At 33.4% G+C, this 118,826-nt stretch overlaps 1 protein-coding gene across 1 annotated transcript; it reads left to right on the top strand.

The window, feature by feature from the left end:
- The first annotated feature begins 38,611 nt into the window (after window positions 1-38,611).
- LOC143064581 (scavenger receptor cysteine-rich domain-containing protein DMBT1-like) lies at window positions 38,612-117,564 on the top strand. Its single transcript, XM_076237496.1, has 47 exons — window positions 38,612-38,937; window positions 43,936-44,095; window positions 46,130-46,311; window positions 46,825-46,984; window positions 48,946-49,124; window positions 49,355-49,517; window positions 55,085-55,254; window positions 55,865-56,021; window positions 56,523-56,695; window positions 57,517-57,670; window positions 61,387-61,556; window positions 62,462-62,630; window positions 63,483-63,655; window positions 64,196-64,346; window positions 65,876-66,048; window positions 66,619-66,766; window positions 69,424-69,596; window positions 69,925-70,084; window positions 70,501-70,679; window positions 71,093-71,246; window positions 82,240-82,409; window positions 83,019-83,181; window positions 85,761-85,924; window positions 86,339-86,495; window positions 87,725-87,897; window positions 88,477-88,639; window positions 89,560-89,729; window positions 90,816-90,975; window positions 96,139-96,308; window positions 97,161-97,314; window positions 100,037-100,209; window positions 101,810-101,957; window positions 103,103-103,275; window positions 103,458-103,671; window positions 104,739-104,911; window positions 106,278-106,514; window positions 106,784-106,952; window positions 107,485-107,612; window positions 109,264-109,432; window positions 109,942-110,054; window positions 110,396-110,521; window positions 111,363-111,557; window positions 114,097-114,339; window positions 114,780-114,974; window positions 115,697-115,879; window positions 116,752-116,929; window positions 117,424-117,564. The coding sequence occupies exons 1-47, from the start codon at window positions 38,862-38,864 to the stop codon at window positions 117,503-117,505; spliced, it is 7,767 nt and encodes a 2,588-aa protein (XP_076093611.1). The 5' UTR covers window positions 38,612-38,861; the 3' UTR covers window positions 117,506-117,564.
- Window positions 117,565-118,826: the final 1,262 nt, after the last annotated feature.

Here is a 118,826-nt window from a genome sequence, read left to right as displayed (position 1 = left end):
ATGGTGTGAGCACTGCATATAATGTTGTGAGCACTGCATATAATGCTGATCATTAACATAAGGCTGTCATGGCGTTCCATACTTTGTCTGCCAAATACTATATGCATATCAGTCAACTTTGAAGCAATTTATCTATATAAAAAAAGCAAGGATGGTGTCATGTGTCTCTATAAATGCACGGACTCACAATAAAAATCCTGGAAATTGTTAGTTTTTAGTCTTTCTCCATATATAAGAGATCGTAATGAATTAGTGACGAGGTTCGGAATATTTTTTCGTTACTATGCCATTTTGGGGATTTTTCTGCGACTGTCATACAAGTAAGAAGATTGGCTAGCAATAAAACCAGGTCCAATCCACCATTTTCTACATAAACAAATGCCTGTACCAATTCGGAATATAACAGTGTGTTATCCATTTGTTTGATTTTGCAGTTAGATTTAGGACTTTTCGTTTTTAGATTTCCTCGGAGTCGTTTTTTTTTTTTTTTTGTTATTTTACTTTTTATTAGCACTTTCTTGAATCTTTTGATTAACTCATTTATGAAATAATTGTTTTCCTGCTAAATTTTAATAATTTTAATAACATTTTTGTCTCCTTTTTTACCTATTTTCTCCCTTCCCCTGCCCTTCTCTCCTTTCTCCCACCCCTTATCTCCCTTCTCTCGCCCCTCTCTCCCTTCTCCCGCCTCTCTCTCCCATGCTCCCAATACCCTGTCCAGGCCCTCATTAAAGCTCTTTCAGTACTTTACCAATGCTGCGCATATTTGATAGGTTGAATTGAGTATTGTTCTAAATGATTTTGACCTGGGACTATTCACATACTATTAGTATAATAGTCCCAGTTTTGACACACTTCTTTAAAATAGTGATGTTTTTCATTTTTGGATAGAATGATTTCCCCGCCTTATCCGATTTTGTCCGGTATTGATACCCTCGGATGTTTCTTCGGAGAATGCTTTTATTAAATTGACTGTTTATGATTGTGCTAGCTTTTATTGATGTTATGTTTGTTAGGTATAAAAAAGAAGATGTGATATGATTGGCAATCGGAAACAACTCTCCACGTGAGACCAAATGACACAGAACTCAAGTTGAATTGACAACTATAGGTCACATTAAGGCCTCATGTCAACAATGAGCAAAGCCCATACCACATAACCAGCTATAAAAGATCCCGAAGTGACAATGTTAAACAATGCAAACGAGAAAACTAACGGCCTTATTTATGTTAAAAAAAAGTTTGCCATCTTTTCGTTCATGCATCGTTGACAATGTAATGGAATTTGATGCGACTGTCATACAAGTGAGAGGTTTAGCTAGCTATAAAACCAGGTTCAATCCACCATTTTCTACATTAGAAAATGCCTGTACCAAGTCAGGAATATGACAGTTGTTATCCATTCGTTTGATGTGCTTGGACTTTTGATTTTGCCTTTTGATTTTTGATTTTCCTTTTTGAATTTTCCTCGGAGTTCAGTATTTTTGTGTTTTTACTTTTTTCTTAGTGCAGAGATGCCAATTATAGTTTATATATGCATACAAGTTCTTTTGTTGTTTTTGTCTGATGTTGTCATCTGGTGGTTCTTCTAGTGGTAGATCAAATATATTTTTTTCAATGTAGTTCCAGTAGGCATTTCTCATTTCTTTTTGCAATTTTCTTTTAGTTTTTATATACTTTTCATTTATTCTGGACTTGCTCTTTTTATGTAGTCGTTATTTTCATAATTTTAAGTTGTTATCAACCCAGGGCATTTTTTTCCTGATCGTGCTTGTCTTTTGGAGAAAGTTTTTCTTGACTGTTGTAAGTACAATGTAGTCTGTCAGTGAATGTTTTCTAGAGATCATTAGTAGATGAACTATGGTAATGACCTTTAATATAATCTGGTGCGATTTAATTTGTTCGCGTCTTGTTTGGTATTTCCCAGTTGGCTTTTTATACTGTTTTGTTTTTCTGATTATTTTCTTATTTGATCTTATTTCGTTTCAACGATATTGCACATTCTGCATAGAGGGTATCACGGTCTGCATTTCCGATAGGGGACATGGTCTCCACTTTGTTTACTTTGCTTGTTATATTTTGTTGATATTAGATAAAGTATTCGTCTGCCCTTGTGCCGTTTTTTTTTACAATCGGCTCAAGTGAGTGTTCGATTAGGATGTTAAAATGTTGTTCATGAAGTTTTTTTTATGAGGTTGTTAAATTTGATATATGCTTTTTTGCGTTTCTTTGTTAAATATATTTTTGTTTTTATTGTGATTAATATACTTGTTGCACATGCACATCCTGTCATTATTGTTTATGATATTCTCGTATTCTTCTCTCTCATTTTTGCTAATTTGCTTTGTCTATATGCCTTTTGGTGTTACTTCGATACATATAGCGTGGTTCTGTACTTATACGTCCCGTTATTGTGCTATTGTAAAACTTGTTTCTTGCTTGTCGTTTATTTTTGCCATGTGCTTTGTCTATAGGCTTTTTTATGAATGAAATGGACAGATGTACTTACACATCCTGTCATTGTGTTATTGTACTATGGTAAATTTGTGTATTCTTGTCTTTAATTTTTGCTAATATGTTTGGTCTATATGTCATTTTGTGCTTCTTTGTTACATACTTGGTTTTTTTGTTGTTTTTAGTTTGTTTTTTTTAGTGATTAAGATTATTACACAATGTTGACATTTTACCTGTTATGTATGTCTGTTTGTTTTGTTCACGTATCGTTGTAAATATAATGGAAATTGATGCGAGTGTCATACAAGTGAGAGGTTTAACTAGCTATAAAATCAGGTTCAATCCACCATTTTCTACATGGGAAAAAGCTTGTACCCAGTCAGAAATATGACAGTTGTTATCCATTCGTTTAAGCGTTTGATTTTGCCATTTGATTATAATGAAATTCAAAACAGTGTGGCTGTGGCCATTGATTGATATATTAAATTCATCCATTGACTGGGACAATTTAGGTGAACGTTTGTATGTAACGACCATTGCTCACTGTGTACTTTTTAAAGACACTTAAACTATGGGGTCACCAAAGGTTCTCAACATCTTAATAAAGTATTTCGAAAAAATTAATCAGAAATAACACGATGTTTTGATTTATATCAATTATATAAATCAAAACATAAAGGTTATTCCTGATTAATTTTTCGAATTATTTTATAATTAAAGGCGTTAAGAAACCTTTGGTGACCCCACAGTTTACATGTCTATCGCAGGTACGTCGTGAACAGTGGTCGTTACAGACAAACGTTCACGTAAATTGTCCCAGTCAATGGATGATCTTTAATGTGTCAATCAATGCCCACAGCCACACTGTTTTGAATTTCATTCTAGGGACTTTCCGTTTTGAATTTTCCTCAGAGTTCAGAATTTTTATGATTTTACTTTTTGATATCTGATTTGCTAGGAATGGTACATAGGATATGCCAGTTTATGACCATAGTTTTAAGTCGCCATCAAGAATGATTGTTGATTTTGCTTTTTGGTTGATACGATCATGGGAGGTTTATATTGACATATATAATATTTTCATGATACAATCTAGTGAGATTTTAAACTGTTTTATGAATGTGCTATTATCATATTGAGGTTGATAGTCACTTCCAAACTTTAACTTTCTGTCATTTATCATGTTTATTTGTACTTATATGACTTCAGAGTCTGTTTGTAGATCTCTGATTTCGTAGGATAGTAGGTTGTTGTTACTGCAACGAGAACATCACCATAGTAAAGACTGAAAGTGCTCGGAGGTCGGTCTTTCCTATAATCAATATAGTCTATCATTGGGAAAAATTAAATTGTCATATTCCTGACTTGGTGCAGACATTTCTTCATTTAAAAAATGGTGGATTGAACCTGGTTTTATAGCAAGCTAGATATTTCGATTGTATGACAGTGGCAATTCATCCTTGTAGGTGTCAAAGTATTGATGATTTTACATTCACATTTGACTATCTCGATAGTTTCATTATGAATCCAATTATGCGTGTTCGTCTCGAGTGCGGTATGTCCGTTGGTGCGGAAAATCCAGGCCGGGGCAAACCAAAGACTTGAAAATTGTAATTTGCAGCTCCTCAGCTAAATACGCAGCATTTAAGAGTAGGAGCCAACACTTGTTAGCTTGAGTCAGAATCATTTGTCCGAGTGGGGTGACATGTCTTCCTGGTGATTGTAACATTGGAAACTAGCAGATAAAATATTCCGATCAGCTTTTTAGTCTAGTACAAAGCAGGGTTTATACTCATATTGCATTACTATTTTCTTGTCCTAAATATGCATTTATTTTGCAACTGCACGTTACATAGCCATCCATCTATTCAACAAGTTCACAGTTGTTTTAAAAAACGGAAAGCAAAATAGTATGGTCTATCCCCCTTAAAGCATAAGCACAACGAACGTCATTCATACTTTCGAAACTGTCTAATGTGTAGCCTTTCTGTCCAGTTTTGAATGTTTTACCGTCTTAAAGGAAGACGCAAATCTCTTCCTAAATTATACAATGTTAAATCTATTTATACCACATAAAGCTTAAAACTTCACAAAGTCTGAGTGATCGGAATGAACTGTTGAGGTTGTGTGGTCGAAATATATATCCCATGTATATATTCAGTAGTAATTTCAGAAACTCATGAAATACACTGAAAAGGTTAGTAAAATATCGTGAAGAAATACATCAAATAAACTCATCATAGATACCAGGATTAAATGTTGTGTCAAAACTAGTTCAAATCAGAAATAATCAACATAAACATCAACAGCTCAAGTGTTATCTGCAAGCAGAGCAGCGACACCCCAAACCGTTCCAGGACTGAATAAGACTTTTAAAATGTGAAAATTATTTTCAGTCCTGAAAAAGTTTGGAAGGCCGTTCCATAACAGTGTTTCGTCTACATAAGACTCACCAGAGACGCTCGAATCAAAATAGTTGGATTTCCAAATCAAATTGCTACAAAGTACAAGGGTCTATATTACATTGTAATTGAATTATTTATTTATTTTGTGATGGTTGGTGTGAATTCATGTCTTTATACATACACACACTGTCCATTCAAAACCTATGAGAAAGAATTTTAAATAGTATATGCTGTTTTTTAAGCGACGAACATATTAGTAGGTTCTCGTTGCCTTTTCTTTTAAAAACAATTCAACCTTTAGTATTAATGATTTAAGTGCAATCAATTTATTTTTAAGTGTTAAAAATATCAATGATACATGATTTCAATGGTTTGATTGAATACTCAAAAAAGCAGTACCGTCCTAATTTATTTGTATAATTTCTTTTTTAAATGGAGACGCGAACACTTTAGGGTCCGTGTAACACTTGTCAAATCAAAGTTTTAAAAAGTTTTGAAATTTTAGATTTTTGAAATTTTGATCAAAGTTTTAAAATATCAAAATTCCAAATAGTGTAAAAGTTTTGAAATTTTGAAATTTTAACCAAATAATTAAAATATTAAATTCTAAATATCGTTTTTAAATTTGATAGTTAAGAAATTTGATCAAACTTTAAAAATACTAAACCTAATGTGAAATTTTGATTATTTCACTTTTTGAAAGTTTGATTTTTTAATTAAGATACCAAAAAATAGAAAAGGGGTGAAAAGAGGGGTACCCGTAAACACGGCTCTGATTATAATCATTCTTAGTTAGAAATAAATAGCACGAAATATATTAAATCATTTTTAAATGCAAAATAAATAATTAAAAGAAGAAGTCGTTTTTTTATAAAACATATAAGACATCACATGGGATAACAGATTTCTGAAATTTAAAGGTTGTGCATCTAGTAAATAAAAAATTTAAACCTATCTAAACCGACATCAAATAATTTGATTTAAATCTCTAATATAAGGTTAGCGTTTGAGATAAATAATTCAGAGCTATTTGTTGTCCCAAGTGACCAACATTTAGAAGTAACAGTGAAAACTGACCAATTCGCAGTAGGACAAATAGTATTATTATACCTTACGTATATTTCAAACAATTCTATTGGGTGAAACGTAATCACGTGACATGGAATAATTCAGTTAATTTTCATTCAATTGAAGGAAGGACGAATAACCCTAAAGAATTTACACCAGCGGTGAATAACCCTATTATTCACCGGTGAATAACCTTTTGAGTTTGTTTATTTGTACTTGAGTTACCTCCCATAAAAATGACGTCACAAACGTAAATAAACAAAATGACAGCGTTCACGTTACACTTGAAGCCCATCGAGAGACGAGGAAATACGGCATTGGACATAAATAGAGCTGAGAGTGGCAGCAGCCGATGATGTCTCTTATAAACGGTTCTTTTCAGGGCCATCAATATTTTACAAAAAAATTCTACTTTTTGTTGTATATTCGAGAAAATCGAACACAAATGTATTTTCAAACGTCAGTCTGTGTTCGAAATGCACTTCCACTGTTAGTTCGGTATAATAAAACAATTGTGGCCCCTTAGAATCGATGAATATCCAAAATTGTCAACCCTCAAAAGTTATTTCACTTCGGGCTGCGCCCTCAATGAAATAACCTTCTCGTGTTGACAATTTTGGATATTCACCTCTTCAACGGGCCATAATTGTATATTATTCGCCTTTTTGACGTTCCTGATGAAGGTAGATCCCGAAAAAGCGCTTCGATTGCATGCAACTTTAAACCTTTTTTATCATATGTTTAGTAGTAAATACAGTAGTTTTGCATATGTGATAAATAGCCTGCTGTTTAATCCATATCGCGCAACTTTGATGCGCACCCTTTATCGCATACCCCGGCTTTATCACACCCCTACCCTTTATCGCATACCCTTTATCACACCCCTACTTTTTTTTTTTTTTTTTTTTTTTTTTTACATAAAGTCAGTTTTGGTTTATTTTTTTGCTCAAGAAAAATTTTCCTCAAAATAGGTAAATTTTTTGAATGACGTCATTGTTTGGTATGTGACGTCACGAACGTCGAGTTTTCATATTGTATGTGACGTCACGAACGTCAAGTTTTCATATTTTTTGGCACACTAAATGCAACTATGAAAAATACAAAACACACAAATTAATACAATAATAAACAAAATATTTTTAAAACAACAGCACGCAAATTGTAAGGTAACCCAGGTGCTTCGGATAAGTAATTGAGCAGTTCTTTTAAGGCCTTTGAAACAAGACATAAGTAGAACTGAAGGTAACCCAGTGCTATGGATCAGAAAACAGTTCATATAATATTATACTCTTCTGTTGAAATATATGATAAAGTGTATAATACATGGCAAAATCCGTATCACATGCCGTATCACCCTCGACCAATATCATCCCTCGGGCCTAAAGGCCCTTGGGCTGATATTGATGTCTCGGGATGATACGACATATGATACGGATTTTGCCATGTATTATTCTCTATGTTTTCTTTTTTATCGATTGCATGACGATAATATATTGCCTGTTATGGTAGATTTCAGTTCCAAGTAATGATACGGAAAGAATACTAAATTTATTGTGTCGCAATGAACGTTGTGCTCGGCGTGCTTCAGCTGACCCCTTGGAAAAAATGTGTACTGGTTCAGTGATGGTTCAGTGATAATAGATGTCATACTAAACTCCGAAATATAACAATGAACTAAACTTATAATCATAGACGACTAAAAAGGCGAGAGGCTCCTGAATTCGGACAGGCGCACAAATGCGGCGGGGTTAAACATGTTTCGTGAGATCACAACCCTATACCTCAAGCCAATGTAGAATAAACAAACACACAGCAAATACGCAATGTAAAACGCAATTTAAAAGAAACCCAAGTCCTATGTCAGAATAGGAAACAAAAGAAGCTAATCAAAATGACAATGATAATAAAGTAACAAAGGACTACTATATACGCTAGCAGTTACTGACATAGGCCAGCTCCAAACCTCAATTAAACTTATTGAAAAATATGTCTTCATCATATGAATAACAAGCACAATCCCTCCCTGTTGTATCTATTGCTAATTTGTTCCTGGACATTCATAAAATAATTTGTCACTGGCAACCAAAAATTAATAATTTAGAATAGGTTGTTTACATACAAATTACAAAGAAACTAAGTTAGGATTCAACTCCGTTGGGCAAAGTAGCCCTTATAGATGGATTTTGATATGTTTAACTTCACTTTGGCCAAACACCTATTCAATTGTTTCGGTTCTTAAATTTACTTGACTTTCGAATACTTAGTTTTCAGCGTTCCGTAGTTGAATGCTTTACTTAATATTCAGCGTTTTACATTGTACTGGTTTTTTGAGAGCAACATTGGTGTATGGCCAAAAATGGGAAAAAAATCTATCATGCAGCTGACAGCATGGCACTCTCTTTACGCGCTCCATTCTTACTGAACGTACCTGTGTTCTTTTACTTTGCTCAAAGTTGATTATCTTACGATAACTTCACGGCCGACACTCGGCTAACCGAGAGTTTGGTCGGTTAATCTATATTGAGTATGCGGCTATATCGGCGGTTGGTCTGTTAATCGGGTTGGCTAAAGTCTGTTAATCAGGTGTTATCGAGAAAATCATTGAAAGTTCAGCATGTTTCACTGTATAACTTTTTAAATATATGTTTATCATAAAAAATATTCATGTCTAACAAAACAATTCAATGTACTGAATCCAGTGGTGTAATTATCATTTTTCTAGCTTCAATGTACGATCTATAAAATGAAAAGGCGGGTTACTCATCAATAAATTTATACACATTTTACACACACATACTGTACACAAAATGACACGTTGGTTGAATTTACGTGCATGCAATATTTTAAACATCGAAAAAAGACAGGCATTATGTTTGTTAACCATACTGAAATCATTGTGTGAAAAATCTTCACGAAAATCTGTATTTTGGTGACATACATCAATCTTTAATTAAAACCTGGTCTGTTAATGGGTCGGATGTATAAAACCCGGTCTGTTAATTGGTCTGTTAAGAGTTATGAATGGCAATAAAAGTACAATTTTATTGCTATATGGGGTGTTATCGGATCAAATGGGTAGGCTCAAGACGAGCGGCTAAAATATACGGAAACAACACATGAGCAATGAAACATAAAATATACGGAAACAACACATGAACCAGTGGCGGATCCAGGGGGGGGGGGGGGGGGTTCCGGTGGTTTGAACCCCCTTTTTTTTGCCGATCAATGCATTTGAATGGGAGCATATAGTTGGAACCCCCCCTTTTTACTCTGGGTTGGGAGCCCCCCATTTTTAAAATGGCTGGATCCGCCACTGTGAACAATGAACAATTTAAACAATGGAAATAGAAAATTGATAAAAACGGTTTCAAAAAGTGTAATATTAAAGTAATGTTAATTTCATCCAAGAATGGTCGCATATGTCATGTGGATTCTGTTTAATTGTCATGCATGACACCAACTTGTCATCTACATTGGTAACCAGTATATAAATCAGAGATAAACGTCGTAATGTAACTAAACATCAGTAAGTAAAATAATAATAATAATAATAATAATAAAATTCTTTATTTAACGAAGGTAACACATTTAACAATTACATGTTAATCTTCCATGAGGCCTTCAAAAACTATTAATACAAATAGAAAACGGACAAAAATACATACAAAATAAAATACATAATACAGTTAAATATAGCAGCTTAAATATTGAATAAGCACATATATGCATTCAGTAGAAGAAGAAAAAATATACATTAGTTTCGTGCATCTTTATTCTGTTCAGTTAGAAAATAGTTTGAACAGTTGGTCTTAAATGTATCTAAATTGTCTATTTCTTTAATATTATTTGGTAAATTATTCCAGGTAATAAGACCAGAATATTTAAATGTTCTTTTTAAAAAATCAGAATTAGGTCTTGGTACATGGAGAAGTCCTAATGTTGTCGACCTCAGACAATAATTATAAAGATCAGCACAAGCAGTAAATTTAATAGATAGATAATCAGGTGCTAGACCATTCATACACTTAAACATTAACACAGCTTGAAAATAGTGTATCCTCGTAAATATAGTCATCCATGCAAGTTTTTTAAACATTACTGTTGATGGAAAATCAAAAGAAACAGATAAAACTAATCTTGCAGCACGTTTTTGGAGCTTATGTATCCTCTCCAGATTAATGTGTGTGGTGAGACCCCATACTGTACAACAGTAGTCAATAATGGGTAATATATAGCTATTGTAAAAAAGAATAAGACCCTTTAATGGTAAATAACGTTTCAACCTTTTTAACAAATATATTCTGGTTGAAATAGTTTCGCATATTTTATCAATTTGAATTGACCATGATAGGTTTTTATCAATATGAATTCCGAGAAGTTTTTCAACTTCAACATTATCTAAAGCGATATTATCTTGTGATAAAACACATAAACATTCATTACAGTTTACCAGTTTTCTGTCTGATCCAACAAGCATACATTTTGATTTCTTGCTATTTATCGTCATATCATTTTCTTTACACCATCTAATAGCATTGTCTAAGTCTTTATTCAAACACATATTTAAATTTACAATAGATTTAGATGACAAATGTAAAGTTGTATCATCAGCATATAGATCAGATTCTGTATATTCTAAGGTTAAAGGTAAGTCATTTATATAAATGAGGAACAATAAAGGTCCAAGTATAGAACCTTGAGGAACTCCAAAAGTCACAGTTTGATATTCTGATTCAGTGGTTCCTAACTTAACTTTTTGCATTCTCTGAGAAAGGTACGATGAAAACCATTTTACAGAGTGGTCATCACATTTGTATAATTTGAGTTTTGATAAAAGTATATTGTGATTTACCGTATCAAAAGCCTTCTTAAAATCTAAAAAGAGAATGGCGGTAAAATTTCCATTGTCCAATTCTTCTAACCATTTATCAATTATTTTAATGAGTGCTGTATGGCAAGAATGTTTTTCTCTAAATCCAGACTGCTGTTGTATTAATAATTTGTGTATGGTTAAGAATAGATATAGTTGTTTAAAGACAGTCTTTTCAAATAACTTGGACACAGTGGGTAAAATCGAAATGGGTCGATAATTGTTTGGGTGTTTTATCCCCTCCTTTAAATATGGGAGCAACTTTAGCAGATTTTAATATGTTACGAAATAATCCTGTACATAAACTAAGGTTTATTATGTGAGCAAGGGGGCTTGCTACAATCGACCTTGATAATTTTAAAATTCTTGGTCCAACTCCATCAGTTCCAGTTGATTTAGTTGTGTCTAGATTTTTTAGACCTTGTAGAACCTCGTCATTTGTGACAGTATATAATGAGAATTTAGTATCATCAATTATTTTTGAATTGACATAGTTATTAATTTTCTCAGATTTAAAACTTTGGTGAGGATTTGAAATAAGCTTCTCACCTACTGTGCTAAAATGATCATTTAAGCAGTTAGCAATATCATTTTTGTTTATAAGTACTTAAAGTATTTTATAAGTAAATATATTGGGATGCTAAAATATAAAGAATAGAGAAAGAATAATGAGTAAGATAAATAAAAGGTTAAAGGAAAAAACGTCACGGAAGAAACGTGACATAACAATTTAAAGAATACAGAAATAAACAACACCCCCAATTCGAACCCTCATGGTATACACGATAATCTGGATGGAGTAGCAGAATATAGAATAATAGATAAGGACAGTAGAGAGTGATGCATTGCTAAAAAAGAGAGAAAAATATAGTTTAAGAATACACACATGAAACACCCCTGGGTGTTGAAACAGTAACGGATTGCGATGTACTCATATTGGTGACAAATGCTAGAGGTTTACATGCGGACAACTGCCGTTCTCCTCTACACTTATGAAGAAAGGAACTAAACGGAATAAAATGTATTAAAACTTAAGATGACCAAATGTAGCTGCATTCGCTCCTTTCCATTTACTTCTTGAGAATGACTAACATTGCCTATGTAAAATTTTAAAATCGTTAATATGCACATTGAACGACAAATTTATGTGACGTATAAAATTTTCTGATGTCAGACACTCAAATCAATGAATGTGTTCGTAGATAGTAGATGTTTTTGTGTTCTGTTTTATAATTGTTCCTTTTAAAATTGTTATACGATGATGACTGATGTACCCATATTTTGACTATTTTATTTATTGTCTGTTTATTTAACGCCATCAATGTAAATATAACGGAATTTTATGAGACTGTCATTAAAGTGAGAGGGTTAGCGCTATAGAACCAGGTTTAGTCCACCATTTTCTACATTTGAAAATGCCTGTACCAAGTCAGGAATATGACAGTTCTTGTCCATTCGTTTTAGATACGTTTTGTTATTTGATTTTGCCATGTGATTATGGACTTTCCGAATTGATTTTCCTATAAATTCAGTATTTTTGTGATTTTACTTTTTTTTGTAAACAACATATGATTAAGTAATAGAAATAAAGAACCAATTGGAGGATGCTTACGAATTAGGGTTTTTCGTCCAATGACAAATATCATTTGCATATGAGAATGACAACACGTTATATGCACTGGACAGATGTACAGTTTATATTTATTTTACTGGTACCCTGTGTTGTATTAGAAAGACACTTTCAGTCGGATTTGAGAACGTGCTACTTTGAACAGACACAAAAATTGAGGCTGATTGAAAACATTAATAATAAATTCATGCATATTCCAGCGGCCAATTTATATCACGCTATATTGAAGTGACACCCTTCAATAAAATGCAAAGAAAGTCAAAATAAAAATGCTCTTACTAGTAAATCACAACCGAAATGAATGACAGACGGACATTTTTACAAAACTTAATGAACAATTGCAATCAAGATATTTGAGGTTTGCGTTATAACGCAAATATAGGAAGAAATTTTTTTTTTTAAATGTGTGGCGCTAATTCGCTTCCGTAGGATACTGTTGCACCGTATTATCATTTTTTTATTACTTAGGAACGTATCATTCTTCACTTTTTTCTATGGGAAAATATAAAGGTAGCAAAAATAACTGTGGCTAAATAACTCTTAACTGACACAATTTCAATTGTCCAACCCATTAACAGACTTTATTCCCATAATTTTCACTAAAACGTGGTAATATTCACGTTATATTACAATAATGAAATATTCACCAATGCAAATTTATTTTTTAGACCCAAAGTACTATTTTGTGTCCTTTAAATGATATCTAAAATTGTTTGTTTCGACTTTTATTAAGAAATTCCTATGCGTATAAGCATAAATACTACATACTTGCGTGACGCCAGCCTTTTAATTTTACTGAAAACTGCGTAAACTATGAAATGTTTTTACAAGTGGAAAATGTTCTATGATAGATATCATTTGGTCAGACACTTTTCTTTTTTTGATTTGGTTCTTATAATATGCCAAAAATCTGTATATTTGATACAGTTTAACATTAAATTGTGCGTTTTACTCTTAACAGACGTATAACCAACCCGATTAACAGACCAATCTCCCATATAGCCACATACTCAATATAGATTAACCGACCAATCTCTCGGTTAGCCGAGTGTCGGCCGTGAACTTAAAATGCACAAATAACAAATACGGAACAATGATATTCCTTAATGCAAAACAAATCCCGTTTCCGTTTATTTGCTATTTAAAAACTTTTTTTCTAACTTCTAAGACAACACCGCCTAGAATTGCGAATATACGTGTTTAAATTGAAAACTACGTTCAAACCTATGATCGCGTTGGATAAAAACCGAAATTTTTATACGTGTGCATGTAAAACAAATTTCGTTGTAGAAGGGTCTAAATACAGCACAAACAACATTTTCCAAAAGACCAAAAAAGTGAAAACGTATATTTAAACAAAACGCATTTGACTAACAGGTCCAACAACTGATGTTCTTAAACCCTGCTGACTGCCATTGGCGATTGTCAAATAAAATTGATCACGAGATGTAACAAAATTGATCTTAATTAATATAAATTTAATACTAAACAGAAAACAATAAACTTTTGGCCAAGATGTTAAAAAGTATATTTACAATTAATAAACATTATAATTAATTTCATATAAAATTACCGATCGATTAAAAATTAAAGCTACACAAAAACCCTAGCTTAAGAGAGAAACAATAGAATTACATAGGAACTCATATTTTTATAAATTAAAAGTCAGTCGAATTATTTATAATGAAAATAAATTGTATATACCAAAACTTAGTTAACTAATTCCTCATAAGATGGTACAGCAACTATCTGACGTTTGTGATGAGCTGTAGTTATTACGTGGATAACTGGCTGCCGGACGGTTGTAGCTCGAATGCCCATAAGTTATAGCGGGACGACTCTGTTGAGGTTCTTTTATCTTTCGTACCAAAACTGTTATTGGTTCAAGGAAATTATTCTGTAGCCATGAAAGTTTATAACACATGATCTCCTTAACTGCTACACGAGCTTCGCCAACTACCACGCTTTGAACGGCTGCGACTGTAACATTAGTAGACCTTAAATTGAAAAATTCATTTTGGGTGTCACCACATGCATCAGGATTTAAAAATATACATTTTCCTTCCATTACATCGGGTGATAGCTTCAGACAAAGTAGAACAAGAGTTTGTTCATCTACATCAGATAGGTTGTAATATTGTTGATAATTAGTTAGTCGGGTTAAGTCATATCCTTTGTTTTCCAAATTTAGAACAACACACATACAATTCAGATAGTACATCAGTTTTGCCCTTGGATCGTTTGGAACAGTTACGGTAACACCAGTTGTCTCAACACCAACTCGATTGTTACGGAGAACTACCGCTGCCATTGCACTAAAGCAGTGAACAAGAGCTTTTTTAAAACTTTAATATAACACAATATATTCACTCTAAGTGAAAAAAGAAAGCAATACTGAGACTTTATATGTAAATCCGGAAGTATTGACAAACGTTTAACCAATGAAAATAACTCCTGCAAAGTTTTATCTACATTCTTTAAATTTATTCAGTGAATTATCACACAATAAGTATATCACAAGAACAAGGATAATGACCTCTAAAATACTTTCTCTTTGGCGTTACATTTATGAGTTTTTGGAAGCTTTGATAACAAAAAATCGAAAAACAAAAGTAAAATAAACATTTGAAAACTCTCATTTCATTATTCGTGTGTTTCTCTGTCCTATATGTATTCTCATTTATATGTATTGTAGTCCTGTCATGTAATGTTGTCATTTTAATGTTATATATTTAACATTGCTATAAAAGCACGAGGTTTGTCTAGCCACAAAACCAGGTTCAATCCACTTTTTTTTTCTTAAAATGTCCTAAAACAAGACAGGAAAATGGCCATTGTTATATTATAGTTCGTTTCTCTGTGTGTTACATTCTAGTGTTGTGTTTCTGTTGTGTCGTAGTTCACCTCTTATATTTGATGTGTTTCCCTCAGTTTTAGTCTGTAATCCGAATTTGTTTTTTTCTCAATCGATTTATGAATTTCGAACAGCGGTATTCTACTGTTGCCTTTATTTTTCATAAATTTTCGTGAATATATATGTCGTAGATCAATGATCTAAATGATCTACTACCTGCAATTACGAGTTCACTTACAGAGCCATTATAATCAATATGCTCGGATAATGTGAGTCCCAAGTAGCGATATTTAGTTACAAATTCAACCATGGTCTCCACTAGTCGAAATATAAATTGAGTTCTGTCCTTTGTAGTCTTTCGAATATGCATAATTTTTGTCTTTTCTGTATTATCGTTCATTAATTGTCTCTTGTCCAATCGTGAAGCTGATTTTGTAATCCATCAACAGTTTCCGAAATAAGGACTAGATCGTCAGCGTATAGCAAGCAGCTGATTATATCGTCACCGACAAATGCGCCACAACAGAGTCTCCATACACACCCAGGGATAAAAGTTTATTCCAGTGTATTGTATGATTCACTGAATCAAATGCCCTGCTAACTAAGCACAAAAAAGTGTCTATGTTTTGCAGTTTTCTCTTTATCAATATTGTACACAGTGAAAAGATATGGTATATACATGATCCGGTTTGTTTCTCACTAAGAAAGTTATTATTTTGAGATGACTGATGAGCCTGTCATTCAAAATCTGACTAAACGTTTTTGTGACAGTTGACAGACAGTTCAGAACTTGACATCAGACTAATGCCTCGGTAATCCATCGGTTTGCGGAAATCCTTGCCTTTTTTAGCAGAGGACATATAATGCTTCGACACCAAGGATCTGGAACAATTCCATAGTTAAAACATACATTGAACAGTTCGTTAAGAGTTTTCGTCAGTACATCACTTTTCAGTACTTGTTTTCATTTCATAAGGTAAATTGTCAATTCCTACTGCTTTGACATTTTTTAAACTCATAAGCGCACGTTTCGTTTCATCAAGAGACATAGGTTTGTTCAATTCAGATGTGACCGTATTGTCAATATATGTCTGATTAACAGGGAAGTTTTCATATTCACGCTCTAGATGTGAACTAAGGTTTTGCAGTTGCTCAACAAATTCAGAATCAACTTTTGTATTGTCACTAGAGAACAGTTTGGAATACTCCTCTTTTCATTGTTGTAAAATTTCGGAAGAATCACGAGACGTTTTTATTGGACCTAGTTTACTGATTTCATGCCAAAACTCTTTTGGATTGCCCCGATTGATTGATTTTATTCGATTCAGTCTTTGAGCTGTGTATTTCCATTCTTCTTATCGCAAACGTTTATCAAATTTTCTGCGCTTAATTTTGAATATCTCCCTGCGTGTTGTAATTCTCGACGGTCACCCTGATAACTCAAATAGTCCTTTTCGGCAATCTTTACCTCCTGAGGTAGATTTCGTAATTCTTTGTTCCAGTACGGTTTTGTGTTTCGGCGTTTACGTTTGTGTGTACTTTGTCCAAGAACTTTGTAGTCAAGAACATAGTCCATTTCGTCATAAATAGCATTCAGTAGCGTTTCATATATTGAGTTAATCCTTTGTTCAATGTTATGGCGATCGAGTAGTGAATCACTTCAAGTTGTCTAAACAGTGCACAAATTGTTTTTTAAATGTAAAGAAACAAACAGCTTTGAAACTAAATCAGTGAATACCTGCCCTGCATTTGATAACATTACAGAACTAGTACTGCTGGGTTGTGTGTCGTATATTTATAGATCAGAATAAGTGCACACACCCTAAAAATAGAGACGGATAGATATGCAAAAAACTATATAGATGAATCACAAGTTTAATTGGCTTTGTACTCAAGAAAACTAGAGGTATTGAAAATTATTGCAATTTATACTAGTCTAATAAACGTTGTGAACTCAGAAAACTATCAATCTAGTACAGATTCGTATACATGTAACCCATTGAGAATATTTGTCTGTTAATATTAAATATAAATGTTATTTTTTTACTAATATGTGTATGGCTCTGATCTGTCTGCGGTTTAACATCTTACGGGATGATAATGTTCATATTGGTTATCAAAATTACTGTGTCAATGATCTAAATCATTGTAATAAATTATTTTGCTATGTATGGGCTCCTTAGTTTGAATAAAAATATCTTAACATTTCTAATCTGATCTGATCTGATCTTATCTTAAAGCCGCTCGCTTCTCATAGGGCTTCGTAGATTTGGACTACTTGGCATACAGTCATAAAAAATTCCACTTAGACGCAGAAATCAACAAATCAAAATACTGGAATTTGTTTTTGGAGCACAAATTTTGCAATTCTAGTTCTGAGTAAATATCTTCTACTGCTTTATACAGAGCTTTTTGACTTTGCGCATTCCTAAAGAAGTGAAATTCAAAAAAAGCGCCACGGAAGCAGGACATTTATTCTAAACGTTATTTTTATATATTCTCATAGTTTTTCTCTCCATTAAATGACAGTAGATAAATATTTGATTATTTGAGTTAACAGGTCGTTTATGTTAGCTGTTCAGTTTGACAATATAATAATTGATCTTAACTTTTTATGTTCAAATCTATTTATATGATCTATTAATCGTTACTTATAACCTAGATTTTAAAATTGAAATGAGCATGACCGAGCCGTAAAGTTTGCGTTCGTCTAAAAGACATTTAAAACTTCATTCGTATTTATCACATAATAAGTATATCACAAGAACAAGGACAATGACCTCTAAAATACTTCCTCTTTGGCGTTATATTTATGAGTTCTTGGAAGCTTAGATAAAATAAATCGAAAAACAAAAGTGAAATAAACATTTAAAAATTCTCATTTCATTTTGCCATATCTATTTACTGCATTGCACGTTGTGGTTCTAAGCTAGCACCACTCGTAATTCAAAGTATCGGAAAACAGGAAGTATGTGTCTGGTCTATCCAAAAATTAAGTCATTTTGTTAAGAAGTTTGGAAAACAGTGCGAGAAATACGGGGAAATAAGTTGAATGCTATAGAGCCCCTTATCCATGAGCGTGGCTTTAATTTGATGATCGCACAAATTAGAAGTCCAAATTCAGACTAGAAAATAAATTGCAACTTAGTGTTATATTTTTGATTTGGTTTGGTGAGAGCATTTCGCATGAGTTGATCAATTTTAAGTTGAATCTGATTTATACAAGAACACTTCGCAGACCCTTTATTGATCGTATTAATTGACAAGGGTCATTCCAAAAATACTCGTCAATATTACTGAAATATGAGAGAACTGTGTAAAACCTTATGAAAGAGCAAATGAAATATTTTACAAGGAGAATGATATATAAATTATAATCCTTCTTGAACTGAAAAAAGCATAAACATATATACAGCTTATTGTTTGAAACAAACGTATTTTAATTGGAAACAGGATTACATAATGTCTTGGCTTTCTCCGAGAGTGAAAACTGACCTCCAAGAATTTGCATTATTGCGCTGGAAGTTGAAAATGGCGTTAAACGCCTATAAATCAATCAACAGAGCTAAAATGTTATCTGATAGACAGCAAATTTTGATAGATATCATTGAGCCATCTGCATTACTGTTGGTATGTGGATATTTACAGCGGCTTGTTTGAAACAAAGTACTAGTAACTGACTGTGGTAACATTATTTCTAAATAGTCAATCTTCAATAAACAAGGATTTAGCACCTATCTGCGTGTTGCTCATTTTTAATTTTCTATGTTATGATTTGTGTACTATTGTTTTTCTCTTTTTAGCTCACCTGTCCTGAAGGGCCACGTAAGCTTTTTCATCACGTCCGTCGTTGTCGTCATCGTCGTCGTCCGTCGTCGTTAATTTTTTAAGAAAAAACTTCTCTGAAGCTACTTGACCAAATTTAACCAAACTTGGCCACAACCCTCATTAAGGTATCTTTTTTTATTATATATATATATATATATATATATATATATATATATATATATATATATATATATGCCCGATGATCCTGCCCGACAACCAATGCCCGCCAACCAAGATGACTGACATTGCTAAAATAGAACATGGGGGTAAAATGCAGTTTTTACTTATATAACTGAAACTAAAGCATTTAGAGCAAATCTGGCAATGAGGGAAAAAGTTTTAATCAGATTGAGAGTTGGTTGACCGTTATGGAATAGCCGTTTCACAAATGATATCGGATATGTTCCTTACGTCGTAACTACAATCCCTTTCCCTTTCATAAATGTTACCTACCGAATTGGACTATTTACCGGATGTGTTATCTCATAAGCAACACGACGGGTGCCACATGTGGAGCAGGATCTGCTTACCCTTCCTGAGCACCTGAGATCACCCCTAGTTTTTGGTGGGGTTCGTGTTGTTTATTCTTTAGTTTTCTATGTTGTGTCATGTGTTCTATTGTTTGTCTGTTTGTCCTTTTCATTTTTAGCCATGGCGTTGTCAGTTTATTTTCGATTTATGAGTTTGACTGAACCTCTGGTATCTTTCGTCCCTCTTTTTTGAGATCTATCCGCCCTGATTTTTTCTGTTGTTGGGTTGCTGACCCTTAATTGGTAATTTTAACGGGAAATGTTGCATTTTTTGGTTATCTTGAATATTATTATAGATAGAAATAAATTATAAACAGCAATAATGCTCTGCAAAGTAAGATCTACAAATAAGTCAACATTTTCAAAATTGCAAATTGACCTTTTAAGGAGTTATTGCCGTTTATAGTCATTAACTTACAATTTTTCAAAAATATTTGCAATCTTCTCCTCTTAAACTACTGTGACAAATTTAACTAAACTGGGCCATAATCATCCTAAGGGTTTCTATTTTTAAAAAATGTGTCCGATGCCAACAAAAATTGCCGATATGGCTAAAAATAGAACATAGGGGTAAAATGCAGTTTTTTGTTAATATCTGTGAAACTGGAATATTTAGAGCAAATCTGACATCATGTAAATATGGTCATCAGGTTTAGATTTAGCTACCCTGAGATTTTCAGACAACCCGTTGTTGGGTTACTAGCCCTGAATATTTTTTTTAGGAAATTTTGCAGTTTTTGGTTATTATCTTAAATACTATTAAAGTATCTGATCATATATAATGTATAATAAGCTATAGTATCTCATGCTATTAATTATTAACCTTATTTTACATATTTAAAAAAAAAACAACATTATATACAGGTCATCGACACAGACATGTATTTTGCCATGGCGTTATGATTTTGAATGTCTACCTGTTTCGATTCTAACACAAAGGGGTTGGAAGTTTACTATGTGAAGACAAATTCACTGAACCAAATGTATTAAGTCACAATATTGCTTGCAACAATAAAAAAAAAGATGGCACTTAGTGCTGCTAAGTTTACCCTATCCAGTAATTCAAAGCATCTAAAAACAAGAAGTATGTGGTGACAGCTCCGAAATGCACTCTAACGTGCAACCTAACCACTTTCAATCTGCTGACTAAATATTCAGTCATTAATATATGATTTCTGCGTACAAAGACGCTGTTAAACCAAAAATTCTTAGTGATGATATGAAGTTGAAATTATCCCTCCGAAGATTTCAAGGACGACATCACAAGTTGGTTGATCGTTATGGAATATCTGTTTAATATATGACTGATATATTCCAATTATATTCCAATTGATGTATCCACATACCCGTCCTTTTTCCTCGAATGTGACCTTCCGAATTAGACTCATCACCGAGTTTTTCTATATATGTTTGAGCAACTCGACGGGTGCCATGTGTGAGGCAGGGTCTGCTTATCTTTCAGAAGCACCTGCGATCACCTGATATCACTCCCGTTTTTTTTTGTATGTACTGTCATTTGTCTTTTCGTCTTTTTTCATTTTTTGACATGAAATCATGAGTTTGTTTTCGATTTATGAGTTTGAATCTTTAATCTTTTTCATTCTGTTTATATCAATAGTTTGTAAGGACAATGAGAGAAGAATGGACCAAAGAACGGGTGGTTAAGGTAAATGCAATATAGCCACCAATCCCCGAGTTGTTTTTTTATAGACCAACACAATAACTTGGGCTGATATGTTTATTAGTATTTGATGACGATAGCCATGTACAATCTTAATCTTTATTTTACATATTCAATTAATAAAAATTTGTGATTTTCATATAGTTATTATATATAACATTAACTTCTTTCTTCTTTCAAGCATCTCTATCGCATGATATACTTTCACAGAAATGTAGAACTTACAAAATAACACAACAGTCCAACGATTCCGATGTAGATGTATAATATGATATTATTACGTAAGTATTTCTGTATTGGCCTTGTTATTGGTCCGAGGCTTGCTGTATTGGCCTGAGGCGAAGCCGAAGGACAATACAGCTGGCCGAGGACCAATAACAAGGCCAATACAGAAATACACGTAATAATATCTTTATTAATTAACTACAGTGTTACAATATTTTTTTAATTTCATTTCAAAAGAGATAAATATTTTTACCTTGCAGTGGAACTATCCAAATCTCTGTTTGTTTCTTTTTATTAGATGCAGGGGCAGGTGTCTTCAGCATTTTCTCATCTGATGAATTTTTCTACCCTTTTCAGTCACTATAAAGTGTTACAACTTAAATTTAGACGCAACACATAAATAGTAATTGGAAAGGTACTGCCATTGCATGTGTTATGCAGAAACTAATTTAAAATCGATGTGTACAATCGTGAAATTATGAGGTCGTCAAGAAATGAACTTTGTGATAATCTACTCGTTCCCCAAACCTGAAATAGTTCTATCGTCTGCCTTCAAAATACCTTTTAAATGAATGTGACCGTCTTTCGCCTGAAATGTATACCATACTGACATTTTCAGCATGTTTAAGATAACTAAATGACAACTGCGTCTTCAAAACAACTGTTTACTTTCAGTTTGTGTTTATCGTGACTGTCGATGTAAAATCTAGAGACGTTCCGAAATCCTGCACTTGTGTCAACTCGGCCAATATAGAATAACTCGGCCAATACAGAAAAAAATCTATATTGGCCGAGTTATTCTGTATTGGCCCAGTTTACACATTATATTGCATAGGCAGTTTTCATCATATTAAGTCCAATAACAGTGTAGTTAATTAATAATACCAGTTATCATTGTTTCTTGTTGTGTTTCTGTGCGTTGGAGTTGTAGCTGACCTTGTAGTAATTGCTGGCCTGTTCCTATACGTAATTGATTGTTGATTTCTTGTAGGGGTAATACCACGCACGTTGCTAATCGGATATATATAGTTTCTCCTCATCCATGACATGGAATAGACCATTATCTTCTTCACAGTTACTTCAACTGCTCCAACAAACACATTTTCCGCAGCAGCAAAAGAGATCTCCGAACTGTTTAAGGTAAAAAATCTGTTTCCAACGTCCTGGCAAAGCTCTTCAGAATTGAAGATACACTTGCCGACCATCTTTTCGGGAGATAAATAGCCACAAAGTAGAAAAAGTATTATTTTCTCGTCCTCTGTCAACATATAGTAATTTTTGTAATCACTTAATCTTTCAATATTGAAATCCGTATCTTCCAATCCTAAAACAGTGCACAATACACTCAAATAATACATGAGTTTTGCTGTATCATTGTCTGGGACATCAACAATGGAACCTGTTTCGGTTATTCCTATTTCTTTACGATTCATCACTACTGTCGCCATATTTTACAATAAAGTGGTAAATAACATGTATAGGATTTTAAATGCAGTTCTATTTTTATATAAGTAAGTCATTGGTACAATAATTCAAGACATTGTTCAATAGATGTTATAAAATAATAAAAGACTTTTATGGATAGAACAAAAACCCTCAAAGTTTTCCGTCAATAAATTAGATGCATTAGACGCGCATTACTTATACATGTACTCTAAAAATACTAACGAAGACCCACATTGAAATATAACATTACACCAGTCAATTCATTGGTTTCAAAAAGCAAGCTGTATGTAATGTATTTTCTTCTAGTTCAGTTTCGCTATCTAGAACATCAGATCTGCATCATTATCTCAAATTTTAGAAAGGATGACCAGTGTATATATAAGACCCTGTAGCAAATAATAAGCAATTTACATATATCAGTCATTCTCCTATGTTAGTTCTATATCTAACTATGTTCTATTGTGGAATGACATAACCCTTCCGAAACAATTATTTTCAACAAGAAGCGTTTTACACTTTTCTGAATATGTTTTGGCTTAACAAGATATCAGATTTACTAAAAATTCGAAGTTTGCTCAAATCATGTTGACAGAGTATAAAAAACAAACCATTCAAATTAAACCATTATGTAAATTACTCACTTAAGTCTGATAAATGAAAGTTGCTGCCTTTAACGCAACTTGATAGCCCTGTAAATAATTGAATCATTATGTCCGAGGACACAGATATATATATATCGTCCTTTGGTTTAATATAGTCCCAAGTGTAAACAGTGTTAAACCAGAGATGTATTATGTGTCTCTGGTATAACTTACTTTTTCATACCCTATCTCAATTTTTTTTTATATGGTCGAGTAAAATATAAAATAGGTAAACAAATTAGTGTGTCTGTATCTATCCTACTGAAGTTTAGACCCCCATAACATACAATTGTCCATATTTTTAGTAAGAGCTGGTATACTTTTCTATAATTTTGATACTATTTGTCCCAATAGAGGTACATTACATTGTATTGTCTGAACGAAATGCACTATCAAATAACAGTGTTCTCGGGCCATGAAAGAACCAGCTACTATTTTAGAGAGAATCATCTAGGACATTATGAAACCCTGTATTAAATCCAAAGTATGGTTATCTTAATTTTAATTTTAAAGTTTTTTTTTTGAATAACCCTTGTAAGTTAATTACTAACGACACCAGTCTATGCATGAAGCATGAATTCTTAGTGATGTTTAAAACGCTTACAAAACAAATTGGAATGGATCAATTCTTGCGAAAAGCCTACACCAAACCGATAATATAACACCGATTCATACACGTGTCTAGTTTGAATTTCAAATTCAAGCGATGACTTAACCAAGTGCAGTATATATAGGTATATCAGCATGAATTGAGGATTTTCAAAAGTTCATACTATTGTTTTTAAATATTCTCCAGCAACGGTTCCGAGAACTCGTGGATATAGATAACTTCAACGAGGAAGTGTTTTTGGTCATTATTCCTGTGACATGGTTATTTTATGAAAATACGATACGAATAAAGTTTTAAATGTCTTATAAGTTATCGCATTTTAATATGCTTGAACAAGTTCAATCTATTTTGAAATTTAAAATTGGTTAATTGGTAATGATATCAATTTATATATCAGATAAATCGTACTGAACAGTCAAAGTTATGTAGATACGATCCAATGCTTCACTTTCATTTAGTAAAAACAAAATAAGAATACGATTTTTGTTTAGAAATGACAAGAAACAGTGAGCTTCACTAACCCAAATTGCTAAAAGTAATATATCTTTTTTTTTATCAATTTTTAATGAGGAAAAGCACCAGCGAGCATAAATAAAAAAGAACCTTCATCAATTTCCGTTGGTCTGGAGCGGTTTTTTTTTTTTTTTTTTTTTTATTTTTAAACTTTTCTTCATCAGGAATAAGGTACATTTGCTACATGAAATTGAGAATGGAAATGGTTAATATGTCACAGAGACAACAACCCGACCAAAGAACAGCAAAAGGCCACCAATCATCAGGGTCTTCAACGCATCGAGAAAATCCCGCACCCGGAGGTGGTCCTCAGCTGGCCCCTTAAGGATGTTTGCTCCTCCATTTTTTGATTTTTTGCCAGATTTTCGGAATCCTCTGGTTTTATCCATGTATTGTCATTAAAAAATTTTGCCCACTAACCCCTACTTTTCTTTTCATAATTTTATTACATAAAGTTTAAGAAGCCATTTTTCAAAATTTTATAAAATTCTTGTTATTTTTTCATAGTTTTTGAAACAAATAAGGTGCCAATGTTAAATATATGAAAATCTAGAGAGAATTATTTCCCGCCAAATTTTCAATGGCTTTTATCTCGAAAATGAGCACACGGACCCTCCATTTTTTTCTACTTTTTGTGTTTCTTTATTAATCTACTATCAATTCATAATAGTCTTTTAAAAAGCTTGTTATTTTTTAACAGAGTAGCGAACATCCTTAACATTAGTGTGTTCTAGTTCAGTAAAAATGGACGTCACACTCCCAAACATATAACTGAACAAGAATTAAAAAACATACAAGACTAACAGAGGCCAGAGGCTCCTGACTTGGCACGCGCAAAAATGCGGCGGAGTTAAACATGTTTTATGAGATCTTTACCCTCACCCTATGTACCTCAAGTCAATGAAGAATAAAGAAACACATAGCATTACGCACAGTAAAAAGTCAGAGTCCGACGTCAGAATAGTTAACAAAAAAAACCTAATCAGAATGACAAAAAAACCTAATCAGAATGACAATGATAAGACAAATTTTACAAGAAGATCTTAATAAGATGGAATCCTGGAGTGACAAATGGCTACTAAAATTTCACCCAGAAAAATGTAAATATATGAAAATAAGTAAGAAATCTAATAGCACTGACCATCCACCAATCTATAACCTACTAAATCATCCTATAGCACAAGTTAAAGAGGAAAAAGATATTGGAGTCCTCATTGATGCAGAACTCACTTTCGAAAACCACATTAGTGGAAAAGTGAACAAAGCAAACTCCATATTCGCAGTTCTTAGAAGAACATTTAAATACCTGGGAATAGAGACATTCATGCCACTATACAAAACCATGGTTAGAACACACCTAGACTATGCCAGCTCAGTCTGGTCCCCATACAAAAAGAAAGATATAGACAAAATAGAAGGTGTTCAAAGAAGGGTAACAAAACAACTACCAGGGCTAAAAGACATGAGCTACCCAGAGAGACTAAAAAAACTAGGCTTACCTACATTATCCTATAGGAGAATAAGAGGAGACATGATCGAAACCTTCAAAACAATGAACGGACACTACGACAAAGAAGTTAGCTCATTTTTAAGAAAGGCAGAAGATTCTCAACAAAGATGTAGTAGTAGGACCAACAGTAATAAAGTAGTTCATCAAAGATTCCAATCTAATATCCGTAAACACTCTTTCTCTGTTAGAATTGCTAAAACCTGGAACAAACTACCAGATAAAATAACAAAGTCACCATCGATAAATTCATTCAAAAATCGACTAGACAAATATTGGTCAGACGAAGAATTATACTATAATGACTATAGAGCAGAAATATCCGGAAGTCACGGTCAAAATAGTATAAGAAACACATTAAATTACGAGTCTGGTGAAGAGGAACCTTGAGGGATCCTGTACTGGAAATCAACTATAAGTAACTTTAAAGTAAGTATACATAAATGAACAAAGGACTATTAGCAGTAACTGACATGCCATCTACAGACTTCAATTAAACTGATTAAAGATTATGTTTTCATCATATAATCAAAGTACTGAAGTACTGAACATCAGAGGACCTCAAGTTATGTTGAATTATTGATAAATGACAGGTGTTTATATTATACCTGCCAGACAGATATGTTCACCTTACAATATAGTACAAATAATATAATTTGCTATCATATCTGAGATACTGTCTTGAACTAGGAAACTTAACTTTGTGAATTATCAATGATTACATGGTCAAATGAGAACTGTTAGATTGGCATAATGACCATATAGTTGCACACATACAAAAATCGTTAGCATATAACTTATAATAGAGAATCAACATAGCAAACATTTCTTCGAGTAGCTATATAGTCACTCACTGAACTATGAAAAAGAGGTTCAAGACAATCACATTAAAACAGATAAATTGTATTACTAATATTGGGGCTAAAGATACCAGATGAACAACAAACTCATAAATCGAAAATAAACTTACATTCCATGACTAAAACTGAAAAAGACATGCAGACCAATAAAAGTACACTAGAAACAACATAGAAAACTAAAGACTGAGCAACACGAACCCCACCAATCCTTGGAGGTAATCTCAGTTGCTCCGGATGGGTACAAGCAGATCCTACAATACAAATGGCATTAATTAACAATGTTTGTACATTTAGTATCCAGGTCTTCTATTTTCTGAAACATTTAGCTTTTGGATCAATTGCTAATTAAATGGATGTTAACACAGCAAGATTACTATCTCTTATTCTAGATTTTTGTTGCAGTCAACACAAACTTTTTATATGTTTATAAATAGCTTCACTGACTTATCTTGGTTTGATTTTAACACAGTCAATTGCAATCATTTATCCATTATATTTTTTTTTAAATAGAAAAAATTAGCAGCTATACATGTACATTGTAGATTCTGTTTTCTAATTATTAAATGGTTCATTGTAAATATTACAATGTATTATATGTAGATAGCCTTTCGCTAATGATGGTATTTTTGTTAATTGAATTTCACAACAATTGGATAGTTTTTCAACTGTTAGTCTTTTTTTACTTTGTTCTGGATTTAATACTTTGGATACCATTGGTTTTAGCAATGAGAAAATTTTGCACAATACATATAGAAGTTCACAACTACCATATGAATGTGTTGGTCCTTAGTAAGTAGTCTGTAAGACAGCGCTTGTAATTTTATGGTGTATATGACTATATCTTGATTTTTCATTTGTTCATTGATGTGGCCATTAGTTTTCTTGTATATATTGTTTAACATTTGTCATTTCATGGCTACTTCTAACTGATTTATGTAGTTTTTTTCTGATTGTAAAAATGTTGTATGGTAAGCTTTATTTCTTTTTCATCATTTTGTCTAGAGCTGGTTTGGTTTTAATTTTCATTGATGTATGTACATGTACATTTAACAACTTAAAACAGTATATATACATGTATAATCTCATTCCATCATTAATATTGGTCATTGTTGGTATATATTTATCTTTAAGTTTAACAATGTACTGTGAAAGAGCTATCTTCTAACAGATACTTAGTATTATGGTTATTGGTTAACCACTGATTCAAAGGACAAGCTTCACTAATTGCCCAAAATGACCATAAAACTTCGAAAAATTCACAATTTGGTTCATAAATGGGTCCATTTCAAAAGTCTTAACGCTCAATAAATCAGTTCTTTTCATAAAATAGATATAGGAAGATGTGGTGTGATCGAGTGCCAATGAGACAACTCTCCATCCAAATAACAATTTAAAAAAAAGGTAAACCATTATAGGTCAATGTATGGCCTTCAACACGGAGCCTTGGCTCACAACGAACAACAAGCACATTTTATGTTCCAAATTTGTCAAAATGTGATGATTTGGGGCAATTTTCAGATCTGAAAGCTTTATGCCTTTATATTAGGAATAAAGATTTGGCCACCTCCTACCATCCAACATGTTTTGTAACCGAAAGAATACAAATCTGATATATATATATAATTCATCAATATAAAAAAAATGTGGATCTTGGATGGCAGCCAAGGTTATTTATGCCAAAAACAATTAAAGTTTTACCATAGTTATCTGTGGTATAGTTTTCACAATTTTTCAATGGTTTTGTTGTGTATGATTTCGAAAAGAAAAATAAAGATGGCAAGACCTGAACGAGGCCTGATTTTTTTAAGTGACATATGAACAACAGAGTCAGTGTGGGGCCTCTAAGCTAAACTGCCCGCTTTGCACCAGCCAATATAAATGAATGCCTAGGGTGGGAATCGAACCCACATACACCCACTCTGTTGTCCCTATATTTTTAAATGAACAAAAAATTGTTAAGAACAAATATAAAACAAGATGCTCCGCAGGGCGCAGCTTTAAACGACCACAGAGGTTGAACCCTGAACAGTTGGGGCAAGTATGGACACAACATTCAAGCTGCATTCAGCTCTAAATTTGGATTGTGATTAAATAGTTGACACAGAATGAATGTGGTCTAATGAACTTAAAATTTTTTTTTTGCCTTTGAGCAATTCACTATGCTGTTGAATATTAATCCTCTCAAAAAAATATTTGAAGAAATTTTCTTTTTATTTATGAAATCTGAAATGGAAAAATTGAACCCCCCCCCCCCCCCCCCCAATTTTTTTTCACATCCCCCTTTCCCTTATTCCAAAACTGATCTCAATTCAAATTTCTAATGGAGTTTGCAAACAATAACTACTCATTTAAATACATCATAAAATATTGAAATGTAAAAAGAGTGCTTGTTATCCGGGGTCATTTTACCGCATGGTATTTTGACCCCGGGTTCAATTTTTAGGGGGTTCAAAATACCATATGACACCGGCAATGAAAAATTCATGTCAAAATTAGGTGTCAAAGTTCCCCCCAAAATTTGCTCTCAAAATCCAGATGTAATCAAAGAGCAGATTGCTTTGAGGGATACGATTGCCGTTGTTTCATTGACACATGTATACATCATGTACATGTACATGTAGCTGGATAATATTATTTTCAAAACTAATTCAACTGCACATGTAAAATAGTTACAAAATAGCCAATCACGGATAAAAGTGTATGAACAATGTAATTATGCCTATTGTGTTTTATTTTTGTACTATCAATTCCAAGTTTACTTTCCACAGCAGTCACTGAGACTCAGAGTGAGAGAAGGTATTTCACTTCGTATCTTATCACCTATTTTCCTACGTTAATTCTAGGAGGAACCCCATTCCTAACTCTTTAAATATTTAATTTCCTTTGGGTCAGTGATCATGACTCCTTTCCGTACACATTTATCAGTTTAAATTGCGATCGTTTTTAATATAATACGACGTTTATTGACAGAACGGGCTAATACTCGATGTGTTGTTTTGATTCAGAATTCACGGAAGTTACTTCCAGAAGGGAGACAACTCGAAACGATAATATGGAAGACTCCATTTCGCCTGAAGGGGTGCTCTACGATGTGAACTATATTTATTTTAATTTAAATGATGCGTATGATTTAAAATTATGCAACAACAATAAGCCTCAATAGCAGACATACATAGAAAAGATCCCATGAGTTATAAATTAATTAATTGAGTGGGGAATCCAGAGCAACCATTCAATCTAAAACCCCTTGAAGTCAAGAAAACTATATGCATGCGCATAATTTCCAAAACAAACCCTGTAGCAAGAACGTATATTAAACGACCTAGATGGTTCTCTATTTCTTTATGGAAGTACATACTCAAATATCAGTTTCATAACGGTAACATATAAGAAAAACTCCACTTCAGTTCTTATACATGTATGACAGAAATATATAGATTTATCGGAATTCAGAGAACTCTCGCATTTTATCAAAATCTGGGAATTCCCTCTGACGTGTTTCTTAATTTATAAATACACTAAATATAAATACTGCTTAATTCTGATTTTCCGTGTTGTTAAGTACATGCATATAAGTCAAGGGAATTATCAAACATGAAGATTATGAAAAGAACATTATAGGAAAGTTGTTTAAGTTCAATCCCTTTGTTTGTTTTTACCTTTTAAAGCAAGACAATCATGAGAATCTGAGATGTTCCTTAATGTTTAGAATAAAACGATTGACGTGAGGGCAATGCCCTGAGCCACCGGTATAAGTCTACAGATTGCTTGAAAGCAATCGTATACCAAAAAATGGCTTCAGCGTTATGACGTCGTAGGAAGGCGTCCCAGAAAAAAATTAAAATAGCCTTGCCAGACGTCATAATTATTTGGACTACCAATATATCTTTTGGCTAGTAAGTTAGGTAGGGACTTACAGGCACTTGTTTCTGTCAATGAGGGGTTTATTACCCACACCCGTATGAAAAATCACAAAATCACTTGATTTTTCGTAAGGGTGTGGATAGAAACTAAACACCACATCGACAGAAACAATTGCCTGTGTACCATCACTTATGACATGTATGGTAATTCTTCTTCTTCTTCTCTGTATTAGCTTCCTTTAAATAGGAACACCTCTAATATATATATTATTAGAGTATTTGGGGTAAATTTTGAAAGATTTTTTTTTCTGGTTGTATGTAGATAACTATGTACAGCACACTATGTAGGAGGTTTTCTTTCATTTATAAGTTGTTTTTTTTATATATATATACAGACTGTTTTATTTTGTATCTTTTTATTTTATTTTTTTATTATAATAAAGGAAACGTGCACCATAGCAGTATTTACATGTGAGGGTCTTATATACATGTTTTTTTTGTTTGTTTTTGTTTTAAAACTTAAACATACAATATTTAAAAGTTGTACAAAAACAAAATAAGTGTCTATAGTGATAGTAGTTATATATATATAATTCTATTTTTTATTGAGTATTGTAAAATTTGATTTACCCAGACTCTGTCATTTCAGTGTAAAGTATAAAGACGAAGATTCTATGAATATGACATATAAATATAAACAATAAAATCAACCAATAATTAAATATAACTTACATATTCAAAGTCATTATAAATTTCTGTTTTTCATTCCAGTTTTCACAAGGGACATAATTTACATATACTAATGCAACAAACTTAGTCGGAGAAGGAACGAAAATCCGAAACAGTATCTTAAAAAAAAAGAAAATAGTTCCACGTGTGTGTGTCTCATTGGTGGATCCATCGGGGGGTTCCGGTGTTGGACCCCACATTTTTGGCTGATCAATGCATTTGAATGGGGACATATATAGTTGGAACCTCCTCCCCCCCCCCCTGGCTGGTATTTTCAAAATGGCGACAGGAAACGTAAACAGAGAAATTATTTTCATATTGTGCCAGATTAAATATTCCTGGTTTTGCTACGATAATATGATATACAAATATGCTACAAACGGTTTAAAAAGGTTACTCCAAATCAAATAATTGAAATATAATTCCTTTCTGTGTATAAATGTGTGAATTGATTTCCTCTCGATTTTCTACACGCTCGCTCTTGCCCTCTTGCGCACTCGTGGTATTCATCCGCAACAACAATTTTTCGACACGTCATTGATATTGAAGATCGTTTGATCAATATACAAATATTTCTAACGACAAAATTTTTCATATTATAAATTTGCATTAAGAAAAATTAAAAAAACTGAGTATCCATTGAAAATATGAATTTAAAAGAAGCGATACGGAATTTTATTCTGCACTATATAGGTCCGCGGGTCTATAATATCGGTTATTATTCCAAAACTAATTATATATGCATCTCTTTGATCTTTGAAAAGTAGGCGATGGCAATACACCCGAGGCCCCTCAGGGGCCTCTGATGTAAAAATCAAGTACAATCCCTCCCGTTAAGGGTTTAGTATGATACCATCATACAGACATTAATATATGAGAAGAATTAAATGAACAGTTGCACAAATAAAGTTTAAATATTCATTACAATTTGCCATTTTTGAAAAAATCTTGAAAGATAATTTGCGACCATTTGCTATTCAAGATAGCAGATAGCAAGACAACTTCGTTATTACCTACAAGTAACACCTCATGTGATCTTGCCGTTCTTTGATGGGAATAATTGTGTTTGTGTTTTATGTTATCGTCTATGCCTGTGTGTTGTATGAGCTATTTGTTTGTGTTGTTGTAGTCTATTTGTGTTATCTGCTATATTTGGAATTGATATGGAAAGAGGTTATTACAAGCTTGCTGGATGGGACTTTCCACTGAGTTTGTTTTAAGACTGCAATATTCCATATATTGAAACCAAATATATTTATTTATCAAACTGATATACTAGTAGTTGTTCAAAACATTTATGTTGCTAAGGAAGTTAGATAAAATATTTTATTCTTGCTATCAAACCATTAAATTTAGTATTTCAGCGAACTCATTATATTTGTTTACTATTAAATGTCAATGTTTTTTTATATTGAGAGGAGTGATATCTTTTGGAGAATATTCAAGTTTATGTACTATTCTAATTTAATGGTTTTCGTCGAATATTAACTTCCTTCTATCTTTTCCACTGCTTGCATCATATCAATAAATGATTGTTCCGCCTTTATGCCATATAAAAAGCCACTCAACTGAAAACATACGTTAGACCACAGACAGTTGCAGCTTCAAGATGGCGCTAGGAATGAGATTCAATAATTATAATTTAGAAGATACATCAACATCTTGTTCAGTACCAGACAATCCAATATCGAAACTGATGTACTACTTAAATTCAGTGTGTACAGTTATAGATCTCAAGAACAACTCTGTTCCAGGACTTGAAAGGCTGACGAATCATATGTTATACAGAAATCTCACAGATCGTGAGCTGATTTTATTAATAAGACTATGTGAAGTTCTAAGTCCGATGATACTAATTGACAAAGTATTTTTCAGGAACGCCAGATTATGTGGTAACAGTTTAAACAGATTTTATAATCTAAGAACAATTCAGCATACAATCGCTGCTGCAAGGTCAATAGTCGTTGGAAATAGACGAGTTAGTGTGAACAAAATAATGGTTTATGAACCAACGTGGTTTCAAAACTACTACTATGGGCCATTGAGATACATAAAAGTACTGCTCAACATGTAGGACAATAATTATCTCATTGGTCATGTGCCAAGGGGAAATGTTGGAAATAAAAGTGTGATTTTAAGCAGACCGTCCATTCAAGTGAAAATATATATGGAAGAGTTTTATGAAAATACGTCGCATATTTACATCAGTCATAAACAAATATTGTACATAACCATTATATACTCGGATTGTAAATAGATTAAACACAAAAAACTTGATATGCATCATTTAACATTTTATGTTATTTTATTATATATTTTTTTATCGTTATTTCCATCTTTTTCTTTTTACTTTGTCAGTATTAATTATTGAACTCTAAAAAATGTCATCCTGATATTGTATATATATTATTAGTTACATAGTGTGCTAGTGACCTAATACGGTATATATGGGGTCAGTAAATTCCATATGTGATGAGAGCCCATATATACCGTATTAGGTCACTAAAACACTATGTAACTAATAATATTTGTAGATTTAACATTGGAAAAATGTGGATCGAACAAAAGTCCTCAAAGTTTTCAGTCGATTTATTGGATTCTTGTAGACGCGCATCCCTTGTACATGTATGGTAAAAATACTATCATTTTAACGAAGGGCTATCAATGAAATAAAGTATTACCCCAGTCAAATCAAAGCAAACTGTATGTTTGCATTTTCATAGGGGTTCAGTGTCGCTATCTAGAGCATCCGATCTGCATCATTATCTCAAATTTAAGAAAGGATCACCAGTGTCTATTCATCAACCTGCAGCAAATAAAATGTGATTTACATGTATCAGGCATTCTCCGATTTAAGTTTGCCAATTTTGTAAAAATCTCGATAGATCAATTTCGATCCTTTGCAAATCAAGGTAGCAAAGGACTCCTATATACCTCTTTGTGACATTAATTTGCGAGACTTCTTTGATGGCAAGAATTGTCTTTGTGTTTTATGTTACCGTCTATGTGTGTGTGTTTTATGTGCTATTTGTGTGTGTTGTTGCAGAGACATATAATACAATTGTATTATATGTCTCTGGTTGTTGTTGTCTATTTGAGTTATCTGTTACATTTGTAATTGATATTGGACTATTGCCGTGTTGTTTTCTATTTTTAAAAAAGGTTGTTATTTAAAAGCTGGTAATAAGCAATATGGATCCGGAAAAAATGTAACAACCTTTTTAAAATGATTGTTTTTATTAACTGTGTAATCAGCTTCCGCTTCCCCAAACATAAAAATAACATATTTTTTATACATTTTTTTTCAAAACTGAGGTCAGTTTAACAACACATTGTAAGTTTATCACACTTACACATCTACTTTAGTACAAGTAAGCTTGATGTATAGTTCTAAAGATGCATAGCAAATGTACATCTGTAAAACTGTATATAAACTGTACATCTGTAAAACTGTCTATCAACTATACAGCTGAAAAGCTATATATAAACTGCACATCTGTAAAACTGTATATAAACTGTACAGCTGTAAAGCTGTATATAAATTGTACAGCTGTAAAACTGTATATAAACTGTGGATATATATATCGTTTCACACAAGATGCAGTGGTAGAATCTGTATGTTTAGTTATACACAGATTTCAAAATGTGCAGTTTATGTACATTTTTATTGAGTTGCAGTTTATATACATATTAAAAATTTACAATTAATATACAGTTTTACAGATGTACAGTTTATATACAGCTTAACAGCTGTGCAGTTTATATAGCATTACAGATAGATATAGGAAGATGTGGTGTGAGTGCCAATGAGACAACCCTCCATTCAAATTTTAAAAAAGTAAACCATTATAGGTCAATGTACGGCCTTCAACACGGAGCCTTGGCTCACACCGAACAACAAGCTATAAAAGGCCCCAAAACTACTAGTGTAAAACCATTCAAACGGGAAAACCAACGGTCTAATCTATATAAAAAACGAGAAACGAGAAAAACGTATAAATTACATAAACAAACGACAACTACTGTAGATCAGATTCCTGACTTAGGACAGGTGCAAACATTTGCAGCGGGACTAAACGTTTTAATGGTACCAAACCTTCTCCCTTTTTCTGAAACAATAGCACAACATCACAACATAGAAAAACATACGATAAAATATCAATTGGCAGGCTTAACTCAATTAAAAAACGTAAATTAATAAACTATGAACGAATAAATTTGATATGCGATATCTGAATGTAAATGCACAGTTAATAAAATTTTAGGGATAAACATTCAAGGCCAAAAAGCAAACAAATAAGTCCAAACAAAGCCATGGCAAGACACCAGAGAAATATTTAACCCTACGAAAATTATCACATTTGAAAAAAAAAAAACGGTTTTAATAATACAGGTAAATCTTGAAGTTTATACAAATGTAGTGAAAATTAGAAGATATTCCAAATAATCAAAGCTGGTATATAGACAAGTTCAATATTAATATAAAATAACAAAAAGGCATTATAAACAGTATCAACAGGTCGAAATTTAGATGTACATTTGATATGCATCTTTAGAACTGTACATCAAGATTACTTGTACTAAATTAGCTGTTTTATAAGACAGGTTTGAAGTCAAAATCCAATTTCACGAAAAAATAATCTTAACTTGATTTGTAATGAAGAATGAAGTCCAGTATATGAAAAAGGATAAAGTAAAAGTGATGTTGACCCAATTTACTAAAGAAAATGTATTTTCGTGTGAATAAGTTCACAGTCTCTGTCTTCGGTCATTCTCTGCGTTGCGAAAATACAGAGGACGACGAAAACTGTTCAAAGGTTGACTTAAGCTATTTAGAATTATTCTGCCACAAAAGATCATGATCCCTTAATTTGTATTGCTGGAATGATAAATTATTTTTGAGTGATAAAAATGACATCAATTCAGTGATGAACTTTCTGTTCGTATTTGAATTTACAAAAATACGGTATGTAAAATCAAACACAATCACATTGTTATGAAGAGAAGCACAATGACACCACACATTTACTAATTTTTCTCCATGTCTTTTGGTTATTTGTGTTGTTGGATCGCAGCAATAAATGAAAATAAGAAGATGTGGCATGATACAAGCAAAAATTCCTTTCGGTAAAGTATTTACGTTTTCGTTATATATATATCTACATATTTTTACAAAGCAGAAATACCCCATTAATGATATCGAGTTCGACCCCTATGTTTCCAGCTGTATTAATATAAAGTTTAAACTCGTAGAATTTATGACAAAGGTGGCGACATTGCACTTTCTGCACATGTCTGCTAATTTAGCTTTCCTTGGTAGTGAATCTTTGTTGGACTCATCTTAAAGGGTATACATTTTTCAGTTGTCTTCATACGCGTGTACATGTGTTTGCATGCAGAGACTTCGCAATGACTTCATATTTTCTCTACACCGAGTCCTCATCAACCTCCAGGATATCATAAATTGGCCAAAACGTAAAGTAAATTGTATTACGAATACAGAAATTTATTGGAAAAATAGGATTCTTGTTGCAGGAATTCATGCAAAATTTGAATGCCGAACCCACATTTTTTTTTGTCGAAAAAGCGAGACACAGCGATCCTACATTCCGTCGGCGTCAGCGTCGTCGTTGTCGGCAGCGTCACCAAATATTCAATCTGTGGTTAAAGTTTTTTAAATTTTAATAACTTTCCTAAACTTTCCTGGATTTCTATTAAACTTGGACAGAATCTTGTTTATGATCATGTGATAGTATCAAGAAGTAAATTTTGGAAAAATAAAATTCCATTTTTTGTGTGTATTTTACTTATAAATGGACTGTTTTTCTGCATAGAAACATAACATTCACTCTGTGGTTAACGTTTTTAAAATTTAATAACTTTCCTGGGTTTATACCAAACTTGGGCAGAAGCTTGTTTGTGATCATAAGATAGCATCCAGAAGTAAATTTTGCGTATTTTACTTTTAAATGTTACATTTTCTGCCAGGAAACAACACATTCACTCTGTGGGTAAAGTTTTTAAAATTTTAATTACTTCCTTATAAATACTATTTTGAATTTGTACCAAACTTGGACAAAAGCTTGTTTATGATCAAAAGAAAGAATCCAGAAAAAAAAAGTTAAAATTTTGTACCTGTGTATCTATATTTTATTTACAAATGGACTTAGTTTTTCTTCCAGTTAACATTACATACAGTGTGCAATTAAAGTTTTTAAAACATTTATTAGATTCATAAACTACCATGGATTTTTACCGAAAATGAACAGAAGCTTTTTACAATCAAAAGATAGTATCAAGAGGAATAATTTTATTGATTTTTTCCTTATTTTTTTTTAGCCTGTGATTAACAGCAAAAGTAGGCGAGCTTACGAATTTTGATTGTGATTTGATAAACACAAAAACAAGTTGATGATAGTCTTTTTTATATGATTTTTTAGGTTTAATAAACATATGTTACTAGAGAACTCGAGGATAAGAGATAAGGTATACATAAGTCACTGGAAACACTTGTAATATCTTCAATATACATAGGCTACTCGAGACCTCGAAGGGACTCATAAAGTATACATATAGCTTACTTAAAATCATTGTATTACAAAATAGAAGCAGTGGTAGCATTTAGATAGGTCGAAGATACAGAAATGAAAAAAAAACAAAAAAAAAAAACAACATAGGACCTTTATCGTATCAGATGATACAAATTGGTCCTATCACGATAACAGACACCAGAAAACCACCAATAATAACAAAATTAAGGCTATTCATTTTCAAAAACAAAAATTTATCGATATTTTAATAATCATTTGCGTTTGTCCTCCATGCAAATACTAATACATATATAAGATATGATTATCACATATCTCCGGGATCAAAGTACCTATATAACTGTGATAAAGTACCTGGTGCGAATTCTACCCAGTCATACGCCTGTGATTATTTACTGACCATTTCATAACCACTTTTACTTATAATGACATTTTTATTTCGGTAAACTCAGGAAGAAAACAGATCTGCAAGAACTAAAACTCAATTTGTGAATCAGCTTTTAAATTAGTGAATAGTAAAATTTAGGACATTAGTAGAATATATTCGGTAGTGAATAGTAAAATTTAGGACATTAGTAGAATATATTCGGTGTGTAACAATGATTTTGACCAAAGGGAACATCATAAACTTATCACATGTATTGATACTGTTCGTGCTTATATACTTAACAAAAGGTGAGTACTTATAGCGTCTAAGCTTTCTCCATTGAAAGCCGACTATAACGACATCTGTAGGGACTTTTGGTTTCTCTTATTTTCGCAAAGATTCTTATTACACCATACCTATCTTATTGTGTCGTCCTTTACATCACAGGAGTTGTACATGCAGTACGCCTTACGACGGAAAAATTACCTCTTCGGAGCACTTGCGTCCAACTAAATAGTTAGCGTGATTTGTGTTGCTAAGTCTTGTGTTGCTCTGTTTAAGTTGATGATTTTTTGTTTCGTTATTATTGTGCTATTATTTCAACTTTTTTTCTTCGGCTTATCATCGGGTTTGAATTCTGAAGTTTGTTAATTATATTAACTAAATGTCAAACAAATTCTAGATACACCTTTTTAAATTTCGATATCATCACATGATTGGTTTGAATAAATTGACACTGCTTAAGTAGAGCTTATTGGTCTACTCACAAGGGTCCACTAACAATTCCATTCTACTAGTATTTCCCACATAATCGGATAGTTTAACGGTAAAGTCTCACCATATGTTTTATGACTTGAAACTACCGAAACTACCAATTGATCTTGTAGAACATAGATATCTTTATTTCAAAACTGCATGCATGCACAGATAACAAAGAGAATGGTTTTCTGACATAAGACAACAATCCAACGATACAAAAAAATCCCAGTTTTGATATGTAAATTTCGAACATAGACAATTGCCTATCCACAAAATGTCGAGCTGTCTTCAACCTAAAAAAAACAGGATGACAAAAATAGCACTTATATTAAACACAACCATTGGACAGGCTACCTTTACATTAAACACAACCACTGGACAGGCTACCTTTACAGAACATGAACATGAACACAACCACTGGACAGGCTACCTTTACAGAACATGCACATGAACATCAGCCGGGATTGGAATATTTTTTGAGCTTTTAAATCTCCCATTGTAAGTTGGAAAAAAAGGTTTGATAATTGACAATGCATCACACCTTGACGGTGAAAAGGGCCAAAAGGTGTTAGTATTGAACACCAAATCCTTTCCAATTTTTCATTTAATACAGGTTAGTGGGACAAAACGGGTAAATAGACGAACGTTTGATGACAGGTACAGACACAAGGGAAACAATGTAAAAGGCAAAAAAAGGAGCATATAAAAACTCTGTATAAATAAAAGACGAAACACGTCGTATAAAAACACAAGAATAAGAAAACAATAAAACACATCGTATCAACGGTTTTCTTTAATACGACGTTGTTTGTATATGTTAAACTAGAGACATATAATACAATGTATTATATGTCTCTGGTTAAACAATTAGAAACACATTAAATAAAAAAAGGTACATGTAAAAGTAAAAAAATGAAACACGCGGCATAAAGACACAGGTTCAAGTAAACCAATGAACACAACCTACAAAAAAAAACAGATGCAAGTAAAACAAAGAAAACACATAGTATAAAACAGATACAAGTAAAGCAATGAAACACCTCCTATAAAACAGATACAAGTAAATCAATGAAACACATCGTATAAAACAGATACAAGTAAAACAATGAAACACCTCCTATAAAACAGATACAAGTAAATCAATGAAACACATCGTATAAAACAGATACAAGTAAAACAATGAAACACATCGTATAAAACAGATACAAGTAAATGAATGAAATACATCGTATAAAACAGATACAAGTAAATCAATGAAACACATCGTATAAAACAGATACAAGTAAAACAATGAAACACATCGTATAAAACAGATACAAGTAAAACAAAGAAAACACATCGTATAAAACAGATACAAGTAGAACAAAGAAAACAAATCGCAAACGCAGATACAAGTAAAGCAATGAAAAAAATCGCATAAAAACAGAAACAAGTAAAACAACGAAACACATCGTATAAAAACAGATACAAGTAAAGCAATGAAACACATCGTATAAAACAGATACAAGAAAAACAATGAAACACATCGTGTAAAAATAGATACAAGTAAAACCATGAAACACATCGTTTGAGAAAAAAACCAGGTACAAGTAAAACAATGAAACACATCGTGTAAAACAGATAACGAAACACACTTTATAAATGTGTGTTCCGTGTTATTGTACCATAAGAAACATAGACTTGTAGTATCTTGTGTTTAGCGACATGGTTAAAACTGGTCGTTATCAGTGATCAGTACAGGTTGATAAGTACCGATTAGTCGGTTATCAAAGTTATATAAAATAAAATTGAGAATGGAAATGGGGAATGTGTCAAAGAGACAACAACCCGCCCAAATAAAAAACAACAGCAGAGGGTCACCAACAGGTCTTCAATGTAGCGAGAAATTCCCGCACCCGGAGGCGTCCTTCAGCTGGCCCCTAAACAAATATATACTAGTCCAGTGATAATGAAAGCCATACTAATTTCCAAATTGTACACAAGAAACTAAAATTAAAATAATACAAGACTAACAAAGGCCAGAGGCTCCTGACTTGGGACAGGCGCAAAAATGCGGCGGGGTTAAACATGTTTGTGAGATCTCAACCCTCCCCCTATACCTCTAACCAATGTAGTAAAGTAAACGCATAACAATACGCACATTAAAATTCAGTTCAAGAGAAATCCGAGTCTGATGTCAGAAGATGTAACCAAAGAAAATAAACAAAATGACAATAATACATAAATAACAACAGACTACTAGCAGTTAACTGACATGCCAGCTCTGGACTTCAACTAAACTGACTGAAAGATTATGATTTCATCATATGAACATCAGGCACAATCCTTCCCGTTAGGGGTTTAGTATCATACCATCATAACATATATGAGAAGAACATAACCCGTGTCAAGCCAACAACTGTTTTTAGAATAAATGTGTTTAGTTCCGATGCAAAGACCTTATCAGTGACTCAATATTAACGCCAAAATATGAAATCTTTAATGACTTGACAACAGTATCGTAATTATATCCCTTCTTAATAAGTCTATTCAAAGGTTTTGTTACATGGATATATATATATATCCATGTAACAAATCTATCAATCCAAGTAGTTAAAGACACGATTAACATAATTAGTACTAGTACTCGCCATGCGCGTGATTGGTATTTTTTTCAGACGTTCTGCATCTTTTTATGAATTTGGTTACTACAAAACAAATCAACATTGACAGTTGGTATTGGAAATATATGTATCTTACATGATACAAAACTTTGTAACAAGGATACATTTATAGCCCAACACTTCCCTTACCTAGGACAGGGGTTTCACAGCTGTTGAAAAAGGTTTGACTGATCAGATCGACACACAAAAAAAAAACAACTTACAAAAACTTAAGACAAAGTTTCAAGACTTACAGATAGACATATTCTAAAGACTATAATCCTCGGTTGAAGATTGTATAATGAGAACTAAATATCTTTTGGGTTTCATGATTGTTAGTTGCTGTCTCATTGACGTATACTCTGACAGCCAAACATTTCCCCTTTAAGCATAGTTAATTGTCAATGGTAGTTTGTTCTTTGACCAGCCCCGTCTCATTGAGAACGAATTCAAGGCCGAAGTGGTTAGTATCTTAAAACATGATAGATTATCAACACAAACGGTCACTTTTGGTCCCAATTTCTAGCCTACGAATTATGTCAAATCACGCTAAAAATATTAAGCCAATTTAAAGAGGGACGAAAGATACCAAAGGGACAGTCAAACTCATAAATCTAAAACAAATTGACAACGCCATGGTTAAAAATGAAAAAGACAAACAAACAGCAACACACATGACACAATATAGAAAACTAAAGAATAAACAACATGAACACCACTAATTAAACTATACATAATATTCCAATCGAAACCTAATACATGACTTTTGACTATCATGTGACAATTGTTTTCTTGTTTATTCAAAGTACCAAAAACAAAAATACCATTAGAACTTAAATTTATAATTTCTTTCTGAATACAACGATTTTCTACAGTATTTTAGCGAAATTATCTATGGTCCAGGCACACAACTTATAAAACATATAAAAAACAGGGCAAATTAAAACATCAGAATCGCATGATCTCATTGGAAGTGAGACATGACAAATAAGCAGCACCTGCTGAGCATGCATTTCCCGTCAGTCACCTTTCCAAACTGGTATTCGATGGTACTGAATGTCAAAAACAGAAATCCAAGTCACAAAATGATAAGATCATTAACAACGATAGTCAAGACCCCAAATGATACGAACATTGACTCTACTGAGAGTTGTGCATATAATCATAATCAAATGCATATATAATAAACGATTAACAAAATTATACAATGCTGACAAGTCTGTCCAAATTATCTTCTTTATCAATCAGTACAAGTCAGGATTGTTACAAAGATTATGAAAATCAGTCCATATCTTACAAATATTTGTGTCAACATTGCACCCAAAGGTCACTGTGTGTTTCGTCTTGTTGACTTGTTGACTTAACGAGGACACATTGTTTAATTTATTAGATAGTAATATCATATACTCCCACCTTATTTATGCTTTTTCCTTTAAAAAATAATTTTCTTTTTCTTTTATGTCATCTTTACTTTCTTTACTCCAAATATGAAATATAATAGGTATATATGTATGTATCATAAAATATATATTCAATACGTTGTTTAACACCTTAAAATTTACTTTTTACGATGTTTTGAAATCCTTTACTTAGTCTAGAATCCCTCAATATCATACAAAGGTATATAACATTTTTCTACCGGGGAACGTATTTGTCAGGGCCAACTGACGGTGTTTGGTTCGTATCAAAGATAAGTAGAGGATTCGTTCAAATGGGCCAGGGTATACATTATCCGACACACTAAATTTTTTATTGATTTTTTCTATGAACTGTTTTTGTGTGCAATGTCTTCTTTAAAAGTTATGGTTTCATTTTATAAATTTTGAGATTCCAACTGCATTTAACATAATCATATGTATGACTGGTATAATACTTAACATGAACACATGTATTCTTGATTTACAGGACAAACTCAACCAAATAGCCTACGACTGGTGAATGGTAAAAGACCTACTCAAGGTAGATTAGAGATATATCATAACAACACTTGGGGATCTATCTGTGATGACCACTTTGACAACAATGCTTCTATAGTAGCATGTAAACAACTAGGATTTTATCAGTCGTAAGACCATTTATTTGAATACTGCTTAGCAATGCTGCATCACCTATTTACCCTATTTACCACTATGCTATGTGTCTATACTATATTATACATTGAAGTCTTACTTAATTCTTATACATGTAATATTCTCAGGTGTAGGATTTGACAAGATTTCAACAATAACAATAAAAAAATGTTGCATATCAATTTATATAGTCTATCATAGTATATATAGTATCTGAGACATACATGATAGTACAGTGTCACGATCAGGCCGAAATTCTATCTTATATTTGAAGTGACAGCTTTATGAGTAATACTGATGTTTTAATTTTTTACTGTTTTTTTTTGTTCTAGTTCTTTTTCCTTTTTCTAATGTCTAATGTCATTTGGTATAGATAAGATCAGATAATGCCAAATGGTACCGTTGTCTGTTTTTATGTAGACGAAAAGCGCGCACGGTCTGGCGTATTTTGAATTATACGCCTGGTACCTTTGATATTCACAGTACATCTTTTCTTCTTCGAATGAACATTTATAATATTGTTTGGATAAGATACGGGTGTTATTGGAAATCTTTAAATGACCGATTTCCACTAGTCGATACCTTATTTGAAAAACTACACACTAAGTACGTTTCTCTCCCTTTTCTTGTGATGCCCTCCTCTTCCACAGATAGTCATGAAAATACCAGACAGATAAAAGTAACATTAACACTCAAGCATAAACACGGTACCCTCTTTATACATTTTTTAGGCAGAGCAAAATTAAGTATCTATAATCATTCTGATTCATTATTCTGATTCAGTCTGCCTAGAAAATAAAATATGAGTGGCATCATATTCACTACAGTCACACTCATTTTGCAATAATTACATGGGGTCAGACACAGGCACTTGTCTCTATCCATAGGAAGGTATATTTATAGTCGACCTTCCTATGGATAGAAACAAGTGTCTGTGTGGTGAGACCAGGGACTTTCTATTTTAATTCTATTAGTATAGAAAGTCCCTGGTCAGACCTAGTCCCAGATTACTCCAACGGTAGTCCAAATAATTATGACGTCTTGAAAGGCTATTATAATTTTTTTCTTTGACGCCTTACTTCAAATTTTTTTCTTTGACGCCTTACTTCGACGAAGTAAGGCGTCAAAGAAAAAAATTATAATAGCCTTTCAAGACGTCATAATTATTTGGACTACTCCAACGGCTGTTTTGCCAGACAAGCTTGTAAGGTGTCAAAGCAAAAAATAAAATAGCCTTTCAAGATGTCATATTTATTTAGACTAGGTTCAGATCTATAATCCAACAGTCCTATATAGTTGTTATATTTAAGAAATAATTGATGCAAGCTATACTTTATTGTAGTTTTAACATGGGTAGGCATTATATTCATGATTATTTTTGCCTGAGCGATAGTGAGGGCTAAAATAACAAGAATCAAGGACGTATAACTAATATACGTCCTTGCACATATATATTGCCTACCCATGTTAAAATTACAATAAAGTGTAGCTTGCATCAATTATTTTGATTCTGAATAGGACAATTAAGGTCACTTCTATGTCCGATAAGTATAAGTGTAAAAGCGGTTGTGTAGGCACTGTGATTTTTCAGAGGGAGGAGTTTGAATGGACAGCATGAACTGTTGTCGTATCTAGGTCAAATATGTCAATTTCAGAATGCAACAATTTACAGTCATAATCAATGAGTTAGTAACATCATGTAAACCATTTATAAAGAGTTTGAAAGGTGTTTTAAAGTTGAGGAAATATATTAAGTGCATAATAATTTGATAAAATTCATTATTCTGCAGAAGTCAATATACACATGTGCAAACAAATTTTATTTGATTTAGAGCATGGGTTTGTTCACAAAGCAAAAGAAGCACCTCATATTAGAATGTTATAATGTTAAATAATAGTAGTGAGCTGTTTTAAACTTTTTATTGATCTTATTTAAACATGTTAAAGAAACAATTGAATAAACGGACCAGACTGTCTTTGAATATTGTGATATTAATGATTTTCTAATTTTGAGATGATATTTTTTACAGAACTAAAATATCATTATCAAGAACAAATGGTTACTTTGGTGCAGCTCCAACATCCTATCCTATTTGGCTTGATGATGTAACCTGTGCTGGGAATGAAAACAGTTTGCTTAATTGTCAACACAAAGATTTTGGTCGACAAAACTGTAAACATACTGAAGATGTTGGTGTAGATTGTGATGCAGGTAACAAATTGTCTATTGTAGATTGTGTTGCATGGGTGTACAGTGACGGATCAAGAACTTTTTCTAAAGGGGGGCACGCTGACTGACCTAAGGGGGCCCGCTCCAGTCATGCTTCAATGATTCCCTATATAATCAACCAAATTTTTCCCACGAAAGGGGGGACCCGGGCCCCCAGGGCCCCCCTGGATCCGCCTATGGTGTAGATTGTTGACGTACAGGCACCACTGTGTCAAGGTATAGATTGTAATGCAAGTACATGTAATTAGTTAGTTAGTTTATTGGCAACACTAGCATTATTCTTTAAACAAAGGTACATGTACATGTATGTTATTAATGAAAAGAGTTTTAACACATGTTTAACATGATTATTCTTTTACAAACAAAGTATCAGGTTACTCCAAGGAAAGACTAATTGACCCATGATCTTTGGCTAAGTTTAAAAGCACAAAATTATTAAGAAGTATTGTCCTAACTCTAATGGCTGCTTTTTTATTCACCTTTTTTACTTTTCAGCTCTTGATGCAAATTTACAACTAAGATTACGTGATGGTACAAAAGGAAGTGAGGGTCGTGTTGAGGTTTTTTACAACAACACCTGGGGTACTATATGTGATGATGAGTTTGACAACAAGGCTGCTAAACTTGTTTGTGCTGCCGTTGGTTATAAATTAAAGCAAGTATTAATAATGTGGTTTTTGTCTATGTCACAGAATCTTCAATTTACTTCTCCTAGGATTTATTGCCTTTGATGAAAAAATTCATCTATTTCAACATACTTTTCCTAAACTACAGTTAACTCTCGTTGTCTCGAACTCCGTTGACTCGAAATTTCGGATGAGTCGAAGTTTTCACGTGGTCCCGAACTTTATTCCATACAAAAGTATGTAATTCGACTCCTGATGAGTCGAAATTGGATGAGTCGAAATTTCGGTTGAGTCGAACTAAATTTACGGTCCTAAGGTTAACAAAAGCATTCAAAATTCTTTTTTTATCTCGAACTATACACATATGTCAAAACATGACCTCCGGGATTTAAATGGATTGAATAGTTAATCTGACAATACACGTGTAATTAAATTTCCGGTCACTGACCACTGTATTGATTTATGACATGCTATTTCCATGAGTGTTTACCTAAGATTATCTTTTATAGAATTTTGATAAATAATTAGTGATACATTGTTAATATTCATGATAAAGTTTTTGAAATGTTTACACAACAATTAATTTGTGATTTACACTAATGAGCTTGGGTGTGAAGTGAGGATTATGGCTTCCGTTGATGATCACCTAAAAACTACTCAAACGGCGTCTTTAATCTTGTTATATTTTCTTTTAAAAAGAAAGAGTGAGATAAAACAAAATGATTAGAAATCAAAATTTTCTTAAATCTCTTGTATCCAAGAATGAACAATTTTGTCAGCTATAACCGACCTGAATAACGAAACTATCGATTGGAAATTACTCTCTTGGAAAAGCCATTGGATTTTATTTTAATTGAAACAATTGAATAAGTAAAAATAATGTAATTATAATAATAAAAGACTGTGACATACAAATACATCGATCTGATACTAGAATATCGATCCCCTTGCCATATTCACCCGGATTTATTTTAGCTTTACCAAGCTAAGCAAGAGTTGTGTCCCTTAGATTGTCGAACTTCCGGTGTTTGTTTGAGTCGAACTACGTGTGTCTCGAAATATTTCTCTGGTCCGGCTGACTTCTACATAACGAGAGTCGACTGTAATTGAAAAAAAGAAACCGAGATCGAAACTTTAATGGATGTATATGTTTGTTTTTCGAAAATTTCATTTGCTTCCTTCATGTCCTTATGGGGAGTTTAAAACATATGTGGACATTATATGTCTTTTTTGTTTGTTTACCAATTTCAGCCTTTTTAACCTAATTCCTTGCATCAAAAACTATAATAAATAGGTGCAGGAAATGCCCACTACAATAATGATCAGCAAAGCAAGTTCTACAAAAAAATCTTCAATGGACTGCTTAATAAAGTTTTTGCCCTTTTTTTGGCTAGTATCTTGATAATTATGATAGATAGGAAAAGTTAGATAGGTAAAGATGCTCAGCAAGATCTAGAAATATGTAAGTATGACTGAAATGTTGATTGACTCATTATAGGAGTTTTTGCACTTGTCAATGATTGTTTTTGTCAATTTTCCCAAAGTTTTAATATCATCATATGTAGTTATTAAGGAATGTATTCCTGAGTGCTCAACTCATGGAAATCTATCTGGACTCATCTGTTTCAAAAGTGGTTAGTCTAAATACACAGCAAGATTGAAAAATGTTGTAAACCTGAGCACATCTATCATCATTTTATAGCAAAAGTTTAATTATAAACTTTATTTAATGTCATTTCCTTGCTCTACTTTGTCCTTGAGACTGAAAATATAAGCTATATAACAATAACTCATTCTCAGTTCTTGACTTGTAATGGCCAAAAATAAAAAGTTGCTAGACTCACCTTTAAAAAATCCTTAGAGAACTCTGATATGAATAGAATATTAAATTCCTTGTTATTGAAACATTTAGTGCACAGGTCAGGATTGTAGAACATTAGGAATTTGCAATAAATAAAGAGATATTTTATGATATTTTTTATATTTCCAGTACTGTTGCCGTTCCAATCAGCAGTTCATATTTTGGGAATGCCTCTAATCTTCGTATATGGTTAGATGATGTCAAATGTACAGGAAATGAACCTGGACTTGGAGCATGTAGTCATAAACCATGGGGAACAAACAACTGTGACCACGGGGAAGATGCAGGGGTATTTTGTTTACAAGGAGGTATGTTTATAATCAAGTATTTCATGAGTGTACTCATTTGAGAAAAACAACTGTTCAAAATGTCTTTTCACATAAGTGTTACTTTTTTTAAATGGAATGTTATGTTGAGAAAATTATTTGTTTACTTAACCTTTTTTCATAGTTAATGATAATTTAAATTCAGCTGATTATCAAATGATAAAAGTACAAATTATTTTTACTATAAATTATAAAATATTTTATACTTTAAGCTACTGCACAGCCAGCAAATGTGCGGGTTAGACTGGCTGGTGGTAGAAATAGATATGAAGGCAGGGTAGAGATATATGTTTACAACAGATGGGGAACAATATGTGATGATTCATTTGATGCTAGAGAGGCCAGAGTTGTCTGTAAAATGCTTGGATTTAACAGGTATGTCATTACAATGTATAGTATTGAGTCATTTGATGCTTGAGAGGCCAGAGTTGTCTGTAAAATGCTTGGATTTAACAGGTATGTCATTACAATGTATAGTATTGATTCAATTGCTGCTGGAGAGGCCAGAGTTGTCTTTAAAATGCTTGGATTTAACAGGTATGTCATTACAATGTATAGTATTGATTCATTTGATGCTTGAGAGGCCAGAGTTGTCTGTAAAATGCTTGGATTTAACAGGTATGTCATTACAATGTATAGTATTGAGTCATTTGATGCTTGAGAGGCCAGAGTTGTCTGTAAAATGCTTGGATTTAACAGGTTTGTCATTACAATGTATAGTATTGATTCATTTGATGCTAGAGAGGCCAGAGTTATCTGTAATGTCATTACAATGTATAGTATTGATTCATTTGATGCTAGAGAGGCCAGAGTTGTCTGTAATGTCATTACAATGTATAGTATTGATTCAATTGATGCTAGAGAGGCCAGAGTTGTCTGTAATGTCATTACAATGTATAGTATTGATTCATTTGATGCTAGAGAGGCCAGAGTTATCTGTAATGTCATTACAATGTATAGTATTGATTCATTTGATGCTAGAGAGGCCAGAGTTGTCTGTAATGTCATTACAATGTATAGTATTGATTCAATTGATGCTAGAGAGGCCAGAGTTGTCTGTAATGTCATTACAATGTATAGTATTGATTCATTTGATGCTAGAGAGGCCAGAGTTGTCTGTAAAATGCTTGAATTTGACAAGTATGTCATTACAATGTATAGTGTTGATTCATTTGATGCTAGAGAGTCCAGAGTTGTCTGTAAAATGCTTGGATTTAATAGGTATATCATTACAATGTATAGTATTGAGTCATTTGATGCTAGAGAGGCCAGAGTTGTCTGTAAAACGCTTGGATTTAACAGGTTTTTCATTACAATGTATAGTATTGATTCATTTGATGCTAGAGAGGCCAGAGTTGTCTGTAAAATGCTTGGATAAAACAGGTATGTCATTACAATGTATAGTATTGATTCAATTGCTGCTCGAGAGGCCAGAGTTGTCTGTAAAATGCTTGGATTTAACAGGTTTGTCATTACAATGTATAGTATTGATTCATTTGATGCTAGAGAGGCCAGAGTTATCTGTAATGTCATTACAATGTATAGTATTGATTCATTTGATGCTAGAGAGGCCAGAGTTGTCTGTAATGTCATTACAATGTATAGTATTGATTCAATTGATGCTAGAGAGGCCAGAGTTGTCTGTAATGTCATTACAATGTATAGTATTGATTCATTTGATGCTAGAGAGGCCAGAGTTGTCTGTAAAATGCTTGAATTTGACAAGTATGTCATTACAATGTATAGTGTTGATTCATTTGATGCTAGAGAGTCCAGAGTTGTCTGTAAAATGCTTGGATTTAATAGGTATATCATTACAATGTATAGTATTGAGTCATTTGATGCTAGAGAGGCCAGAGTTGTCTGTAAAACGCTTGGATTTAACAGGTTTTTCATTACAATGTATAGTATTGATTCATTTGATGCTAGAGAGGCCAGAGTTGTCTGTAAAATGCTTGGATAAAACAGGTATGTCATTACAATGTATAGTATTGATTCAATTGCTGCTCGAGAGGCCAGAGTTGTCTGTAAAATGCTTGGATTTAACAGGTTTGTCATTACAATGTATAGTATTGATTCATTTGATGCTAGAGAGGCCAGAGTTGTCTGTAATGTCATTACAATGTATAGTATTGATTTATTTGATACTAGAGAGGCCAGAGTTGTTTGTAATGTCATTACAATGTATAGTATTGATTCATTTGATGCTAGAGAGGCCAGAGTTGTCTGTAATGTCATTACAATGTATAGTATTGATTCATTTGATGCTAGAGAGGCCAGAGTTGTCTGTAAATTGCTTGGATAAAACAGGTATGTCATTACAATGTATAGTATTGATTCAATTGCTGCTGGAGAGGCCAGAGTTGTTTGTAATGTCATTACAATGTATAGTATTGATTCATTTGATTCTAGAGAGGCCAGAGTTGTCTGTAATGTCATTACAATGTATAGTATTGATTTATTTGATGCTTGAGAGGCCAGAGCTGTCTGTAATGTCATTACAATGTATAGTATTGATTCAATTGATGCTAGAGAGGCCAGAGTTGTTTGTAATGTCATTACAATGTATAGTATTGATTCAATTGATGCTAGAGAAGCCAGAGTTGTCTGTAATGTCATTACAATGTATAGTATTGATTCAATTGATGCTAGAGAGGCCAGAGTTGTCTGTAATGTCATTACAATGTATAGTATTGATTCAATTGATGCTAGAGAGGCCAGAGTTGTTTGTTATGTCATTACAATGTACAGTATTGATTCATTTGATGCTAGAGAGGCCAGAGTTGTCTGTAATGTCATTACAATGTATAGTATTGATTCATTTGATGCTAGAGAGGCCAGAGTTGTCTGTAAATTGCTTGGATAAAACAGGTATGTCATTACAATGTATAGTATTGATTCAATTGCTGCTCGAGAGGCCAGAGTTGTCTTTAAAATGCTTGGATTTAACAGGTATGTCATTACAATGTATAGTATTGATTCAATTGATGCTCGAGAGGCCAGAGTTGTCTGTAAAATGCTTGGATTAAACAGGTATGTCATTACAATGTATAGTATTGATTCATTTGATGCTAGAGAGGCCAGAGTTGTCTGTAATGTCATTACAATGTATAGTATTGATTCATTTGATGCTAGAGAGGCCAGAGTTGTCTGTAAATTGCTTGGATAAAACAGGTATGTCATTACAATGTATAGTATTGATTCAATTGCTGCTCGAGAGGCCAGAGTTGTCTTTAAAATGCTTGGATTTAACAGGTATGTCATTACAATGTATAGTATTGATTCATTTGATGCTAGAGAGGCCAGAGTTGTCTGTAAAATGCTTGGATTAAACAGGTATGTCATTACAATGTATAGTATTGATTCATTTAATGCTAGAGAGGCCAGAGTTGTCTGTAAAATGCTTGAATTTGACAAGTATGTCATTACAATGTATAGTGTTGATTCATTTGATGCTAGAGAGGCCAGAGTTGTCTGTAAAATGCTTGGATTTAATAGGTATATCATTACAATGTATAGTATTGAGTCATTTGATGCTTGAGAGTCCAGAGTTGTCTGTAAAACGCTTGGATTTAACAGGTTTTTCATTACAATGTATAGTATTGATTCATTTGATGCTAGAGAGGCCAGAGTTGTCTGTAAATTGCTTGGATAAAACAGGTATGTCATTACAATGTATAGTATTGATTCAATTGCTGCTGGAGAGGCCAGAGTTGTCTGTAAAATGCTTGGATTTAACAGGTTTGTCATTACAATGTATAGTATTGATTCATTTGATGCTAGAGAGGCCAGAGTTGTCTGTAATGTCATTACAATGTATAGTATTGATTTATTTGATGCTAGAGAGGCCAGAGTTGTTTGTAATGTCATTACAATGTATAGTATTGATTCATTTGATGCTAGAGAGGCCAGAGTTGTCTGTAATGTCATTACAATGTATAGTATTGATTTATTTGATGCTAGAGAGGCCAGAGCTGTCTGTAATGTCATTACAATGTATAGTATTGATTCAATTGATGCTAGAGAGGCCAGAGTTGTCTGTAATGTCATTACAATGTATAGTATTGATTCAATTGATGCTAGAGAGGCCAGAGTTGTTTGTAATGTCATTACAATGTATAGTATTGATTCAATTGATGCTAGAGAGGCCAGAGTTGTTTGTAATGTCATTACAATGTATAGTATTGATTCAATTGATGCTAGAGAGGCCAGAGTTGTCTGTAATGTCATTTCAATGTATATTATTGATTCAATTGATGCTAGAGAGGCCAGAGTTGTTTGTAATGTCATTACAATGTATAGTATTGATTCAATTGATGCTAGAGAGGCCAGAGTTGTCTGTAATGTCATTACAATGTATAGTATTGATTCAATTGATGCTAGAGAGGCCAGAGTTGTCTGTAATGTCATTACAATTTATAGTATTGATTCAATTGATGCTAGAGAGGCCAGAGTTGTTTGTAATGTCATTACAATGTACAGTATTGATTCATTTGATGCTAGAGAGGCCAGAGTTGTTTGTAATGTCATTACAATGTATAGTATTGATTCATTTGATGCTAGAGAGGCCAGAGTTGTTTGTAATGTCATTACAATGTATAGTATTGATTCAATTGATGCTAGAGAGGCCAGAGTTGTCTGTAATGTCATTACAATGTATAGTATTGATTCATTTGATGCTAGAGAGGCCAGAGTTGTTTGTAATGTCATTACAATGTATAGTATTGATTCAATTGATGCTAGAAAGGCCAGAGTTGTCTGTAATGTCATTACAATGTATAGTATTGATTCATTTGATGCTAGAGAGGCCAGAGTTGTTTGTAATGTCATTACAATGTATAGTATTGATTCAATTGATGCTAGAGAGGCCAGAGTTGTCTGTAATGTCATTACAATGTATAGTATTGATTCAATTGATGCTAGAGAGGCCAGAGTTGTCTGTAATGTCATTACAATGTATAGTATTGATTCATTTAATGTAGAGAGGCCAGAGTTGTCTGTAAAATGCTTGGATTTAACAGGTATGTCATTACAATGTATAAATACAATATAAAATATTACCCTATGACAATAAAAAAAAATGAGAAAACTCTCCACAAGAGACCATATGACACAGAAATTTACAACTATAGGTCACTAAACGGACTTCAACAATTAGCAAAGCCAATACCTCATAGTCAGCTATAAAACGCCTCAAAATGACAATGTAAAACAAATCAAATGAGAAAACTAATGGCCTAATTCATGTAAAAAAATGAACGAAAAACAAATCTGTAATACATAAACAAACAATAATTACTGAATTACAGATTTGGGACAGGCACATACATACAGAATGTGGCAGGGTTAAACATATAAGTGGGATCCCAACCCTGTTTTGAAACCAATCATAACAAGAAAGTTTTAAGAGTTTTTTACAAGGTTGTTTTACTTTCGCACTACTAAGCTGGCACACAATGTCCAGCTATAAATTGACTGAAGAAATACATATAACAAGTTTAGTTTTGATAACTGCTAATCTAATTTAATTAGGTATATGGCAGGACAACTCCTTTTTTATGTTCATACTGAACATTGTTGCCTTACAGTTATCCCATATTTAGATCAGTACCTTCAGCATCAGGAAACTTTGATTATATTGTAACATTAGATTCAATGAGACTTTGGCGCCTGACAACTACAGATATTGCCAGTACAAAATATGACATAGTGTATCCATGTTTGGACTATAATGTTCTGTTTTTATAGTGAGGAACTCTTCTTTACATAACCGGAATCAGGAACCGCTAGAACATCACTAGATGTGAATTAATAGAATTTTAATGCCAGATTTTGTATTTGGTGCCATAGAAGCATTAGAATTATTTATTCCACCAGATTCTTAATGCAGGTAGATATATTTTTGTTTAGGCAAAATACATATGTATATTATAAATTTTCAGAGGAGGTTCCGTTATTAAAGGGAGAACTTTTGGTGGCAGGAAAGGTCCTATTTGGTTAGATGACATGGAATGTCAGGGTAATGAGTCCAGTCTACTCAGCTGTATACATAAACCATGGGGTGTAAATAACTGTGGACATGACGAAGATGTGGCAGTTATGTGTAATTCTAGTAAGTTTACCTTGTTTACTGGAATAACTTTTTATTTTATTTTATAGATTTGGTTTCACAAATTTTATCTCTTTTAAGTTCCTGTAAAAAAATTAATAAAAGAAGGATTTATATAATATGAAATGCATATGTATTCTACATTAAAAATTCCTGATGTTATTACACAAAGTGTAATCATGATCAGTCTATTTTGTGGACATGTTGTCATGTTTGTGTGTCTTTTTGCCCTCTGGTGTAGTCTTCTGGTACTTAAGCTTTTATATTGATCCATTTGTATCTTCTCTCCATTTTAAATTTAAAAATTTAAATGAAGGATTATTTTATAATTGTAAAACAAATTATTACTGTTAAGTGTACAATGCAAGTCTTAATTTAAATGAAGTTTCAAGAAATAAATTACATTTATAACAAATGTTTTTGATTTTAGCGAAAAAAATCTACAATATCTCCTTTGAGCTTCTAGTTTATGTCTTAATATTTATGATTTCTTTTCATTTTTTAGTAGGAATATGGCTTATATTTGTGCATCTGTGTATATTTGAACTGTTTTGATATAATGTCAAGGCTGATGATGAACTTTTTAATCAAAGAAACAATATTTCTTCTGCAGATACTCCTCCCGTTATAAGTGTCAGATTAGCTGGGGGCCCAACCAGCCAGGAAGGACGTGTGGAGATACAGTATAATGGTATCTGGGGTACAGTCTGTGATGATCATTTTGATAACTCAGCTGCTGCTGTTGTATGTCGAATGTTACATTTACCATTGTAAGTAGTCAAATGTTGTACTTTAGAACATTATTGAGGACTAATTTATGTTTCATGGGGAACAACACACTATAAAATATTTAAATGGCTTTGAATAAATTAACATAATTAAGTATAAATGGAGAAAAGTATGCAAGTCTATATTCATGCAAGTGAGTGAAGTTTTCAATTTTAGCTGTCACAGGTAAAATTTACAAGAACAGAAATAGAAATTGATTTTTATGATCACCTTTGTAGGTGAAATATCTAGTAGAGAGGTATTATGTTTTTTGGTCTGTGCATCCATTCCTCCATCTACCCCTCTTCAGATTAAGTTTTTGGTCAAGGTAGTTTTTGACAAAGTGGAAGTCCAATCAACTTGAAACTTAGTACACATGTTCCCTATGATATGATACAAATTAGAGTTTTTACCCCAATGTCAAGGTCTAATGAACATAGAAAATGATAATACGAGTGGGGCATCCGTGTACTATGGACACATTCTTGTTTTTTATCTTTCAGCTCAGGAGCTGTTGGTTATTCTCATTCACCATACGGCCAGGGAACAGGACAGATCTTGTTGGACGATGTGCATTGTATAGGAACAGAAACCACCATGCTTAATTGTAATCATTCTGCAATTGGTACCAGTAACTGTAAGCATACAGAAGACGTTGGTGTTAAATGTCAAACTAGTAAGTAATCAATAAGGATTATTGAATCATCAATGTTATTTTTTATCATTAAAAGGAAAAAAAATATGACAGTATATATGGTGATTATTCAGTGTCTTGAATTGAAAGTTTTAAAAGAGGGGCGAAAGATACCAGAGAGACATTCAAACTCACAAATCAAAAATAAACTGACAACGCCATGGCTAAAACAGAAAAAGACAAATAGACAAACAATAGTACACAAGACGTAACATAGAAAACTTAGCAACACAAATTCCACTAAAAACTGGGGTGATTCCAGGTGTTCCGGATGGGTAAGCTGATCTTGCTCACTTTTAAACTTCAAACTATCTGTCTGCATGGTCAGTACAATATAGTCAATTCAGAAATTATTACAAGGTTTTTATTAATGTGTATTTAGCGACTGGATGAGTATTGCAATAAAAAGAACTTTCATTATGATGTAGAATACATATATCTGTTTTTCGCAATTCTGACCTTTCTTAAAAAATTGCAATAAAAAATGCACACAATTATTTTTCAATTTACAGTGTTGAACAAGTCTGTCAAGGAGGGAATTGATTTGTGTTTATTTTAGAAGGGTGTGTAATAATCAAAATTTTATTAGAAAGTAAAAAATAAGTATCAATTAGATTTGTTAACCTTATGCCTCATTTCAGAGCATATATGTGTAATAGATTTGTCAGGCTTTACAAACTCAATCATAAGGTTCACGTTGAATGCTTTTAATATCACATATTTGTTGAAAAAAAAATTATTTCATTTGGACATGAAAAATTAAATGGAAATCTTTATTTTATTGTTTGCATTAATCATTTCAGACAGTGCCAAAGTAAACATACGTCTAAAAGGTGGACCAGGAAACTATGCAGGAAGAGTAGAAGTCTTTTACAATAATACATGGGGAACCATCTGTGATGACGCCTTTGGCTACAGAGAAGCTAAAGTCATTTGTACTCAACTAGGTCTAAATGGGTAAATGAAAGATACTAGACATGTATAAAGGAGATGTGAGGTATACATCAAGGAGACAGCGTATCATCAACAAAAATATATTTAGAGAACAATTGACTTATAAATGTTGTAAATTACATGTGTTTAAAAAAAAATGGAAACAATGTGAAATTGAATGAAGACAAAGAAACAGCAGATAACTGCTTGAAAAGTCAGAAATAATCTAAACCAAGGAAACAAACAATTACGTAACATTGAGATTTAAGAAACTGTATTTAAAAAATATATCTGAAACAGCATTTGGACAAACAAAACACATATCAGTTCGTATAAAAATATATTAACAGAGGAAGGTAAATAACTAGGAGAAGAAGCTACGACTAATAATTAAGACTTGGAAAATATGAGCTAAAATGTTTAGAAAAATCATGTAAATACTCATGATAGAAACAGCATTTAAAGAAAAGAAATTAAAAAAAATAGGTAGACTGAGAAAACACCATACCTGCCAACTTTCACGATTTAGGCGTGTACTACACGATTTTGACCCTCTGTCCCGATTACACGATTGTGATCGTGAAAATAGCCAAAAAACACGATTTTAGTAAAATTTACACGAAAAATATTTTTGTTCCCGATTTTGAACTTTTGAAAGTTTTCCCAAGGGAGACAAACCGTGTCTGACAAATTTCATCCAATCAAAATTTAGTGATCACGCATTCACCAGTTGATTAATGTCGGCATAGTAAACAATGAAAGAATCGAAATTTTGAGTTGTTTTTTTTTAGCTTGGGTGTTAAATTTATAAAGATTAGAATCATGATGGGCGAGTTATCACTTGCAAAATAGTTCTGTCACCGCCTAAGAAAAAAAAGCGTGTTGCTTCGTGCAAATACTTAGAGAAATGGGAGAATGATGTCAAGTACAGGGGCTGGTTGTCTAAATCAACGTTAGGATTGTCACATGCCTTTTGTAAAGTTTGCAACAGAGACTTGAAAGTTGACCACGGTGGCCTTAATGATGTCTCCAAACATTCTAGTACTTCTTGTGATATTGATCTATATAATATATGAGGGTTTGGATGGGGTTAAATTATTAGAGAATATAATGCCCTTAAAAAATGAAGATAAGGGAATAACGGGCAAAAAAAAATGAAAATTTGAGAAATGCGTGGTCAAATTTTTTGAAGATTAGAGAAAAAAGAGGTTAATTTTTTGAAGATTAGAGAAAAAAGGGGTGAAAATTAAATGTTTACAGAGCAACAGACCCCTCCCCCCATTCCAGACCCTCATATATTGTATGTATTGGTAATATTATTAAAATTATTACTTTTTTTTTATTTCTTGACAATATATCAGACAAACATGAGTCATCTTACTGGTGTTTATCTCAACAAAAAAGAATACAACAATCAAACAATTTAAAAAAAGATAGGTTATAATATAGCATCTTCAACTATCACTCCCCAAAAAAGAAGTATGTCAGACACTTTTAGGAGCAAAATCATCACACGAAAAAATGCCGCGAAAATTCTACCCTCAAAAATGGTGCCGCGCACAAAAACCCCCATGGCCATTTTCAAAAGTTGGCAGGTATGAAACACTAAGACACAGGAGATAAGTTAAATACAGAATATCATGACTGAGACAACACTAAGACACAGGAAATAAGTTAAATACAGAATAGCATGACTGAGACAACACTAAGACACAGGAGATAAGTTAAATACAGAATATCATGACTGAGACAACACTAAGACACAGGAAATAAGTTAAATACAGAATATCATGACTGAGACAACACTAAGACACAGGAAATAAGTTAAATACAGAATATCATGACTGAGACAACACTAAGACACAGGAAATAAGTTAAATACAGAATATCATGACTGAGACAACACTTAGACACAGGAAATAAGTTAAATACAGAATATCATGACCGAGACAACACTTAGACACAGGAAATAAGTTAAATACAGAATATCATGACTGAGACAACACTAAGACACAGGAGATAAGTTAAATACAGAATATCATGACTGAGACAACACTTAGACACAGGAAATAAGTTAAATACAGAATATCATGACTGAGACAACACTAAGACACAGGAGATAAGTTAAATACAGAATATCATGACTGAGACAACACTAAGACACAGGAGATAAGTTAAATACAGAATATCATGACTGAGACAACACTAAGACACAGGACATAAGTTAAATACAGAATATCATGACTGAGACAACACTAAGACACAGGACATAAGTTAGATACAGAATATCATGACTGAGACAACACTAAGACACAGGAAATAAGTTAAATACAGAATATCATGACCGAGACAACACTTAGACACAGGAAATAAGTTAAATACAGAATATCATGACCGAGACAACACTTAGACACAGGAAATAAGTTAAATACAGAATGCCATGACTGAGACAACACTAAGACACAGGAAATAAGTTAAATACAGAATATCATGACTGAGACAACACTTAGACACAGGAAATAAGTTAGTTAAATACAGAATATCATGACTGAGACAACACTAAGACACAGGAGATAAGTTAAATACAGAATATCATGACTGAGACAACACTAAGACACAGGAAATAAGTTAAAAACAGAATATCATGACTGAGACAACACTTAAACACAGGAAATAAGTTAAATACAGAATATCATGACTGAGACAACACTTAGACACAGGAAATAAGTTAAATACAGAATATCATGACTGAGACAACACTAAGACACAGGAGATAAGTTAAATACAGAATATCATGACTGAGACAACACTAAGACACAGGAAATAAGTTAAATACAGAATATCATGACTGAGACAACACTAAGACACAGGAAATAAGTTAAATACAGAATATCATGACTGAGACAACACTTAGACACAGGAGATAAGTTAAATACAGAATATCATGACTGAGACAACACTAAGACACAGGAGATAAGTTAAATACAGAATATCATGACTGAGACAACACTTAGACACAGGAAATAAGTTAAATACAGAATATCATGACTGAGACAACACTTAGACACAGGAAATAAGTTAAATACAGAATATCATGACTGAGACAACACTAAGATACAGGAGATAAGTTAAATACAGAATATCATGACTGAGACAACACTTAGACACAGGAAATAAGTTAAATACAGAATATCATGACTGAGACAACACTAAGACACAAGGAATAAGTTAAATACGGAATATCATGACTGAGACAACACTAAGACACAGGAAATAAGTTACAGAATATCATGACTGAGACAACACTAAGACACAGGAGATAAGTTAAATACAGAATTTCATGACTGAGACAACACTAAGACACAGGACATAAGTTAAATACAGAATAGCATGACTGAGACAACACTAAGACACAGGACATAAGTTAAATACAGAATATCTTGACTGAGACAACACTAAGACACAGGAGATAAGTTAAATACAGAATATCATGACTGAGACAACACTAAGACACAGGAAATAAGTTAAATACAGAATATCATGACTGAGACAACACTAAGACACAGGAAATAAGTTAAATACGGAATATCATGAATGAGACAACACTAAGACACAGGAGATCAGTCACAAGTACATCTTTTATAATATGTACAAAATTTCAACATCATAATTGCTAAGAATAAGCTGAGCATTAAAAAATCGACCAGTTACATAGTTTTGAAATTTCTGTTTTCTTTTAGAACAAATGCAATTGCCAAAGGAAGTTCATTTTATGGGCGTGGAACAGGTCCTATACAGTTAGATGATTTGTCTTGTCAGGGAACTGAGAAAAACTTAGCATTGTGTGGACATCGAGGCTGGGGAAAGAGTAACTGTGATCATACAGAGGATGCTTCAGTTGTTTGTTTGGGTAAGTGGACATCGAGGCTGGGGAAAGCGTAACTGTGATCATGCAGAGGATGCTTCAGTTATTTGTGTGGTTAAGTGGACATAGGGGAGGGGGAAAGAGTAACTGTGATCACACAGAGGATGGGTCAGTTGTTTGTGTGGGTAAGTGGACATACAGGAGGGGGAAAGAGTAACTGTGATCATACAGAGGATACGTCAGTTGTTTGTGTGGGTAAGTGGACATCGGGGCTGCGGAAAGAGTAACTGTGATCATACAGAGGATGCGTCAGTTGTTTGTGTGGGTAAGTGGACATTGAGGAGGGGGAAAGAGTAGCTGTGATCATACAGAGGATGCTTCAGTTGTTTGTGTGGGTAAGTGGACATTGAGGAGGGGGAAAGAGTAACTGTGATCATACAGAGGATACGTCAGTTGTTTGTGTGGGTAAGTGGACATCGGGGCTGGGGAAAGAGTAACTGTGATCATACAGAGGATGCGTCAGTTGTTTGTGTGGGTAAGTGGACATTGAGGAGGGGGAAAGAGTAACTGTGATCATACAGAGGACACGTCAGTTGTTTGTGTGGGTAAGTGGACATCGGGGCTGGGGAAAGAGTAACTGTGATCATACAGAGGATGCTTCAGTTGTTTGTGTGGGTAAGTGGACATTGAGGATAGGGAAAGAGTAACTGTGATCATACAGAGGATGCATAATGTTGTTTGTGTGGGTAAGTACACATCGAGGATGGGGAAAGAGTAATTGTGATCACACAGAGGATGCGTCAGTTGTTTGTGTGGTAAGTGCACATCGAGGATGGGGAAAGAGTAGCTGTGAAAAAAATTAGAACTGTATTGAAGTTAATCAAATTTTCTATAAATTTTTGTTGTTGTTTAATGCTAATTATAAAAATATTTGAATGTATTTTTTGCAGCTTCAGCACCTAGTGGAACTACCAATACCACTCTACGGTTGGTTGGTGGAACAACACCATCATCAGGACGATTAGAAATTAATTATCAGGGAACCTGGGGCACTGTTTGTGATGATTTGTTTGATAACTATGCAGCACAGGTGGTCTGCAGGGAACTTGGACTGCCTTGGTAAGTAGAAGCACTATAGACCAGTAATCTAGCAAGCAAAGATTTTGGCAGTATTTGTGCACACTTAGAAATGCCAGGATTGGTAGTCTAACAATAGGTAAACATTGAATGGAAACAAGAAGTGATATGCATTAAGGTTTTTTTCCCCAGTATTTCTTGTTCTGAATGATAAAAGATATATATTTATAATGGAAGATTATATGATTAGATGACAACTTTCACTTCATTTTCAAGTCAGAAGGGAAATAATAAATTGCCCTACTCAAAATTTTAACAGAACTATTTATAAAACAACTTGCAACTACTATCAAGAATGCTGTCTTTGTCAAAAATTCAGTAACAAATAGGACATAAGATTTCAATTTTGTTGTGCAAAATTATGGTTTATGGATCAGCTATCCAGGTGTGAATCTTTTAAAAAAAGGAGTCTGTCTGTGGAGACAACATTAGGGAGTTTGACTTGTAAAAAGTCTATGCATTAACCATATATGTAGCTCCATAATGGGCCATTGCCATTGTCTATTGTGGTAGTTTTATATTGATATAAGAAGATGTGGTATGAGTGCCAATGAGACAACTCTCCATCCAAGTCACAATAGTAAAAGTGAACCATTATAGGTCAAAGTATGGCCTTCAAAAAGGGCTTTATCCCACAGCAAGCTATAAAGGACCCCCAAAATGAGTAGTGTAAAACCATTCAATCATGAAAGCAGCTGTCTAATCTATATAAAAAAGAGAAACAAAAAGCAATTATGAACTACATCCACAAACCACTGAACATTAGGTTATTGACTACATGACTGAAACAGATTTTCTACTAAACTTCATACAATAATTTGCATTATTTTAAAGGCAAGGAGCTCAAGTACGACCTAAAGCTTACTTTGGAGCAGGAACTGGCCAGATAGTATTAGATAATGTTAAATGTAATGGGAATGAGACAGATATATCATTGTGTAAACACAATCCATTCGGACAGAACAATTGTGGCCACACAGAGGATGTGGGTGTTGTTTGTGGAACATGTAAGAACTTTCTGCACTATGACAAAATGGGCCTTCTTTTACTTGAGGGGTCAAAACCCATATAAAGCTATACTGAAATTATCCTTTATTTACCGACCGTGTGAGGGCTGTATAGCCAGTCAAGGTCGTTAAAAACTTCCATTATCATCATCATCCTTTTCCTATCACATACCAACCCTAATCTAGAAATCTCTTAACCAAACCATAATCATAAATGAACATTAACCCTTTTCATAAATGAACATTAACCCTTTAATATAGGAATCCATACAGTAAAAAAGGTCATAAAATGGAAAGACAAACTGAATAGAAGATATGCAAAAATAATAGAAATGAATTAAAAAAATATATTTGTTACCTTCACATTGAAGTTTGATTAGAAGCAATATATTTAAGTTGATATGGTAACAAGATTAATAGATTATAAGTGCAAATTATTTTGTTGGTTATTTTCTATTTGAAAAAAATGGTAAAAAAAATTGACTTAAATTGTTTATTATAACAATATTATTTTGTTTATAACATTTTTGTAATCCACAGTAAAAAGATTGCGAGTTCGACTTGTAAATGGTACATCCTCAGCTAGTGGGCGTGTGGAAGTGTTCTATAATCATACTTGGGGAACAATATGTGATGATTCATTCTCCAATCAAGCTGCTAGTGTTGTTTGCTCAATGTTAGGATTCAGAAGGTAAGAAGCATAGAGTTCAAGATAATTGTATCCAACTTAGCAGTTATGATAAAATGTTGACACTTCAGTACTTATAATGTATTTGTAAATGATTTTAACTAAATCAATGTCAAGATTGTAATTCATGTTTATTCTTTTACAAAATTTGCAAGTGATTCCCAGTCTTTCAAAGATAATATAAAAGATTGTTAAACATTACTTAGATATCAGTACATAGTGAAAAATAAATGCTGAGGTCAACTGTTACCAAGGTCATAACTCAGATATCAGTTTATATATGAGTAAATGCTGAGTTCTGTTGTTACCAATGCCATTACTTACTAAGGCTTAGATATCAGTACATATAGAAATATAAATGCTGATGTCAATTGTAACCAAGGTCATTACTATGATATCAGTTCATATTGAATAAGTAATGCTGAGGTCAATTATTATCAAGGTAATTACTTAGATTTAGTTTAAACATATTTTATTTGCTGAATAAAAGAAAAATGGATTAGACACAAGTAAACCATACTTATGAAGTATTCTCCATTACTTAGATATTAGTACATATTGAACAATAAATACCGAGGTCAATTATTACCAAGTTCATTACTTAGATGTTAGTAGATAGAGAACAATAAATACCGAGGTCAATTATTACCAAGTTCATTAATTCGATATTAGTAGATAGAGAACAATAAATGATGAGGTTATTACGCAGGCATCAGTTCATATATATTGAACAATGAATGCTGAGGTCAATTGCCATCAAGGTCATTACTTAGATATTATTACATAGAGAACAATAAATACTGAGGTTAATGGTTATTAAGGTCATTAATTGGATATCAGTACATGGAGAACAGTAAATTCCAAGGTTAGTTGTTTCCAAGGTCATTACTTGGATATCAATACATGGAGAACAGTAAATTGTAAGGTTAGTTATTTCCAAGGTCATTACTTGGATATCAGTACATGGAGAACAGTAAATTCTAAGGTTACTTGTTTCCAAGGTCATTACTTGGATATCAGTACATGGAGAACAGTAAATTCTAAGGTTAGTTATTTCAAAGGTCATTACTTGGATATCAGTACATGGAGAACAGTAAATTCTAAGGTTACTTGTTTCCAAGGTCATTACTTGGATATCAGTACATGGAGAACAGTAAATTCTAAGGTTAGTTATTTCAAAAGTCATTACTTGGATATCAGTACATGGAGAACAGTAAATTCTAAGGTTAGTTGTTTCCAAGGTCATTAATTGGATATCAGTACATAGAGAACAATAAATTCTAAGGTTAGTTGTTACCAATATCATTACTTAGATATCAGTACATATAGAACAGTTAATGCTGAGGTCATTTGTTACCAATATCATTACTTAGATATCAGTACATATAGAACAGTTAACGCTGAGGTCATTTGTTACCAAGGTCATTACTTAGATATCAGTACAAATAGAACAGTTAACGCTGAGGTCATTTGTTACCAAGGTCATTATTAAGATATATAATGAAAACACATAGAAGCATGTTTCATTACAGAGATGCAGCTTTATCAGTAGCAGGCTCACAATATGGTGGAGGACCTGGTCCAATATTGTTAGATGATCTACAGTGTACAGGAACAGAGAGAAGTATCCTACAATGTCGTAACAAGGGATGGTATATAAACAACTGTGATCATACAGAAGATGTTGGTGTTGTTTGTAATTCTAGTAAGTAGACAGTATGGGTTTTTTCATTGTTGAAGGTTGTATGGTAACCTAAATTGGTAATATCCACATCATTTGAGCTCTGTTAGACAGTTGTTTCAAAGGCATGTATACCACATGTCCCTATATTAATATAGTGTAAGGCTTTTTGATCTTAGGAATTTACAAAACATTGCCTCAGGGTTTACTTGGATAAAGTTTAATAATTTTCAACCCTAAAAAAAACAAACTAACAACATGATAAATAATTTCCAACCCTTGAACTTTTTTGTACATATTTTTTTTAAATGAAAGACGATTAATAGGATATTCATATCGACACCCATTAATAAGTACAATGTAATGGTTTCATCATTAAAAATAGTTATATTATAAATAATAAAACATGTTCAAGCCTTATTACCTTTTTTTCCCCAATATTTATATTAGAACATTGACAAATATTTTAAAACAAGACAATTTCACATTTATTTGTGTTGTTTAAGGTTTTTGTGATAATTTTTCTTTCAAATTTTCTTGTGAAAAAGATTTGAACTTCTGTATTATTAACCAAATTTTGTAACCGTTTGTTAGGAGAACCACAGCTACGATTGGCAAACGGTCCCAACAGATTTCAAGGTCGAGTTGAGATAAATGTTGGTGGTAGATGGGGTACTGTTTGCGATGACAAATTTGACCAGAATGCTGCATCTGTAGTCTGCAGAAGTCTCAACCTTCCAAGGTAAAGAAATAATGACAAAGAACTGGTATCATCATTAAAATATTTTTATCCTAAATGATAAAAATTTACACCTTTCTATGACCTAATTTATTCCATTTTTGTTGAGCCTTCGACTTTAGTAAAAAAATCGAGACTAAGCGATCCTACATTCCGTCGGCGGCAGCGTCCACAAATATTCACTCTGTGGTTAAAGTTTTTGAAATTTTAATAACTTTCTTAAACTATACTGGATGTCTACCAAACGTGGACAGAGGCTTGTTTATGATCATAAGATAGTATCCAGAAGTAAATTTTGTAAAAATAAAATTCCATTTTTTCCTTATTTTACTTATAAATGGACTTAGTTTTTCTACGGGGAAACATTACATTCACTCTGTGGTTAAAGTTTTTAAAATTTTAATAACTTTCTAAAACTATCCTGGATTTGTACCCAACTTGGACAGAAGCTTGTTTATGATCATAAGATAGTATCCAGAAGTAAATTTTGTAAAAATAAAATTCCCTTTTATGTTTTTTACTTATAAATGGACTTAGTTTTTCTGCGGGAAACATAACATTCACTCTAGCTGTGGTTAAAGTTTTTTAAATTTAAATATCTTTCTTAGACTATCCTGGTTTTGTACCAAATATGTACAGAAGCTTGTTTATGATCATAAGACATATTCCAGAAGTAAATTTTGTAAAAAAAAGAAAATCAATTTTATCCGTATTTTATTTTTATATGGACTTAGATTTTCTACCAGGAAACAACACATTCACTCTATGGTTAAATTTTCAAAATTTTTAATGACTTTCTTATACTAGTTTTAATTTGTACCAAATTTAGACAGAAGCAAAGTTAGTATCTAGAAGGAATTTTTTTAATATTTTGTACCTGTGTATCTGTAATTTACTTATAAATGGACTTAGTTTTTCTTCCAGTTAACATTACATACAGTCTGCAGTTAAAGTTTTTAAAACATTTATTAGATTCATAATTAACCATCCTGGATTTTTACCAAACTTAGACAGAAGCTTTTTACAATCAAAAGATGGTATGAAGAGGAATATTTTTATTTATTTTTTTCCTCATTTTTGCTGAGCCTGCGATTTACAGCAAAAGTAGGTGAGACACTGGGTTCCGCGGAACCCATACAAATTTTTTCGTAATGGTAATCTTTTCCTAAATTTTACAGTATATTATGTCAAAAATCCAGAAAAATTTTCACAGAATTTTGGTATTTTTTACAGGAATTGTAAGAAGGGTTCCTTTTTTCCAACTGTTATTTACATAAATTCATACTAAAAATAAACTTGTATTGATGGTTTCAAAGCATTTTTACCTAAATTTTTTTAAAAAAATGTTGAAAGATAATTTATGCAATGTTGAACTTAAAAACTGAAATGATTTTGATGAATTATAACTAAATTTCATGGAAATTGACCACGCTTCTGTTAATTTTGAGAACAGAATAACAACCTGAAGATTTAAGTGAATCATAAAAAATTTAATTCCCAGAGGGTATCACCAGCCAGTAATCCAGTAGTCATCACTTCAGTGCTGACATGATTATTATTGATATTGTCATATTTATAATTAACTGTTTACAAAACTTTTGAATTTTTGAAATACTAAACCTTTTCTACCTCAGGAATAGATAACCTTAGCTGTATTTGGCAAAACTTTTAGGAATTTTGGTCCTCAATGGTCGTCAACTTCGTACTTTATTTGGCTTTTTAACTTTTTGGGATTCGAACGTCACTGATGACGAAATGGGCGTCTGGCGTAAATACAAAATTTAATCCTGGAATCTATAATTAGTTTATTATGAATTCTTCCAGATTCATGTACTGTTTTATTCATTGTCAAATGTCAGGAAACAGTATTTTTAGCTCACCTGGCCCAAAGGGCCCCTGAATTGGTAATTTTATGGAAATTTTGCCGTTTTTGGTTATTATCTTGAATTTTATTATAGATAGAGATAAACTGTAAACAGCAATAATGTTCAGCAAAGTAAGATTTACAAATTAGTCAACATGACCGAAATGGACAATTGACCCCTTAAGGAGTTTTTGCCCTTTATAGTAAATTTTTAACAATTTTCATAAATTTTGTAATTTTTTTGTAAATTTTTACAAAATATTTCCCTCTGTAACTACTGGGCCAAGTTTATTATAGATAGAGATAATTGTAAGCAAGAATGTTCAGTAAAGTAAGATCTACAAACACATCTAATTGAAAGCACCAAGAATGTTCAGTAAAGTAAGATCTACAAACACATCACCATCACCAAAACACAATTTTGTCATGAATTCATCTGTGTCCTTTGTTTAATATGCAAATAGACCAAGGTGAGCGACACAGACTCTTTAGATTCTTTAGTTAATTTTATGTAAAAGAATTTGTAAATGATTGATAATAGTTTCTATTATTTAATTTGGCATGAAAATGTTTTCATTTTATGGTTTTAAAAATGTCTAACTTGCTTTTTTCATAGTAAATTAAGTAATTTGCATTTGACTCGTGAACAATCGATAATTTCAAGCATTTGGATGAGTATTATGAAAAATCAGTTCTCTGGCTTTGTTTTCTAACGCAATTACCTTTTAAGTTCACTAGAAAAGACAAACATACAATTATATTTACAAATTGAAAAAAAGATTGTTTGATTTTGCAGTCAGAATGCCTTACCTGTAACAGCTGCAGGTTTTGGACAAGGGACTGGAAGTATTTACTTGGATGAAGTAACGTGTATGGGAAATGAGTCCACTATATTACAGTGTAAAACTAATGCCATTGGTGACACTGACTGTGATCATACAGAAGATGTTGGAGTTATCTGTAGTAATAGTAAGTAGTATTTTTCATTACTCAGCAGTTCTTTTTGGCTTTGAACTAGCTGTCAGAAACTGTGAGTACTCTCAGATCTGTACTACTTCGTGTCTTTTTTGTTGTAATGGATCTATAAGATCCCTGCCGCCATCTGGTCTGTATTTTCATCAGATGTAGATTTTGAAGAAATTAAAAAAGAAATTCATTTGTTTCTAGATACAATACTAGTATTCATTGTCATAAAAATATGGATTATTCAAAATAGAAAAAAAAGTATTTTAGTTGTTTGAATTTAATGTATTTGTATATATTCAGCAAAATAGTAATAAAATCAATATATTTTTAGCACCAGCCTCTAAGAATATTCAGCTCCGTCTGACGGGAGGAAACTCAACTAATGCTGGATTATTACAAGTTAACTATGGGGGTAAATGGGGTACTGTATGTGATGATGATTTTAACAGTACAGCAGCCAAAGTTGTGTGTAATCAGCTAGGAGTCCAGTTGTAAGTTCATAGCATTGAAAAACAAAATTGTTGAGCACTGGATATTTATTTTTACCTCTTCAAGGATAATAAAGCTGTAAAAATGAAAATAAAGAAGATAAGTTATGATTCCAATGAGACAAAATTCCATCAGAGACCAAGTGACATAGAAGTTAACAATTATAGGTCACTGTACAGCCATCAACAATGAGGACAAAAATAACGTGGATACAGATAAAAAATGACATTATGCAAAAATGAAACAACTATCTGCCCAAGTCCAAAGAATGAGGATATACTCAACAATGGAGCCTAGCACATCCTTCAACATAATCCATTGTGTTAAGTAAGCTGTAAAAGGCCATTCAGTCATATCTAACAATATTAACTTTATTGTGCCAAGTTGATATTTTAGATATTGTTTTTGATTTTTTTAGTGTACAGGCAGTTGCAGTATCAGGTTCCAGGTATTCTACATCAAATTTCCAGGGACCTATATGGTTAGATAGTGTTCATTGTGGTGGTACAGAAAACTCTCTTGCTAACTGTGGACATGACCCATGGGGTGTCAGTGACTGTGACCATACAGAAGATGTTGGTATCATTTGTGAAACAGGTTTGTATCATGTCACAACAATATGTTTGTTTAGTTGTGAAAAATCTAGATTTTAGGTCTCATTATTATAACACCACTCTATACCTTTGTATGTCTGTTCCATGAGATTTTCTTCACATTTTATTGGTTTTACGATTTTTATATCTTGCACATGCATATAAATGGCCATAAATGCACATTTTTCATAGGAATTATAAATCAGAGCGTCCTGAAATGTCATAGTTTACTTAACTAATAGTCTAAATGAAATTGATGTTAAATATATAGTTTGCATACAGTTTGACCATAAGTTAAATGAAAACTTATGTTAGATAATTTGTTTGCATACATTTTGTCCACTTAGCTTGATTTAAATGTGACATGTAGAAAGTTTTTTTAAGTATTTAAAGTAATTATTAATATTATTTTAACAGCTCAGTCGCTACAGGTACAAGTACGCCTGAGAGGGCCAAAAGCAACGGCAGGTAGAGTTGAAGTACTTCATGCTGGAGTGTGGGGTACTGTTTGTGATGATGGATGGGGAGTGCCAGAAGCTACTGTTGTTTGTCACATGTTAGGCTTTACAAAGTAAGTATAGTTCATTCATATCAGGTAGAGTAGAAGTACTTCACGCTGGAGTGTGGGGTACTGTTTGTGATGATGGATGGGGAGTGCCAGAAGCTACTGTTGTTTGTCACATGTTAGGCTTTACAAAGTCGGTATAGTCCCTTTATATCAGGTAGAGTAGAACTACTTCACGCTGGAGTGTGGGGTACTGTTTGTGATGATGGATGGGGAGTGCCAGAAGCTACTGTTGTTTGTCACATGTTAGGCCTTACAAAGTAAGTATAGTCCCTTTATATCATGTAGAGTAGAAGTACTTCATGCTGGAGTGTGGGGTATTGTTTGTGATGATGGATGGGGAGTGCCAGAAGCTACTGTTGTTTGTCACATGTTAGGCTTTACAAAGTCGGTATAGTCCCTTTATATCAGGTAGAGTAGAAGTACTTCACGCTGGAGTGTGGGGTACTGTTTGTGATGATGGATGGGGAGTGCCAGAAGCTACTGTTGTTTGTCACATGTTAGGCTTTACAAAGTAAGTATAGTTCATTCATATCAGGTAGAGTAGAAGTACTTCACGCTGGAGTGTGGGGTACTGTTTGTGATGATGGATGGGGAGTGCCAGAAGCTACTGTTGTTTGTCACATGTTAGGCTTTACAAAGTAAGTATAGTCCCTTTATATCATGTAGAGTAGAAGTACTTCATGCTGGAGTGTGGGGTACTGTTTGTGATGATGGATGGGAAGTGCCAGAGGCAACTGTTGTTTGTTACATGTTAGGCCTTACAAAGTAAGTATAGTCCCTTTATATCAGGTAGAGTAGAAGTACTTCATGCTGGAGTGTGGGGTACTGTTTCTGATGATGGATGGGGAGTGCCAGAAGCTACTGTTGTTTGTCACATGTTAGGCCTTACAAAGTACCGGGTAAGTATAGTTCATTCATATCAGGTAGAGTAGAAGTACTTCACGCTGGAGTGTGGGGTACTGTTTGTGATGATGGATGGGGAGTGCCAGAGGCTACTGTTGTTTGTCACATGTTAGGCTTTACAAAGTCAGTATAGTCCCTTTATATCATGTAGAGTAGAAGTACTTCATGCTGGAGTGTGGGGTACTGTTTGTGATGATGGATGGAGAGTACCAGAAGCTACTGTTGTTTGTCACATGTTAGGCTTTACAAAGTCAGTATAGTCCCTTTATATCATGTAGAGTATGAGTACTTCATGCTGGAGTGTGGGGTACTGTTTGTGATGATGGATGGGGAGTGCCAGAAGCTACTGTTGTTTGTCACATGTTAGGCTTTACAAAGTCAGTATAGTCCCTTTATATCATGTAGAGTAGAAGTACTTCATGCTGGGGTGTGGGGTACTGTTTGTGATGATGGATGGAGAGTACCAGAAGCTACTGTTGTTTGTCACATGTTAGGCTTTACAAAGTCAGTATAGTCCCTTTATATCATGTAGAGTAGAAGTACTTCATGCTGGAGTGTGGGGTACTGTTTGTGATGATGGATGGAGAGTACCAGAAGCTACTGTTGTTTGTCACATGTTAGGCTTTACAAAGTCGGTATAGTCCCTTTATATCAGGTAGAGTAGAAGTACTTCATGCTGGAGTGTGGGGTACTGTTTGTGATGATGGATGGAGAGTACCAGAAGCTACTGTTGTTTGTCACATGTTAGGCTTTACAAAGTCGGTATAGTCCCTTTATATCAGGTAGAGTAGAAGTACTTCACGCTGGAGTGTGGGGTATTGTTTGTGATGATGGATGGGGAGTGCCAGAAGCTACTGTTGTTTGTCACATGTTAGGCTTTACAAAGTAAGTATAGTCCCTTTATATCAGGTAGAGTAGAAGTTCTTCATGCTGGAGTGTGGGGTACTGTTTGTGATGATGGATGGGGAGTGCCAGAGGCAACTGTTGTTTGTCACATGTTAGGCCTTACAAAGTAAGTATAGTCCCTTTATATCAGGTAGAGTAGAAGTACTTCATGCTGGAGTGTGGGGTACTGTTTGTGATGATGGATGGGGAGTGCCAGAGGCAACTGTTGTTTGTCACATGTTAGGCCTTACAAAGTAAGTATAGTCCCTTTATATCAGGTAGAGTAGAAGTTCTTCATGCTGGAGTGTGGGGTACTGTTTGTGATGATGGATGGGGAGTGCCAGAGGCAACTGTTGTTTGTCACATGTTAGGCCTTACAAAGTAAGTATAGTCCCTTTATATCAGGTAGAGTAGAAGTACTTCATGCTGGAGTGTGGGGTACTGTTTGTGATGATGGATGGGGAGTGCCAGAGGCAACTGTTGTTTGTCACATGTTAGGCCTTACAAAGTAAGTATAGTCCCTTTATATCATGTAGAGTAGAAGTACTTCATGCTGGAGTTTGGGGTACTGTTTGTGATGATGGATGGGGAGTGCCAGAAGCTACTGTTGTTTGTCACATGTTAGGCTTGACAAAGTCGGTATAGTCCCTTTATATCAGGTAGAGTAGAAGTACTTCATGCTGGAGTGTGGGGTACTGTTTGTGATGATGGATGGAGAGTACCAGCAGCTACTGTTGTTTGTCACATGTTAGGCTTTACAAAGTCGGTATAGTCCCTTTATATCAGGTAGAGTAGAAGTACTTCATGCTGGAGTGTGGGGTACTGTTTGTGATGATGGATGGAGAGTACCAGAAGCTACTGTTGTTTGTCACATGTTAGACTTTACAAAGTCGGTATAGTCCCTTTATATCAGGTAGAGTAGAAGTACTTCATGCTGGAGTGTGGGGTACTGTTTGTGATGATGGATGGAGAGTACCAGAAGCTACTGTTGTTTGTCACATGTTAGGCTTTACATAGTCGGTATAGTCCCTTTATATCATGTAGAGTAGAAGTACTTCATGCTGGAGTGTGGGTACTGTTTGTGATGATGGATGGGGAGTGCCAGAAGCTACTGTTGTTTGTCACATGTTAGGCCTTACAAAGTAAGTATAGTCCCTTTATATCAGGTAGAGTAGAAGTTCTTCATGCTGGAGTGTGGGGTACTGTTTGTGATGATGGATGGGGAGTGCCAGAGGCAACTGTTGTTTGTCACATGTTAGGCCTTACAAAGTAAGTATAGTCCCTTTATATCAGGTAGAGTAGAAGTACTTCATGCTGGAGTGTGGGGTACTGTTTGTGATGATGGATGGGGAGTGCCAGAGGCAACTGTTCTTTGTCACATGTTAGGCCTTACACAGTAAGTATAGTCCCTTTATATCAGGTAGAGTAGAAGTTCTTCATGCTGGAGTGTGGGGTACTGTTTGTGATGATGGATGGGGAGTGCCAGAGGCAACTGTTGTTTGTCACATGTTAGGCCTTACAAAGTAAGTATAGTCCCTTTATATCAGGTAGAGTAGAAGTACTTCATGCTGGAGTGTGGGGTACTGTTTGTGATGATGGATGGGGAGTGCCAGAGGCAACTGTTGTTTGTCACATGTTAGGCCTTACAAAGTAAGTATAGTCCCTTTATATCATGTAGAGTAGAAGTACTTCATGCTGGAGTTTGGGGTACTGTTTGTGATGATGGATGGGGAGTGCCAGAAGCTACTGTTGTTTGTCACATGTTAGGCTTGACAAAGTCGGTATAGTCCCTTTATATCAGGTAGAGTAGAAGTACTTCATGCTGGAGTGTGGGGTACTGTTTGTGATGATGGATGGAGAGTACCAGAAGCTACTGTTGTTTGTCACATGTTAGGCCTTACAAAGTAAGTATAGTCCCTTTATATCAGGTAGAGTAGAAGTACTTCATGCTGGAGTGTGGGGTACTGTTTGTGATGATGGATGGAGAGTACCAGAAGCTACTGTTGTTTGTCACATGTTAGGCTTTACAAAGTCAGTATAGTCCCTTTATATCAGGTAGAGTAGAAGTACTTCATGCTGGAGTGTGGGGTACTGTTTGTGATGATGGATGGAGAGTACCAGAAGCTACTGTTGTTTGTCACATGTTAGGCTTTACAAAGTAAGTATAGTCCCTTTATATCAGGTAGAGTAGAAGTACTTCATGCTGGAGTGTGGGGTACTGTTTGTGATGATGGATGGAGAGTACCAGCAGCTACTGTTGTTTGTCACATGTTAGGCTTTACAAAGTCGGTATAGTCCCTTTATATCAGGTAGAGTAGAAGTACTTCATGCTGGAGTGTGGGGTACTGTTTGTGATGATGGATGGAGAGTACCAGAAGCTACTGTTGTTTGTCACATGTTAGGCTTTACATAGTCGGTATAGTCCCTTTATATCATGTAGAGTAGAAGTACTTCATGCTGGAGTGTGGGTACTGTTTGTGATGATGGATGGGGAGTGCCAGAAGCTACTGTTGTTTGTCACATGTTAGGCCTTACAAAGTAAGTATAGTCCCTTTATATCAGGTAGAGTAGAAGTACTTCATGCTGGAGTGTGGGGTACTGTTTGTGATGATGGATGGGGAGTACCAGAAGCTACTGCTGTTTGTCACATGTTAGGCTTTACAAAGTCAGTATAGTCCCTTTATATCAGGTAGAGTAGAAGTACTTCACGCTGGAGTGTGGGGTACTGTTTGTGATGATGGATGGAGAGTACCAGAAGCTACTGTTGTTTGTCACATGTTAGGCTTTACAAAGTCAGTATAGTCCCTTTATATCATGTAGAGTATGAGTACTTCATGCTGGAGTGTGGGGTACTGTTTGTGATGATGGATGGAGAGTACCAGAAGCTACTGCTGTTTGTCACATGTTAGGCTTTACAAAGTCAGTATAGTCCCTTTATATCAGGTAGAGTAGAAGTACTTCATGCTGGAGTGTGGGGTACTGTTTGTGATGATGGATGGAGAGTACCAGAAGCTACTGTTGTTTGTCACATGTTAGGCTTTACAAAGTCAGTATAGTCCCTTTATATCAGGTAGAGTAGAAGTACTTCATGCTGGAGTGTGGGGTACTGTTTGTGATGATGGATGGGGAGTACCAGAAGCTACTGTTGTTTGTCACATGTTAGGCTTTACAAAGTCAGTATAGTCCCTTTATATCAGGTAGAGTAGAAGTACTTCATGCTGGAGTGTGGGGTACTGTTTGTGATGATGGATGGGGAGTGCCAGAAGCTACTGTTGTTTGTCACATGTTAGACTTTACAAAGTCGGTATAGTCCCTTTATATCAGGTAGAGTAGAAGTACTTCATGCTGGAGTGTGGGGTACTGTTTGTGATGATGGATGGGGAGTACCAGAAGCTACTGTTGTTTGTCACATGTTAGGCTTTACAAAGTCAGTATAGTCCCTTTATATCAGGTAGAGTAGAAGTACTTCATGCTGGAGTGTGGGGTACTGTTTGTGATGATGGATGGAGAGTACCAGAAGCTACTGTTGTTTGTCACATGTTAGGCTTTACAAAGTAAGTATAGTCCCTTTATATCAGGTAGAGTAGAAGTACTTCATGCTGGAGTGTGGGGTACTGTTTGTGATGATGGATGGAGAGTACCAGCAGCTACTGTTGTTTGTCACATGTTAGGCTTTACAAAGTCGGTATAGTCCCTTTATATCAGGTAGAGTAGAAGTACTTCATGCTGGAGTGTGGGGTACTGTTTGTGATGATGGATGGAGAGTACCAGAAGCTACTGTTGTTTGTCACATGTTAGGCTTTACATAGTCGGTATAGTCCCTTTATATCATGTAGAGTAGAAGTACTTCATGCTGGAGTGTGGGTACTGTTTGTGATGATGGATGGGGAGTGCCAGAAGCTACTGTTGTTTGTCACATGTTAGGCCTTACAAAGTAAGTATAGTCCCTTTATATCAGGTAGAGTAGAAGTACTTCATGCTGGAGTGTGGGGTACTGTTTGTGATGATGGATGGGGAGTACCAGAAGCTACTGCTGTTTGTCACATGTTAGGCTTTACAAAGTCAGTATAGTCCCTTTATATCAGGTAGAGTAGAAGTACTTCACGCTGGAGTGTGGGGTACTGTTTGTGATGATGGATGGAGAGTACCAGAAGCTACTGTTGTTTGTCACATGTTAGGCTTTACAAAGTCAGTATAGTCCCTTTATATCATGTAGAGTATGAGTACTTCATGCTGGAGTGTGGGGTACTGTTTGTGATGATGGATGGAGAGTACCAGAAGCTACTGCTGTTTGTCACATGTTAGGCTTTACAAAGTCAGTATAGTCCCTTTATATCAGGTAGAGTAGAAGTACTTCATGCTGGAGTGTGGGGTACTGTTTGTGATGATGGATGGAGAGTACCAGAAGCTACTGTTGTTTGTCACATGTTAGGCTTTACAAAGTCGGTATAGTCCCTTTATATCAGGTAGAGTAGAAGTACTTCATGCTGGAGTGTGGGGTACTGTTTGTGATGATGGATGGGGAGTGCCAGAAGCTACTGTTGTTTGTCACATGTTAGACTTTACAAAGTCGGTATAGTCCCTTTATATCAGGTAGAGTAGAAGTACTTCATGCTGGAGTGTGGGGTACTGTTTGTGATGATGGATGGGGAGTACCAGAAGCTACTGTTGTTTGTCACATGTTAGGCTTTACAAAGTCAGTATAGTCCCTTTATATCAGGTAGAGTAGAAGTACTTCATGCTGGAGTGTGGGGTACTGTTTGTGATGATGGATGGGGAGTGCCAGAAGCTACTGTTGTTTGTCACATGTTAGACTTTACAAAGTCGGTATAGTCCCTTTATATCAGGTAGAGTAGAAGTACTTCATGCTGGAGTGTGGGGTACTGTTTGTGATGATGGATGGGGAGTACCAGAAGCTACTGTTGTTTGTCACATGTTAGGCTTTACAAAGTCAGTATAGTCCCTTTATATCAGGTAGAGTAGAAGTACTTCATGCTGGAGTGTGGGGTACTGTTTGTGATGATGGATGGAGAGTACCAGAAGCTACTGTTGTTTGTCACATGTTAGGCTTTACAAAGTAAGTATAGTCCCTTTATATCAGGTAGAGTAGAAGTACTTCATGCTGGAGTGTGGGGTACTGTTTGTGATGATGGATGGAGAGTACCAGCAGCTACTGTTGTTTGTCACATGTTAGGCTTTACAAAGTCGGTATAGTCCCTTTATATCAGGTAGAGTAGAAGTACTTCATGCTGGAGTGTGGGGTACTGTTTGTGATGATGGATGGAGAGTACCAGAAGCTACTGTTGTTTGTCACATGTTAGGCTTTACATAGTCGGTATAGTCCCTTTATATCATGTAGAGTAGAAGTACTTCATGCTGGAGTGTGGGTACTGTTTGTGATGATGGATGGGGAGTGCCAGAAGCTACTGTTGTTTGTCACATGTTAGGCCTTACAAAGTAAGTATAGTCCCTTTATATCAGGTAGAGTAGAAGTACTTCATGCTGGAGTGTGGGGTACTGTTTGTGATGATGGATGGGGAGTACCAGAAGCTACTGCTGTTTGTCACATGTTAGGCTTTACAAAGTCAGTATAGTCCCTTTATATCAGGTAGAGTAGAAGTACTTCACGCTGGAGTGTGGGGTACTGTTTGTGATGATGGATGGAGAGTACCAGAAGCTACTGTTGTTTGTCACATGTTAGGCTTTACAAAGTCAGTATAGTCCCTTTATATCATGTAGAGTATGAGTACTTCATGCTGGAGTGTGGGGTACTGTTTGTGATGATGGATGGAGAGTACCAGAAGCTACTGCTGTTTGTCACATGTTAGGCTTTACAAAGTCAGTATAGTCCCTTTATATCAGGTAGAGTAGAAGTACTTCATGCTGGAGTGTGGGGTACTGTTTGTGATGATGGATGGAGAGTACCAGAAGCTACTGTTGTTTGTCACATGTTAGGCTTTACAAAGTCAGTATAGTCCCTTTATATCAGGTAGAGTAGAAGTACTTCATGCTGGAGTGTGGGGTACTGTTTGTGATGATGGATGGGGAGTACCAGAAGCTACTGTTGTTTGTCACATGTTAGGCTTTACAAAGTCAGTATAGTCCCTTTATATCAGGTAGAGTAGAAGTACTTCATGCTGGAGTGTGGGGTACTGTTTGTGATGATGGATGGGGAGTGCCAGAAGCTACTGTTGTTTGTCATTTGTTAGGCTTTACAAAGTCGGTATAATCCCTTTATATCAGGTAGAGTAGAAGTACTTCATGCTGGAGTGTGGGGTACTGTTTGTGATGATGGATGGGGAGTGCCAGAAGCTACTGTTGTTTGTCACATGTTAGACTTTACAAAGTCGGTATAGTCCCTTTATATCAGGTAGAGTAGAAGTACTTCATGCTGGAGTGTGGGGTACTGTTTGTGATGATGGATGGGGAGTGCCAGAAGCTACTGTTGTTTTTCACATGTTAGGCTTTACAAAGTCAGTATAGTCCCTTTATATCAGGTAGAATAACCTGATTAATTATGATTTATTTTATCCATCATTTCTTATTTTGACAGAATAAACCTTTAGAAAATGTAAAATATTTGAGGATCTTTATTGCAATCCCCCTTTTAAATCAAGTTCAATAACAGCATTTTAACCTTCCTTTCCTTTTATTAGCTCACCTGGCCCGAAGGGCCAAGTGAGCTTTTCCCATCACTTGGCGTCCGGCGTCCGTCGTCGTCGTCGTCGTCCGTCGTCGTTAACTTTTACAAAAATCTTCTCCTCTGAAACTACTGGGCCAAAGTAAACCAAACTTGGCCACAATCATCATTGGGGTATCTAGTTTAAAAAATGTGTGGCGTGACCCGGCCAACCAACCAAGATGGCCGCCATGGCTAAAAATAGAACATAGGGGTAAAATGCAGTTTTTGGCTTATAACTCAAAAACCAAAGCATTTAGAGCAAATCTGACATGGGGTAAAATTGTTTATCAGGTCAAGATCTATCTGTCCTCAAATTTTCAGATGAATCGGACAACCTGTTGTTGGGTTGCTGCCCCTGAATTGGTAATTTTAAGGAAATTTTGCTGTTTTTGGTTATTATCTTGAATATTATTATAGATAAAGATAAACTGTTAACAGCAATAATGTTCAGCAAAGTAAGATTTACAAATAAGTCAGCATGACCAAAATGGTCAGTTGACCCCTGAAGGAGTTATTGCCCTTTATAGTCAATTTTTAACCATTTTTTCGTAAATCTTAGTAATCTTTTACAAAAATCTTCTTCTCTGAAATTACTGGGCCAAATTAAACTAAACTTGGCCACAATCATCATTTGGGTAACTTGTTTAAAAAATGTGTGGCGTGACCTGGCCAATCAACCAAAATGGCTGCCACGGCTAATAATAGAACATAGGGGTAAAATCCAGTTTTTGGCTTATAACTCAAAAACCGAAGCATTAAGAGAAAATCTGACAGGGTTTTATTGTTTATCAGGTCAAGATCTATCTGCCCTGATGTTTTCACATGGATCGGACAACCCGTTGTTAGGTTACTGTCCTGAATTGGTAATTTTAAGGAAATTTTGCCGTTTTTTAACCGGATTTTTGTGACAAAAATGTCGGTTATTGATTTGGGGATGTACGGCGGGCGGGCGGGCGGCCGGCAATCAAATGTTGTCCGTGCATTAACTCATGAACCGTTCAACCAAAGCTTTTAAAATTTTAATATGTTATTACTGACAACTATGCGAAGGTCAAGTTCAATAATGGCGATTTTGACTTTTACCGTTCAGGAGTTATGGTTCTTGAAAGATTGAAAAATGGAGTTTCCAGTCGTGTCCGTGCATTTACGCATGAACTGTTCTACCAAAGCTTCCCAAATTTTAATATGTTGTTACTGATGACAGAATGGAGGTCAAGTTTAATAATGACGATTTTGACTTTTACCGTTCAGGAGTTATGGTTCTTGAAAGATTGAAAAATGGAGTTTCCAGTCGTGTCCGTGCATTAATGCATGAACTGTTCTATCAAAGCTTCCGAAATTTTAATATGCTGTTACTGATGACAAAATGGAGGTCAAGTTCAATAATGACGATTTTGACTTTTACCGTTCAGGAGTTATGGTTCTTGAAAGATTGAAAAATGGTGTTTCCCGTCGTGTCCGTGCATTTTCTCATGAACCATTCAACCAAAGCTTTTGAAATTTTAATATGTTGTTACTGATGACAAAATAGAGGTCAAGTTCAATAATGACGATTTTGACTTTTACCATTCAGGAGTTATGGTTCTTGAAAGATCGAAAAATGGCGTTTCCATTCACGTTGTTGCATTTACTCATGAACCATTCAATCTAAGCTTTTCAAATTTTAATATGTTGATACTGATGACAAAATGGAGGTCAAATTTGATATTGACGATTTTCACTTTCACCATTCATCAGTAATGGTTCTTGTGATATTGCCAGGACACAAATAAATGTTAATAAATCCGGTTTGCTGTCGTTGTGACAGCCTCTTGTTGTTATTATCTTGAATATTATTATAGATAGAGATAAACTGTATACAGCAATAACGTTCAGCAAAATAAGATCTACAAATAAGTTTACATGACCAAAATAGTCAATTGACCCCTTAAGGAGTTATTGCCCTTTATAGTTAATTTTTAACATTTTTCATAAATTTTTGTAAATTTTTAGAAAATATTTTCCACTGCAATTACTGGGCCAAGTTCATTATAGATAGAGATAATTGTAGGATCTACAAACACATCACTATCACCAAAACACAATTATGTCATGAATTTATCTGTGTCCATTGTTTAATATGCACAAGACCAAGGTGAGCGACACAGGCTCTTTAGAGCCTCTAGTTAATCTTTTTTACGACATGTTAAAGTTAATGCTACTGTTAAGTTAACCACAAATTAAACAACCGGCCCCTGATTGTCTGTCCGTCTTATTCCGTCTATCCATCTGTTTATCCACCACAAATTTCAAGAACTCCAGATATTTTAGATTTGTCAGACACCAACCTTTTGTTTGCCAATGTTTTGAATTTTTCAATATTTTGAATGAAGATTATTTTTGATTACATATTTCTCCAATACATTGTTTTGACCTGTCCTGCCACCTACATCCTGTGTTCCCTTGTATTATATGAAGGAGTAGCCACCACAATGCATGCGACTTCTTTTACAAATAAGGTTATAAGCATTTTCTGTTGTATTTTAGTATGATTGGTGTTCCAGTAAGCAATTCTTACTATGGTAATGGGACAGGATCTATCTGGATAGATGATATAGACTGTAATGGTACCGAGACAAACTTAGGACAGTGTCAGAGGAAACCATGGGGTCAGAATGACTGTGACCATACAGAAGATGCTTCTGTTATCTGTATAGGTATGTATAAATGTTCAGATATGTGACCATAACTATTAAAAGTCATGCATGAAAGTAAAAAATAATGTGATCATTCCCTTGTGTCAGATTTATTATTGTAAGTTAAACATTACCTTTCAAATGATGGTTATATATACTCTCTGTAAATGTAATTATAATGTCTTACCAAATTATATGATCCCATCCCTTTTAGTTTAGTTTGAATAGAATTGAAACCTATTGCCATGCTTGGTTGTACAATGTATACATCAAATATCTTGTGGTAGATATTTTTACCCCAAAAATGACCTGTGTGAAAACATGAAATTTTTTGCCATGTTGTAATTCTAACTTTATACATTGACTTCCCTTCATGCTTAAATTTGTATCTTAATTTATGTTTTTAGATAATTGATCAACAGCTATAGTTCTGGTAGGACATATACTTTACCACAATTCTCATCACTATGTCTATATGAACACATTAAATTTGTTATTGCAGGTCTGTTTAATTACAACTTAGAAGCAATAATGCACAGACTCGTGAATGAAAATTATAAGACAAATACTATTGTGTCAAAAACTGCCTTTAAATACAAATTAACTTGGCAGCATGAATTTATTTTACAGTGCCAGCAAACGCACAGACACCAACAGTTCGTTTGGTTGGAGGACTTACACATGCCCAAGGCAGAGTACAAGTTAGTTACAATGGAGTCTGGGGATCAATTTGTGATGATTCTTGGGATGACCGGGATGCTAAAGTTGTCTGTAAAATGTTAGGATTTTCAAGGTAAATTTGAAATATTTTCATAATTATTTTTCTGTGAAATAAGACATATAGTAAAACTGTAAACAAATCATAAGATAGCAGCTTTTCTTATTTAACTCAAGCAACAGAATTAACAGAGGATATTTGTTTGATCACAAATTGGTGTCATTATTTAATTGTCATGCCTTGAAATGTTCCATCAGATATGTATGAATGGTTATTATTGAAAAAAAAAATATAGATGAAATCTTTTATAAAAAAATCTGAAATTGTCATTTATTCATTCAGAATTTAAATTAACTTTAACTAGAAAGCATTGAAGAATTTTATTATTTTTGCAATTTTGGTGGTTAAATAATGGGGGGGGGGGGGTTACATATACCATATCTCCTCTTTTGATTAACCCGATAAGAAGCAACATTGAAAACAAATTTTCTGAGAGGAACATTTGTATTTTCATCTCTGTAGAAGAGAGTGGCATCTGATCACTAAGATTCTGTCATACATTTTGAGAAATTTAGAGAGATAAAAACTAAAACTTCTAATTCCTGATGGATTATATATTGCATGGTCCATAAAAGCTTGACATTTGCTTTCAGCATTGCCAAATTGAATTTTTATGCTGATTGTTGTTAATATTTTCATGTAAAAATAACTGTTGTTTTTTCAATATTTTCATGTTAAAATAACACATATCCAGGTGTAATGATAAGTCGTTATCCTAAGGCTATTTTTTTCTTATTTTTTCTGTACACTTAGCTTTCATTTTTTATTACCATGCATTGTCAAGCTTGGTAACTCATAATTATTTGTCAGTAACTAAATGTACGATGCTGTCCTATACTGAACCTTCTGACCTTGTTTGTTTACATTTAAATTTCAATGGCGTCAAAATCACGTGATGTCAATTCGTTCTACCCAATCAAATTGCTCTACTGTCAATTAGGGGATTTTCCAGTCTACGGCAATTACGTTATTTCTTTGTGGGATATTGCTTCAAAATAGTTTGCAATAATTTTGGATTTCATTCAACAGGAAAACTCTTTTTTTGCCATCCCTTTTGACATCAATGGAATTCTGTATGAATATTTATCTACAGTCATGATGGTCAGAATATCGATCTTTTTATAATGAATAAAAAGAAAATTCTACGAAAAATAAATGTAAATTATTTTTCATTAACCTACTCTATATTCCTGTACAAAATAATGGCATGGGCATCGTTTTTTCAATTAGTTTTCCTTTCATTTTGGTTGGGCTTTTTTCGCGGGAAAATCGCGAAAGACGTAAGGAGCATGTCATTTTAAAATTCCTAAAAATACGATTTGCTTGACCTGTATTGCCTGCCACAAGATTGATGACGCTGAATGGAATGTACACAAAGCAATGGAGGCCGGAAGTGGGATTTTGTGAAGTTCTAGAATGTTTATAGACATTCGGAAGTCGGGATTGAAACGGGCATTAGAAATTTGGCATTTTTTAGCAATAATTGAGAACAACAATGAAAACTTACCTTCAGAAATGTTTTTTTATTCAAAAGTGCAGAAAAAACGTATTCTACATTGTTTTTCTACGCCGGAAGTAGCGTAGTGACGTCAATGTGGAGTTTCCCCGTGTGTTAAGTTCAAACACAAATACCTAACGAACTGACAAGATGAACGATTTTAGACTACGGTAGGATACCTGTCAACTGTCACTATTTGCGGGGGATTTCCCCCATGGAGGCTCCCAAATTGATATTTTGAAAGAGCAATTTTGTCCACAATTTAAACAAACCAATTAATATTGCAATGACTTTAGGCTTATAAAAGTATGAAGAAGCCAAGAAACAACATTAAATTGATTTGAAGGCCCCCTTGAAGCTTTTTTAGGACTATGCCAGCCATCTTGCATGCAAAACCCCCATGGGCATTTTGAAAAGTTGGCAGGTATGATAACAGTGTTGTTTTTATTCAATATTTTCAAGTAAAATATACAGTATAATATAATAACTTATAATGTGTGCTCTTTACATTGGACAATAGACCACTTTCTAGTTTGTCTGTCACCAGAGAAAAATCGTCAGTTATGCGCCCCTTTGTGACATCATTTACCATATAGAGGGGATTGCCTGTTTCCCTGCACTATAAACGTTCATCAAGTGTCTTAGTGATCGTCATTGTGCAGGATAAACTAGAAATAATATTTGTAAATGTTCTGTAGGTACTTAATTACAATTCCCTAATGACAGCAGTGCTGAAAGACAATTATGAGAATTCGATTTGCCGAATAATTCCTGCAATATAGCTTTATAGTTTTTCAACCACTTGCACAACATTGGAATCGAAGTGACGATGCCCATAAATGCACAAATGATGTTCACTAAAACCAGAGTTTTTGACGGAAATGCATTGAACTCGAAAGTTTTCTATTCAAACTAGAGGACACATTTTTTTTTAAGTCTGAATGCTCATTCATTATTATGAACCATACTGAGTGTTTGAACTGTTGTAAGTTATAAAAGAAAAGAATAAAAAAAAAAATTATTAAAGTTTTTCTTGTTAACAAGATCAGTTTAAAAAAGTTTAATAATATAAACACATCTGTCTGCCTAATTTCAGAGGTGGTCGAGCTTTAACAGGGATAGGAACAGGTACTGGACCAATCTGGATGGATGACGTCGAGTGTCTAGGATCAGAGAGTAACATACAGAACTGTAGCTTCAAAGGATGGGGGGAAAACGATTGTGATCATACGGAGGATGCTGGGGCTTACTGTAATGATGGTAAACACAACTTTTATAATCTTTATATTCTATTTTAAAAGCATGGTATAATATATTTGAAAGATTGCTGTCTCCAAGTAATATAAACGAATTTTCCAAAAATTGATTTATTTTTAAATTAATATAATGAAACTTGAATTGAATTCTGTTGTGTAACTGTTTAAAACTTGGTATATACTGCTTCTCATTTGATTCTGAAATTTTATGTTTATAAATACCTCTTTCATTGAAAAAAACTTACCAACAAGGTAATATGCATGCATGATAAGTCTGCTGATTTAAGTTTTGTAATTTCATTATCGTTAGTAAAACAACAAATCAGATAATAATGGAAATTAGCTTGCTTCTCAACAGATTTGATATCTGTACTATTTTGCACATTGTTCCTAAAACTTAGTTGTTTACTTGGTGCAGGGACTATACAGAATGTGACAGTGCGACTTGCTAATGGTGGCTCTAGTATGGAAGGTAGAGTAGAAGTGAATTTTGGTGGACAGTGGGGGACAGTATGTGATGATGCATGGACTAACTCAAATGCTGCTGTTGTCTGTCGAATGCTGGGATTTTCTACGTGAGTACGAATTGTCATTTCACTAAATCTTATTGAATATAAGTAGGCTTTTATTTCAGTTCTAATAAAGGATATTTAAGAATTAAGGCTAAGAGTATTTGATTTTTAGTAGACAAATAGTTTTTTATTAAAATTTTATTGTGTTTTCAGCTCATTGGGCCTAAAATGCTTTTCTCATTACTTGGTGTCCATTATTTGTCTTCATTGTTGTCTGTCGTTGTTAACTTTACAAAAATCTTCTCCTGTGAAACTACTGTGCCAAATTTAACAAAACTTGTTCACAATCATTACTGGGTTTCTAGTATAGCCGTCTTGGCTAAAAATAGAATATAAGGGTAAAATGCATGGCTTATACTGAAACTAAAGCATTAAGAGTATATCTGAATGGGGTAAAATGTTCCTTAGATTGATATCTATCTGCCCTGAAATTTTCAGATGAATCAGAAAACCTGTTGTTGGGTTGCTGCCCCTGTATTAGGAATATTAAGAAAATGTGGTATTTTTTGGTTATTATCTTGAATATTATTAAAGACAGCAATAAACTGTAAACAGCATTAAAGTTCAGCAAAGTAAGATCTATGTATAATCCACATGAACAAAATTGTTAAGTGACCCCTTAAGGATTCATTACCCCAGTTGTGTTTTAACAATTTTTCAAATAAATGTTGCAACCTTTTACAAAAGTATATTCCTCTGAAAATACTTAGAGAAGTTATTCAAACTTAGCCACAATCATCAGTAGGTTATTTTGTGTGTCTAATGACCCTTCCTGCCAATCAACATGGCAAACATGGATTATAACAGAACATAGGTTAAAATGCAGTTTTTGGCTTATATCTCCGAAACTAAGGCAAAAGTATAATGTTTGCATTATTTCATGCATCAATAGTAAACAAAAATATAAGGTGAGTGACACAGGCTCCTTGAAGCCTCTAATTTTAAAGAGTTATGAGACTTTTAACAGTAATGTTGAAAGCAATAACTATATGTGAAAGGATATCCTCATGCAAATATATGTACAGTACCATTTTACTAGCTTATAAAATGCCTTAAAATATTCAATTTTATTCTCACAACATTTTCAATATGTACAAGATGTGATTGTCATGACCTCTTGGTCCAGCATTTAGAAAGTTGTGTCTCTAAGATATACCAAAAGGAGAAGAAAGTGTAGAATATGACCAATACAAAGTTTTGTCTTAATGAATTAGTTTTGTCAATTTTATAAGGGATGGTGCCACAGCTGTGCTAAGAGCCAAATATGGTCAAGGTAGTGGTAAAATTATTATGGACAATGTCGTTTGTGTTGGAACAGAAACAAACCTTGGACAATGTACATTTAATGGATTTGGTAATAACAATTGTGGCCACAATGAAGATGCAGGAGTTAGATGTCAACCAAGTAAGTTTTCAAATTATCATTGTCGTCTATTTAGTTTATTTATCTGGCAAATTTGTGCTTTTCCCATCACATGGTGTTTTTAGCTCGTTGTTGGCAATCATCTTTGTTATTTTAACTTTTACAAAAAAATATTCCTCATTAATTACTGAGCAACCAAACTTAGCTAAAATCATTAATGAGGTATCTAGATTTAAAAACGTATACAATGACTATAATGCCTGCCAATCAATATGGCCTACAAGATTAAACACAGAAACATAGGGGTGAAGGGTAAGTTTTGTCTTATTTTTTTTTATATAACGTATATAAAGATAAAATCTGACTGGGCAAAAAAGTTGTTAATGTTTTCTGAGAGTTTCCATTGTGTCCATTCCACATAGACCTAGGTGAGCGACATAGGCTCTTTAGACCCTTTAGATTGTTTAAGTCTTTATTTCAGTTTGATATTCAGGTGCACAAATGTTTTGTTTAGAAAACCATTGTTTATTAGTTGCTTTGTTGCTTTTTTGTTATCTTTGAAAATAATGTTTAAAAAAATAGTTTTAAATGTAATAAATATTTATTGAAAACCTTTAATAGGAGGTCATGTGACAACTAATTTGAATGTAAGATTAGTTGGTGGTAGGAGTGATAATGAAGGTCGTGTTGAGGTTTTCTACAACAACACATGGGGAACAATCTGTGATGATTATTGGGACCAAAGAGAGGCTCAAGTTATCTGTAGGATGCTGGGAAAACCAAGGTAAGAAAATGCTTCATAGGAGAAGGAATGTAAAGCTTGTTTCTGTTTTACGTATTGAATACAATTGAAATCTTGCTGCTACAGTTTATTTGGAAGTTATATGTCAAGATATATTTGTCTGTTTCAAAGGATTTATATAGGATCCCTTTTGATATTGCTCTTTTCTGGTCATATTTTTGGCAAAAATTTATGTTCCTTAGAAAATCCTGATGAAAAGTCCCATTTTACAAAATTCTGATAGATCTTCTAAATGTTTTATTTTATTTTTGCATCATATTCTATCTACAAAAGAATGGGTTATCCTCTCCTGACACAGCTTTTTATTACACACACACATATTCCTCATAGCATCAAATTTCTTATATGGTTTTAAGAAGGAAATGAGCTTTAAAGTTATATCATTAACAATACCTGTAGAATTCTGATAATGAATATCCATCCCCAGTAGATTTTTTTTTTTTTTTTAAGGAATTATAAGTTTCAGCTACATCAATAGGCATCTTCAATTAATACAATACTAGCATAACCAATGTTTTTTATAACCAGAATCAAACAAAAGGAGCATTTATAAAAAGCATAACTGACTATAATATAACTAAAAAGAATAAAATTTGTGCTGTTTGTCCTTTTGTTTCAATTATTCTCACTTTAGATATTTTGTTGTTTTTAAAAAATTGAGGAAGTAATGAAGATAGATTTTATTAATTAAAATATTTTTTGGAACATAAGGATCAGTTATCAACTGTTATGGAGAATTGATTCAGTTGCACAGCAAATCTTCATTGAAGATATGGAGCAGTGTACCAGAGCATTAGCTTACTCAATATTTATTAATTAGAGTAATGGAGAAGTGACTTTACTCACTGTTGATTTGATAGAGTTATGGAGTAGTGACTAACTCTCTATTTTTTCTGTTGAAGTTATGGAGCACTTGCCAAAGGAAATGCATTTTATGGAGCAGGGCGTGGACAGATTTGGCTTGACAATGTTAATTGTGTTGGTAATGAGACCAGTATTTCACAATGTGGCAGTCGTGGATGGGGTGTCAATAATTGTGGACATAGTGAGGATGCATCTGTCAGCTGTTCAGGTAAAAACATCATTTATATAGTGCTTCAACTCTTATAGAATAAGACTTTTAAGAGTAGGTCTATTAATAGAATAAGACTTTTAAGAGTAGGTCTATTAATAGAATAAGACTTTTAAGAGTAGGTCTATTAATAGAATAAGACTTTTAAGAGTAGGTCTTTTAATAGAATAAGACTTTTAAGAGTAGGTCTATTAATAGAATAAGACTTTTAAGAGTAGGTCTATTAATTTGAAATCTTTATTATGGAGTCCAATTAAACTGCCCTCCAAATTTTATTACAGTTAAGCACATGAAATCAGATTTGCTTTAGGTTGGATCTATTTCCAGTAAAGGTTAATCAGGGATACAAATTATATTGTAGCATACATTACATTTTTTCAGTAAGATAAAGAAAAGTTCATTTTATTTTCAAATGGATGCTTATGCATTCATTACCTTAAATTTTCACTTCAAAGATGAACTACAAAAAAATACTGATAACTAACTGTTCAAATATTGACTTTTACTCTAGTTATTTTTATTGCAAAAAGAATTGAGCTTTGTATAGGCATTCAGGGTGACATTGTTATAGAATTTGCTACCCTTAAAGTACAATATTTTATCGATAATTGCATGTCAGTTACAGGAACAGCAAATATTTGCCTTGACCTACAGTGCTTCAATCCGTAAAACCAACTTGGCCAATATCTTTATGATAAAATATATTTTGTCCATTCATGGAAATTTGTATGACCATGTTATGTTATGGAGTACTATCTTAACAAAAATGCCAAGAGAGAAGATGTAAACAGCAAAATTGAAAAAAAAAACGAAAAAATCAGTTCATTATCATTCCCATAGGGATAGTATATACATAAAGAGTTTTCTGCTCTTTGGTGGAGTTATTGTCTTTTTGAAACATTCCCCACTTCCATTCTCAATTTTATTTTATCATTAGTAACCCAACCCTTTCTTTGTATAACAGAAATAATATTGTATAGGAAATTAAAGGTATCCTCTCAAGGATTTAAGTTAGAAATCAGACTATTACACTAATAGGTGATAGCTTTAATTCTTCAAAGATTTCACATGCACTGTTTTATACAGGAAGGACAGCAACATCACCAGTCAGACTTGTTGGTGGCACTACTCGCTATGAAGGTCGTGTGGAGGTTTATCACAACAGCCAATGGGGAACAGTGTGTGATGATGGGGCTAATTACCATATAGCCCAGGTTGTCTGTAAACAGATCTTTGGATATACCAGGTAAGTCATCAGGTATGAAGGTCGTGTAGAGGTCTATCACAACAGCCAATGGGGAACAGTGTGTGATGATGGGGCTAATTACCATATAGCTCAGGTTGTCTGTAAACAGATCTTTGGATATACCAGGTAAGTCATCAGGTATGAAGGTTGTGTAGAGGTCTATCACAACAGCCAATGGGGAACAGTGTGTAATGATGGAGCTAATTACCATATAGTCCAGGTTGTCTGTAAACCGATCTTTGGATATACCAGGTAAGTCATCAGGTATGAAGGTCGTGTGGAGGTCTATCACAATAGCCAATGGGGAACAGTGTGTAATGATGGAGCTAATTACCATATAGCCCAGGTTGTCTGTAAACCGATCTTTGGATATACCAGGTAAGTCATCAGGTATGAAGGTCGTGTGGAGGTCTATCACAACAGCCAATGGGGAACAGTGTGTAATGATGGAGCTAATTACCATATAGCCCAGGTTGTCTGTAAACCGATCTTTGGATATACCAGGTAAGTCATCAGGTATGAAGGTCGTGTGGAGGTCTATCACAACAGCCAATGGGGAACAGTGTGTAATGATGGAGCTAATTACCATATAGCCCAGGTTGTCTGTAAACAGATCTTTGGATATACCTGGTAAGTCATCAGGTATGAAGGTCGTGTGGAGGTCTATCACAACAGCCAATGGGGAACAGTGTGTGATGATGGGGCTAATTACCATATAGCCCAGGTTGTCTGTAAACAGATCTTTGGATATACCAGGTAAGTCATCAGGTATGAAGGTCGTGTGGAGGTCTATCACAACAGCCAATGGGGAACAGTGTGTGATGATGGGGCTAATTACCATATAGCTCAGGTTGTCTGTAAACAGATCTTTGGATATACCAGGTAAGTCATCAGGTATGAAGGTTGTGTGGAGGTCTATCACAACATCCAATGGGGAGCAGTGTGTAATGATGGAGCTAATTACCATATAGCCAAGGTTGTCTGTAAACAGATCTTTGGATATACTAAGTAAGTCAGCAGCTACTGATTGTTTGATGTACTAGCTAAGACATAGCTGACTAATCTTTTAATATGTATAGGTATGTCATTGCCTAAAAAGATCTTTAAAAACTAAAAATTAGCTGGGAGATAAAAGGAATTGTAATCCAATACCTCACAACAAACACAGGTATAGCAAAAGTGTTGTGATATATAAACACTTGAAGACTGCGCAAAAGGAACATCAATGTGTCAAAAAAAGAAAATTATCAATAGGAAAATTATAATCATCCCTTTTTTCCCTTTTGTCGAAAAAATTTTTGTGAAGAGGTGTAATACTGAAATATCTTAATTTAAGAAATGACAGCTATTGCTGTTAATATTTTATTTACTATAAGTAAGAATATTTTATTTACTACAGTCGATTCCACTTAATTGCATACCGCTTAATAGCATAATTCGGTTAATTGCATACTTTTCTCCTGCACAAAACCATTTCCCATTCATCTAATGTTAAATTGTCCGGTTATATGCATAGCCTTACAAGTGGCATTTCGGTTAATTGCATAGAAAATAATCGCCAGCTAGGTATGCTTAGTTAAAACTGATGAGATTTTTGACCGGAAACGATTTGGTAAGTATATTTTTCTTGAATGCATCATTATTTTCGTTATTATTTCAAATTTACTTCTGTGTTTTTTAAATACAGTTTTAAAACAGTTTCTTTCGTGTTTATGTGATTATAAAAAAGTCCTCGATGTGTACACAGGTAAAGTTTCCCATATTCTATTTTAAGCCTCGAGGTCATAAAAATGTCAATCAGCTGATTGTTGTAAAAACACAACCATTCTATGATCTTCTATTTTCAAAGGTGTTAATTATTGATTGGGTTTCAAACATTGTTCATAGATTTTCATTTTTAGTGAATTTTTAAAACATTAATGCCTGCTAATTATCGATCATTATCCAATGTGTTAATCTCGTAATTCGGCTAGGGGTGATCTACATTTATGTTAAATATTACAGGACATTTATATATGGTTGAAGAATTTAATAAATCAATCTTTCATTTTTTATATTTTTTTAAAAGAACATCTACTTCCAGTTATTATATTTTCTAACTTTCAACACTCGTGTCCAGCAAATAACCCGCACAGGGCCCCATTACCTGACTGCTTTGCATATACGAAACTAACGAGGTTAAAGTGACAGTGTTACATCACTGTGTAATCGGTAAATACTGCATATCAGTTTCATTACACATTTATTGTTTAAAATGATTATAAACTATGTACTATTGTTAAACAGTTTGTTTTAATCAAAGCGTAACAATGTAATGTGTACATCCGGGTCATAGGAACAAATCTATTTTTAGAACAATTTTATTTTCGTATCACAGGTAAAGGAAAAGTCGGTAAATAAATAAACTAAAAACAAGATGTGTTTATAAACTTTATTGAAAGTATGCACAATGAAATAAAATGTATGACTCTAGAAAAATAACTTTTATTAGAATAAATATTAGCATTCCATATGTTGTAAGTGGATTATGGACTATCATCTTTCTTCAGGGATTATCTTTTAATCACTGTTAATACTGATCTGCACTACCGATGTTATTTGACTCCGTAATTTGGCATTTCGGATATAAGCATACTCCGCTTTATTGCATAATTTCGTCTGACAAATAGGCTATGCAAATAACCGGAATGTACTGTATAAGTAAGTTCCTTTGGATGAATTTTGGCAGTATATTTAGAGAATTCTTGATTACTTAATGATAAAATATCATCAAGATAGTGGTAAATGTTGTTTAATTCATCAATTAAATGGAATTTAGATGGGTCTTTACTGAGATTAGCCATCAACTGATTGATAACAGTACAGGTAAAAACCTACTTTAAAAGGGTCACAATTGATGCTCATAGGAATACTTATAATGTACTCTTAAACTTCATTGTCGAAGGGTACATAAATGTTGTCAAGGGGAAAATTTACAGCTTTGATCATCTCATCACACCTCCAGTCAGTAAATCTACCATAAAGAAAACAGCTTTATATAAGTAAATTTACCATAGAGAATAAGGCTTTATATGAGTTGCAACAAATGCATTTGATAGGTATGGTTATACTACAATTATAAACAGATATTACTTTGTCAGTAATCATTTTTGTTTACATCATCACAATTCTTGCATTTTATTTGTAGAAACTATTTTGAGTAAGATATTATTATGTTACTGCTTATATGTGTGTGTACAGTTGTAGCTAGTGTTCAGTGTCATATCCAGTCATCACAGTGTCATAATTCTCATCCTCATATATCACCTCATTTTACACTACTTGTTTAACAGAATAAATTCATAGTAGGCTTTTATATTTTTAACTGAGAGTTCATTATTTTTGGATAAAAAGTTTCAGCAAATGTTCTAATGAATCGTACATGACTTGTGACAGTTTTATTAGTTCTCCTCCCAGTATGTTATACAAGGTATTCTGTGTTGTGTTTTCACCAGTGGCATCATATACTATTTTAGATACCTTTATATTTCTTTTTTGACTCAGACCTAAAAATTAAGAATTAGGCAAAACTACAAAATATACTCAAAAATGTAAGTTTTCTTCAATCAAAGAAAATTGGTACCCAAATAAATGAATCCATGGTATTTCGAAATTTGATATTTTAGCAGATCCAAATGTCCCTGTTAAATGAGTACATGAATGATAGGAGATGAGGGTCTTCTAAGTCTATAAAAAGAGCAGATGTTTATATGTTCTATCAGATGGAATTCATTTTAATATGCCATGTTAAACTTTGGGAATTTTTCTTTTCTATGTCAGCCTTGATTTTAGAATTTGTTTTACAAATGTTGTTTTGTTTGCCCTTATTCTCACAATGCATGTATTTTTTAAGCCCTTAATACCGAGTAATTAACAATTTCTGGATTTTCAACAGTTGATCCTCTCATTTGACGTATGTTATAACTCTTTTGTCTCATATTTTTGTATTCATGTCATACATGCAGTAGCTGAAACAATACTCTTAAATATGAACTACTTGCATACTTTCAAAATTAACAAAATAACCTGTTGTTTGATATTTCATAAACCTTCCAGGTTATTACAACAACAACATTTTTTTAAAAGAAAAATCCAGAATTATTGTCTGAATGCCCTATATAACTGTAAATTCAGAAATATATGTGATGTTATTATCAATATGGAAAAAAGGGGAAAATGAAAAGCTCATCAGTTAAACTGGAATTTTAAATAATGAAATCATTATCTACTTCAATGAACTAGTAGAAGGTAGCTATTCCTGAAATCACATTAACAAATTGTAGTTTTCTTTTAACCATTGCATCTATAATGACACACAATGAATTCTGAATTTACAGTATATAATAGTACTTAGACAGAGCTTCCTATAATACTTTCCCAATGCTTATTTAATCAGAATTTTGAAAGCTATGGTTGAGGATCTGTATTGGGGATTACTATGTAAGTTGTTATTAACTCATTACATTGTGAGCATGAAGATGATAAATCCCGCAATGTAAAGTATTTAATGTATATTGTTAACATTTTACATTTAGGACTAATATATTTTTTCCTCAAATGAACATACCATTTAATCATTAAACCATTACATCATTTTTAAATCAGTTGAAAATAAGTTTCAGATATATAATACTAGTTAAATAGAGTGTTGTTAGGGTAAAAAGACTAATTACAAATATGGGGTTTAGATTGACATCTATAGAAGACATTACTGCAAGAGAAGACCTTAATAGAATTGAAAAACAAAGATATAGGATATCCATGCAATGACAAAAGTTGTCAAAATAAACCTTTTAAACAGTTTATGAACAGTCAAATATTTTCAAGTTATTTATGTGGAATATTGTGTAATTGATATTATCGCTATTTTGTGCTATTTTCCTTTGATCATTTTTTGTGATAATTTTCATATCATGCTACTCGCTTGAGATGGAAAGTTATCGCTAGAAACTAAGAAGGCATGTGGCGTTGCTAATGAAATTGACATGAAATTGACAACGTTGTCACTGGTAAAATAGCGATAAATAGATTATCATTGGTCATCTCGGCTTAAGCGAGAAAATTAATCTCGCTGAGACGATCAACGATAATCTCTAATTCATTATCAATTATTGTGAATTTTAGACCAACAGTTGCAGTGAAGTCCAGATCATACTTTGGAGCAGGCACAGGACAAATATGGCTGGATGATGTAAAATGTAGCGGAAATGAGTCGTCATTAGATGGGTGTGCTGCTCGACAGTGGGGACAGAGCAATTGTGGTCATGATGAGGATCTTGGGGTTATATGTAGAAGTTTGTATAAATATTATATAAAGACCAGATTTTCATTTTTTTAACTCACCTTTCCCAGAGTGCCAACGTGAGCCCTTTCTATCACATGGTGCATATGAATCATCTGTTGTCTTTCATTGTCATTGTTGTCTGTTTAACATTAATCTTCTCCTTATAGATGTAATTGCTCTTACAAGATGATTTTTACCATTTTTTTTTTTCGATTTTGCCTATTTTCTTAAGAAGTATAAAAGATAGGGATGAAATTTAAACAGCAAATGTGATCAGCAAGACAAGATGTACAAGTAAATTAGCTTGACCAAATTTTTCAGTCAACTCCTTATAAGAGTTATTGCCTTTAAATGACGATTTTAACCAATATTTTTGCATACTATCTTGAGATCTATAATAGATGGTGAGAAACTCTCAATCAGCAAGACAGGGTATGTTCAGCCTACTTCTAATTTATTATTCTTGAAATATTTTGCTGACTGTTCAGATTTACACCACTTGTGATCATGCATCATCATCTAATATTGTGATCTAAATTGTTATTATATCAAAAACTCTTCCAATTGCTATTTCTTAATCTTATTTATTCTGAATTTCTTAGATAACACCTTTTCAATCCCTGAGACTTATGTCCATCCTTTTTAAGTTGTAAGTTGTTAAATAAATTTATATCAAAACTCTTCAGATATCAACCTCAAACAATATCTTTTTGTATTGCCTTCATCAGACATTCCATCTCCACCATAGATTGAGTTGTCTGTCTTCATGTCCTGCTTCCTCAGATAATTAATAAACTTAAAAAAAAAATTGTTATAATATATATTTGAGATCAAAATGTTTTAATTTTTTATCCTTTTTCAGCCCAGACCTATCCTATCAGACTTGTAAGTCCTGATGGGTCCCCAAACAAAGGCAGAGTAGAGATTCTTGTGAATAGTACATGGGGTACAGTTTGTGATGATATGTTTGATGCTAAAGCTGCCAGCATTGTCTGTGCTATGGCTGGATATAGTAGGTATGTTGCTGTTTTTCTGTGGATTCATTCATTTTCATGGATTGAATAAATTTGGCTTTTTTGTGGATACATCATTTCATGGTTTGGCCAAAGTTCATACAAGCCTATACAAACTTAGTAATTCATTGAATGTTTGTATTCTTGGTCCACCTGTATCCATGGAATCTTTTGCACATTCATAAAGACACATTAAAACATTCTGCTATATTAATTGATCTAGTAAATAAAGATTCTTCTTATGAAGTAGTCTACTAGATAAGAAGAATCTTTATTTGCTAATTTCTTCTGTTTCATATGATATATACTTAAGATATGAAACTGTGAGAACATGATTTGAATATGAAAATAATGTAGATGTTATTTAAATTTAACCACTGACAATGGCAAAAGGACTTCAGTAAATGCAATGATTTACAAAAACTAATATGTTTTATTAAGTTTTTATTCTCTACATCATACCTTAATAGGATTTAAAGTTATTCTAACTTAAGTCTTCCAATCCTTCACCAGTGATTTTGATCACTTTTTCTCATGGAATGGTTACTTAAGTTTCCACCTTATTTTCTGTTGGGACATCATGACATATTACATAGTTTATGGATGATAGCAATTGTATTTTTAATTCAGTCCTGTTAAATACATCCCAGACTGAATGACTTTTGCAGATTCTTTATTAAATGTATTCCTGTTTAATTTTTATACGCCCGTCTTTTAGACGGGACGTATTATGGTATACCGTTGTCCGTCCGTCCGTCCGTCCGTCCGTCGTCCACACTTCGGACAATAACTCAAAAACACTTTCCCCAATTTCCATGAAACTTAAGTGAATTGTTTATATCTATTGAAGTAAGCTCCCTTTCGTTTTTTTTTAATTTCAGATTTTAAGTTTTGGATTTATGGGGCTTTATTCATAAAAAAGGGGGGATTTTCAACACTTCGGACAATAACTCAAAAAGGCTTTCACCAATGTCCATGAAACTTTGGTGAATTGTTTATATCTATTGACGTAAGCTCCCTTTCATTTTTTTTTAATTTCAGATTTTAAGTTTTGGATTTATGGGGCTTTAATCATAAAAAAGGGGGGATTTTCAACACTTCGGACAATAACTCAAAAAGGCTTTCACCAATGTTCATGAAACTTTGGTGAATTGTTTATATCTATTGATGTAAGCTCCCTTTCAATTTTTATAAATTTCAGATTTTAAGTTTTGGATTTATGGGGCTTTATTCATAAAAAAAAAGGGGATTTTTAACACTTCGGACAATAACTCAAAATGTCCATGAAACTTTAGTGAATTGTTTATATCTATTGATGTAACAAATAATACTTAATAAAATCTGATGAAAACATAAAATTTGTAAAATCTTTAGTTCAATTTAAAACATTAAATTTCTTGTAAAAAATAGGTTCCATGAATGTCATACGTTTGTACTATTATTGAATGGTTGCAAGGATGAAAGCACATTAGCAGTCCCTGAGATACTAACTGTTCCCTGAGTCATATATCATTTTATGATAACATTTTTACTATCTAAGCTATGGATAAAAATCAAATACTGTTTTTGCATATAGGATGTTTTACTCTTGTTAAAATTGGTTGCAATTGAAATCACAAATGATACCTTAGCATTGCAGCTTTTTTATAGAGTTTGGTTTCGGTGGAAGGGTTGAGCGCAATAAAAAATGTTATAAAACATAACTAGTCTACAATAGCACATAATAAGTGAACAAGTGACAACATGAAAATCCTAACATGTGACTAAATATTCCTAGCATTGCAGCTTTTTTATAGAGTTCGGTTTCGGTGGAAGGGTTGAGCGCAATAAAAAATGTTATAAAACATAACTAGTCTACAATAGCACATAATAAGTGAACAAGTGACAACATGAAAATCCTAACATGTGACTAAATATTCCTTAAATGTTAAAGGGTGTCATTTTATGAAAAAAATAAGGAAATCAAGTCTCCTAAACATTCATCAATATGATCATCTTGTGAATATTCTAAACAATAAAAAGGTAATAATCATTATCCACCATATTAAGCACCATTTGAACAACTTTTGCATACATCTTTGTATAATTTAGTATGGATTCCTTACTGTGTTCAACAGAATCTAACTATGAGCAATATACCCCAAGAAAATTACCTTCTTTCAAACTACTATAAAATTTGGAAATCAGCCATAGAATTACTAAAACCCATAATCATATATCACTTTCCTTATATTGCATTGAAGACTTCTATGTTATATGCCAATGTTAATGATATTTGTTTTTTATGCTAAATATTGAAAAGCTGAACTAGGTTTAATCATCAGTGTCTTCTTCACTGTAATCACTGTCCTCATCATCAGAAAAATCCTCATTTTCATTCTCAGAAGAGGCCTCCTCATCATCAATGAAATCCTCATTATCATCATCAATGAAATCCTCATCTCCATCATCAATGAAATCTTTATCTTCATCATCAATGAAATCCTTACTTTCATCACCTACTTCCTCATTTAGATCATAACTTTCAGTAGAGTCACTTTCACCATCTTCACCTTCCCTGTTATCTTCTTGCTGCTCCTCATTGTCATTGTAGTCTTTTTTGCCATTTTTATACGCCCGTCATCTTTCAAACAACGGGCGTATCATGCGCTAAAGCGCAGCCCTTTATTGTTAATTGATAAGAAAAATGTATAAGTTACATTTTGAATATTTGAATTATTTATAGAACTGGCGCTGTTGTTAAGAGTGGTGGTGTCTATGGACAAGGTTCAGGACCAATCTTACTGGATGATGTCAAATGTGAAGGAACAGAGAACACTATATTCCAGTGTTCATCAAAACCAATTGGATCAAATAACTGCCGTCATCGGGAAGATGTGGGTGTTCAGTGTCAGATAGGTAGGGATTTTAGGAGATATTGGTTATACATCAATGTATAGGAACCCAATAACACAAAAATACCAAACAACATCTAGATATTGTATATGTGTGAAGCAGGGCTTCCAAAAAATATTTGATCCAGCCGGACATTTCATATCTGATCCCGATTTTAATCCCTTAAGACTTAGTCACAAAAGGCAATTATGGTAATCAGATGGCAATTCCAATGATTGACATTACATTAAAAAAAAAAAACGATTTTAAACTTTACTTTGATATGATATGAATTTGATGTTCAGATGTAACTGTTAAATTGGCAGTGCATCATTCAAAGTGTGCACATCAGCATGCTCATATCTGCCTTAGACTTTTTATTTGTGCAAAATGACGTTGTCAAAAACTTTACTTTCGTTTTCACATTGTTCTAACCGGATGTTGACTTGACAATGGTAAAACATGGACCATAAACGGATACGTAAAATCTGTGTACGTTTACAAAGCACGACTGAGAGAAGAAGCTCTTTCCACGTTATTTCTTCAACAAAATACTTGAAATGAACATTAGATACAGGTATCAATGATAATTTTAGCATTTTTGAAGAAATGTAAGATGCATTATTAAATTTCCCACCAGTGCACATGCGCACACGTGTTCTAGTTCATACGACGTAGTTCTGACGATTTTTCATTTAAAACCTTTTTTAATTTTTCATCAAATCATGTTGATAAACTAATTTCTAATAATTTTAATCTTTTGGACTAAATCAATTAGATACAAACCGCTGAAATGTAAGAAAATAATTGTGAATAAACCGATCAATTTATACAATGTCCGGTACTGAACATAGTTCACCTGTCACCTGAACAGGTAGATTTCAGCTGTCCAACTACAAATTAGCCTTGATTAGAATTAGAAAGTATTGAAGTAGGTGTTGTTTTGATAGTAATTAATCATCATGTCACATTTATGACCGGAAATGTGTTGATGTTAAAGGCAAAAGGTTGGGTCAAAAAGATCGAGAATTATGTAAAAATGACCGAAAAAGCCTTGAAAACTAAAAAGTATATGACCGTTTCATGCTTTGCCCAGCCGGACTTTTACCGGACATTATACAAATGACAGGAATATATGACTGTGTGTGAAGCAACAGTGATTTTACCGGACATTATACAAATGACTGGAATATATGAAAGTTTTGGAAGCCCTGGTGTGAAGCAACAGTGATTAAGCAAAAGACAAGTATGTATGCAACATGTTTATACTGCCACAGTAAAGAGAAAAACAACAACACTATTTTTTTTAAGAGAGTTACACAGTTAGCTTTATAATTAATCTTCCATGAGGCCCTCATCATAGAAAAAGCATAAACAAAAATGCAACAGATACATGGCATACATAAGGGTAAAAATGAAGTATAAATAAGGCTAATAGTTTCAAATGATTTCAGAAGTTTTCAACAGTAGATAAAAAAAAGTCTGATCAATAAAATTTCATTTGTAATTATCTAGACATACTAATCAGCACAGCATTTGGAATGAGAAATAAGTTATAATTAATTAAAACACTTTTACTCTATTGACAGTAACCAGTAACTGTTAACCATTATCTTTTTTGCAGAAACATTCCAGGTTCGTTTAACCAATGGCAACAATCGACAGAATGGAAGAGTAGAAGTTTTGTATAATAACACCTGGGGAACAGTTTGTGATGATTATTTTGATGCTAGAGCAGCTCAGGTTGTCTGTAGAATGCTTGGATATCCTTCGTGAGTATCATTTACAATTATTCCACTGTTTCACAATTATTTTATAATTCTCTGATTGGCTTTTCTTTAATTATAATAATTTCCCCAGACATGTAGGAATAAGGGGCCAAAAAAGGGCCAAAAAGTAGCATTTTTCTAGTTTACAGACAACAACTTGTGTTTTAGTGTGTGGATCGCTCTAAAATTATACTACACAGTTTCTTACTACAAAGGAAAGGCTGGAATTGAGTTTTGGGGTTCTTACTCCAAGGGGGGTTTCTATAAGTTGGGGACCAAAAAAGGGGCCCAAATAATCATTTTTGTGGTTTCCAGTCAATAACTTGTGTTTAAGTGTATAAATCTCTCTGAAATTATACCACAAGTTTCCATACTACAAAGGGATGGTTATGGCTCAAATCATTTAGCAAATAGGGGCAAAAAAGGGTGAAAAACAAGGTTTTTTTATGGTTAAAGGACAATTTAGACAATTTAAAAGCAGTGTAAGGGAGGTAAATGTATTCCATTGAAAGAATACTGTTTTATATATGTTTGATTACCTCCCTTACACTACTTGAAAATTATGTATTAAGAAATGATGATTGTCTTGAGATGATTAGCTTTAATTTTTTTTTAGAAATTACTATTAATTAGTATTAATTTTAACCATGACTGTATGACATTTTATATTTTAATATTCTATGATGTATTTAAATGAGTAGTTATTGTTGCAAATTCTGAAATTTGAATTGAGATTAGTTTTGGAATAAGGAAAAGGGGGAGGTGAAAAAAAATTTGGAGGGGGGGACGGGACACTTTTTCTCATTTATATTTCAGAAATTAAAAAGAGAATTTCTTCAAATATTTTTTGTTGTTGAGGGGATTGATATTCAACAGCATAGTGAATTGCTCAAAAGCGAAAAAAAAAATTAAGTTCATTAGACCAGATTCATTCTGTGTCAGAAACCTATGCTGTGTTAACTATTTGGTCAAAATCTAAATTCAGAGCTGTATCAAGCTTGAATGTTGTGTCCATACTTGCCCCAACTGTTCAGGGTCGACCTCTGTGGTCGTATAAAGCTGCGCCCTGCGGAGCATCTGGTTATAAAGATATAAATATAAACATTCCATACAGTAATGTAATTGATATTTGTTGATATTGTTTGTAGTACTGGAGCTCTATCCAAGTCGAGAGCTTTCTATGGAAGGGGAACAGGTCAAATCTGGTTAGACAATGTACGATGTAGTGGAAATGAGACCAGTCTATCCCAGTGTCAGCATGCTCCAATGGGTGTCACTAACTGTCATCATACAGAAGATGTTGGTGTTATCTGTTCAGGAAGTATGTACTTAATATCTGTATACCAATAATGGAAACATGTACTTATTGTCTGTACTGGAATTATGTTCTTATTTTTTTTCCATAGCAAAAAATTATCCTACACTATTACTGTATAGATAAGAAGAATTTGAAAGTAGAATACTATGAACAGTAACTGTTTAAGTATATTATATATATTGTAGGCATTCAATCCTTAACCACCAGCAGACCAGGGCACATCACTGGTGCTGCACCTACTCCAAACCCTAGTCAAGTTTATGTTAGACTTGTTAACGGACAGGACTCGTTCTCGGGAAGAGTAGAAGTGTATGCCTTTGGTTTCTGGGGAACGATTTGTGATGACCAATGGAATGCTCATGCTGCAGGAGTTGTGTGTGGCATGTTGGGATATCAAACGTAAGATTAACAAATAATTTTGTATTATGTATAAAATTTGCCAATTTGAACACCACAAAATTTAAAAACTCCTTTTTGCATCTCAACAAACTTCAGCAACAAGCAATGCTCTTTATAGTGATAGCTACCAAACTGTGGAAAATCTCCATAACTTGATTCTGTCCCAAAGCTAATTGACATGATAATTGGTGACTTTATACTGGTTTACTGTTTGTTTCTTCTACAATTAAGTGTTTATTAATAAATTGACCTTTTTGAGAAAAATTCAAGTTGAGCACTAAATAAAATAAAAAAAATATAAAACTTTATATTTGAAAAAAAAAACACAAATAATTATTCTTATATAAATATAAATTTAGTTGATCATTTCTCAAAGCCGAGGGGTTTTCTTCAAATGTCAATTGAAAAAATAGAATGAATTTAGTATAAATACCAATAATTTAATTTTGGATGTAACGCGTCTTCTGATTGGCTGACGTTATTTTGTTATGAGCCCATAGACATAATTTAGTCATGTGACCGTGACGTCATCAACGTTTTTTCATGGTTTTCTACGGTTTAAAATGGAATTTAGAATTAAATTATAAGAAATGACTGTAATATTTTTTCTGTCTATTCGAAATAACATAAAAAATGTGGTGCACACTGTTAAATAACCCGCTACGCGCGTTATTCAGTGTGCACCAAATTTTTTATGTTATTTCTTCATAGACAGAAAAAATATTACAGTCATTCCTTAAATATGACCAAAACCTTCATTAAAATTTTCTTTTTTATAGCAACTCAATTGTAGTTATCTATGAAGCTATACAAATAATTTACAACTAGTTGCTACATTGAAATAAAATTTATTTTTGAACCGCATTTATTCTTTATAGATGTTCAAAATCTTCAGCATTATTGCCTTAAAAAGCAAAAGGGTATAATTCAATAGCTATCTTACACAAGTTAACATAGAATTTAACTGAAAGAGATGGAAATGTTTCGAAAAAGAGGAACAAAGATACATTGTATCACACAGGAATCTTTAACATATACTTGTTAATAAGTTCACTTTAACTTTACAGGACAAATGCAGTTGCACGAACAGGAGCATTCTATGGTGAGGGAACAGGACATATTTGGTTAGACAATACAAACTGTACTGGTTCCGAGTCCAGTATAACTCAATGTAGATCCAATGGATGGGGACAACATAACTGTGGACATAATGAAGATGCTGGTGTCATCTGTTCTCAAGGTAATTGTCTGTTCTCAAGGTAATTGTCAGTCAGACATAGTATTTGGTCTGTTCTCAAGTTAATTGTCTGTCAAACTCAGTAGTTGTGTTCTCAAGGTAATTGTCTGTCAGACTTAGTAGTTGGTCTGTTTTCAAGGTAATTGTCTGTCCTCAAAGGTAATTGTCTGTTAGACATAGTAGTTGGTCTGTTCTCAAGGTAATTGTCTGTCAGACATAGTAGTTGGTCTGTTCTCAACGTAATTGTCTGTCAGACATAGTAGTTGTGTTCTCAAGGTAATTGTCTGTCAGACATAGTAGTTGGTCTGTTCTCAAGGTAATTGTCTGTCAGACATAGTAGTTGGTCTGTTCTCAAGGTAATTGTCTGTCAGACATAGTAGTTGGTCTGTTCTCAAGGTAATTGTCTGTCAGACATAGTAGTTGTGTTCTCAAGGTAATTGTCTGTCAGACATAGTAGTTGGTCTGTTCTCAAGGTAATTGTCTGTCAGACATAGTAGTTGGTCTGTTCTCAACGTAATTGTCTGTCAGACATACTAGTTGTGTTCTCAAGGTAATTGTCTGTCAGACATAGTAGTTGGTCTGTTCTCAAGGTAATTGTCTGTTAGACATAGTAGTTGGTCTGTTCTCAAGGTAATTGTCTGTCGGACACAGTAGTTGTGTTCTCAAGGTAATTGTCTGTCAGACATAGTAGTGTGGAGAGATTGTTAGTGGGAATCTATTCTCAAGGTACATGTGAGCCATAGTAGTGGGGAGATATTTTCTGTTCTCAAGGTAATTGTCTGTCAGACATAGTGGTTGCATGTCTGTCCTCAACGTAATTGTCTGTCAGACATAGTGGTTGCATGTCTGTTCTCAACGTAATTGTCTGTCAGACATAGTAGTTGTGTTCTCAAGGTAATTGTCTGTTAGACAAAGTAGTTGTCTATTCTCAAGTTAATTGTCTGTTAGACATAGTAGTTGGGGAGAAATTGTCTGTTAGACATATTAGTTGTGTTCTCAAGGTAATTGTCTGTCAGACATAGTAGTTGTCTGTTCTCAAGTTAATTGTCTGTTAGACATAGTAGTTGGGGAGAGATTGTCTGTTCTCAACGTAATTGTCTGTCAGACATAGTGGTTGCATGTCTGTTCTTAAAGTAATTGTTTGTCAGACATAGTAGTTGGGAGAGATTGTTGTCGATTCTCAAGGTAATTTTCTGCCCCAGTTTTGGTCTTTTGCTTGATATTTTTACACTAACCAACTAGGTACTCTAATGTTAATCTGCAAGAGCAGTATGTTATGTAATACTTAAAAAGTTATTTATCAATTAGTTTAGATGATTTACTTATCTCCTAATATATTTAAAGTTTTATGTCAATTTTTTTTTTTCAGCAACGATCCCAGACAACTGGTTGATGATAACTGATAGTAAAAATAAGTCTATATATAGAATGGATTTAACAACAGGAGGTTACATTACTATTCCACTGATAGGCACTGATAACCCTATTGCTATCGACTATGACCCTCTTAATAGGATTATTTATTGGACAGATGTAGGCAGCAAACAGATCAGGAAAGCTAACATTGATAATAGACAAGTTTCTACATTGTTACAGCTAGGAAGCAGTGAGTACTTGTTTGAAACATTGATAATAGATAAGTCACTACACTTAAAAGCTTATTTAAACAGTGTCCAATGTCAAAAGCTGTTATTCTGTGATGTAAACGATGCTGCCAATTTCACAGAATTATATAAATGTTCTGTTTTGACAGAACACAGTTTATAAGTGAAGATATTTAAAAAAAAAAAAAAAGAATTTTAGCAGTTCCTGATAGAATTAGATAACCATTTTTGTTTTTCATTCTCAAAATAACATGTAACAAATTTCTTACAGGTTCTATCCCTGATGGTATAGCAGTAGACCCAACATCACAGCTGGTGTTTTACACTGATACAGGATATGATGTTATAGTAGCCATGAGAGCAGATGGAAGTGCTAGTAAAGTTGTAGTTAGCCAAGGACTTGATCAACCTAGGGCTATCTGTCTTGATACTTTGAATGGGTATGTAAGAAAAATTGAGAATGGAAATTGGAAATATGTCAAAGAGACAATAACCTGATCAAAGAGCATATATCAGCTGTAGGCCACCAATGGGTCTTCAACGCAGCGACTTTGAGTGGTCCTTAGCTGGCCCCTAAATAATCTGTGCACAAGTTCAGTAAAAATGGGCATCATTCTAAACTCCAAAACATATAAATGAACTAAAATTTAAAAACACACAAGACTATCAAAGGTCAGAGGCTCCTGACTTGGGAAAGGCACAAAAATGCAACAGGGTTAAACATGTTTTGTGAGATCTCAACCCTCCCCTATACCTCTAGCCAATGTAGAATAAAGAAACAAACAGCAATACACACAGTAATACTCAGTTTAAAAGAAGTCTGAGTCCAATATAGAATAGGCAACAGAAAAAAAAGAAGCAAAATGACAATATTACATGAGTTAACAAAGGACTACTAGCAGTTACTGACATGCCAACTTTAGACCTCGATTTAACTGATTGAAAATCAACAAATGTATGTTTGTATTACAGTGTGATGTACTGGACAGATTGGGGTTCAAGTCCAAAGATTGAAAAGGCAAATTATGATGGTTCCAATAGACAAATCTTGGTAAATTCATCTCTTGGCTGGCCTAATGGATTAGCCTTGGACACAAGTGGTAAATATTGTACTATGTAGATAATTTTAAATATAAAAAAGACAGTATTAACTGGTTATTATTTAAGAATCTGTATTGAAGAGAATTTGACAAGATTGTAACATGAAAAATAGTGGCAAATTAAAGATACCAAAGGAACATTCAAATATTAAAGTTAAAAACAATTAAATGCCATGGCATCTATATCTATTTATAAAGAAAATCAAAGATAAAAGACTTTAAAATATATATGATGCAAATACAATATTTATTTGGTGCAAGTTGTTACAACTGCTAGTACCTGTGTATTTAGGACATGAAATTTTTATCTGATATAATGTATGTGTACCACAAAAAACAACAAAATGTTGGACATGGTCCGTTTTTGTCTCACTTGATGGAATCAAAAAGCGAGACATAGGTATGCTGTTTCCGGCAGTGGCGTCAACAATATATTAGTTTGTGATTAGGTCTAGTTTATGGTGAACCACTAGTGGTAAGTCAAAGATATTTGGTATGCAGTTGTATTAGTATTGGTACATCTTTTACATGCAGATTATTGGGCCCCACCCCTTCAGTTATGGTCTATAGACTTTGAAACTTTTGCTTAGTTTTCATGTATTAGTTTGTGATTAGATCAGTTTATGGGGAACCACTAGTGGTAGGTTAAGGATTATTGGTATGCAGTTGTATAAGTATTGGCACATCCTATTAGGCCGAGAAAAAAAAGATCCGTGTTTCCGGTAACCCGACCGACCCTGTTTTTTAGCCCCCGACCCTAACTTTTTTATTGGATCTTCCAAAAAAAAAAAAAAAAAAAATATCAACCGACCCTGTTTTTGACACAGGCTTCTGATAGATGACATGATATTTTTTCTCTCTTGCTTCCTCTTGCATAGAAAGCCAGTAAAACATTTTATTAATGTCAAAAGGTATTCCAAATAGGTTCAAATCCAAGAAATTTGCACAGCAGGTGCCTCGAAAACATTGCAAATGGCACACTTCCGGTTTTTGAAACTAATTACGGATCCGGACTTGGAAAAAACATGATAATTTTCCGGATTTCATTTACGATGTCAAAAAAAAAAAAAAAAAAAAAAAAAAAGAATTCCGACCTTCCGACCCTATTTTTCAAAATGATGTTACCGGAAACACATATCTTTTTTTTTTTTGGCCTTACCATGGAGATTATTTGGCCCCACCCCCTCAGTTATGGTCTATTGACATTGAAACATTTGCTTAGTTTTCATGTATTAGTTTGTGATTAGATCGGTCTATTGGGAATCACTAGTGGTAGGTCAATGATATTTGGTATGCAGTTGTATTAGCATTGGCACATCTCATTACTATGGAGATGATTTGACCACACCCCCTCAGTCATGGTTTATTGACTTTGCAATTTTGTTTAGGTTATTTGTATTAGTTTGTGTTTAGGTTTGTTTAAAGGGAACTACTTATGATAAGTCAATGGTATTTAGTATGCAGTTGTCTTAGCATTGGCACATCTCATTTCCATGGAGATTGTTTAGCCAAGTACCTTCAGTCATGGTTCATTGACTTTGAATATTTGTAAAACTTACATGTTCTTGTGTTGCTATTTTAATTTTGCATTATCTAAATAACAAAAAAGCGAGACATATCTCTGTGATAACAGATTATTCCTCTTTTCCAGCTGGTAAAATATATTGGATTGATGGGAAAACTTATAAACTGGAATCAGCAAATTTAGATGGAACTGGACGAACAACATTACTTGATGAATCTCGAAAATCTCCCCATCCTCATTATTTTGATCTAGCTAAATACCAAAACACCATTTATTTTACTGACTGGGCTGCCAAGTAAGTAGATACAGATCTGTGTAATTCAATCCATTGATAACTAACTGTAAGATTGAAAAGGTATCCATTGATAAAGAATAAACTGTAAAGTATGTCCAGACAGGAATATGTTATCAAAGTAACAGTTAAACTATGGATTCATTATTATTTGTTGGATACCAATTTTTGTGGTTTTCTTTGGTACAGGTGAACCACGAATTCATATGTTCAATGAAATACATTATTGTCTATAGGCTTTGTAAGCAGAGACTGTCAAAATCACAAAATCAAATACACACGAAAATGCTGGTTTTCCTCAATCCACGAAAATTTGATACCCATGAAAATAAATGAATCCACAGTATTCCTTTATTTTGCAATTTTGGGAAAAGATAACTATAAATTGATACATGAACACAATTATTTAATAATACAATAAAGGATTTCAGTAAGAAGTATTGACAACAAGTATTTCTTACTAGATTTGACTTATTTGTTTGAACTGATTGTATAATCCCCCCTTGTTTTAGGTCAGTGAGAACTATCAGCCTAACCGCTGGTACAACTGCTGGAACAGTTGGTCCACCTACTTTTGGACGATTGAATGGTTTGGCTTTCCATAAAAACGGATATGGTATTACAGGTATATAAAAATCAGATAAGTTAATACTGGTAATGCTTTCTGCATTTGGTCAAAACAATTATTAAAAAAAACTCACCATGTGTCAAATAAAGATTTATTATGAAGAATTAATCTAGTGGTTGCAGCAACTGATATCTTTGTTAAAAGAATATCAAAGGATGTTCCAAACACTTTTGGAATGGCAGTTATTTAATAATATCTACTGCTTTTTTACCCACACAGTTAATAGTAACTGGGGAGTCAGACCTTTCTCTAAACTTTGTTTGAATTTATCTGAATTGAAAAATCAATATCTAGCTACCTTTCATTTGCTTAACTTATGAAATTTTATTTATTTTTAGGTCAAAATGGCTGCTCTTCTAATTCTGGTTGTTCCCATTTGTGTTTTCCTGGTCCCTTACAAAGTAAGAAATGTGCTTGCCCACCATTATTAAGTCTTCAACCTGATGGACTTACATGTAGCACAGGTAAGAACATATAATAGAGTGTTTAGCCATTTATTATATTGGTGTTCTTGGGCCAAACTACATTAATCTTTATTAGCCAATTAAAGTATAGTGGGTTATTTTCCCGGGGTGTATATTTTCACTTATTTTCACAGATAGAATAAAATCACCAATTTTAAAGTGAACATGCAAAGGTATTGATAAAAGTTTTAAATCCGTCAAAATATTTCATATACTTTATTCAATGAAAATCTCAAAAATAACCTGCAATAAGGTATGATAAATTTATGAAATTTTGATATGCCTGTTTTTTTTTAAATTATTGACTCAGTTCTTCAAGCCTTAGTGTATATATAGATATTAAATTTGGAGGAAAAGGAAGTGAACAGAGAATGCTGATCACAATTATATACCAACACAACACTGGAAAAATCAGTTCATGGGTTGTGACACTGTGGCAACATTTCAAACATAAGTTGTCAGTTAGGGGGATTAAATGGCAAATAAATTGTCAATGTGCAGTCCCAGATGTGTTTTTTTTTTTCATTGTAAAACAGTATTATTGAGAAACAGGGAAAAAAATAAACAATAATATGATGAAAAAACCCACAACTCTTCAACTGATAGAACTTGACGTTTTATCCAACCAAAAAAATGTGCATCTCTTGAAATACTGCTAAAGTAAAAACAATAAATTCCACCAGTGAAAAATGCTTAGGAAAAATACAGAAAAATGGTACAGAAGTACTAGATAAACAAAAAAAAAACTGCATCAAGTAAATTTGCTGATTAGTACATAGTACTGGACATCCATGTTAGGAGTGTATAGAATGTGTTACATCTTTTTTTAATTATTTTACAGCTAAATCATGTCCAAGTTTTACACTACCAGCAAATGCAATGGTAAATCCAACAAACTGTTCTACTGGACCGTCTCCACCAGGGAGCAACTGTACAGTAGTATGTAGAACAGGATACCAGCTTTATGGTCAGCCCAGAGTCACATGTGCTTCAAATGGACAGTGGAGTGGAAATGTAGCATATTATTTCTGTAGAGGTGTGTATTTTGGGGTCATTCTTGACAGACAAAGAAAGGAAAGAAATAATACAGTTATGGGTAGCATTTTCAGTAAACTTCCAGAATTTTCAATCCAAGGACTGTTGTTTGGTGACTGGTTTACCACTCTGGAAACGTTTGACTTCTCTGAATCTACCCCTTAAAAGTTTTGGCTATATTTTTCGTCTAATTTTAGACAAAAAGCAATAAGTAATAGTTATATCAGACTTTGGTTCTTTATCAGAACTATGATAATTTGTAGATGTCCATGAATTTTACCCTCTTTTATATTAATTGTAGTAGCAAAAGGAGAAGGTTCAAGAAGGGTTGAAATTGGCCCTAAATACTTTTATGTTCTTTTACAAATTTTACATAGAAATACTTGTGATAATACTATTAAGACAAAAATATATTTTCCACCACTTTCCTTTACAATCAATTTATGAAGCTAAGTAATCATTATTTGTATTTTAAGGTCAATTTTGGTACTTTTTTGCCATAATTTTAATTGTTTTTGGCATATTTAACATTGGCCACCATCCACAATCCAAAAAGTCTTTATATTGATGAATTCTGTATCAAAATTGGAATCTTTTGGTTATAACACATTTTGAATTGTAGGTGGCGGCCAAGGTGTTTCTAAAGCTTTTAGGTCTGAAAATCTCACAAAACCATCATATTTTGACAAAATGTCCAAATTGGGCTTACTTTGGAGAAAATGATGTACTTTTATGAAAAGAACTGATGTATTAAGCAATAGGACTTTTGGAATAGACCCATTTAGGAACCAAATTGTGACCTTTTTGGTGTTTCATGATTAAGTTGATATTTAAGGCCATTTTGTGCCATAAGTGAACCTTGTCCTTTATGAAGCTTAACTTACTTGCCTGCATTACAAGGAGAAGTGTTTAAAATAGGGAAATGACATGGTATGGAATACCATAGATTATTTCTTCAATATGATTATTCCTGACATGTTAATCATACTCTAGAATGATGCAGAGTATAAAGACAATTGTTAGTAATAGTACAATAGTCTATTTTATTAAGTTTGCTGTAAGTCATTTGAAACCTATGTATTATCATTGTTAACTGAAATCAGCAAATACTGACTTCATCAACTTGTTTTAATGTTTATAGATACCTAAAGATTGTCCAGCATCAATGATTCTGATGTTCTAGCAATTAGCCCAGATTACTGTGTTGTTAATGATTTTACTGATGATTATCTCCCCTATTTCCCCAATTTTATAACCATTCCTTTGTTTGTTTACAGATACCCAGGCTCCATTGTTGAGTTGTTCTCTAGACGTATCAGCAGTAGCTAGTCAGGGATCACTCATTAACCATTTGTTTGTTTGTTTACAGATACCCAGGCTCCATTGTTGAGTTGTCCTCTAGACGTATCAGCAGTAGCTAGTCAGGGATCACTCATTAACCATTTGTTTGTTTGTTTACAGATACCCAGCTCCATTGTTGAGGTGTCCTCTAGACGTATCAGCAGTAGCTGATCAGGGATCACTCATTAACCATTTGTTTGTTTGTTTACAGATACCCAGGCTCCATTGTTGAGTTGTCCTCTAGACGTATCAGCAGTAGCTAGTCAGGGATCACTCATTAACCATTTGTTTGTTGTTTACAGATGCCCAGGCTCCATTGTTGAGTTGTCCTCTAGACGTATCAGCAGTAGCTGATCAGGGATCACTCATTAACCATTTGTTTGTTTGTTTAAAGATACCCAGGCTCCATTGTTGAGTTGTCTAGACGTATCAGCAGTAGCTAGTAAGGGATCACTCATTAACCATTTGTTTGTTTACAGATACCCAGGCTCCATTGTTGAGTTGTCCTCTAGACGTATCAGCAGTAGCTAGTCAGGGATCACTTATTAACCATTTGTTTGTTTGTTTAAAGATACCCAGTCTCCATTGTTGAGTTGTCCTCTAGACGTATCAGCAGTAGCTGATCAGGGATCACTCATTAACCATTTGTTTGTTTACAGATACCCAGGCTCCATTGTTGAGTTGTCCTCTAGACGTATCAGCAGTAGCTAGTCAGGGATCACTTATTAACCATTTGTTTGTTTGTTTAAAGATACCCAGTCTCCATTGTTGAGTTGTCCTCTAGACGTATCAGCAGTAGCTGATCAGGGATCACTCATTAACCATTTGTTTGTTTACAGATACCCAGTCTCCATTGTTGAGTTGTCCTCTAGACGTATCAGCAGTAGCTGATCAGGGATCACTCATTTACCATTTGTTTGTTTACAGATACCCAGGCTCCATTGTTGAGTTGTCCTCTAGATGTATCAGCAGTAGCTAGTCAGGGATCACTTATTAACCATTTGTTTGTTTGTTTACAGATACCCAGTCTCCATTGTTGAGTTGTCCTCTAGACGTATCAGCAGTAGCTGATCAGGGATCACTCATTAACCATTTGTTTGTTTACAGATACCCAGGCTCCATTGTTGAGTTGTCCTCTAGATGTATCAGCAGTAGCTAGTCAGGGATCACTTATTAACCATTTGTTTGTTTGTTTACAGATACCCAGGCTCCATTGTTGAGTTGTCCTCTAGACATATCAGCAGTAGCTAGTCAGGGATCACAGACTGCCACAGTGAAGTGGGATCCACCAAGTCCTGTAGATAACTCTGGTAAACCAGTACGTGTATCCCAGTCTTTACAGTCACCAGTCACACTAGGAGAGGGAACGTACACAGTCAATGTATGGGCATCAGATGTTAATGGACAATCAGCATCATGTACATTCAAAATCCTCATAAAAAGTAAATGTTTTATTTCCTTCTTTTATAATTAATTAAGTCCTATTTCATATCAAGAAGTAGTTTCACAGTGCTCATTTCATTGAATGAAAAGAATAGTTTAAAAACTTTAAATTTCGTATGATAACACCATTATTTCTTTCCATATGAATCAATGAACCTCGGACAATTTCCATATTGGTCATGTGAATCTAAGAATAGTTTGATTTGACTTGTACAATTCCAGCTTAATAAATGATATTTCTGTTTAGTTTTATAAAAAAGTTATAACGTGATCCTGTAATGAAAATGCAAGACGACTCTTAAAAGCACATATCTTAATAAGAAATAAAATGCTAGAATGTGCGAGACAAATATGTATATATAAAACTAACCTTAACTATGATAACTAAACTGGTGTTATGAGTTAAAAAAATTATGTTCAAATACAAAATTTCTTTCAGTTTTGAAATGTCCTCAACTGAAGGCACCAAGTAATGGTATTATTGCCACACCCCTCTGTCCTAACTATTATGGAGCTCAGTGTCAGGTGGGATGTTTACAAGGGTACCAGCTGATTGGTGGTTCAGGAGCTGTCGTCTGCCAAACTGATGCTACCAACAATGCATTCTGGTCACCTAACAATCTCCAGTGTCAAGGTAGTTAGATAATATAGATAGAGAATATGTTGATCAAACTTGTGTGGAATAAACATTTTCTAAATTGAAGTGTAACTTACAAATACAAATCTCAATGATTGTTAAAAGAAAATTTATCTTTGTATACTCAAATTAAAGCCTGACTTTTAAAAAACTGTTGCTCTTGAGCAACAAACTAGAAAATTTCCAAAATAAAAAGGAAGCTTACTTTGACTACTTCCAACTAAACTAAAAGTGAAAAGTAAATATATCCAGTCACGGCCCAGTAAGTGCATGTTTATGTGAAAAATTGCCTTAAATCTGACATTTAAATCCCAACTGGAATCCCAAAATTCAACAAACCAAAACATTTTTAAAATCAAAAAGATGAATTCTTTCAACAATTCAAATGTTCTAACAATCATTTGGATTTGGAGTTGTAAGTTACACTTCAATTTTGAAAATGTTTGAATGTGTCATTCCTGGGTGAAGGGACCTTGACTATCTGGTTAGTAAGTTAATGTTTTATGCACTGTAATCTAAGTTTAGTATGCTTAGTTCAATTGACATTTTTTGTTTGAGAAGACATATTCTGCTTTCTAAGAGAAGTTAGAATGGATTGTTTGGATTAACAATTATAATAATACTTCAGTTGCAATACAAACAAGTTGAAATTGTTTAATATATACTGGTGATCTTAGGAATTGTGATTATTCTGTTATATTTATTGTATTTTTGTATAGCCATGACTTGTCCTGACCCATTAACTCCAGCTAATGGAAAACTAAGTTGTCAGACTCCATATAAAGTAAACACAGTGTGTACCCAGAGCTGTAACCCTGGTTACCAGGCTGCCTATGGTACAGGAAGTAGAATGTGTTCTGCCTCTGGACAGTGGACAGGACAGCTCTTATCTTGTATGCCTGGTAAGTGATAAAATTTGAAAAGGAATGGAACCATTTTTGTTGTTTGGATTGTTTATTTCTTCTTTGGTACAACATATGCTAAATTAGTATCTCTGTGCTCATATTTTTATTGAGGAAATGTCTGAATTTTAATGATGATTTCTTAAAGATATTTTGATAGTTTGGACTTCAAAAATAATTCAGTTTTTGACCTGGATAAATGTAAGCTATTGACATCAATGGTCATTCATGGCAATCATTGTTGACATGTATAGTAAAGATGTTAAAACATGAACTCCTTTGTACAATTTGGAGCAAATAGGATTACTTGGTTCTTTGAAAATTTTCAAATTGAACTGTATGATAAGGTCAGATTTTTATCACTATTCATATACATCATGTCAGCCTACACCCTAATATTGGTAGCTGTACTTCACAAGATTTTATACAGCAATGTAATACACAGCTTAGGAAGACAAAACCTCTTATTCTTTAATTATTCAATAGGTAAAAAGTTTGTCTGAAACTTTGATCTGACATTGACCTCATTTTCATGGTTCATTGATCCATGTTAAGATTTTTTGGTAAGGTCAATTTCTCACACACTTAAAGCAATAGTGCATATTTTTGTCATCACACTGTTACTATATTAAAGATAACTATAACCCTTAAATTAGATTGAGCTTGTTTGCTTAAACTTTAAACTTCAGACAAAGCTGAAGAATTTTCTATGCCCCGGCTGCTATGCGAAAGGGGCATTAAGTGTTAATGTTTGACCTTCTGTCCCTCTTATAAGTATTTTCCCTTACATTGTAGGCAAGCTTGAGTGGGGGAATTCCTGTCAACATACAAATTCTTATTTTATTCTTGACTGTTGTATGTTTTGATTTCAGCCAATGGTAATGGTTACCCTGTTGTGAGTGGACGTCCTCCATTAAACCCAGGAAAACAACAAGCAGCATCTCCGACAACTAACAATGTAAATGCTGGAGGAATCACGGCCGGAGTGGTTGCTGGTGCTGTAGTTATTGTTCTAATTATAGTGGCTGCTATTATCTTTCTAAAAAGAATGTAAGTTAATTATATAATAAATTTCACAGACATAATAATTAGTATAGTTCTAAAATTAGCAGAGAAAAAAAAATTTGCTCAATTGAAAACATTTTAAGTTAATTTTGAATAATAAGTATGTTCAGCTTGTTATTAAAAAAAAAAACAATGTAATTAATATGTAATTGTAGAAATAAATATAATGAATGTGACTTTATGATTACATATTTCAAATGTATAAATAAAAAAAAAATGTTGCAAGTGTCAATTTGTAGGATAAATAATTATGTTAAATGTGAAATTTGAAAATGTAAATAGAACTGTGCAGCTTATATTATAAAGAAGATATGTTTCCATATATAATAATAAATATTCAGTGTAGCTTATAAAGAAGATATGTTTCCATATATAATAATAAGTATTCAGTGTAGCTTATAAAGAAGATATGTTTCCATATATAATAATAAATATTCAGTGCAAGACAGTAAAATAATCTTTATTATGTTAATTTTTAGGCAATATGGAAGCGGTTCAGGTGGACGAGGCTATGAAATGTCTGGAATGACCAACCCCAATTATAGCTCAACTTCATCATGAAGAGACAATTGATTCTTCTTGTAAATAAACATTGAACCATTTCATATAGGCATGATTGATGGGAATATTTGATGGCAGTGGCTTTTGATAGATGAATTCAGATGGATAGAAATATACATGTTTTATGACTTTGAATGCCAGTGTTTATGGTTTATGTATTTAAAGTCTGCTGATGTAAAATATAAAATTCTTTGGTTTTATATATGTGTAGCTAAATTTAAAGGTGGGTTATGTTTTTACATATGTAATGGTTATTTTTAATTCATTTATACCCGTATTCATTTATTTTTAGTTGAGAAGTCATTATGCTTTAATTCAAAATTTACATTTTTATACTTTTCACCTTAAAATGAAAACAAAAACGAATGATGAAACAATTATAGCTTTACCATAGAATCATGATATCATTTATTTATTTATATGGTTTGGTATTAGGTTTCGATCAGGATACCTGAATTTTAGTTTGGTAACTGTTTTGATGAGAGTAACTGAATTTTTGTTTGGTAACTGTTTCAATCGGTGTAACTGAATTTTGTTTTAGTAACTGTTTTGGTGAGAGTAACTGAATTCATTCTAACACATTCCATAAACTCACTATCATTTCATTACTTTCATTGACATATTTCATAAAACACTTTTTTTACTTGAACAATACTTCCTGCCATTATATTATAATCAAAGAATAGAAATATTTATTAGAATGATTTAAATATGATTTTTAAGATTACGTATAATCATGTTTAATATTAGTGCCATTTTGTTTTTTTTATTATAATTTCAAGTTTTATAACAATACAATTGTATCACAGATTTCTTTTCAAATTAACACATGTTTAAACTTTTTTTATGTATTTGCCAGTTTGTTAAACTCACATTTGTTTAAAAAATCAAAATGAACAATTTCAAAAAAAATATTTTAGATATCTTGTAATTGGTAAAATGATAGATTTAATATCTTGTGATTAACATGGACGGGTTTCACATTCATGCATTTTCTCTTGCATTTCTGATGTCACAATGCTTATATTATTATGTCACAGTCCATTGTTCAATGAAGTCATTTATTGCTGATTGTCCTTCTACAATCAGTGTAACTTGTCAATAAAAAAGAAATAGAAATTTAGAAAGAAGAAAAAATAGAACTTAAATCAAAATGTCCAAGGATGTTCATGAGTTCTTCTAGATTTCTATTTATTTCCAAACTGATCTCCTTTATCAGGCCTTTGCATTTCTCTGTTTGATTTTGTAGATTTTTTTTTAAAATGCCATTTTCTATAAAACTATGATAATGTCAATTGTATGTGATCAGTTATTAAACATA

The sequence above is a fragment of the Mytilus galloprovincialis genome, chromosome 2, assembly GCF_965363235.1.
Source record: "Mytilus galloprovincialis chromosome 2, xbMytGall1.hap1.1, whole genome shotgun sequence".
Taxonomy (NCBI): Eukaryota; Metazoa; Mollusca; class Bivalvia; order Mytilida; family Mytilidae; genus Mytilus; species Mytilus galloprovincialis.
The sequence above is the reverse complement of the archived record's forward strand: the minus strand, read 5'-3'. Positions and strand labels throughout refer to the sequence as shown.

Excerpts from the sequence above, each read along its gene's own strand:
- LOC143064581 (XM_076237496.1), top strand. The coding sequence starts at position 38,862 with ATGATTTTGACCAAAGGGAACATCATAAACTTATCACATGTATTGATA. Across the intron at positions 66,049-66,618 it reads TGGTGTTGTTTGTAATTCTA|GAGAACCACAGCTACGATTG; the intron begins GTAAGTAGACAG and ends ACCGTTTGTTAG. Across the intron at positions 66,767-69,423 it reads AGAAGTCTCAACCTTCCAAG|TCAGAATGCCTTACCTGTAA; the intron begins GTAAAGAAATAA and ends TTGATTTTGCAG.